The following is a 144,179-nucleotide window of genomic DNA, read 5'->3' on the forward strand; positions in this document are numbered from 1 at the left end:
AGCCCAGAATGACATGCCATGGGTACTAAAGTTAAGTACCAACTTTACGAGAGATCATGTCCCTTCGGGCCCCACGTTGGGCGCCAATTATGTAGCGTGCAGGTGTGGGATAGCTGTCGTTTACCCATACTAGTATGAAGAGATTTCGTGTGCACCTCTAGCTATGCTCTGACTAAGCTCGCCGGATTGTCGGGGTTCGTTCTACTCTCTCCTATCACATACTGACACACACTCGCATAATGTTTTAGGTGCACATTTAAAAATAATAAAATAATAATAAAAAAAAAGAAGAACCAAACATAAAACTAACAACAGAATCCAGGTTTAACCGGAGCCAGGAATTGGTTATGGGACTAACAAGTTGGTTGTGGAAAGTGTGGACATACTTATCAATTACTCTACTCAAATGATGAGAAACTCCGGTGTTAGTGAGTATCTCTATCTTCTCTACCCTCCCGACCTATGCTATACAGGTAACCTGACCGTATAGACCCCTGAATAACGTTAAACAGTTATCATCCCACCACTTCGATCATGCCTTTCTGAGGGCGGAGTACTGAATTTAGAACATATTAGGGTTGTACTTCAAAATCAATATCATTATATATATATATTTCAATAAATCCCTAATCATATAACTAAATTCTTGGGGGGGGGTTTTCTTAACTTATAATTAAATCCATTTTTGTTGTGTCTCGATAGCTTAATATATTAGTAAGGAATTGCGAAGAAATATTAAGAAAAATAAAGATTTAAAAATGACCATCATATATGGGTAACAGATTCTAAAGGGGTGAGAGGTACCAATACATTATGGTTACGGATTTATAAAGGGAATATCAATAGAAAATTACATGTAACACGCAGGTTACTTCCCAGCTCAGTGCATATATGTACTTGTTCTTATTTACAAACTCACAGCGCTTTTGGTAGGCTAGTACCGCTTTTTCCATTCGTGATCGTTGAGCTCAATGATGACGTTGGTGCATAATTCTAAGGAAAGGAAAAGATATTTAATACGAGTATATGTGCACATGAGCGTACTAGAGTGTACTGCTCTCATACCCATTAGTTTCCAAAAACCATTATGTTGGCTGTGTTACATAACTAACTATAAAACTGTATACATCGTGTGACGAAAGAGAATGGTTTTTAGCCTGGCACATGAAATCTAGAGGAAAAAGGGCTTGTGTTACATCCACGAGTAACTATGGTCCTCTATTGCCGTGATCGAGAGACATGTCAGCCAGGCTGAGTAGGACTGCGCCTCCGGAAGAATCCAACAATAATGCAATCAATTCGAGTTCATTATTGGGTGTCGCTGGCGCAGCTAAATCACTTGAAGATGGGGTAAATTAACTCCTTAGCTGGGCTTCAGGTTGCCGATCAAATTTGACGTCGGTCTGCGGACTACACTCTCATTGGAGGCTCGATAAACGGGTGGCGTCGACGGCGCCAAAAATAAGGGTCCGGAGGCGCCTCTTGGTTTTCGCCGTGCATCCACACGGTTGTTGAGGCTTTCGACGGACAACGTCAAGCTGCAGGTTTCGCTGCTCGGTGCCTCCCGCGGGTTTACTACTTTTCTTATCAATCCACCGGCAACACTCCTCTCATAGACCACACCGTATATGCACTCCTATGCGACTGATGATCGCACGAGCGGTACCGTGGCTACGGGCCGCCGTCCTATAACACAAATTCATATATATATATTTTACCACGAACACTTTCCAAATTAATCACGGACATACCAGCTATGTTTTCTTTTCTTTACACTGCTTTCCTGGTTAATTACTCCTGATTCTGGGTCTTTATTGAACTCGGTTCACGAGGTATGGCGTAGTTGCCAGAACTGTTCGTTGGCTAAATATATATATATATATATTTATTTATTCCCGAGTACAGCACAAACACGTCCGCTTTAATCAATCGATTCTTTGTCAATACTCCAGCCCAACTTCTGCAAGTTCAGCCAAGCGGTACCGAACCAAAAGCTCGAAGATCGGATGATATTTGGGGAATTTTAACTGCATAATCGGATGATCTTAGGAACTTTAACTGCATAATCGGATGATGTTGGGAATTTAAACTGCATAATCGGATGATCTTTCGCCCATTTGAGCGAACTTTTGGGCAAGCTTTTAATCTATGCTCTCCCTACGCTACGCTACTCTCTTGGGTCAAGGTAAACGTGACGTCTTTCGCTTAAATGCGTGCGCTGCGCGCCGACTCTCTTTAGAAAGCTTTTCGGAAAGCTTGCAGCTTACGATCCACTTTCGGAGTTACTATGTCTCTGCACTTTTAAGCATTACCAAAAGAAAACTATGCTTATCCGTGATGTTCTACACTCGTTCCCTTAATTCGGCCCCTACAACTTTTGGCTATAATAATTATCCCATCTGATAACATTTCGGCAATCTGGTATATATGGTCGTTTTCTATCACTGTGCGTTTTTAATTTTCTCGCATCTTTAAAATTGTGGATGCCAGAGATTTTAGTCTTCTGAAATACACTTGTAACAGTGACATATCACAGAAGACTGGATGCAAAATGTCGTTGCTCTAGCTCTTCTAGTCTCTGGGCAATAGGCACTCATAGGGGCGGACAGACGGCTATTGATGCTGATAAAGAATATATGTACTTTATGGGGTCGGAAACGCTTCCATCTGGACGTTACATACATCCACTTTCACCACAAATCTAATATACCCCTAAACTCATTTGGAATATCGGGTATAAATACCATATTCACTTCTATCCATTACGCATCTGATTTTGCGATTTCCAAATTTCGAGTCCATTATTCTCTGTGGGGAAGTGTTCAGCTCCTGGGATCTTGTCTTGTTTTATTGCAGATGAAGCACCATCCTTTGAAATGCCATCCGAAAACGCCAAATGTTGTAGTGCCGTCGAAGCAAGGTGTAGCGAATTTCGGTTTAGCTATTGCCATGTTGTTGGCAGGAACACCAAATTCCAATTGACGGTTGCGATCCTCGAGCCGAACTTCGAGACGATTTTCCACTTGTTGAATATCCTCATTTAGACGTGTGATCTCATGTTTGATCTATTTATCCAGACGCTGAAATTCTTTCGAGTTTTCTTGAAGTTTCTTCTCAGCATTGACCCATTTCTCTTTTATTTATTAGCACATGTCCCATCTTGACTATCACAAGATGGTACCAGATTTTTAGTAGAAGCCCAGCAAGATGTCCCAGAACTTAGTAAGTGGTGGACATCTGGTAAGCAAGGGCTGGATTTAAATATATTGGAAGTTGATATTTAATAACGGCTCCATCAAGTGGCGAAATAAACTTTAAAATGTCAAGTTTTTGTGCAAGAAGGGAGTGTTTTACAGAGTCGAATGCTTTACTGAGATCGGTGTAAGTAACATCTGCCGACATAACATATTTGCCGACGCATTAAGAAATTATAGCGAGGATGGGTGTGTGGTCTATGATTAATGTTTACGAGGCAGTAAAACTATTTAAGGTTCTGGAAAACACGTATCCTGTATCTTGCTAGGTAATTCTTAAAGCTTTTAAAGTTAAGAACGAAGAAATTTGTCCGAGGTATTACATAGCGAGATAGAGAATAACGAGATCCAACTTCTTGAAATCTAATAAACAGGCAGGCACCGGATTTCACTTACTTTTGTTACGTTTGGTTTTTGTTGTTTAATTTTCTCATGGATTCTGGAAAAACAGAAACAGCTGACATGGTTGCTTCGAAAATATACAGCGTGATACAAATGCCTTTATTTTTTCAATTGCTTGTTTTAAAGCAAAGCGACGGCAGAAAGTGAGCGATTTAGGAAGATTAAGACATCTTAGATACAACACCTGTATATTTAACACGTCTGACTAGCTGTGAGAATAGCATGCATATTGAAAATTAAATTGCTAATGGTCAAACAATTTATTTGTTGCATTAACATGTTGAATTAAATGTGGCGGGAAATAGCTGTCCTTACACATATGTACTATTACGCGCATTTTACGAGCAAAGTCTGTGCTGCCAAAGATCCGATAACCAAATCAGGCTGCATCCACTGTTCTCACAAAAGCTAAAAGAGCTAAAAAATTTACGGTTGGTTAAGAAAAGATTATTTATAAAGAAGTCACGAGCTATATTGAGCTGGTAATGGTGCCAGGTTTAATTTTAATGCATCAATAAGTCATTAATTTGTTCCCTTTGTAATTCAGATTCGTTTAGTTTTATCATTTCATTCGTTAATTTCGTCGAGGAAAATGTTTTCGTTTTGAAAACGATGAAATCTTGCGGAATGTGAGAACGGGAGCAGCAGTGAACCAAGGGGCTTCCCAGATCTAATCGGACAAGAAAGCTAGACAAAATAATCAAAAACTGTGTCAAACACATTGTAAACGATGGGGAACGTTGTGAGTTGCTGCTGCGACCGCAACTCTACATTTATACCCGATACATAGTCAGTATGGCAACATTAAACGACAAAGAGTGCGTGCGAGAGAGACAAAAAATCAGTCAGAACGTGTCGACGAGCGCTGCGTAGCCAATGCAAATTGATTTGTTTCTTTTTTCTGTAATAATAATCCAATCTGATTCGGATTCGGCAAGATTCGGCAATCTGGTAGATTGCCATTCTCTATGATTGTGCGTTCTTAATTTTTTCCTATCTTCAAAATCGTGGTTGCCACAGATTTTCGCTCTTTGTGTTGGCGGAAGGTGTTGGGGCGATATTTTGAAACACACTTGTAACAGTGAGTTCTGCAGTGAAAAATTACAAATAGTTTTGTAACAGTGAGAGCTCTACAGTCAGGTCTAATAATCTCTGAGATCTGTGGATGCCACAGATTTTCGTCCTTTGTGGGGGCGGAAGTGGGCAGGTCGAAGTTTTGAAATACAATTGTACTTCTGTGAAGTATTTTCAATTGGCAAGTTGAAGGCACAAAAAACTATCATATAATCTTTATCTGCTAGCGACGAAAAACAGTTTTTATAGCGAACAGGTACTGCTCTTATTATAAGATTTCCGAAGACGGCGGAATATACGAGCATGTAGTGAAGATAGCAAAGGCGTGAAGAATCAGTTTTACATACAGGAATTCCAGTCCTTGTTGACCCTGGACTCGGAAAATTTTACGACGTGAAGTTTGAGTCCACTGTAATCAGAACCGCTCCAGAACGTTGAGTCGAACGGTAGTTTCTAAAGGGCTCGGTAAACGCAGGCTGCTGAGCTTACTGCGTAAATCTCTAGAGTTCTGATAAGTTACTGCAAGAGAAGAAGGTAGTTTTTGTTACACTTGGCTTGTTTCCCAGAGGGCAATGCCGGCTAGCTGTCGACCCCAGGGCTGGGTAGTTCCCCTTGCCCGCCAAATGTAGACAAAAAAGGAGACATACTACTTCTCGGCACATCAAAACTAACAACAACCTAACAACAACAAAGAAAATCATAAACAGACGGCTATCAAGTGGGTGAAGCTTGGGTGTTATCACTTCGCGCGCCCGCCCTACCTGTGACCAAACACAACGTTCATTTTGGCCACCCTCTGCTGGAACGGTAACGGCTGGCCTAATCCATGGCTTATGCCACGCGTCCTCCCTCTATTTTAAATTTAATGCATCATGCTTCAATATATATCCAAGCTTTAATAATCGTAAATTGACAATTTCATCTTTCTATACTCAAAATTATCACTAACCACTAAGAAACACCAAAACGTTCGACACAAAGGCAAACAAGGAAATAACTGCTGAAATTTCGCTCAACCAACAGGGATACCCTCACCCATACGTAATGGAATATGTGTAGATGAGTGGATCCAGTTTTACGGGAGTTAATTTAACTCGGGCCCCTACGGAGACTTAACCTACCAAGAGCTCTTGTTAAGGGTCCCCGGGACATAAACAATAAACAATATTTTTCCACAAATCGCTCGACCAAATACGGTGGACTGATGGGACCCCCGCGTCACCCACAAAGGGTTAATCTTCTGGCACTGAACAGCTGATCGCAGATTTAGGTTCGTGAAAGGTGTTGGTGTTTTTACATATTTAGTTCAATGGCCAAGATTTTACGTTAAACGGTTTAACATAATACTAAATACTAAATAAAGGACAACACACAGAACAAAATAAAATTTAATGTGGAACGGTGTTTGGAGTGCGGATTATGTTTTTTTTTCCTTTAAGTTCAAACGACGTGGGCGATCGCTGGCCGTGGCCGGTCAGCCCTAAATTTATATAGGTCCGTGTATACGTGTGCGCGTGTGTGTGTGTGTGAATAGGGTTTCGGGGTTTTTACTTGGTGAATGAGACCAAACGTGTGGCACGCACTGGAAGGCGATGCAACGATCGTGCGGTGTGGCTAGAATCGCCCTGGCAGCTAAATCGTCCTCTTTCACCCTCCCCCTTCACACGTCCCGCGCTACTTGGCTCACACACGCGCAACTGGAACGAACTCACTCAGGTTCCGTTGGGCAGTCTTCTTCTCTGCAGTCGACTTTCTCGAACTCCAGTGTCCCTCTCCAGGAAACCTTCTGGCCCGGTTCTGGTGGCTATATTCCTTGCCGGTTCAAACTTTCTGTTTTAAGCACAAAACTTCAAATTTCGACGTTACTCCGTCCACGCTCCACGATTTCCATAATCCAATCCACGTTTTCTAATATTTTCACTCCTATTTATCCCTTTTTCCCTTACTAATACATATAACTAATCCTATTCTCTTCCTTATATCCCCAGTAACGGCTCCAGCTCCCCCCGATGTCCAAATACACCATCGAGCCTCCCTGGACTTCCGCTAGATGGCGCGTCGCCCTCAGCCCTGGCCACCTATCGTTCAGGTGGGACTGGAACATTTTTTGTATCGGTGGAAGTAGAACGGGAAGATGAGGATGGAACTTGGGTCTGATTTTGATTGGGGAGAGTTAAGAGGTCCTATTCATCAGCTTAGTCTTATAATCTTTCACAACCAAATTAGCTGCCAAAATTTTGCCAGAGCAAAAGGTTTTGGATTGAGTTAGATGCATATCTTAAGGAAAGCTTTTTCTTTGGAATAATATAAATAAATGTAAACGGCTTAAATTAAACGGCTGTTATATTGCTTTGCATCATTTGACATGAGGTGTGGGGCAAGCCGTGAGATAAAAACATTGTCGCTTTGGAGGTAACCCCAACTGTGGTTTTGGCAATAACCTTGTTCAAAGTGACCGCCACGATAATTAGATATTGATCTCTAACAACACTGCGCATGTGCCCTGCTGCATATCGATGTTCTCATATCGATGTTCTCGTAAATAGCAACTCGGAGGGATACTTAAAAGAAAACGAAAAAACAAAAGAAAGACACGGACAACAGTATTGTCGTCGTAGTTGCTTTGTGCATGAGACGATCGACAGTTACAAATTTTGCACTGTGGGACAATAAGTATAAAAAATGAGTGGAAATATGAATTTCAATATTGAGAAACTGGACGAAAACAATTATAGCACATGGGAAGTTTTGATGAGAAGTGTTCTCATACAAAATGATTTGTGGCCAATCGTCAGTGGTAAAATTGAGCTTAGTGAAAGTGCAACAAATGAGCAACGTGCAGCTTTTGAACTAAAGGATCAAAAGGCGTTGGCGTCAATTTTACTTTGTGTTAAATCGACCCAACTAAACAATATTACAAATTGTGTATCGTCGTCACAGGCATGGCAAAAGCTAAATAAAATTCACAGGCCAAGCGGACCAGCAAGGGTAGTGCTTTTAATTAAACAATTGTTGACGTTAAAAATGTCGGATGGTATAAGTGCACAGGAACATTTGCGGAAATTCCAGGTGGTACACGAGGCTTTAGCAGAGGTCAACATAAAGGTTGATGAAAAGATCTTATCAGTTGTGTTGCTAAATGGTTTGCCTAAATCGTATGAAAGTTTTGTTGTTGCGATTGAGACGCGAGATGATTTGCCGAGCTTGAGCATGCTAAAAATAAAAATTTCTGAAGAAGCGAATAGGCAGGAAGATAGCATTAGCAAGGAAATTACAAGTAGCGCGGAACTACACGTCAGTTATGACAACAACAATTTTAAGAAAAACTTTAAGAAGGGCAAAAAGTGTTTTAAGTGCGGAAAGGAAGGGCATTTTAAATCGGAATGCCGTGCTAAAAGCAAGCAGGAAGGAGCAAACAACCAGGGCGCAAACAGTAAAAGCGGGGAAAGATTGGGTACAATGCTTTGCGTAACCGAATATGCCAAAGTGGAACCAGAAAAATATGTACCAATCCTAAGTTTAGCTAAGCCAAATGACCAGATGTTAAATGCATGGTGCATAGACAGTGGCGCAACGGCGCATCTATGTTGTGACAAGGAACGCTTTGTGTCGTTCACGGAAGATAATCAAAAAGTATTTTTAGCCGGCGGTAAATCACTTATTGCTGAAGGGCATGGAACTGTTCAAGTAAAGTTCGGTGATAGATCCGTTACGCTGGAAAAGGTTATCTTGGTACCAGATTTGCAGTACAATTTTATATCGGTCACAAAACTATTAAAACATGGAAAAAAAGTTGTGTTTGAGAAAAATCAAGCGATGATATTTGAAAACGGAAAAATAGTTATAAAGGCACATCTGGAAAATGGATCGTTTATGTTTCAGGACAATCAGGAAAAGTGTATGAACATTGTAAATGTTGAGGCATATGCATTCAAATGGCACAATAGGTTCGGCCACGTACATTTTGACGCATTAAAGGAAATGGTTAACAAGGAGATGGTAATAGGTCTCAAGGGCATATACAAGCAACATGCGCAAAAAGTAAAATTTGCGTGCAACCATTTCAATCGAGCACAAACAGGTCAAAGGGCGTTCTAGACTTAATATATACTGATGTATGCGGTCCAATGCAAAAGCAGTCAATGGGAGGCAATCGATATTTCGCCACATTTATTGATGATTGTTCAAGATATGTATCAGTAAGCTTCCTAAAAGCCAAAGATCAGGTTTTCGAAGCTTTTAAAGAATTTAAAAGTCAAGTTGAGTGCCAAACTGGGAGAAAAGTCAAGGTTTTACGAAGCGACAATGGCCGAGAATACATATCAAACGTTTTTGATAATTACCTAAACCAAAATGGAATAAAGCGAAACTTAACAGTGCCATATACACCTCAACAAAACGGAGTTGCAGAAAGGGCCAACAGAACATTGGTAGAAATGGCAAGAAGTATGCTGCTGCATGCGTGACATCCAAATTGCAAGTGTGGCTTGCCTGCCCTTTACATTGCCGCTCCGATCGCTAAGCGCAGCTTCGCTCGGCCGACGTCGGTAGGCAGACGCAAAGCGGAGATAGCGAAGAGCGAGCTGGCAGAGAGCGTTTAGCAGGGCAAGCAAGCGCAGAGCTTTAACAAACAAATGAGTGACATAGACATAAGTAACAAACAAAATAAGCGGCTGAGGGCCAAGAATTAGGTGCTATTTGGCAAGCAGCTAATCGGCTGGGTTCTGCTCCGAACATTCACCCCCCGTTGGAAGGCAAAGGCTTTCAACAGATCCATCCTGAAGGGGCAGAACCGCTATTTTTCCAACGGCCCTCTTGAAAAGGCCTTTTTGAGTGCGGATGACGGCTACTCTGATGGTTCCTTTTTTTCCTGGGATGACGCTCTCAATGCGGCCAAGCGGCCACCTTAATGGTGGCAGCGTTTCCTCCTTGATCATGACGAGCGCTCCTAGCTTGATGTTTGGAGACGATGACCGCCACTTGCTCCGCTCCTGAAGAATCGAAAGATACGCCGTGCTCCATTTTCTCCAAAACGCCTGCTTCATTTGACACAGCCGCTGCCATCGCCTAAGTAGGTTGACCCGGAGATGCGCCACATCTGGCTCGTCGAATGCAGCTTTCGGGGCTCCATTGAGAAAGTGGTTTGGCGTGAGCACATCTAGATCATCGGGACTTTCTGTAATTGCATAAAGCGGACGGGAATTTAACAAAGCAGAGATTTCACAAGCCAAGGTCTGAATTTCATCAAGAGTAAAAATGTAGGTCCCGACGATGCGATGAAAATGATATTTAGCTGCTTTAACAGCCGCCTCCCACAAACCCCCAAAATGAGGTGAGCGAGGTGGGATGAATTTCCAGTCGATTCCACTAGAAACGCAGAGATGTGACACAGCCGACGTATGAGGATCGCTGAGGAACATTTGCCGAAGCTCCAAAAGCTCATTTTTTGCTCCTACAAAATTTGTAGCGTTGTCTGACCAGATGATTCGAGGTTTGGGACGTAGACTTATAAAACGCCTTAATGCTGCCAGAAAGGATTCTGTAGATAGATCCCGAACGACTTCCAAATGAGTTGCTTTGGTGCTAAAGCATACGAAGACAGCGATGTAACATTTGATAGGAGGCCTGCTTCTGACTTCCGACTTGTGATAAAAGGGTCCGCAAAAATCAACGCCCGTTGTGTGGAATGCTGGATTAGTCCTTACGCGATCCGCAGGCAAGTTTCCCATGATATGTTCCCTCAGCACTGGCTTCAAACGAAAGCATCTAACACATTTGCGAATGATTCCCGCAACATATTTGCGTCCACCAATAGGCCAGAATTTTTGCCGAAGCAGTCCGAGCAATCCTTTTGCTCCTGCGTGGAGAAACCTTTCGTGAAAGAAGATAATAATAGAGACAGTGACAGGATGTCCCTTAGGAAGCAGGATCGGGTGCTTCGCGTCGTAGTCCAATTCGGCATTTTGGAGGCGGCCTCCAACACGCAGCAATCCAAAGCTATCCAGAAATGGATTCAGTGAGGCCATCGTGCTTTTTGGGGGTAGGGCCTGTTTGCTGGCGAGGGCCCTTATCTCTTCCGAAAATTGTTGCTGCTGTATTGCCCTTATGAGCAAATGCGTACCATTTTTGATGTCGATTACGGTAAGTTGACCCTTCGACCGCGCTATGCCTTTGTCCTTGAGAATGTAGAATCGATATATGTAAGCAAAGACGCGCTGCATGGATCCGAATGAGTTTTGAAATTTGCAATCGTACGATACATCCCTTTCGTTTGAAACAACCAATGCTGCATGACGACGTTCTGGTACATCGGTCGGCAATTGCAAGCCTGCAGGCCACTCTGAGCTCTCAAGACGCAAGAATGGTGGTCCAGAGATCCAAAGGCTGCTATCCATTAGTTCAGCGGGCGTGGCTCCACGTGATATGATGTCGGCAGGATTCAACTTTGTGGGCACGTGATGCCAAGTCATTCCAGCGGTGAGCTCCTGAATCCGCTGAACTCGATTAGAAACAAATATATTAAAATTCAATGGTGATTCTCGAATCCAGGCAAGGGCTATGGACGAATCCGACCAGCAATGTATTTGGCATGGAGCTGATAATCCCTTAACTATGGTGGACACTAGTTCGGCTAATACGAGGGCAGCGGACAGCTCAAGCTTCAAGGGCGCGACTCTGGATTTAGAGCATAAGAGATGACTTTGCACAATGCCAAGAGCTTCCGAACGCATGTATACACAGGCGCCATATGCTGCTTGGCTCGCATCACAAAACGCGTGCATTTCTAATCTGGCTTGCTGCCGAAGCACGTAACGTGGAAACTTAAAGTTTTTAACCATCGACAACTGCGAAGTCAGCTCAATCCAAGTCGTATGTAGATCCTGGGGCAGGCTTTCGTCCCAATTCAATTTTAGGCTTTCGTTCCATAGCGACTGCATAAATATTTTAGCTTTTGTGATGATGGGAGAGATGAGCCCTAGAGGATCGTAGAACCTAGCTAGTGTAGACAGGACCGAACGCTTCGAGGTTGGGCCTGCAGCGGTTCCGACGTGAGCAAAGCTAAACAGAAGATTGTCCGTGGTGGGATCCCAAACTAGACCAAGCGCCTTGGTTACTTCAGTCCCGTCATGAAAGGTAAGGAACTTTTCGCGATCCGCCTCCGATACGCCTTCCAAAGCAGCGGGTTCATTGGAACACCATTAACGTATGGGAAAACATCCTTTCGAAAGTAGCTCCTTTACCTGCTGACGAATTTTGATGACAGAATCAATGCTGTCCCCTCCAGATATGAGATCATCGACATAGAAATCTCTTCGAACAACATCAGCGCCAAGCGGAAAACGCAACTCTTCATCATTTGCCAATTGATGCATAGCACGAATTGCTAAGAAAGCGGCAGGTTTGGTTCCGTAAGTAACAGTCTCCAACTTGAACACCTGAATCTCCTCCTTCGGGTCATTGCGCCATAGGATGCACTGCACGTGCGTATCGGGATGGGAAACGCGTACACAGCGGTACATTTTGCAGATATCGCCACACAAGGCGACTTTAAAAAAGCGGAAACGAAGCAGAGTTATCAGAATTTTAGGTTGGATGGTGGGTCCAGCCATAAGCGCATCATTCAGTGATACTCCAGACGCTGTTTTGGCAGATCCATCGAACACTACGCGTAATTTGGTGGTTGTACTATCCTGCTTGTGGACGCAATGGTGAGGCAAGAAGTACTGCGGGAGGTCTGACTGCCGCGAAGCTGGCGACATGTGTCCTAAATCACGATACTCCTGAAGAAACTCCATATATTTTGCCTTAAGCTGTGCATTTTTTGCTAGCTTCCTCTCCAAATTGAGAAATCTACGTAGCGCCTGCTGATACGATTCTCCTAATTCCTCTAGACTGAATTTGGTTGGCAAACGCACGGAGTAAGCTCCGGACTCTAGGCGAATGCAGTTTGTGACGAAATGCTGTTCGCAATGAACGTCTTCCTCCGAAATTGATGAGGGCGAATAATCTCCATCGACTTCCCAAAACCGCCTTACAATATCGCACAAATTAGTCTCGCAAGCGGAGATGACAGGGGGATCTTCAACGGCTGCTAGCGCCGCACGGGCTTTCTCAGAGTTTTTAATACTTCCTGACACTATCCAGCCAAGTTTCGTCTTCTGCAATGTTGGCAATTGGTCTGACAGTCGAATCTGTCCAACGCACATTAATTCGAAAAACAAACCAGCACCTATCAACAGATCGACACGCTGGGGCTTGGCGAAATTAGGATCAGCTAGTTTTAGGTTATTTGGCATTGGCCAATCCTTTGCGTCTAGGCCGAAGTTAGGCTGCATTCCTGTGATTGAGGCAGTGATAATTGCAGAGAGGAAACCGCGATAGCTTTCGTCTTGAGATTGCAGGACGATGTCCACAGCCTTGCTGGATGGTAGAATTGACTCTCCAATACCGGCGATTTTAACGTGAGACGGGTGAGGATCTAACTGCAGCTGATTGGCGAGTCTCGATGTTATAAAGTTAACCTGAGAAGCGGAATCTAAAATGGCACGACATGGAATAAGCGATCCAAAACGGCCCCTGACATATACGATTGCAGTAGCTAGCAGCACGTTTTGGCTAGGCAGAGATTTTTGACTCGAGGGGGGAGGGCTAATATATTTGCTTGCTACTAGGGCACTTGCAGGATCATGCTGGGTCGATTCCGTGCTCGGCGACGGCAACTCAGCGTCAGCGCCCGACTGCATGTGGAGCAGTGTGTGATGCTTGGCTTGGCAATTTCTACATGCCCCTGACTTGCAGCGTTGCAATGAATGGCCTTTGTTGAGGCAGTTTAGACATAAATGGCGCTTCTTCACCTCCTTGTATCGAGAAAAAACAGGGAGATCTATAAATGCCTGGCATCGGGATATGTAGTGATCGGAGGATTTGCAATACTTGCATGTTGAGCTATTATGATCGTTAATGGAGGTGATTAGGGTGCTAGGTTTACTTTCTCCCACCTGCTGGCTAGGAATTGTTACCATAGCCGATCCCAAATTTTCCAGCATCCGACATCTTGCTTCCAAGAATGAGGCCGTGCTTGACCACCGAGGCAATCCTGACGTCGGCAAGTTCTCTTCCCATTTCTCCTTGGTCTTGTGGTCCAATTTCGTGCCTATGATGAAGATCAGCAACCCATCGGAAATCTCCTGCGGGGTCGCCAAGGTCTGAAGTGCACGCAAGTGCGAATTGATTTTATCGCTGAGCGCGCGCAAGCCGATAGCCGAGCCCTTCTCCACCCCTTGCAGCCCGAAAATAGCCTTGACGTGTGCCTGAAAATGTAACAGTTTATTATCGAATCGCAACATTAGTAAATTCAACGCCTTGTCGTAATTCTCCTCAGAAAGTTCCAAGGAACGAATCGTATCCAGCGCAGCACCATCTAGACATCCACGAAGATATTGGAATTTTTCGATGATTGGTATACGATGGTCTTTGTGCACCATTGTCGAAAACATCGCGTGGAATTCTGGCCAATCCATGTAGCTCCCACTGAATCGCGGAAGCTGCAACTCGGGCATTCGAGAACGGCCTATACTATTATAGGCGAACAACGACGAATTCCCCTCGAGAGTATGCCGAGCCGTTGAATTGGCAACATTTACCGTGCGAGCAGCCATCAACTCCCGCGACAGCCTGGACCTAACCTTGACATAAACATTCGAAAAGTCCAGCCGGGCATCATGGGCTAACTGCAGGAAATCCAGCCTTTCAAGGCTCGTTTGAGCGGCATCGAAATCCGCATTCATTCGCTCGATTTGCTCTAAGCGAGCTTGAAGTTCTGCCTCATCTAACTCGGCAAGCTCTTCCTTGGTAAGAAAGCGATCCATGGCCTTTAGTTGGCGCGCGATGGACTCGGCCTTGTGCTTGTAGAAATCTACATCACTCGGCATTGCTGCGTTCGCGACATTGGTAGGCTCAGGTGCTGCCATGTTGAGGTTTTAAAAGAGTCACTCAGCACGACCGAAAAAGACACCCTGTATACGTATAAACGTGGGAACCGAAAGCAAAGGGATTACAGCTAATGCCTTTAGCTGTGCGGCTGTGCGAGCTGTCCGATTCCGCTTTGTACTCCGCTTGTGTGTATTAGTGAGTTCGCTGCACTGCCTACCGCACTGCACTGACCGAATTGTCGCGACAGAGAAATTAATAGCCAGCAATGCGTGTATGTAGGTGTATGTAAGTGTGTTTTAGCACCGAATTGTGCTTAACCGCCGAAAATTTGCTAGGGCTAACGAATGTCGATCGCGAATGATTATTAATTGACACTGCAACTCTTCGATCACGTCGGGGTCACCAAATTTTATGTGGAGATAATCGGCCAATCGGCCGACTAATTATTTCGAATTAAACAAAACTCGGCGCAGAAATAAAATTACGATATGTTCTTTAATGCGTGACATCCAAATTGCAAGTGTGGCTTGCCTGCCCTTTACATTGCCGCTCCGATCGCTAAGCGCAGCTTCGCTCGGCCGACGTCGGTAGGCAGACGCAAAGCGGAGATAGCGAAGAGCGAGCTGGCAGAGAGCGTTTAGCAGGGCAAGCAAGCGCAGAGCTTTAACAAACAAATGAGTGACATAGACATAAGTAACAAACAAAATAAGCGGCTGAGGGCCAAGAATTAGGTGCTATTTGGCAAGCAGCTAATCGGCTGGGTTCTGCTCCGAACACTAGTAATGACATTCTTGTAATTCCAGAACCAATAAGAGGACCAGGACGCCCAACCATAGTACGGACGGGCAAACTAGGACGACCAAGGAAGCAGTATCATATGCTCAATGCGATACTGGCAGCAGACGTACAAGTTCCACAAAACTACGCACAAGCTGAACGGTCTACTGAAGGCGAGATATGGAAAGCATCAATGAAGGACGAGTACGAATCACTCGTGAAGAACGGCACGTGGTCGCTTACTAAATTGCCTAGCGGGAAAAAGTCCATTGGATGCAGATGGGTTTATGCAGTTAAGTCCAATCCGGATGGAAGCGTGAACAGGCTCAAATCACGTCTGGTGGCGAAAGGTTGTAGCCAACGCTACGGGATCGACTACAAGGAAACATTTGCACCAGTTGTACTCCACGCAACTATCAGGTTGATAATTGCACTTGCAGTCGAACATGGTCTCCACCTACATCAAATGGATGTTGTCACGGCGTATCTCAACGGCGAATTGGAAGATGAGGTTTTTATGAGACAACCTGAGGACTTCATCAGCGAAGTTCACCCAAATCACGTTTTGAGGCTTCACAAAAGTATATATGGCCTAAAACAATCAGGAAGAGTGTGGAACTCTACGTTGGATGCAACGCTGAGACGCATTGGTTTTATACCGACTGTCAACGAACCCTGTCTGTATTGTAAGCCAGGTAAAAATATGTGTCTAATAGCTGTCTACGTAGATGACATTATTTTGGCGTGCAAGGACCTAGATGATATATCTGATATCAAGATAAAGATCGCAGCAGAATTTGATGTGGTTGACATCGGGCCTATGCAATACTTTTTAGGTATTGAAGTGAAACGTGAAGGCAGTACGGGTGCGATTTCAATCAGCCAACGGAAGTATATTAGAGAGTTGCTCGAACAGTACAATTTGAAAGATTGTCGACAGACGTCCACGCCTCTTGAAGCTGGTTACCAGGTGGCATGCAACAAAGAGGACTGCCGCAGGGTCGACATCACATCGTTCCAAAAGCTAATTGGAGAGTTATCTTATCTTGCTGTTATGACTCGTCCGGACAATGCGCATTCGCTCATTCCGAGCATGAAGCGGCAGCCAAGCACATCCTTAGATATTTGGCAAAAACTATCGACTGGGAGATATGCTACACAAAGCAAGGAAAGGCAATTGAGTGTTTTGTTGATGCAGATTGGGCAAGTGATATGACGAACCGAAAGTCATTCACTGGCTATGTATGCATGTTGGCAGGAGGAGCGGTTTCTTGGGAGTCAAGAAAGCAATCGACGGTTGCCCTCTGTTCCACGGAGGCAGAGTACATAGCCTTATCATCTGCAGCAAAAGAACGATATACTTTCGCAGCCTACTGATTGACTTGAAGCTGATGTCCAAGGAGTCAGCTATTCAGATGTACGGCGACAACATTGGAGCACAGCAGCTTGCTAGAAACACCATGTTTCATGCACGTACAAAGCACATCGACGTCAAGATACATCATATTCGAGAGGTTCTCAAGAGAGGTGAAGTCAACATTGCGTATCTGCCAACCGATGAGATGATAGCAGATGTCCTCACAAAGAACTTAGCCAAGGTTAAGCACCATAAATTTGTATTCGCATTTGGTTTAAAAGATCGTTTATAAGTGCTTGACATGTTATTGGATATTAGTTAAGTATATTTAAAGTTTGTAAACATGCGTTGTGTTGAGGAGGAGTGTTCAAAGTGACCGCATCGATAATTAGATATTGATCTCTAACAACACTGCGCATGTGCCCTGCTGCATATCGATGTTCTCATATCGATATTCTTCTTTCGGCGTCTGTCCCTTGCGTATGTTACTCGGAAGCACATATAATTCTGTATACTGATCTTCTGCTGTCTTACAAATAAAATAACTTTAACAAACCTTTATTAATGGACAGATTGTTTGATGATTTCATGTTTAAATAGGGAGCTAATTAAGATATTTTTTTAGTAAAACAAAAACTGTTCAGACAAATTAAAAGAAAGTGCGGAGCGCAAAACAAGAACATGTCTAGTCACTACTAAAGAAAACGAACGATATTTATGTAGTAGTTTAAGTTGCTTGATGGCAACGAGTAACATTTATTTGATAAGTATGTTGGACTTAAAATTATAACAGCTCCAAGTTTTACAAGTATGTTTATGAATAATTATATGCGTGTACGTCTGATGCGTGGCTGAACTGACAACTGACTCATCTCTCTCTCTTGCTATCGGCTCTCTCAGAGCCGATTACTGCTCTATCCCGACGACACGACGAAAACACGACCGCTTCGTGTCTCTCTCTTTCCTTCGTTTCCTACATTCGGCTGTCCTGACGGACCATTCGCCTCGGATGGGTCTAGCCAAGGTTTCATATATTCTGAAACTGTAGAGGTCTTATAGGGACCCTCAGTATCCCCAATCTTCTCGACTTCGTACCTTCCATGATTCTTTACCCTAACCACCTTATACGGCCCTAGATACTTTCCTTTTAGCCTTAATCCAGTACCATACTGAGTACGCTTGATAGCTACTAGCTCATTAACCTCATACTGTCTATCTAGTTTCCTTTTTAAGTCAAAACTCTTCTTGTTTTCATGCTGTAACCGTGCAATGTTTTCAACTACTTCCTTTCTAATTTTTTCGCGGTCCTTGTTCAACTCTTCGATAAGTGATCCAATATTTCTTTTATTTTTGGATCCATTCCTATACGCATGTCTAGCCCAGTCAATATCTTGAAAGGTGTTACCTTGGTACTTCGCGGCTCAACACTGTTGATCATTTGCTGTACTTTTCCTAGATGCTTATACCAACTACCGGAATTACCCTGACACAATTTCGACAACATAGGCACCACTATCTTGTGCATCCTTTCGACTTGACCATTCCCACGTGGAACGCCTGTGGCAATCATTAAATGCTGTATTTTCTCTCTCTCACAATATTCACGAAACAAATTGGACATAAACGCTGCACCCCTATCCGTCACTATTCTGTTCGGATTACCAAAACTAGTCCCCTGAATTTCCAAACACTTAACGACCTCTTCAACACCTGTACTACGTGTAGAATATAACCAAACAAACTTAGAAAATCCATCAACGACAACCAGTATATAATTGTACTGTTTTTTAGTCATTTCCATTGGTCCAACGTGATCAATGTGATACGTTTGTAACGGCCTATCACCCTTGTCTATTGGTTGCAAATAACCCTCACGTTTTCCTGTCTTTTCATTGACAATGATACACTCGACACAACTATTTATTACGCGCCATACTTTGTCTTTTAACTTCGGAATATAATACGACTTTTCAATGATATCTTGTGTCTTTTTAACTGAAAAATGTCCTTGCTTATGTGCTATTGATATAATCTCATTTTCCAACTGAGCTGGTACTACGATGAGCTCCTTATCCGGATCCTTAAACAAAATCTGATTCTGAATATAATAATCCTCATATTCCTTGTCCTCCACAATACTTTTAACAGCCTTAACCCAATCGTCGGTTAGCTGAGCTTCTTTCAAACGATGAGCTATACTTTCGGTCACCATAAAACAAGATACACGACTCAACGCGTCAACGTGCCTCATCTTCGTTCCTGAGCGATGTTCTATAACATAATTAAAATCTTGTAGGTACATGGCCCAACGTGCTACTCTCAAAGGAACGTCTTTCTTTTTGATCGTCATTGTAAATGCATTACAATCTGTGACAATTTTGAACTTTATACCCAAAACGTATACACGCCATTTAGCTAAAGCTTCGATAATTGCCAGAACCTCAAGGTCATAAGCAGGATATTTCTCTTCACATGGCTTAGTCCTACGGCTCATATATTGAACTGGATGGAATTGGCTGTCTTCCAAACTCTTTTGCAGTAACACGGCTCCATACCCCCATTTTGATGCATCAGTATGGATTTCTGTCTCCAACTTCTCCAACTTCAATGCTACCTTTAGTTGTTCAAACGCAACCTGATGTATCTCCTTAAATTCAAATTTAACATCCTTCCGCAGCAGATCTGTCAATGGTTTTGCAATAACAGCATAACCCTCAATAAACTTTCGGAAATAAGAAGTCAATCCTATGAAACGCTGCACTACTTTTTTATCAACTGGCACTGGGAACTTTTCGACTGCCCTCGTCTTCTCATCACTTGGTCTTATCGTATTCTTTTCTATTATATACCCCAGAAAATTAACCTTTGGTCGTATCAGCTGACACTTTCTCCAATTTATACGTAGCCCATTCATTTCCGCTATCTTCAGTACTTTTCTCAACTTTAACAAACTCTCTTCTTTATCTTGACTACAAATAATAACGTCATCCATATAGACTGCTGCTTCATTATTCTTTACCAAATCTCTCAACACAGCCATTATAAATCTGGTAAACACCGCTGGAGAATTTGAAATTCCAAATGGTACATATAAAAATTCGAACTGACCATTCTGAGTCACAAAAGACGTATATTTTTGAGACTCGACTTCTACAGGCACATGGAAAAAACCATTCGTTAAATCCAACGTGGTGAAATACCTTGCACCCTGCAGTTTCTCCAACACTGTATCCATATGTGACATTGGAAAGTTATCGCGAACTATTTTCTCATTCAGCTTTCGGTAATCACAGCATAGTCTCTTGCTACCGTTCTTTTTCGGTACCAACACTACTGGTGATGCATACTCCGATGTACTTGGCTTTATAATCTTCTGAGCCAGCCACTCTTCCACTTGCTTGTCCACGATTTCCTGTTCACACAACGGTAATCGTCTCGGATGCTGGAAAACTGGTATCTCATCCACTAATACAATTTTCATTTTTATCGGCGCTTCTACATTTCTCTGAGGTTGGTACTTTCCTACCATACCCCTAACATCTCTAGCATGTGCTTCACTGAGATGACCAACATCAATTGAAAACTCCTTCTCAACTTCGTCAATACTTGACATGCAAATGCCTTTATATTCATTAAACAATTCCACGCATGAGGACGATGCTACCTGATCAAGTTTCTTATCTTTATCCTCGCCACAAACTCTACGAACAAATCTTGTTCCTGTCTTAGAAACTTGCATGTCCACGGGATCCAGAATAGTCCTTCCTAAAATGGCTTCAAAACCAATATCCTCGTCTGGAATGACATGAAATTCTACCTCCATTCCAATCTCATCGATTTTCACTGGTATCGAAAAGCTACCAAAAGTTACAACTTGACTATCTCCAATACCTGTTAAACATTTCTCCTGGCCGATCAGTTCAAGATTTCCAAATTTCAAAAATACCCTCCTGCGAATTAAACACAAATCTGCTCCAGTATCAATCAAACCTTGGAATACCAAATTCGCGTACTTAATATCCTTTAATTCCAAACCTGATGGAGTGAAAATACCTGACGGCTTATTGACGACTTCCTTATCTCGAATAATGTTCGTATTCGATCTCTTTTCTTGTCTGGTTTCGACCTTGACATTACAGCTTGCAGCACGGTGTCCTGGTTGGCCACATTTGAAACAACAAAAATCATTTTTGGGACAATCTTTCCTCAAATGCGATTTGTCTCCACACTTAAAACATTTCCTAAAATTCTCTGCCATCGACCCTTTCACCGAACTCTCACTTTTATTACTCAGCGGCCAATTCTTACTCATCGGCTTGGATCCGCCTCTAGCTTTCTGGTAAACATCGATCTGAAATTTAAGCTCCTTTAAGTTTCTAGCTTGGTACAGCATTGCCTTACTTGCCCTAGCGTCTGGTATACCATCCACAAAATATTCGATTAAACTCTCATCATCTAGTTTAATTGGCTTGGCTATCTCCATTAACGCATACAAAAACTCATGCAACGACTCTCCTTTTTTCTGCTGGCGCTTTTGCAACATTCTATGTACTTCTACGGACGACAGTTTAACACTAAACTCATCCAACAGAGTTGCCTTCAACGAATTCCAGTTACGAATATCACGCAAACTACGAACGAAAGATTTTGCTGCACCAACTAACAACTGCTTGGCATAAATGAATAATTGTAATTGACTCCATTGAACAGTAGCTGCGCATTCTTCTAATTCCTCTATCCATTGATTGATGTCGGGGTTATTAGAACCAGAAAATTGTGACACACTACCTTCCACGTCTTTTAGCGTAAACCAAGATTTATACTCTGCCTGTCGCGTACCTGGTTGAACTGCTACGGTATCATCCACTGCTGTTACTACGGACTCATTCTCTGACTCTTCTTCATCCTCAACTGGAAAGCCGTGATGTGTTAATAGTCTATCTTGCAAATCGCGCTTTCGTCCCGTCGTCTGCAACGCAAGCTCTCTTAACTTCTCTCGCAAATCTGCGACTCTCAGTGTCATTATCTCTTCAACTTGCATCGTGACGATTTAAATACAAAATAATTGATATTAGCTTATATCTAAGAAAATGTAATTAAATCAACTTAAACAACCTTATTACTGCTGGCCTGTTAACAATTTTCCAGTTAACATCGATTTCGAAAACGCCTTTAAAGTCGTCACTGTTAACGATCGCTTCTCTGTTAACGCTCACCTTACTATGGGTTTACCCTTGTTAACTCTCGCTTCTGCGCAGAACTTTCCAGACTCCAAATTTGACGCACACACACCACCACATCCAGATCTCGCTTGCCTGTCGATGTCGCTGTTGCCGTCCTCTCTTTGTTGCCTTGCCTTGCTCTCGCCGTTCGCCGATAACTCGTTGTCGCTTCCCGAATCGTCGCTGCTTCTGCTGTTACAAAATGAACTGCTGCTTGTCTTTTCTTGTAGTTGTAGTCTCCGTCCGACGCAGTGCAACACAACAACAATCAATGTTCTTTGATTCTTGCTGTTTGCTGCCGTCGTTTTGTCGCTTCTGCTTCCTTTGGAACGAACGCACTCAGATTGTCGTCTCTGTGCCGCTTGTCTCCTTGTAGCTCTAGCCTCTCAGACGCAATGCACAACAACAACAACGAAGGTTTTGATTCTTGCTGTGTTTGCTGCCGTCTGCCGTCGTTTTGTCGCTTCTGCTCTCTTTGGAACGAACGCGCTCAGATTGTCGTCTCTGTGCCGCTTGTCTCCTTGTAGCTCTAGCCTCTCAGACGCAATGCACAACAACAACAACGAAGGTTTTGATTCTTGCTGTGTTTGCTGCCGTCTGCCGTCGTTTTGTCGCTTCTGCTCTCTTTGGAACGAACGCGCTCAGATTGTCGTCTCTGTGCCGCTTGTCTCCTTGTAGCTCTAGCCTCTCAGACGCAATGCACAACAACAACAACGAAGGTTTTGATTCTTGCTGTGTTTGCTGCCGTCTGCCGTAGTTTTGTCGCTTCTGCTCTCTTTGGAACGAACGCGCTCAGATTGTCGTCTCTGTGCCGCTTGTCTCCTTGTAGCTCTAGCCTCTCAGACGCAATGCACAACAACAACAACGAAGGTTTCGATTCTTGCTGTGTTTGCTGCCGTCTGCCGTAGTTTTGTCGCTTCTGCTCTCTTTGGAACGAACGCGCTCAGATTGTCGTCTCTGTGCCGCTTGTCTCCTTGTAGCTCTAGCCTCGTGTTCGCCAAAATTTCCAAATACACGCACAAATCTCACTTGCAAATGTTGTTGTCTTGGGCTTATTTTCGGACGAGCCCCCAATTTGTAGTAGTTTAAGTTGCTTGATGGCAACGAGTAACATTTATTTGATAAGTATGTTGGACTTAAAATTATAACAGCTCCAAGTTTTACAAGTATGTTTGTGAATAATTATATGCGTGTACGTCTGATGCGTGGCTGAACTGACAACTGACTCATCTCTCTCTCTTGCTATCGGCTCTCTCAGAGCCGATTACTGCTCTATCCCGACGACACGACGAAAACACGACCGCTTCGTGTCTCTCTCTTTCCTTCGTTTCCTACATTTATTTGTTATAAGGGAGCATTTTAAGCGATTAGTAGACTGCTATTCTACAGGTGCCAAAGAGCGTCATGCTCGGCGAGCATGTACAAACAAATATTATAAAGAAGCGCAGCACTGAACTGTGCAAAGCTCTGCAGCAATAAGTGTCGCGCAGTTATGCGCTTAATCACAGGACATTGTCTAAAATTTTGGGGTGCACCCTACAATAATTTATGCCGAAGCTGCAGAGATGAGTTGCTTTTCTACTCCTGCCATGCTCTCAGTGAAAGACGGCTACGACTGTTAGGCACATTTCTCATTAATGAAAATGCAGAAATATCTACAATACGTTCAAGAAGAGTCGCAAACTTTATAAGAATATCCGGATGGATAAGAATAAACTTCACGCGCCAGCGAAACAAATCCACCGGCCGACCCATCCCAAGTGTGTCAGGTTTCCCAATAACCGGGCATCCATCTCTCATCCATCTCCTAACCTAACCAAATATTTTAATTATTACCAAATTCGACTATATATTCAGACAAGTTCAAAGTGCTTAAGCCGTACATTAAAAATAAACCTTAGGGCTCGCGCAAACTCTAGCTGAAAGCCGAGCTGAAAATTTGAAAGCTCCGAAAAAACAAACGTACAGCACCGGTGCAAGTGGGCACATTGCTGACTTATCGATCAAACATGTTTCTTCTTATCAGCAAGCTGAGAGCGGATTTCAATATTTTCTTCCTATGGCAACCATATGATATAGAACAACTGGTTTACTTAGACACAGATGTCCGATCCAGCCAGTCCGACTAATGATTTTCGTAGTCATAATATAAAAATGTGTGTAACAATTCGTTTGGATAGTTGTTAACAGCAAATAATAGTTTAATAGATACAGACGGACACATATGTAGGTACCAGATTACCTTTCAAACCAGCTGACAGCCTGCGCACCCAAACAAACTCATTATGGCTTACAAAAGCTCAGATCTAAATTTTGAAAGCCTCTTCAGTACATTTTAGCATTCTTCTCTTTCAGCTAGGAGCGTGGGCGAGCCCTAATTGCTTCTATGCAGTATATACTAATGTAAGTGTGCATATATGTATGTATGTATATGCCATCTGCAAGCCGATCAAAGGTGCATAAGACGTGTTCCTCGAAGTGTTATAAGTACATTTAGTTTAAGCATTATATGTATATATTTTATTTATATAAAAATTGTATATACATTAAGAATTAATAGAATTATTGTTTAATTGATATGTATACATACATATGTATATAAATACAACTTACATATCCGAAATATTTTGAATACAAAACGATATTATTTCACTTTGCATCAAATGCTATTTAGGTGTTGAACGATTAGGCACCAGCAGGAAAGGTATATACACGCGAACATACAAGTGCATGTATTTACCTATACCTATATATATATATATATGTACATATTTTAAAAAGGTCATTAGCTAAACATTGAAAAAGCTACTAGTTTATAATATAGTGAACACGGTTTGATCTGCAGAAAGTAATGAAATTATTCGGATGCTTGCAGTCATTTCAAACATTCAGGGGAATACAAAAAATGTACACAATTATGTACATAAGTATGCAAATTAATTAGTGCATTTGCAGATGGCGAGCGAATTATGCACACTATGCATTAAAAGGCATTTTATACAAGAAGGACAGGCATCTTTTCGCTGGAGCTGGTAATGTATACAGAAAACGTTATATATGTACCTATGTACCTATACATATGTACATATATGAATTGATGCACCAGTGTGGGAATAAGTAGGAATAGTCAAAATTTTACCGAATGTAAATAATGTGCTTATATATACATACATACAGATGGGTATCTGCATTCATATACACGTACAAATATGTTTGGAAGGTTTGTACACACTATACAATCAGTAGGTGTCGTGTTTGTTTAAAGTTTACATGTATAATTTTGTAGTGTCGTGTTTCAGTTAGATGAGCAGCAGCATTAAACTTGGTCTTTTTGGGTGTTGCTGGCATGTATGTGGCATTGCCTAATTCATGGGTATGGGTGGGGTGTGATCGCCACATGTAGGAAAACCTGGAGGCACGGGTGGCAGATCAGCGTTAGTGCCGACCTGCAAAATTAAATTCATACCAATAACGATGTGGAATAGAAAATGACAGTGAAAAAGCCAAAAGCCTGAAGAAAAGAACGCTTCATTAGTTTTTTTTTGCATAGCAATGTTTACCATAACCAAAAAAATTACCGGGATTGTCGGCCCTAAAACGGAGCACGACATAGCCATTGTTTGGCACCGCAATCGTATCCTTAGTCGGTGGCAAATTATACTGTCTGTGTAAAAGTCCCCGTCTGTCTAAGTCTAACGCGTGCTTTAAGTTAATTTTCTTTACTGACGAATCGGGCGATCGGCCAATACCAATAACACTGAACCCGTATCCGTGCAAGTGAAATGGATGCGACAAGTTTGGTTGTTGCACTACAAAAAACAAAGTGTGATAAACAAAATCTTAAGGCATTTATTAGGGCTACTTACCTTCGTCCACCAAAACAACTTCCACAATAGCATTAAGCGGTATATCGATCTTATGAGTGCACATGCAGTTCGGACCACAGTCGGCTGGTCGATTATCGCCGTTGCAGAATTGTTCTGGGTTAATATCATTATACTGCGATGTTAGTGGCGCTGGTGCTGATAGGTAGGAGATTTCGTCGATAAGCGAAATCACATGATCTCCCGTGGGTGCCACTGTAATTTGTTTAATTAGATCGTTCAATTTAGCTCTTGTATTTCTTACCCAAAAATCTATTATATGTGTTTGGCTGGAAAAGATCCTCCGCACGGTATACAAAGAATCGGAACGGTAGAAAAATCTTCACGTGTGGCTTCTCTGCCAAAATGCCACGATCTATTTCAAGGGCGTTTTTCAGTTGACTTACGCATATGGCGTCGTTCCGTTGACGGTTGCATTGAGCATCCAGGGGATTCATGACCTTTTTTGTCGTATTTGTCGTTCGTAAAGTTGTACAATTATTTGTGTTGTTTTTTTATTTACAGGTGCAATAAGAAACAGTTTAAGTCGATTTGAAAGTGTCGGTATTTTACACGGTTGAGATTTTGAAAAAAAAGAATATAGAAAGATATTACATATTACATTATTATTTTAAGTGCGATCTATTTTTAATTTCCTTTCTACAGTAGTTGTCTCTCATTGGTATTGGCCAAAGATATGGAAATATATATGCATATATGATTTAAACGTTGCAAAATACTTATTTACATAATAATTTTCGTAACCCAGTGTATTTAATTGATTTTTTTTTAAATATAATAATAATAATTACTGTGTATATGGTATCAGATTATTTAGTCAGTGCCCGTCTATATATTTAAAAGTCAACAAGGAACTACCTACATATTTATACTAAGATATTCTATACACAATTCTATACAACCCCATAACCCCAATATTGATCAAAAAATTACCAAAATATCCAACTTTAGTAAAAAATTAAAACATGTTAGGGTACTTACCACGCCCTGAGGTATTCCTACATCGTATGTTGGGGGCGCCGACGCAGGCTGATATGGACCACGGGCGTATCGCAGAATGGCAAGCTGTTGAGCGCGACGGATGCCGCACTCACCAAGGCCACGTAATTGTATCCAATATGCACCTACGGGCTGATCCGCAGTGATAACGAAATCGTATCGCTCGCCTTAAATTACAAGTTAATGCAGAGAAAAGTTATTGTTGCTATCAGTTGTTTTTGAGTATATATTGTAAAATATTCTATACTATAGGAACTCGATGATGATTTTATGTTGATGCTGATTATGTCTGAGCTAGCTAGTATTTCTGCTTACCTGCAAAATGGAATGCTGTTCGAAACGGTCAGAAAAGTGAAAGACAATTTGTACATACATCTAATGCATGCATGTATATATGTACATAGGTAAATATATGTATATACAAACACACACGACCAATCAGATAGATAGTTAAAACTTCAACGGGTACATATTGACTAATTTAAATACCCCAAGGACACCAGGACATTGACTGATTACACTACTCAACACTGCATTTCCGCTGTGAACCAAACCAACTTTTCCTGATAGATTTGGGGGCTTAACAACATTTAATAATATTTTTTCCAACATTTTTGGAAAAATATACCACCAAAAATTTGAAAGTTTAATATTTTCTAGACTATAAGCTTAAGCTTCAAAGTGTTTAGGTAAGATCTATAGCTGAATTTGTCAAATGTCTGTTTTATTCACTGTTGTGCATGTATTAGCGGTCAAAAATATTTAATGAATTTTTTTTTCTTTTTCTAAAAAATCGAAGATTTGCAATATCTAAATTAAATTTTAGTATAAGCTACTATTCCTTCAAAAAATTAATTAGTTTTAGTGCGTCTATTCCAGTGACAAAGAAAAAAGTACCTTATTTAACACAGCTTTTAGAAACTGTTTAAAAAAACATTATTTTGCAAAATTTTTTTTTTTATACCCGATACTCAAAATGAGTATTGGGGTATATTAGATTTGTGGTAGAAGGAAGGCAGAAGGAATCGTTTCCGACCCCATAAAGTATATATATTCTTGATCAGCATCAATAGCCGAGTCGATTGGGCCCTGTCTGTCTGTCTGTCTGTCCGTCTGTCCGTCCGTCCGTCTGTCCGTCCCCTTCATCGCCTAGTGCTCAAAGACTATAAGAGCTAGAGCAACGATGTTTTGGATCCAGACTTCTGTGATATGTCACTGCTACAAAAATATTTCAAAACTTCGCCCCGCCCACTTCCGCCCCCACAAAGGACGAAAATCTGTGACATCCACAATTTTAAAGATATGAGAAAACCAAAAACGTAGAATTGTAGAGAATAACCATATCTTTAAGACTGCGGAATCTGAATTGGATCGTATTATTATTATAGCCAGCATAAAGAAAACAATTTCATTTTTTCTCGCCCTTTCTCTCTCTAACACACACGTAGCATAGGCGGCTTTGCTTAGAGTAAAACATTAGCGTCTAGATCTCAGAGACTACAAAAGCTAGAGCAACCAAATTTGGTAAGTCTAAGTCAGTATGGCTCTCCTCCGGCAGACGCCGCTAATATTAAACGACACGACAAAGAGTGCGTGCGAGAGAGACAGAAAAACAGTCTGAGCGTGACGTCGGGCGCTGCGTAGCCACTGCAAATTGATTTGTTCCTATTGGCTATAAAAATGATCTGATCTGATCCAGATTCAGCAATCTGATAGATATGGTCATTATCTATGATTCTGCGTTTTTAGTTTTCTCGAATGTGCAATATTGTGGATGCAACAGATTTTCGTTCTTTGTGGGGGCGGAAGGGGGTGGGGCCAAACTTTAAGATACACGTTTTATAGTAAGATCTAACAGGAGTGCGGATACCAAATTTGGTTACTGTATGAATAATAGACTCTGAGATTTTTGAATATCCCCAGATTTTCGTCCTTTGCGGGGGCGGAAGGGGGTGTGGCGAAATTTTGAAACAAACTCGTCTCGGTCCGATATATTAGGAGTGTGGATACCAAATTTGGTTGCTCTAGCTACGTGTGTGTTAGAGAAAAACAGGGCGAGAAAATATGAAATTGTTTTCTTGATGCTGGCTATAATAATAATACGATCCAATTCAGATTCCGCAGTCTTAAAGATATGGTCATTCTCTACAATTCTACGTTTTTGGTTTTCTCATATCTTTAAAATTGTGGATGCCACAGATTTTCGTCCTTTGTGGGGGCGGAAGTGGGCGGGGCGAAGTTTTGAAATATTTTTGTAGCAGTGACATATCACAGAAGTCTGGATCCAAAACATCGTTGCTCTAGCTCTTATAGTCTTTGAGCACTAGGCGATGAAGGGGACGGACAGACGGACAGACGGACGGACGGACGGACGGACAGACAGACATGGTTCAATCGCCTCGGCTATTGATGCTGATCAAGAATATATATACTTTATGGGGTCGGAAACGATTCCTTCTGGACGTTACACACATCCACTTTTACCACAAATCTAATATACCCCAATACTCATTTTGAGTATCGGGTATAAAAAGTCCGATCGGTTCACAGCGGAATATAATTTTGAATTATTTTTCATTCATATACAATAGAGTACATGAGCTGAGAATGTAAAATTTGGCTATTTTGCTGGTAAAAGATCGATTCTTTTTATCCTTTAACTCTTTTTGAGTATCGTAGTAGTAAATTAGTGGTGATCCATAGCCGAGTCGATATAGCCGTCTGTCTACCATGTCTGTCCACCCGTCTGTCCGTTCGTCCGTCTTGTTTGAGGCCTTGTTTTCAGAGACTATAAAAGTTAGAGCAACCAAATTTTGTATCCAGACTTCTGCGATATCACACTGTCACAAATGTGTTTCGAAAATCTCCACGTCCCTTTCCGCCTCCTTAAATAACGAAAATCTGTTGCATCCACAATTTTGATGATACAAAAAAACCAAAAACGGAGAATGTCATCAGAGACCATATCTATCAGATTGCCGAATCTAGATCAGATTACTAATTCTCTCTGTTTCTTTCTCACAAATTCTTCGTCTTGCAGTGTGCGCCTTTTGGCGGAGCGGATCCATACTGATTCAGTACCGGTTTTAAATGTAGAGTCGCGGCCTTAGCAGCTACTCACAACATTCCTGCTCGATTATTTATTTTATGTGACAGTCTGAAAATGAATAGACGATCGCATTCTACGAATTCTATCTTCGATTAAATTGAATCCTTTGAGATTTTTTTCCTAACATATGTCAACTAGCATATATGAAAAATTTTTTTTAATATACAACTTAACGTACCTGAGAAAAAAATGATTGTGTTGACGTCAACAGGATGAACAGGTTCACCATCAGTCGCAATCACAGTCATGCCATGACCCTCGATCGTCACTTGTGCCGGACAGACGGAGGCAAACGCATTTATCATACGGAAACGGTAACGACGACCTGGTGTAATAGTAAATATTTCCAGCGGTGTATTGGTCATGAAACCAGTGTTGGGGTCGCGGAACTGACCCTTGCCATTAATCAGCATTGATTCAGGATCTTGACCTGTGTTGACGGCCAGACGTCCAGGATAGCGTTCTGCCGCATCCTCATGCAACCAGTCGCTGATAAGCATAATGTGAGTGGTCAAATCGAAATCATATAGATGCGAGTTTGGGTCTCTAGAGGGCGGCTGACGTACGACAACGCTTCCGTAAAGTCCATCCAGTTTCTGAAGGCCTGTGTGGGCGTGCCAGAAGTGTGTGCCAGCATTTCCTGTCCACTGGTAACGGAAAGTATTACCTTGCTGAATTGGGCACTGAGTGACGAATGGGACGCCATCATAGTACTGCGAACCACGTTGCCATATACCGTGCCAATGGATGGTGACTTCCATTCCCTCCATATGGTTCTCCACGTCAATGACAACCTTATCGTTTTCGCACACCTGAATGCTGGGTCCAGGTATCATGCGATTCGCTGTAAGTATTCCACGCTCAACGCCATCAGCTAAGACACATTGGCAATGACTCCAAACAGTGTTCGTTGCGTTTGGCGTGCATAACTGGCAAGCGCTGTATGAAAGAATAAGAAACGAGAAAATAAACAGCTTAAAGAAAATGTAGTGGTCTAATTGATATTTTGACTGTAAAGTACCCTATAGCAATCTATTTTTTGTCCACTAAATATAGAAACTACTAATAAGTGTTCACTTTTCAATTGCAGATGGTATTATGGTTTTGACGAGATGGATGCTTCAGCACAAATACGCTATAGGGATTCTCGTATGGCAGCTATATTGGTATATTGTTCTAAAATTTTTTTTTTTTTTTCTACATATACACTTCGACATAGACCGATAAAACTAATAGATGTATGTAAGAACTTGTAAGAACGATATTCCGAAGAATCATTATTGCAAGGGCATCAAATAGCTTCATAATAAAGAAAATTTGTATATCCGTTACTTATTCGTGTATTAGATTTAGATTCGTTTATATGTATATAACAGCCAAAAGAAACCGTTTCCGACCCCATAAAGTATACGTATATTTATTTTTTTATGAGCATCAGCACCTGAGTCGACTTAGACATTTCCGGCTGTCGATCCAACCCTCCCTCCCTCTTGTTCATCGCCTATATCTCATATTACTTATGTATAAGAGTATGAGTAACCCAGACTTTTGGGATACTAGTATCAACCTGAACCTGCGCAGAAAGGGCAGACTTTCCAATCCAAATTTAATAATTACCGGATAATATGCATATCATATAACTGTTACCATAAGCTACCATAAACCGACCAGTCTGCAAGAGTAGAACACATTTTCTATCCCAAAATCTATCATTCCTTATCGTGGGTATGATTAGAAATCAAGAACTAACTATTTTATGATCAGTACTTACGCGCCCAGCACGGTGTAGTATTCCAAAGTAAAGTGATAGTAGCATATTCTAGGCGGTTCGCCTTCGCGACAAGCACGAGCACATTCGTCCGGCGCAGAAAGAGCAGGATTGCGTCGCAGTTCAGCAGTCGCACTTGTAGAAAAATCTAAGTGACGGAATGGAGACTTTGTATTGGGCTCAACTACGGTTCCGGTGATCTTGTTGACTGGATAACGTGCGGAGCTTGGCAGGCTTTCGCGGGAGTTCAGATAGCCACTACCAGCGGTCAAGGATGGGCTACCGCTGGTAGCCCCTGCCACAGGCACTCCAGGCCCCAAACTATTACTATTCAGAGGTACAGGGCGTGGATGCCCGGCACTCAAAGAGGGGTGGGTCTGTACAAGGCCATGTGTTGCCGAATAGAAGGGCGATTCGAAGGGGGTCGAGCTGCTGGGTGTGGCCACGTGCTGCTGCCAATAAGAGCCGGAGGGCGTGAGGTCCGATTGACTGTCTGAAAAAAACAACGAAAAAAAAATTAAATTGAAATAAATTTATATACATAAAACTGCATATCTTAGTAAAACGGATAAGCAGATCTTTGTTGTGGGGCACATCATAAAATTCGTGTTCCATTAGGTGAAAATAGGCCATAAGCTTGTGAAATCTAGGAGTTCAATCTGCTCAAAGATTACGCAACTCTGAGGTGATTTGTACCCAGTGGCATGTCTTATACTTGCTCTGTTCGCAGAACAAAATTACGATCGGCGACGTTGTGAGCTGCGGCAAGGGCCGCGGATATTCTTTTATACCCGGTTTTTAGACAGTATGTATGTGATTGCAATATATTTTATACGTAATTATATGTAAGCGCCGATAGCTCTCTCTCCATCTCCCATTGAAAATAAACATTATATAGGGGATTTCACAGAAGCCTACACACAAAATTTTGTGAGTCTAGCTCTAGCTGTTATTGTCTCTGAGACCGACAAGGCTATATCGAACGGCAATTTATGCTGATCAAGAAAAAATATATGTTATGTTCACGCTTCCTTCTGTGTGTTGCTCTCATTGCTTTCCTCCACAAAAAGAATATATACATCACTAAACTTTTCGAGCACCGGTTATAAAAAGGTGTTGCTTTTAATGTGTTGTAGTTGTATATACTCATGAGTATATTTGTGTCTTGTATTGTGACTTCAAACTTAATGATACATTTTTCTTTACTTTACAGTTGTCATATTCAAATCATTAATTAACCCTTTGACTACCTCTTCCCATAGTGTGCAAGGTCTCTTGAGATAATTGCCTGCTTACACCCTCCGAACATACTCGTACATAGTACATATCATATGTGTGTATTAGTTGTATTGTTAAAATATTTTTAAAGTCTTTTTTTATTATAATTAAATTATTCGAATTAATGAACCTTTTTATACCCGATACTCAAAATGAGTATTGGGGTATATTAGATTTGTGGTAAAAGTGGATGTGTGTAACGTCCAGAAGGAATCGTTTCCGACCCCATAAAGTATATATATTCTTGATCAGCATCAATAGCCGAGTCGATTGGGCCCTGTCTGTCTGTCTGTCTGTCCGTCTGTCCGTCTGTCCGTCCGTCCGTCTGTCCGTCCCCTTCAGCGCCTAGTGCTCAAAGACTATAAGAGCTAGAGCAACGATGTTTTGGATCCAGACTTCTGTGATATGTCACTGCTACAAAAATATTTCAAAACTTCGCCCCGCCCACTTCCGCCCCCACAAAGGACGAAAATCTGTGGCATCCACAATTTTAAAGATATGAGAAAACCAAAAACGTAGAATTGTAGAGAATGACCATATCTTTAAGACTGCGGAATCTGAATTGCATCGTATTATTATTATAGCCAGCATCAATTTCATTTTTTCTCGCCCTGTCTCTCTCTAACACACACGTAGCATAGCCGGCTTTGCTTAGAGTAAAACATTAGCTCCTAGATCTCAGAGACTATAAAAGCTAGAGCAACCAAATTTGGTATCCACACTCCTAATATATCGGACCGAGACGAGTTTGTTTCAAAATTTCGCCACACCCCCTTCCGCCCCCGCAAAGGACGAAAATCTGCGGATATTCAAAAATCTCGGAGACTATTAAGGCTAGAGTAACCAAATTTGGTATCCGCACTTCTGTTAGATCTTACTATAAAACGTGTATCTCAAAATTTCGCCCCACCCCTTTCCGCCCACACAAAGGACGAAAATCTGTTGCATCCACAATATTGCACATTCGAGAAAACTAAAAACGCAGAATCATAGATAATGACCATATCTATCCGATTGCTGAATCTGGATCAGATCAGATCATTTTTATAGGCAATAGGAACAAATCAATTTGCAGTGGCTACGCAGCGCCCGACGTCACGCTCAGACTGATTTTCTGTCTCTCTCGCACGCACTCTTTTTCGTGTCGTTTAATATTAGCGTCGTCTGCCGCAGGAGAGCCATACTGACTTAGTATCGGGTATAACTGTAGAGTTGCGGTGTACGCAGCAACTCACAACGTTCCCCCTCGTTTTCAAGTGTATTGTAGTAGTAAGTAAAACCGGCAAAAATCTTCCATAAGGATTTAATTTTTAGTTATGTATATATTTTCTACAGTGTACATTTATAATATAGTATATTAGAAAGTGTACGTATAGCCATATCTTAAACGGTTAATTTATCTTCGAAGCATAAGAATTAAAATATCTTAAAAAATTTCAAATTACTTAATTCAAAATATTAACATATTGTTATAACTTACATATGTACATATATCAAAGTGTGAGATAATTTAACATATTTTTATACCCGATACTCAAAATGAGTATTGGGGTATATTAGATTTGTGGTAAAAGTGGATGTGTGTAACGTCTAGAAGGAATCGTTTCCGACCCCATAAAGTATGTATATTCTTGATCAGCATCAATAGCCGAGTCGATTGAGCCCTGTCTGTCTGTCCGTCCGTCCGTCTGTCGGTCTGTCCGTCCCCTTCAGCACCTAGTGCTCAAAGACTATAAGAGCTAGAGCAACGTTGTTTTGGATCCAGACTTCTGTGATATGTCACTGCTACAAAAATATTTCAAAACTTCGCCCCGCCCACTTCCGCCCCTGCAAAGAACGAAAATCTGTGGCATCCACATTTTTAAAGATACGATAAAACCAAAAACGCAGTATCGTAGAGGATGACTATATGTTCTAGAGTGTAAAATCTCAACCAGATCGTATAATTATTATAGCCAGAATCAAGAAAACAATTTCATTCTTTCTCGCTCTGTCTCTCTCTAACACACAGGTTTCATGGTCGGTTTTGCCAATTGCAAAATATGAGTTCAAGGATCTCAGAACCTATAAGAGCCAGAGCAACCAAATTTGGTATCCACACTCCTGTGATATCGGACCTTGACCGTTTCGCGTCCAAATTTCGCCACACCCCTGCCCCCGCAAATGACCAAAATCTGGGGCATCCACAAATCTCAGAGACTATTAAGGCTAGAGTAACCAAATTTGGTATCCGCACTTCTGTTAGATCTCACTATAAAACGTATATCTCAAAATTTCGCCCCACCCCCTTCCGCCCCCACAAAGGACGAAAATCTGTTGCATCCACAATATTGCAGATTCGAGAAAACTAAAAACGCAGAATCATAGATAACGACCATATATATCAGATTGTTGAATCTGGATCAGATCAGATAATTTTTATAGCCAAAAGGAACAAATCAATTTGCAGTGGCTACGCAGCGCCCGACGTCACGCTCAGACTGATTTTCTGTCTCTCTCGCACGCACTCTTTGTCGTGTCGTTTAATATTAGCGTCGTCTGCCGCAGGAGAGCCATACTGACTTAGTATCGGGTATAACTGTAGAGTTGCGGTGTACGCAGCAACTCACAACGTTCCCCCTCGTTTTTTTTTTTTTTTTTTTTTTTTTACTCAAGAATTGATGTCCATGCGGAACGGACAGAAGACAACAAAAGTCCAAAAAGTAACAAAAAAATTGTTAACTAGGAACCAAAAATTTTTTATTTTTTAACACAGAATTTCTGATTTTTTTTTTCCGAAAATAAAAACTTAAATTTTGGATGCTCCCCACTCGAGGCCTGGGGACTAAATGGTAACATTTGCTTTTCATTGTATTCGAGTAGAAAGAAGAGGCATTCGCGCTCAGGAATTTCGAGCGTATTTTCAATGTCGGATAAGGCAGGTGAACAGTTTCAATGGAGCAACGGCCATGTACTTTCAAGTCTATTGTTGTCTGTCTTGATTTAAATTTAAATGCATGCATTTCATATACTCGTACTCTGGTGCGTATGCTATACTCACAAAAAAGCAAAGGCCGAACCTTAAATTATAAACTACAAATCTTTTGAGAGCCTCAGAGTGAAAGTTTATCGGTAATTCATTTATTTTTCAGAAATGACTGGCTCTAAAATATATACATATATTATGCATATTATGTATTATGTATATAGAAATAGACCATGAATGATTTACAGCTTCTCAATGGTTTTAATGCGAAACGAATTTCATCTATAAGGTGTATGCAAAGAGCTTGAATGTTGGGACTGTCCGGTTCGAATAAAGTAAGTTTTAACTGAAATTTGTGGCTATTCGTTTGGGTTATAGCCACCAAGGTCAGCTTACATTGGCCGCGCCTTGTAGACTTTTGTGCTGGTTCAGTCGGTAAAAGTTTAAATTAACTTTCACTTTGGCGCTGTAAAGAATTACTAAAAAAATCTAGTATGATTTTCGTTTTGTACACTTGTAGGGTGACTGGAAGAAGTAAGCGTCTTTGACGCTATAAAGTATATACATATGTATGTATGTATGTGCGAGTATTTACATATTATGAATTTGTTGTATCATCAACAGCGGCGTCTGTATAGCTATACTTTTTGTTTTGAGGACATACATATATGTACGTATGTACATATGGACACATGAATGAACATTCATATACATATGTATACAAGAGGCGAAAATAGAAACAGTGTATTCAGTTTGTGCTCACTGGTATTCTTGCTTCTCGTTAAGGTGCACGTGCGAGGAGTTGTGCATGCTTGCATGCTTCTCAGTTGCTGTTTACTCACTCAAGCAAACAACTTTCATGTTGAGAAACAGAGTTGCACACATTCTTTTGGCGATCTAATGTTGATACAACAAACTTATGTAGATATGTAAGTTGTTCTTCGAGCTTCAATGTTAACAATTTTCGTTTACGTTTTTACGTATGCAAATTAAATAACTGCGGTAGCGGATTGGGTTTTAAAAAGTTTTTATTTAACTTCTAAGTTTACAGATATAGATTTGAGTTGAGGGTCACAAAGGATTCCGGACAAAGGGTTTGCGCGGTCTTAGTTTTTAGCTCGACTTTTCGGTGTCGCTTCTGGATCAAGACTGACTTGAACTTTTTGATCTTTGCATCGTCGATCCCTTTCGGGAATAGTTTTTCTTTAACATTTCAATTGATTTCGCCATCCCGAGTATTGGATTTCGTCATCCAAAGAGAGAACTGTAAAATGCCTAAAGTGCAGGATCTGCAGAAAGCCGGGTGTGAGATTGTTTATGAGAAGCCGGGTGTGGGCAAACATTGGTTTTCCATTTAGGCGAGTGTCAAAGATTGGGATTGTGGCGGGAGCCATTCAGATTGTACATCTTAGAAATCAATTAGGCGGAGGCCCAAGATTGAAATTGTTTTCGGTTTGGAAAGCCAAAGATTGTTTACAACTCGTATAAGAGCTCAATAGAATTGGGTACGTTAACTCCCCCCATTCTTAAATGTTTCGTCCCGATACATTTTGAAGTTCTGATAGAGCTCTAATTTCTTCTGACAGTATTTGAATGCTGCTTTCCACTATTTCTTCTGACGGTATTCTTATTGATTTAATAAGTACAAATTTGGTTAGTTTATAGCCGAAGTAAAATAACATTATCAATATCAAAATGATTAAAAATAATGCTGTTAATGGTAAGGCCGTATTACCTAATGTTATAAGGGGATCTAAAATATTAACATTATCAAAAGAAAATTGCTTATCATTCGATTGTATATAATCAACTAATTCAAAATCGCTATAACTATGATGCGATATACATCTTAGAATTTTACCCTTATCATTTATGTGGGTTATATTATTTATTAAAATTGTGTTGTTAAATATAAGGAGATACGAACCTAACAAAGTAGTATTGTCTACGATATTTTTGCCTGAAACTAATATGGCACCATCCTGAATGATGTCTATTTCTTTGTTTTTTCCCCTTTTTTTAGTGCAGTTGGCTTTAAAGCTATTAAGTAAATTGGTGAAACAGGTCTTCTTTAAATTTATTTGTGCGTAATTGTTAAAAGTTTCACTTATAAAATTATTCATTAAATAGTATTTCTCCTTACATTCACAAACTTTTTCACTTATAACTAACATTCCATCATTTTGTGAGATGGCTCTTGCATGGTAAAACTTGCAAATATCTTTAATTTGAGGATATTTTATATAAATGATTATTAAATCTGCATTTCGAATTATTTTAACCGTTGCAATGTCCAGCAGATCAGACAGTTCAACAGGATGTTTTTCATGCTTATAAATGTCCTCTATTTCGTTTTTATTTAAAATTTTTGTATTGAAAATGTTTACTTTTAAGAGGGTTATGGTATCAACTATATTTAGTAGGTCAAAAGTTATTAATTTCAAACGATGCTTTCTCAGTATCGTTTCTTCATTGAAGATGACATTTTTTTATGAATTTGATAGCAATTCAATTTCTTTGAAAAATTTGTAATTTATTACAAATTGTTTATTATTATTTTCAGTTAATTTATTTACTTTATTTTGTATTTTCAAAAAGTCGTCATGATCAGGGCTGCCTGCTTTCCATTTCCAAATGGTACCTAATTCATTAATTCCACTTTTATTCCGTTTTGGAACTAATTCTGAAATCATTAATTTTAATAGACTTAAGTCCATTGATATTTCCCACTCATCGTCTGAATTAATTGATTTGTTGACATATTTGGATTCTATATCAATTATCTCTCTATAAAAACTCAAATTAGTAATATGGAAAAGTTCAGCATATGTTTCATAAGTGTAAACGTCTCTGTCGTCTTTGAGCAAGAGATAGTCACTATGCGTATAGTCAATTACTTCCGAAGTCGTCAATAATAAATAAATAATAATAAAAGTCAGTATAAGTATATCCGCATACATTTTCTGGAAAAATGGAAAGCATTTCCTTAATATTTAATGTTATCTTTATGTATAATTCTGTTTCTATTGTTGATTATAATTTTATTCGGTCGATTTTCCTTAACTACCTGCTTTTTGTATCGGGATTGAAGTTTATTTCTTTCCCCGAATTTCTTCTCATAAACTACTTCTCCTATTTTATATTCTTTTTCTCTTCTATCATTGTTATGTAGCTTAAGCATTTTGGTCTGAGCTTCCTTGAGTAATATTGGATTATTCTTGTTCTCTATTTTGTTATACAATATGTCATATGGCATTTGATTGGTCGTTGAATGTATCGTCAGATTATATTTCAGTGTGGAATGTACCCTTTCTACCTGACCATTTGAGGTGCTGTGTCTGGGATCAGCATAATAAATAGTTAAGTTACTTCTTTGTATGAATGATCTAAATTGTGCTGAAGTAAAGCTTGGTTCGTTGTCAGTCATTAATGATGTTGCTAACGGAAAGTGTTGCAAAATTTCCATTACCTTATTTTCAATGTTTAATTTACTTTGAATTTCCTTGACCACCAAGTATTTGGAATAAGAATCTATACAAGTTATGAATGTTAGGTTTTGGGCATAGTATATGTCTAAATGTAATTGATCTCCTTCTTTTGCTGGAATGGGAGCTTCCCCAATTGGAATTTTTACAGGGTGTCTGTGATATTTGTTTTTGTTACAGATCTCACAATTTTGTATATATTCTTTTAATTTTTTGTGCAGGTTTGGCCAATAATACAACTTAGTTATTTGTTTGTAATTTTCGTCTAGTCCTCTATGTGCTCTGCAATGTGTTTCTTCTATAATTATAGCTTTATCTTCTGAATTTACTACATCTTGGAGGAACTTTCTCGTGAAGAGAAATTTATTTATGAAGTTTTCCTTTAGCTTATTTTGGATAAGGTATAAATCTTCTAAAGTGCAGTGTATTCCTGTGTTTAAGTGAGGCTGAATAAATTCCTTTAAAATGATTAGCAGATTGTCAACCGTATCAAATTCAATAATATGTCGGGTTTTTTCATAATCTTTTACTAACTCATGAACTGTGAATCTCCTTTGCGCTAATAGTAGCTGCTGTTTAAATTGGTTTAGAGGCTTGCTAGTCTCTTTAATGACGTTTTCAAAACTACTCTCTGCTGAATGCTGAGTATTTATGTCTGATTCTGATTCTGTCTGGTCGACATCACTATCTGTCATATGATTTATTTTAATCCGAGATAAAGCGTCCGCTACTACGAGCCTGGCTTATAAATGATTTTTGGTGTGAAACTTTCTATGAAGTAATCCCAACGTTTCATTTCAACATTTGGATTTTTTTGCGACATTGCAAAGGACAAAGGTTGGTTATCTGTATGTATTTCAATTCCACTCACTCCGTACAAATAATTTCGCAAATTTTTTAATGCCCATACAATAGCTAATAATTCCTTTTTATTAGTAGCATATAATTGCTCGGTTTTACTTAAAGTTTTAGAAATAAATGTTATGGGATTCCCATCTTGTGACAAAACTGCACCTATTGCTATGTCCGATGCATCTGTGGTTAATGTGAATTTTTTATTGTAATCTGGTTGTACTAATTCAATATGTGCTATTAAACTGTTCTTTAAATTATTAAATGCTCCAATTGCTGGTTCATCCAGCTGTATTAATGTTTTCTTGGATGCCCTTCGTGAAACTTTCCCATTTACTCCACTCAGATATTTTGTTAATGGTTTGGCAATTGTGGCATAATTTCGGACAAATTTTCTGTAATACCCTGTTAGTCCTAAGAAGCTACGTAGCTTTCTGATATTTTTAGGAATTGGATAGTTTTGTATTGTGGAGAATTTGTCTGGATCTGTTTTAATGATATTTTGGGAAACAATGTATCCCAGAAATTTGGTTTCCAATTGAAAGAATTTAGACTTCTCTAGGGAAATTTTCATATTAGCGTTTTGCAATATCTGTATTATATGAATTAGATCTTTATAATGTTGTTCTATAGTTTTTGAAAATATTATTATATCGTCCATATAGACGTGACAAGTTTTCCCAACTTGTTCTCTAAGTATATCGTCCATTGCCTTTTGGAAAATCCTGGGAGCGTTTGTCAATCCCATAGGCATTCTTAGAAATTCATATTTGCCGTTATTTATGGAAAAAGATGTTTTTTCAATATCTGATTTCCTCATTAAAATCTGATAGAAACCTGACTCTAAATCAATGGCCGAGAAATACTTTGCCTTACCTAAATTGGCAAGGATTACTGAAGGATCTTGCATAGGGTATCTATCCGGTATGGTGTTTTCATTAAGTTTCTTAAAGTCTATTACTAATCTATGCTTAGGAGTTCCGTCCTCATTTACTCCCTTCTTTGGTACTACTATTACCGGTGAATTATATGGGCTTTTACTAGGTCTGATTATACCTTCATCTAACATTTTATTTTTTTTTTTTTTTTGGATTTAAGTTACCAAGCTACCCGTGAGTAGCGTGGGATTATTTGGCCGCCCGCCTTTTGAAGGTGGAAATTGCCAAGTCGAAGAAAAGAAGATGTTGGAGTACTGTTTATAGCTTTACATCAATTTCGTCGATGAAGTCAATTAGTGTTTGGTACGCGGTATCAAAGAATTTGTAAATATCATTATATTTTCTTAGAGATGGGAAGTCTTGCCTTGTTGTCTTGTACTTTGTACAATTGAAAATTAAATGCGAGGCGTTATCGATACTATCGCATGTATCACATATGTTACTAGGAACTACATGCATTTTGGCGAGAGTGTGCCTATCGAATGCGTTACCACTAAGCAGTCTGTTGATTCTTTTAGCGTCAATGGCTTTAAGCTTAGTTTTATTTAGGAACCACGGTTTGGATGATGTTGAGGGGAAAAGCGAGCAGTAACCTCTGTGCTTGATACTAGCAAACTCGGCGTATTCTCTCTCCCATTCTGCTTTTAAGATTCTGTGTATTTCGCACATAGCGTCTTTAAGCTTCCATTTAACCACTGTGTATTTTCCTCGTCTGTGGGCTTCTTTGGCTGCTGCGTCAACTGAAGTGTTCTGAGGGATGTTAGCGTGTCCGGGAATGTAGTGAAGCTCTACAGTTCTTAGATGTGGATTTTGTTGGATCTTTTCTCTGATTTTGTAGGCGATAGAGTTATCCTGAATGTTCTTCGCCAGAATGAGTCCCCCGTTTCTGCTGTCTGTCAGGAGCGCGACACGAGGAAAATTGTACAAAATAGCATGGTCTAATGCCTTCTCGATAGCAAGGAGCTCGGCGGACAACGAGGAAAGGGTTTTGTGCGTGTAATAGCTATCTAAAAAACCAGTCCTATCGTGCAGGAAAGCGGCGCTGGAATGCCCATCTGCGACTGACCCATCCGTGTAATATATTTCAAAACCACCCTTTGTCAGCTGATCCTTCTTTTCCCCGTGGAGCAGCATGGTACCTGCCTGGTCTATAGCGTGCTTGTTAGGTGCAGAACCCTTGAAAAATTCTAAGTCGGAGCTAATTTTAGTGCAAAATGAAGCTGTGTTCTCGAAAACCTCAACTCTATCTATTATGCTGCCAAACTCCCGATATGCCTTAGCGTAGCCCTATTTGCTGACACTGTTTCACTTGCTGGGAGATTATATGCAAACACCTTAACCAACTCTTTCGCCGCCAGGAATCTCATCCTGTAGTCCGGGGGAAGTTCTCCTGCCATGTGATATATGATAGGAACAGGAGTGCAGATTATCAGACCCAGCGACTTTCTGAGGTGATGGTTGCAGTGGGATTTGATTTTGGCCAAGGCAGATTTGGACAGGTTGCAGAATGATGAGCACGCGTACTCTAACCTACTTCTGACAAATGCCTTGTAAAATATAAGCCCTCTTTTGGGGCTGATACCATAGTGACACCCACTGAGTAATCTGAGAAACGCACAGTTTCTGTTCGATTCCGAGATGGCCAGATCAATGTGACCAGAGGCTGAGTTGTTTGCTGTGATAGTCCTGCCTAGGTATTTGATCTGCTCTACTTGTCTGATCTCAACTCCTTGATGCGAGATATTTAGCGCAGCTCTACGATTGTTGAAGTAAATCACTTTAGACTTCACCGGATTGAATGACAGGTTTAGCCTATTGCATTTTTCTTCGAACTTATCTATACTGTCTTCCAGCACACCTTTCGCAATGGATACGTCTTTATGAAAACAAACTATGAAAAAGTCATCAGCATACTGAAACAGTAAGCAGTTATGACTGTTAATATCATGTAGTTCGGCTGTGTAAATGTTAAAAAGGGTTGGGCTGAGACAGCTACCCTGGCTAACACCTCTGTTCACCTCTACCTCGCTTTTGCCCTTTATGAGAATTCGTCTGTTAAGGAAGCTGGAGATCCAAGCCGTGAGGCTTGTATTGAACCGCATATCCCTCATCCTGTGCTCGAGTGTGTCCACTCTTACGCAGTCGAACGCTCTTTGTAAATCTAGGCAAGCTGCGACAACCTGACAACCCCTCGCCTTCAGCGCCAGAACTTTGTTGATAAGGTCGTTGATGCAAAGAGCCGTGGACCTGTTTCTCCTGAAGGCATAGGACCTGACCGGCAGCAGGTCACAGTTTGCTATGTGCTCGTCCAACTTTAACTTTATCAACCCCTCTATGGATTTAAACAGCGTGTTAATTTAACAAATCGGCCTATGGTTTTGGAAGGAAGTAGGGTCTGCATTCTTCTTGGGGATGGGTACCACTTTTATCCTGCGCCAGACTTCAGGGATGACGCCACTCAGCCATACTTTATTTATAATTTCAAAAATGTCTTGTTTTTTCCCACTTGGTAGCTTTTGAAGCATCCTGAACGAGATGCCATCAGGGCCTCTAGCCGAATTGGGGTTCCTGGTTTTTAGGAAGGCCAGGAATTCTTCCAGTTCCAGGGGTTCCGGGTCGTCTGGTCCTAGCAAAGGGGCAGGAATTTTCTTAGGGGGCCTACTGTTTGACGTGGATGGGGTTACTTTAACCATATTGAGAAAGTTTTTGTCATCTTCGTTCGTCCATTTGTTCCCTACATTTTTGATTTGACCGTATTTTTTGATGTTCTTCACCCTGCTCCACATAGAGGGCGATGAGGAGACCTCTTCTATAAACTTGGAAAAGTTGCGCTTTCTAAGATTTTTTACGTGATTTTGTAGATTTTTGTCAGCTTCTAAGGTTGCTCTGGCATCAGCCAATTTTTTGGTGAGGTAGAATTTTTGCCTGCAAGCGTTTCTCACGCGAAAAAGTTTTTCCGTTTCCTCGTTCCACCATTTCTTAGCAACGTACTTGTTCTTGCTTGGGAATGTGACCGTGTTTTTTAAGGTCAGGGGTTGCACTTTTTCATTGAGCTCCTCCAGCGTTGTGAAATCACTTGCACCCAGAATCCGGGCTATTCTGTTGTGAAGGATCTTCTTGCCTTGGAGGGGGGCATTTAGGCCTTGCACTGATAATACAATTGGGAAGTGGTTGCTGTTCGTAATTTTTGTTTTGAGGACTTGCCAGTTAATAGTTCCATTTCTGTAGTTCGAAAAAGAAAGGTCAAGAACGGAGAATTGAGATGGGCTCCTGGAGAAGGTTGGCGAACCGTCGTTTAGGCAGATAAATCCGGCCTCCCGGGTGGAATTCTCAATGCTGCGACCCTTGCGATCACAGATCGGACTTCCCCAGATAGAAGACCTAGCGTTGAAGTCCCCGCCCACTATTGAGGGTATGTCAATTCGAAAAACTTTTTTGTGCCCGATTTAAACTGCGAAACTGTTGTTGATGGCGGTGCATATATGCTAAAAATATTGAAATTGCTCTTGAGGTTTAATGTTTTTATTCCTAAAATTTCCAAGTCGTTCTCTATTTTTAAAATGCTGAATTGAATGTTTTTCCTGACGTAGATGCCAACCCCGCCGTAGCCGTCCTCTCTGGGCCTGCAGAAAAAGTTATAGTCTAAAATGGTGCAGTCCGCGTTGTTCAACACCCAAATCTCTGAGAGGATGGCAATATCTATTGCGTTCTTGTCTAGGAACATTGAGAGGAGCTGTTTGTTGTTGTAGTGTGTCAGACTTTGAATATTTAGCTGAAAAATCTTCATTGCCAACTGCCATCCCTTGGGCAATCTGACGCCTATCTAGTTCTGCGTTGGAAGCATTGACAAATTCTCTAATTTCCTTAATAAATTTATTCGCTAAAGAATCCCCTTTAATGATGTTGTTTGGATCAATCAGGAACGCTGTGAGTTTGGCTCCTAGTGCGTTTAGCTTATCCTGGGCCAGAGAAGATGCCACGGATGAAGATCTAACAAATTTCTCGCTCATTTGGACGTAGTCTGAGTTTATTGAGTTCTTCCACTCTGCCATGTTGGCTGCTGCCTTGGCCGCCTCTGCGTTCCGGGCGGCAACCCTATTGGATTTGGTCACTTCCGCGAAAGAGGTGACAGAATGAATTTCCCTGGCGGACTCTAAGCTGTTATTTAAGAATTCAGGGGAGCGGTTAGATTGCCAACTGGGTCTAGGAAATTCCCCTTGATCCCTTAGGTTGGGGGAAGGTCTATCAAAAAGGATCGGATATCTAGCCTTGACCTCAGCTCTAGTTAGGTTTTCCAGTGTCATACACTTTTGAATGGCGTAGGCTTTTTTCCTGGCCTCACACTGCGGGTGGGTGGCAGCATGTTCCCCCTTGCAGTTAGCACAGACCACCCCTGAGCAGATAATATCTTTGCTGTGATCTTGTCCGCATTTGAAACATTTCGGTCCACTCTTGAGAATTTCTTCGCGCCGTCTTCGTAGGCGTGTGAGGCACCCCCAGAAGCTTCGGAAAATGTCTTTTTGATTAAAACTATCAGCGAACGTCTTGAAATATGTTAATTTTTTCCTTCCGAAAACAATTTTAGGTACGCGCCATACCAGTGTTGAACAACGTTTTTTTTTTTTAGCCCTTAATTATTATTTTTAACGTCCAGAAGGAATCGTTTCCGACCCCATAAAGTATATATATTCTTGATCAGCATCAATAGCCGAGTCGATTGAGCCATGTCTGTCTGTCCGTCTGTCCGTCCGTCCGTCTGTCCGTCCCCTTCAGCGCCTATCGCTCAAAGACTATAAGAGCGAGAGCAACGATGTTTTGGATCCAGACTTCTGTGATAGTCACTGCTACAAAAATATTTCAAAACTTCGCCCCGCCCACTTCCGCCCCCACAAAAGACGAAAATCTGTGGCATCTACAATTTTAAAGATATGAGAAAACCAAAAATGATATTTTGGGAAACAATGTATCCCAGAAATTTGGTTTCCAATTGAAAGAATTTAGACTTCTCTAGGGAAATTTTCATATTAGCGTTTTGCAATATCTGTATTATATGAATTAGATCTTTATAATGTTGTTCTATAGTTTTTGAAAATATTATTATATCGTCCATATAGACGTGACAAGTTTTCCCAACTTGTTCTCTAAGTATATCGTCCATTGCCTTTTGGAAAATCCTGGGAGCGTTTGTCAATCCCATAGGCATTCTTAGAAATTCATATTTGCCGTTATTTATGGAAAAAGATGTTTTTTCAATATCTGATTCCCTCATTAAAATCTGATAGAAACCTGACTCTAAATCAATGGCCGAGAAATACTTTGCCTTTACTAAATTGGCAAGGATTACTGAAGGATCTTGCATAGGGTATCTATTCGGTATGGTGTTTTCATTAAGTTTCTTAAAGTCTATTACTAATCTATGCTTAGGAGTTCCGTCCTCATTTACTCCCTTCTTTGGTACTACTATTACCGGTGAATTATATGGGCTTTTACTAGGTCTGATTATACCTTCATCTAACATTTTATTTTTTTTTTTTTTTTGGATTTAAGTTACCAAGCTACCCGTGAGTAGCGTGGGATTATTTGGCCGCCCGCCTTTTGAAGGTGGAAATTGCCAAGTCGAAGAAAAGAAGATGTTGGAGTACTGTTTATAGCTTTACATCAATTTCGTCGATGAAGTCAATTAGTGTTTGGTACGCGCTGATGTTTTCTTTTTATCAAAGAATTTGTAAATATCATTATATTTTCTTAGAGATGGGAAGTCTTGCCTTGTTGTCTTGTACTTTGTACAATTGAAAATTAAATGCGAGGCGTTATCGATACTATCGCATGTATCACATATGTTACTAGGAACTACATGCATTTTGGCGAGAGTGTGCCTATCGAATGCGTTACCACTAAGCAGTCTGTTGATTCTTTTAGCGTCAATGGCTTTAAGCTTAGTTTTATTTAGGAACCACGGTTTGGATGATGTTGAGGGGAAAAGCGAGCAGTAACCTCGGTGCTTGATACTAGCAAACTCGGCGTATTCTCTCTCCCATTCTGCTTTTAAGATTCTGTGTATTTCGCACATAGCGTCTTTAAGCTTCCATTTAACCACTGTGTATTTTCCTCGTCTGTGGGCTTCTTTGGCTGCTGCGTCAACTGAAGTGTTCTGAGGGATGTTAGCGTGTCCGGGAATGTAGTGAAGCTCTACAGTTCTTAGATGTGGATTTTGTTGGATCTTTTCTCTGATTTTGTAGGCGATAGAGTTATCCTGAATGTTCTTCGCCAGAATGAGGGCCCCGTTTCTGCTGTCTGTCACGAGCGCGACACGAGGAAAATTGTACAAAATAGCATGGTCTAATGCCTTCTCGATAGCAAGGAGCTCGGCGGACAACGAGGAAAGGGTTTTGTGCGTGTAATAGCTATCTAAAAAACCAGTCCTATCGTGCAGGAAAGCGGCGCTGGAATGCCCATCTGCGACTGACCCATCCGTGTAATATATTTCAAAACCACCCTTTGTCAGCTGATCCTTCTTTTCCCCGTGAAGCAGCATGGTACCTGCCTGGTCTATAGCGTGCTTGTTAGGTGCAGAACCCTTGAAAAATTCTAAGTCGGAGCTAATTTTATTGCAAAATGAAGCTGTGTTCTCGAAAACCTCAACTCTATCTATTATGCTGCCAAACTCCCGATATGCCTTAGCGTAGCCCTATTTGCTGACACTGTTTCACTTGCTGGGAGATTATATGCAAACACCTTAACCAACTCTTTCGCCGCCAGGAATCTCATCCTGTAGTCCGGGGGAAGTTCTCCTGCCATGTGATATATGATAGGAACAGGAGTGCAGATTATCAGACCCAGCGACTTTCTGAGGTGATGGTTGCAGTGGGATTTGATTTTGGCCAAGGCAGATTTGGACAGGTTGCAGAATGATGAGCACGCGTACTCTAGCCTACTTCTGACAAATGCCTTGTAAAATATAAGCCCTCTTTTGGGGCTGATACCATAGTGACACCCACTGAGTAATCTGAGAAACGCACAGTTTCTGTTCGATTCCGAGATGGCCAGATCAATGTGACCAGAGGCTGAGTTGTTTGCTGAGATAGTCCTGCCTAGGTATTTGATCTGCTCTACTTGTCTGATCTCAACTCCTTGATGCGAGATATTTAGCGCAGCTCTACGATTGTTGAAGTAAATCACTTTAGACTTCACCGGATTGAATGACAGGTTTAGCCTATTGCATTTTTCTTCGAACTTATCTATACTGTCTTCCAGCACACCTTTCGCAATGGATACGTCTTTATGAAAACAAACTATGAAAAAGTCATCAGCATACTGAAACAGTAAGCAGTTATGACTGTTAATATCATGTAGTTCGGCTGTGTAAAGGTTAAAAAGGGTTGGGCTGAGACAGCTACCCTGGCTAACACCTCTGTTCACCTCTACCTCGCTTTTGCCCTTTATGAGAATTCGTCTGTTAAGGAAGCTGGAGATCCAAGCCGTGAGGCTTGTATTGAACCGCATATCCCTCATCCTGTGCTCGAGTGTGTCCACTCTTACGCAGTCGAACGCTCTTTGTAAATCTAGGCAAGCTGCGACAACCTGACAACCCCTCGCCTTCAGCGCCAGAACTTTGTTGATAAGGTCGTTGATGCAAAGAGCCGTGGACCTGTTTCTCCTGAAGGCATAGGACCTGACCGGCAGCAGGTCACAGTTTGCTATGTGCTCGTCCAACTTTAACTTTATCAACCCCTCTATGGATTTAAACAGCGTGTTAATCAAACAAATCGGCCTATGGTTTTGGAAGGAAGTAGGGTCTGCATTCTTCTTGGGGATGGGTACCACTTTTATCCTGCGCCAGACTTCAGGGATGACGCCACTCAGCCATACTTTATTTATAATTTCAAAAATGTCTTGTTTTTTCCCACTTGGTAGCTTTTGAAGCATCCTGAACGAGATGCCATCAGGGCCTCTAGCCGAATTGGGGTTCCTGGTTTTTAGGAAGGCCAGGAATTCTTCCAGTTCCAGGGGTTCCGGGTCGTCTGGTCCTAGCAAAGGGGCAGGAATTTTCTTAGGGGGCCTACTGTTTGACGTGGATGGGGTTACTTTAACCATATTGAGAAAGTTTTTGTCATCTTCGTTCGTCCATTTGTTCCCTACATTTTTGATTTGACCGTATTTTTTGATGTTCTTCACCCTGCTCCACATAGAGGGCGATGAGGAGACCTCTTCTATAAACTTGGAAAAGTTGCGCTTTCTAAGATTTTTTACGTGATTTTGTAGATTTTTGTCAGCTTCTAAGGTTGCTCTGGCATCAGCCAATTTTTTGGTGAGGTAGAATTTTTGCCTGCAATCGTTTCTCACGCGAAAAAGTTTTTCCGTTTCCTCGTTCCACCATTTCTTAGCAACGTACTTGTTCTTGCTTGGGAATGTAACCGTGTTTTTTAAGGTCAGGGATTGCACTTTTTCATTGAGCTCCTCCAGCGTTGTGAAATCACTTGCACCCAGAATCCGGGCTATTCTGTTGTGAAGGATCTTCTTGCCTTGGAGGGGGGCATTTAGGCCTTGCACTGATAATACAATTGGGAAGTGGTTGCTGTTCGTAATTTTTGTTTTGAGGACTTGCCAGTTAATAGTTCCATTTCTGTAGTTCGAAAAAGAAAGGTCAAGAACGGAGAATTGAGATGGGCTCCTGGAGAAGGTTGGCGAACCGTCGTTTAGGCAGATAAATCCGGCCTCCCGGGTGGAATTCTCAATGCTGCGACCCTTGCGATCACAGATCGGACTTCCCCAGATAGAAGACCTAGCGTTGAAGTCCCCGCCCACTATTGAGGGTATGTCAATTCGAAAAACTTTTTTGTGCCCGATTTAAACTGCGAAACTGTTGTTGATGGCGGTGCATATATGCTAAAAATATTGAAATTGCTCTTGAGGTTTAATGTTTTTATTCCTAAAATTTCCAAGTCGTTCTCTATTTTTAAAATGCTGAATTGAATGTTTTTCCTGACGTAGATGCCAACCCCGCCGTAGCCGTCCTCTCTGGGCCTGCAGAAAAAGTTATAGTCTAAAATGGTGCAGTCCGCGTTGTTCAACACCCAAATCTCTGAGAGGATGGCAATATCTATTGCGTTCTTGTCTAGGAACATTGAGAGGAGCTGTTTGTTGTTGTAGTGTGTCAGACTTTGAATATTTAGCTGAAAAATCTTCATTGCCAACTGCCATCCCTTGGGCAATCTGACGCCTATCTAGTTCTGCGTTGGAAGCATTGACAAATTCTCTAATTTCCTTAATAAATTTATTCGCTAAAGAATCCCCTTTAATGATGTTGTTTGGATCAATCAGGAACGCTGTGAGTTTGGCTCCTAGTGCGTTTAGCTTATCCTGGGCCAGAGAAGATGCCACGGATGAAGATCTAACAAATTTCTCGCTCATTTGGACGTAGTCTGAGTTTATTGAGTTCTTCCACTCTGCCATGTTGGCTGCTGCCTTGGCCGCCTCTGCGTTCCGGGCGGCAACCCTATTGGATTTGGTCACTTCCGCGAAAGAGGTGACAGAATGAATTTCCCTGGCGGACTCTAAGCTGTTATTTAAGAATTCAGGGGAGCGGTTAGATTGCCAACTGGGTCTAGGAAATTCCCCTTTATCCCTTAGGTTGGGGGAAGGTCTATCAAAAAGGATCGGATATCTAGCCTTGACCTCAGCTCTAGTTAGGTTTTCCAGTGTCATACACTTTTGAATGGCGTAGGCTTTTTTCCTGGCCTCACACTGCGGGTGGGTGGCAGCATGTTCCCCCTTGCAGTTAGCACAGACCACCCCTGAGCAGATAATATCTTTGCTGTGATCTTGTCCGCATTTGAAACATTTCGGTCCACTCTTGGGAATTTCTTCGCGCCGTCTTCGTAGGCGTGTGAGGCACCCCCAGAAGCTTCGGAAAATGTCTTTTTGATTAAAACTATCAGCGAACGTCTTGAAATATGTTAATTGTTTCCTTCCGAAAACAATTTTAGGTACGCGCCATACCAGTGTTGAACAACGTTTTTTTTTTTAGCCCTTAATTATTATTTTTAACGTCCAGAAGGAATCGTTTCCGACCCCATAAAGTATATATATTCTTGATCAGCATCAATAGCCGAGTCGATTGAGCCATGTCTGTCTGTCCGTCTGTCCGTCCGTCCGTCTGTCCGTCTGTCCGTCCCCTTCAGCGCCTATCGCTCAAAGACTATAAGAGCGAGAGCAACGATGTTTTGGATCCAGACTTCTGTGATAGTCACTGCTACAAAAATATTTCAAAACTTCGCCACGCCCACTTCCGCCCCCACAAAAGACGAAAATCTGTGGCATCTACAATTTTAAAGATATGAGAAAACCAAAAACGCAGAATCGTAGAGAATGACCATATCTTTTAGACTGCAGAATCTGAATTGGATCGTATTATTATTATAGCCAGCATCAAGAAAACAATTTGATTTTTTCTCGCCCTGTCTCTCTCTAACACACACGTAGCATAGGCGGATTTGCTTAGAGTAAAACATTAGCGCCTAGATCTCAGAGACTATAAAAGCTAGAGCAACCAAATTTGGTATCCACACTCCTAATATATCGGACCGAGACGAGTTTATTTCAAAATTTCGCCACACCCCCTTCCGCCCCCGCAAAGGACGAAAATTTGGGGATATTCAAAAATCTCAGAGACTATTAAGGCTAGAGTAACCAAATTTGGTATCCGCACTTCTGTTAGATCTCACTATAAAACGTATATCTCTGAATTTCGCCCCACCCCCTTCCGCCCCCACAAAGGACGAAAATCTGTTGCATCCACCATATTGCAGATTCGAGAAAACTAAAAGCGCAGAATCATAGATAACGACCATATCTATCAGATTGCTGATTTTGGACTAGATCAGATAATTTTTATAGCCAAAAGGAACAAATCAATTTGCAGTGGCTACGCAGCGCCCGACGTCACGCTCAGACTGATTTTCTGTCTCTCTCGCACGCACTCTTTTTCGTGTCGTTTAATATTAGCGGCGTCTGCCGGAGGAGAGCCATACTGACTTAGTATCGGGTATAACCGTAGAGTTGCGGTGTCCGCAGCAACTCACAACGTTCCCCTTCGTTTTTTAGTAGCTTCGATCAGCTGTCTCGACATGCATCTAACATTTTACTTATTTCGTTATTAACGAAATCGTTAACCGAATAAGCGTATGGATACTGTTTGCCATATACCGGTTAATCTATCCTTTTATATCCGTTCTGAACGGTAACTGTAAATCTATCTTGGCATGGTCTTCTTCGATGATAGATACCATTTTCTCTCTGAGATTTTCTAAATTGTCCTCTTTGTAGGTTATTGTGGTATACAATTTCATTTTTTTTCAATTCAGAATTTGCATAACTTTGTATGTCGGATATTTCTACGACGGCGCGTTCAGGATTTTTGCATCCCAAACTTTTAAATTGTTCATTGTCGGATAATTCAACGACGGCGTGTTCAGGATTCTTTAATCCCAAACTATTCAAACTTTTAGTGTCGGATAATTCAACGACGGCGGGTTCAGGATATTTGAATCCCAAACTATTGACGGATAATTCTTCGTCGGCGTGCTCAGGATTTTTTGATCCCAAGCTATATAAACTTCCTTCTACCTTTACTGAATCACTTTTCATTTCTTTTTCTTCTTCAAAATATTTTTATACCCGATACTCAAAATGAGTATTGGGGTATATTAGATTTGTGGTGAAAATGGATGTGTGTAACGTCCAGAAGGAATCGTTTCCGACCCCATAAAGTATATATATTCTTGATCAGCATCAATAGCCGAGGCGATTGAACCATGTCTGTCTGTCCGTCCGTTCGTCCGTCCGTCTGTCCGTCTGTCCGTCCCCTTCATCGCCTAGTGCTCAAAGACTATACGAGCTAGAGCAACGATGTTTTGGATCCAGACTTCTGTGATATGTCACTGCTACAAAAGTATTTCAAAACTTCGCCCCGCCCACTTCCGCCCCATCATAAGACGAAAATCTGTGGCATCTACAATTTTAGAGATATGAGAAAACCAAAAACGCAGAATCGTAGAGAATGACCATGTCTTTTAGACTGCAAAATCTGAATTGTATCGTATTATTATTATAGCCAGCATCAAGAAAACAATTTGATTTTTTCTCGCCCTGTCTCTCTCTAACACACACGTAGCATAGGCGGCTTTGCTTAGAGTAAAACATTAGCGCCTAGATCTCAGAGACTATTAAAGCTAGAGTAACCAAAATTGGTATCCGCACTCCTGTTAGATCTCACTTTAAAACGTTTATCTCAAAATTTCGCCCCACCCCCTTCCGCCCCCACAAAGGACGAAAATCTGTGGCATCCACAATATTGAGGATACGAGAAAACTAAAAACGCAGAATCATAGATAACGACCATATCTAACAGATTGCTGAATCTGGATCAGATCGGATCATTTTTAAAGCCAAAAGATAGAAATCAATTTGCAGTGGCCGCGCAGCGCCCGACGTCACGCTCTGACTGATTTTCTGTTTCTCTCGCACGCACTCTTTGTCGTGTCGTTTAATATTAGCGTCGTCTGCCGCAGGAGAGCCATACTGACTTAGTATCGGGTATAACTGTAGAGTTGCGGTGTACGCAGCAACTCACAACGTTCCCCCTCGTTTTATTATACCCGATACTCAAAATGAGTATTGGGGTATATTAGATTTGTGGTAAAAGTGGATGTGTGTAACGTCCAGAAGGAATCGTTTCCGACCCCATAAAGTATATATATTCTTGATCAGCATCAATAGCCGAGTCGATTGAGCCCTGTCTGTCTGTCCGTCCGTCCGTCTGTCCGTCCCCTTCAGCGCAAAGTGCTCAAAGACTATAAGAGCTAGAGCAACGATGTTTTGGATCCAGACTTCTGTGATATGTCACTGCCACAAAAATATTTCAAAACTTCGCCCCGCCCACTTCCGCCCCCACAAAAGACGAAAATCTGTGGCATCCACAATTTTAAAGATATGAGAAAACCAGAAGCGTAGAATTGTAGAGAATGACCATATCTTTAAGACTGCGGAATCTGAATTGGATCGTATCATTATTATAGCCAGCATCAAGAAAACAATTTCATTTTTTCTCGCCCTGTCTCTCTCTAACACACACGTAGCATAGGCGGCTTTGCTTAGAGTAAAACATTAGCGCCTAAATCTCAGAGACTACAAAAGCTAGAGCAACCAAATTTGGTATCCACACTCCTAATATATCGGACCGAGACGAGTTTGTTTCAAAATTTCGCCACACCCCCTTCCGCACCCGCAAAGGACGAAAATCTGGGGATATTCAAAAATCTCAGAGACTATTAAGGCTAGAGTAACCAAATTTGGTATCCGCACTCCTGTTAGATCTTACTATAAAACGTGTATCTTAAAATTTCACCCCACCCCCTTCCGGCCACACAAAGGACGAAAATCTGTTGCATCCACAATATTGCACATTCGAGAAAACTAAAAACGCAGAATCATAGATAATGATCATATCTATCAGATTGCTGAATCTGGATCAGATCAGATCATTTTTATAGCCAATAGGAACAAATCAATTTGCAGTGGCTACGCAGCGCCCGACGTCACGCTCAGACTGATTTTCTGTCTCTCTCGCACGCACTCTTTTTCGTGTCGTTTAATATTAGCGGCGTCTGCCGGAGGAGAGCCATACTGACTTAGTATCGGGTATAACCGTAGAGTTGCGGTGTCCGCAGCAACTCACAACGTTCCCCCTCGTTTTTTAGTAGCTTCGATCAGCTGTCTCGACATGCATCTAACATTTTACTTAGATATTAACGAAATCGTTAACCGAATAAGCGTATGGATACTGTTTGCCATATACCGGTTAATCGATCCTTTTATATCCGTTCTGAACGGTAACTGTAAATCTATCTTGGCATGGTCTTCTTCGATGATAGATACCATTTTCTCTCTGAGATTTTCTAAATTGTCCTCTTTGTAGGTTATTGTGGTATACAATTTCATTTTTTTCAATTCAGAATTTGCATAACTTTGTATGTCGGATATTTCTACGACGGCGCGTTCAGGATTTTTGCATCCCAAACTTTTAAATTGTTCATTGTCGGATAATTCAACGACGGCGTGTTCAGGATTCTTTAATCCCAAACTATTCAAACTTTTAGTGTCGGATAATTCAACGACGGCGGGTTCAGGATATTTGAATCCCAAACTATTGACGGATAATTCTTCGTCGGCGTGCTCAGGATTTTTTGATCCCAAGCTATATAAACTTCCTTCTACCTTTACTGAATCACTTTTCATTTCTTTTTCTTCTTCAAAATATTTTTATACCCGATACTCAAAATGAGTATTGGTGTATATTAGATTTGTGGTGAAAATGGATGTGTGTAACGACGTCCAGAAGGAATCGTTTCCGACCCCAAAAGTATATTTATTCTTGATCAGCATCAATACCCGAGGCGATTGAACCATGTCTGTCTGTCCGTCCGTCCGTCCGTCTGTCCGTCTGTCCGTCTGTCCGTCCCCTTCATCGCCTAGTGCTCAAAGACTATAAGAGCTAGAGCAACAATCTTTTGGATCCAGACTTCTGTGATATGTCACTGCTACAAAAGTATTTCAAAACTTCACCCCGCCCACTTCCGCCCCACCAAAGAACGAAAATCTGTGGCATCTACAATTTTAGAGATATGTGAAAACCAAAAACGCAGAATCGTAGAGAATGACCATGTCTTTTAGACTGCAGAATCTGAATTGGATCGTATTATTATTATAGCCAGCATCAAGAAAACAATTTCATTTTTTCTCGCCCTGTCTCTCTCTAACACACACGTAGCATAGGCGGCTTTGCTTAGAGTAAAACATTAGCGCCTAGATCTCAGAGACTATAAAAGCTAGAGTAACCAAAATTGGTATCCGCACTCCTGTTAGATCTCACTTTAAAACGTTTATCTCAAAAATTCGCCCCACCCCTTTCCGCCCCCACAAAGAACGAAAATCTGTTGCATCCACAATATTGAGGATACGAGAAAACTAAAAACGCAGAATCATAGATAACGACCATATCTAACAGATTGCTGAATCTGGATCAGATCGGATCATTTTTGTAGCCAAAAGCTAGAAATCAATTTGCAGTGGCCGCGCAGCGCCCGACGTCACGCTCTGACTGATTTTCTGTTTCTCTCGCACGCACTCTTTGTCGTGTCGTTTAATATTAGCGTCGTCTGCCGCAGGAGAGCCATACTGACTTAGTATCGGGTATAACTGTAGAGTTGCGGTGTACGCAGCAACTCACAACGTTCCCCCTCGTTTTATTATACCCGATACTCAAAATGAGTATTGGGGTATATTAGATTTGTGGTAAAAGTGGATGTGTGTAACGTCCAGAAGGAATCGTTTCCGACCCCATAAAGTATATATATTCTTGATCAGCATCAATAGCCGAGTCGATTGAGCCCTGTCTGTCTGTCCGTCCGTCCGTCTGTCCGTCTGTCCGTCCCCTTCAGCGCCTAGTGCTCAAAGACTATAAGAGCTAGAGCAACGATGTTTTGGATCCAGACTTCTGTGTTATGTCACTGCTTTAAAAATATTTCAAAACTTCGCCCCGCCCACTTCCGCCCCCACAAAAGACGAAAATCTGTGGCATCCACAATTTTAAAGATATGAGAAAACCAGAAACGTAGAATTGTAGAGAATGACCATATCTTTAAGACTGCGGAATCTGAATTGGATCGTATCATTATTATAGCCAGCATCAAGAAAACACACGAGCACATGAAACACACGAGCAACCAAATTTGGTATCCACACTCCTAATATATCGGACCGAGACGAGTTTGTTTCAAAAATTCGCCACACCCCCTTCCGCCCCCGCAAAGGACGAAAATCTGGGGATATTCAAAAATCTCAGAGACTATTAAGGCTAGAGTAACCAAATTTGGTACCCGCACTCCTGTTAGATCTTACTATAAAACGTGTATCTCAAAATTTCGCCCCACCCCCTTCCGCCCACACAAAGTACGAAAATCTGTTGCATCCACAATATTGCATATTCGAGAAAACTAAAAACGCAGAATCATAGAGAATGACCATAACTATCAGATTGCTGAATCTGGATCAGATCAGATCATTTTTATAGCCAATAGGAACAAATCAATTTGCAGTGGCTACGCAGCGCCCGACGTCACGCTCAGACTGATTTTCTGTCTCTCTCGCACGCACTCTTTGTCGTGTCGTTTAATATTAGCGGCGTCTGCCGGAGGAGAGCCATACTGACTTAGTATCGGGTATAACCGTAGAGTTGCGGTGTCCGCAGCAACTCACAACGTTCCCCCTCGTTCCTTCTATAAAGGTTAATTTGTTTAAAGAAAGGACCTCGTCATATATTAGTTTCTCTTCATTGTCTTTATAACTTAAAGTCCCCTTTCCTGTATCAATAACAGCTCCGATTTTCTTTAATAGGTTAAATCCTATTAGTAAATCTGCCTCCATTCCATCTATTTCGTAAAACACTTGTTTTGTGTTGAAAATAGTTATATTATGGAAATATTTAATTATTGAAAACCCATTTACTATGGCAACTTTCTTATAAACTGATAATTCTTTTTTATTTTCGTAAATTCCCTTTTTTATATAACAGGAAGTTGCTCCCGTATCTATCAAAACTTTTAATTCTCTGTTTATTTTTTTATCTACTCTTTTTAAGTAGGGCAGACCTACTTCGGGGGCTGATCTAAAAAATGTTCCTCTTCAATGTTATTTATCCGCATTGCTTTATTAGCCGGTTGTTCCGACGTTTCATTTGGTTTACGTTTCTGCGCTTGATTTGCGTTAGATTGATTATTCGGTACTACGTTTGCCCTAAAATGCTGAGCTTGGTTTTAATTGTTATTATTTCTCCTATAATAACCATTAGTATGAATTGATTGCTGTTCTGTCGGTTCTGGATTTGTAATGATTCGTCTACATCCATTGGTTCTGGGGCCTGATTTTGTTGTCTATCACCCAAGAAATAGGGTTGTCCCCATGACATGTTATTCCTCTGAAAATCCCTTTTTTGGTCGAATGGTGAACTATTAGTCCTTGGTTGTCGTTGGTTGAATCTTAATGTATTGCAATTATTATTCCCTGAATTTCTGGGGCCACTGAATTGGTAGGCAAATTGGGCCCGAATGTTATTTGATTGCAATTCCTGTACCTTTGCCAAGGCATTCGGTAAATCTGGGGGATTCAATGAAAATAGGATTTCTGCAATGCCGCCGTTTAGGCCAGTGACAAAAATGCGTAAGGCATTGTCTCTAATTTTCTTATTTGATTCTTTCGTGATTTCACTGTCCTTTCCGTGAGTCATTATTGTCTTATTTATTAAAAAGGTCATTTTCTTGTTAACCTCGTTATAGAAATCTATTATTGAAAGGTTCCATTGTCGGAGAACGCTTAACTCCTGTTCTATTATGTAAATTGGTCTCTTGTCACTGTAAACAAAGTCAAGTCGTGAAAGTATGGCATCAAAATTTAAAACTGTCCCGTGGTTGGTCAGTGCGTCATGTGCTGGTCCTGTTATTTTGTTTCTCAAAATTGTTAAGGCAATATAATATTGCTTACTTCCTTTCTTATATAACTTCACTGCAGTTTCTGCAGCTTCCCTCCATCCTACGTATTGGTTTAATCCACCATTGAAAATTGGTAGGGATTCTATTACCTTTAATGTGGTGTCATCTTTTATTGTCTCGTCTATTGCTTCTGCCTGATAACCTGATACCTGATCGGATTTAGTTTCTATTTGTTGTTTTAAATTTACAATTTGCTCCTTTACTTGTGAAATTTGAAGTGCTATCAATTGTTTGACCAGATCTGCAGTAAGATCGGTCCTTGTTTGTGAGTTAATCATTTTTAGTTTTTCAAAATCTAAAGTTAGTTGATCCACCTTAAATTTTTCTTATATGTTTGTTTTTATAATCTAATATAACCTAATTGAACTTATATATTTATTAATACAACTTTTGCTCACGGACTATCCGGTAGGGGTCGTCCTTCTTAGTTTGGCTGACAGATCTTCGAACGGGTCTTCCTTCTTGATTTGGCTGACAGGTCTTCGAACGGGTCTTCCTTCTTAAATTTCTTTGTTTAACTGGGTCTTCTGGGGTCTTCCTTCTTTGGTTTAGCTGATAGTTTCACTTTCTTTGTGTTTTGGTTTGGTTGGTTTTGTTTAAAAACTTTGGTTTTTTTTGGTTTTTTTGTATTTTTGAATTGTGTTGATTAGCTTTTGTATTTATTTGTATTTTGTATTGTATTTGTATTTGTATTTGTATTGTATATTGTATTTATTTTTGCACACCCTAAGCTCCGGTTTGTTTCCTTTTTATCTCACTTTTTCTTATCTAATATCTCACAGTCACTCCTCGTTTTTATATTGAAGGATTTATTCCATTAATTAATTGTCCTTCGGGTTTCGGCGCGGCGCAACACTTTTATTATTCGGTGCTTTTTATACAACGTCGCCCCACGTTGGGCGCCAATTAAATAACTGCGGTAGCGGATTGTGTTTTTAAAAAGTTTTTATTTAACTTCTAAGTTTACAGATATAGATTTAAGTTGAGGGTCACAAAGGATTCCGGACAAAGGGTTTGCGCGATCTTAGTTTTTAGCTCGACTTTTCGGTGTCGCTTCTGGATCAAGACTGACTTGAACTTTTTGATCTTTGCATCGTCGATCCCTTTCGGGAATAGTTTTTCTATAAACATTTCAATTGATTTCGCCATCCCGAGTATTGGATTTCGTCATCCAAAGAGAGAACTGTAAAATGCCTAAAGTGCAGGATCTGCAGAAAGCCGGGTGTGAGATTGCTTATGAGAAGCCGGGTGTGGGCAAACATTGGTTTTCCATTTAGGCGAGTGTTAAAGATTGGGATTGTGGCGGGAGCCATTGAGATTGTACATCTTAGAAATCAATTAGGCGGAGGCCCAAGATTGAAATTGTTTTCGTTTTGGAAAGCCAAAGATTGTTTACAACTCGTATAAGAGCTCAATAGAATTGGGTACGTTAACTTGCATGTAATGAATCTTTGAATGAATTCAGCTTTGGTACTAATAGTGGATTTTAATAATGACGGATTTTGATATTAAATAATATGATTTCATTATTTATTTGCTCTTTAAAGTACTTTAAAAGTTCTTCAGGTGTGTTATCCCTTATAAAAAAATCGCCGCCCGTTTTCGATGATTTTTTTGTCTTTTATTATTATGCCAAAGCGCACTAACACAATACAATACATAAAGCTGTTGTTTTTGCGGTTCAATTGTGGTTTGAATACTATAGCTATATAACTGCCGCTAAGGTGTTCTACTTTTCCAATATACCTGTGTGAAAAAAAATAAACATATCTGACCCGATATGTATATATGACACTATATTTTAATCATCCTAAAAAGCATAGTCCATACAGCCATATCCGTCTCTTTCTGTGTCGCCTGTTTTAATGCTCTGATACATTCTTCCTATGGCAGATTTTTAAATAGCCGTTATCTACAGTGATCTCATTTGGGTAAGTTATTTAATAAAATTCAAACAAAAATTTCAAACGTATGTTTGGACTATATTTTTAAATAAAAAGCAATTTTAATTGGATATACTATTATATATTGGTGTAATATTACAAGCTTGAATCTACATACATACATACATATGTATATATAAATACTGCGTGCAGCAAAAAGATGGAGCTGTAAGCCAAAAAATGTTACGACTGAGAGGCCATTTCCCAACAAATTTCCTAATTATAAAAAATACATATGTAAAAATATATATAGTAAAATATGCGACACTTGAGTTTAAGTTTTAAACGAGGGGGAACGTTGTGAGTTGCTGCGGACACCGCAACTCTACATTTATACCCGATACTAAGTCAGTATGGATCTGCTCCGGCAGACGCCGCTAATATTGAACGACACGACCTAGAGTGCGTGCGAGAGAGCCAGAAAATCAGTCTGAGCGTGACGTCGGGCGCTGCGTAGCCACTGCAAATTGATTTGTTCCTTTTGGCTATAAAAATGATCTGATCTGATCCAGATTCAGCAACCTAATAGATATGATCATTATCTATGATTCTGCGTTTTTAGTTTTCTCGTATCTTCAAAATTGTGGATGCCACATATTTTCGTCCTTTGGGGGGGCGGAAGGGGGTGGGGCGAAATTTTGAGATAAACGTTTTATAGTGAGATTTGACAGGAGTGCGGATACTAAATTTGGTTACTCTAGCCTTAATAGTCTCTGAGATTTGTGAATATCCCCAGACTTGCATCCTTTGCGGGGGCGGAAGGGGGTGTGGCGAAATTTTGAAACAAACTCGTCTCGGTCCGATATATTAGGTGTGTGGATACCAAATTTGGTTGCTCTAGCTTTTATAGTCTCTGAGATCTAGGCGCTAATGTTTTACTCTAAGCAAAGCCGGCTATGCTACGTGTGTTTTAGAGAGAAACAGGCCGAGAAAAAATGAAATTGTTTTCTTGATGCTGGCTATAATAATAATACGATCCAATTCAGATTCTGCAGTCTAAAAGATATGGTTATTCTCTACGATTCTGCGTTTTTGGTTTTATCGTATCTTTAAAAATGTGGATGCCACAGATTTTCGTCCTTTGTGGGGGCTTCGATTCCTTCGATTCCTTCTGGACGTTGCACACATCCACTTTCACCACAAATCTAATATACCCCAATACTCATTTTGAGTATCGGGTATAAAAAGATTTTTTTATTTCACTTAACTTAGCGTACAATGGTTAGTTAGTTTCCCCGACGATGACTGAGGTCAGATGTCTTGAACGGAATTAACTTGGGTGAATTCTCCGACGGTGTCGCAATTGACGTTTGTCTTGAACAGAACTGACTTGCCTCCTTAGATGTAGACTATTTATATTATGATGCTCGGATTGGGATTCGGATTTGGATTCGGAGGCGTTGGCTTCGACTTCGGCTTCGGTGATGGAGTGCGTGACTCGATCGATATGTGGGAAAGGCGGCTTTTGATGAAAGGCTTCCGCTGCGTATGATCGGTGTTGCATTACTTGGGGGTGGCTGAGAATAGGGCCTCTGATTGTTGAGCTAGGATGGCGTGGTTCTTGAGAATCGATTAGTAATTGATCTCTGGAGAGTGGCGTGATTCTAGTGCGGCTGGATACGCGGCATCTATTGTTTTATGTTCAACTTCTAGCTTTAGGGTGTTTGTTTACATTGCGTTCTATCGGCTACGCATGGTCCACTTCGAGCGTGAGATTGTTTATGGCGGTTCGAGGCTGAGGGTGTCGGATTGTTTATAGTATTGTGGGTGCAGGGTAAAAGACATAGATAAGGGTATGCGGAGCATGGACTATATATATGTCACTCACCCATCGTTAGATTTAAACCTGTCCTCAGGCGATTATCCTTGGTTATAGTTCAGGTGCATCTAAAACTGTACCTGCTGGGGATTCCTCGTGTTCGTCTTAGGATGTTTCTATGTGCGGGTCGGTTTTAGGCTTATTGCTTTTGCTTAGATTAAACAATTTGTAGCTTAATCCTATTATGATTATGACAAATAGTAGTATTAAGCTTACATGTAATACATTATTTAATCGCGTATTTTCTATTACGATTTCTTTGGTTTGCAAATAAGACAGTGGTTTAATTTTTGTTACATTATTGTTGATGTATATGCTTTGAGCAAATTCTGGTATTGAGTTGGATATTAAGAATTCATTTAATTGTACACTGCAATTATGTATTTTTATTAATGCGTTACCTTCTACTTTTATTTCTTGGTTTAGGCTATCTTGGTTTAATATGGTTTTTGGTAATTTCCAAGTTAACAATATATTGGGTTCTATGAAACTTATTTGAAAGTTTTGGTGTGCTTTGGTGTATGGACATTTTGTTGCTATTTGTTTGACTATTCCTGATATACATTCGTCATTTATTTTTCGTTTTGATTCTTTCTCATATACCTCGTTTTCTAGAACGTAATAGTTGTTTTGCGTTAGGTCAGTGAGAATGTTATTATTTTCATCTGGATATGGGACAATTTTAAGTATAGGAATATTTCTGATCTCTCGTGGGATGTTGGAAATTATTAGTATTTCGTTAGTGTCTGATTTCAACTAGGTAGATGTTTTGATATTTAATAATTTCTCTGAATAGATGTGTTTCAGGTAATCCTGCCTCAATAATTTTGGATTAAAGATCACTAATCTTGTTAGCTGCATGCCTAATTTAATATCCTCTATGTACTCAGTAAAATGTTGAAGGTTAAATATTAATATTTCTAGTTGCTTATTTCTATCATTATCCTTGTTTAATTTATTGACAGCTTCTATGCCAGAATTTACTGCTTGAATTACTAGGTTTAATTCGTTAGCTTGAACACTGTGGCTGGCCAGATTGTCGTTCCAAATAGATATTTATATATTGTGCCTACTGCATTTATAAGGCCACTTTTGTTTCATTTGGCTATTTTTATGCCGTTGAATTCACGTTGCAATTTCCCGACTAAATATTGAACTTGGATTTCGTTATTAAATTGGGTTGCCTGTTCTAGTAAACTCTGATATGTTTCAACTGTTCTTGTTATATTAATTGTTAGATAATGGTATTCATAATAAATGGGTATGTTAATGGTATTTCTTTTGAGTATGAGATATCCATTCCTTGAATTGATGGGATCTATCTCTATATTCTGTCCGGTAGACTGTAGGACGGTGAACATTAGTAAGATTATAATCTTAATCATGTTGTAGCTCCGGATTCCTGGATTTAATCAGTTTAGTGAAGTGATTTGGACTGATTATCTCCAGGAATGCCCTTTGGAACAGTGGTAAGTCTACTTCGTTATGGAAATATAGTGCACTCTTTTTGGTACACACATATTCCTTTATTATATCTTTTGCTAATGACTCTGTCATTTCAGTATATGTGATTTTTATCAGAATCTTGTGGAAATAGTGGGATGTTTCTACCTTATCCTCATTACCTTTAATCAGTTCTATTTGCCTATTATAGTTATTGATTGGTCGTTCTGTAAGTGGAATATAATTTGTATTATCTTCTAGCGCGCTATAGACCGTTGCACAATCACTATTAATGGTTTCCCCGAGTAGGTTTTCGTTAATCTTTACTCTTGATAGCGCCTCGGCTACATGGTTCTCCTTTCCTGGTAAATATTTTATTTTGAAGTCAAATTCATTTAATTTGATCTTCCATCGTTGTAGCTTCATATTTGGTTCCTTGAGGTTATTCAACCAAATCAAGGGTTTGTGATCACCTAATATCTCAAACGTTCTACCAAACAGGTATGATCTGAAATACTTAGTTGCCCAAACTATAGCTAGTAATTCCTTTTCTATTGCTGAATAATTGATTTCATGTTCATTCAAGGTTCTACTTGCGTAGCAAATTGGTTTGTGGTCTTGCGACAACACCGCTCCTAATGCAATGTTACTTGCATCGGTTGTTACCGTGAACATTTTGTTGAAATCTGGGAATGCGAGGACGGGGTCTGAGGTGATAAGTACTTTCAACTTTTCGAAGGCCTCGACGTATTTTTCCTCGGCTAGGTCTATGACTGCGCGTTTCTTTAATTTGAGTGTCATTGGTTTTGCTATATTAGCGAAATTGGGAATGAATTTCCTATAAAATCCACATAAACCTATGAATGATTTTATTTTTGTGGTTGTATTGGGTATTGGGAAGTTTATTATGGCGGATATTTTCTTCGGATTAGGAACTATGCTGTTAGTTGTTACTACATGGACTAGGAATTCAGTTTCCTTCTTCAGGAATTCACACTTATTCATTTGAAGTTTGAGGTTTGCATCTCTCAACTTTCCAAAGACCCTTTTAAGAGACAACAAATGTTCTTCCAATGATGTGGAATAGATAATGATGTCGTTTAGATACACAAGGCAATCTTTGAAAATTAAATCTTCTAACAGATTGTTCATGCATCTTTGGAATGTGGCGGGGCAGTGGTTAGCCCAAAAGGCATACGAGTGAATTCGTAATGACCATGGAGTGGAGAAAGCTGTTTTTGGGATTGAGCTAGGTTCCATAGGAATTTGATGGAATCCTTTAGCTATATCGATTGTTGTGAAATATTGGCACCTAGTTTATCTAGTATTTCGTCCATTCTGGGTGTAGGAAATGTATCCTTGATTGTCACCTCGTTTAGACTTCTATAATCTACTACCATACGATATTTCTGCTTTCCTGAAGCATCTATTTTCTTTGGTATCATAGCAATGGGTGCACAATAGGGAGAATTGGACTTACGAATGATTCCCTGTCTAATCATGTCTTTGATTTGTTGAGTCACTTCTTGGTCGTGTATTTGAGCATGTTTATATGGTCGACGATATACAGGATCTTCGTGATGGGTTTTAATTTCGTGCTTTATAGTACTAGTGAAGGTCAAAATGTCACCTTCTTTATACTGCACGTCCTTAAATTCATAGATAACTTTCTTTAGTTTCTCCTTTTCTTCGTCATTTAAATGTTCCAACATTAGATGGTTACATTCCCTTAATTCATTCTCTAACGCGGAAGCGAAGTATTGCTCTCCTTCAGGAGATATGTCAAGGCACTTAGGCGTAGTTATATCTTCCTTTGAAGATGGCTTATCACCTTTGTGTGCGGTCTTGCCGTCGGCAATTGCTTCTCCACTTTGGATGATTGGGTATGACCTTTCTCCTAACATTACCGTTTCATTTCGGTAATCGATGACGGCTTTGCTGGCCATCAAATATTCTCTGCCTAAGAGTATATCATAATTTTCAGAAAAATTATGAATATACAATTTTTGTTTTGTCGGACAATTTTTGGTTGCATTACGTGTAATGCTCTGAGTCAGACGGACGGGTCCATTGATGGTATGGACGATGAGGTTGTCGCTATCGACTTTGGAATCTGTATAGTTTTCTTTTATTATATTTCTTGACGATCTCGAGTCCGCGATACCTCTTAATTTTTTATTATTTACTATTATTTCTATATATGGTCTTCCTCGATTTTTTCCGAGGCACTCTGCTGAAAATTTACATCCATTTTCATTTGTCCACTTTGACTTTCCCTTGATCGTTTGACTGGCTGATCCGGTGCACTGCTACCTGCCTGAGTCTGATTGATCTGATAGTTAGTGGGATTCTGTACTCTGCCCTGGTTTAAGGAATTTCTAAATTCGTTAAATAATCCTTTATTATTTACGGCATTATTTCCTGAATTATTTCGATTCGATCCATGATTATTTCTGGAAGTACTTGGGTTTTGATTGTTATAATCGTTACTACTATAGCGAGGGTAATAAGTTCCAACATTTCTACGATTGTTATTTCCGTTCCTTGAGTGTTCGTGATTCTTGTTATCAGTTACGAAATTTTCGTAGATTCCTAACTCTTGAGCTGATTTTTCTAGATTAGCCATAGTAGAAATGTCTTTCTTTGCTAAAATGATGAACAGTTTATTGGGTAGAGCATCTTCTATAGTATGTCTGGTGGCATTTGCCAGAGCGTTTTTAAAGATTATCTTATTTTCTGGGCTAGTCTCCAGATTTAGTTTACTTACTATAACATTTGACTTAATTTCTAGATCTTCTACGAACTTACGAATATTCCCATTGAATTTGGTGTCGTGTAATTGTTGTAGCAGCGTCTCGTATGGAGTGTGGTTGTTGAATTTGCTGATTAGGGCTGCATTTAGATCGGTGCACTGCTACCTGTTGGGTTGAAGGCTTTGTGATAAAAGTTGTGCTCGTCCGCACAGTTGACCCTCAGTGGCTCCGTACATGATGCTTTGTTGCCGGATGTCTTCTGTTGGGTACAATTCGGAGATGTACTCGATCCTGCTTATGAACGAGCTTAGGCGTTCTTGGCATCCGTCGTATGGTGGAATTTGCCTGACTGACTTCAAGGCTTGGTTCAGGTGTATTTCTGTTAGCGGCATGTTGATTTCTTTTTATTTATTTATTTTTTCCTAATATTAATTGAGTTCAATCGTGTGTAGATTCTTTGGCGGATCTCTTTAGTATTAGCGTTACTTTTTCTCTGATCACTGTAGGTTATTACGCACTGTAGCTGTCACTACGCCAATTGATCGTCTTAAAAAAAGGATTCACTTTTAACTGAGATCCTACCGACTGCGCCAGTTAAATATGCGACACTTCAGTTTAAATTTTAAAAAAGGTTTTATTCTTTCACTTAAACTTAGCGTACATTGGTTAGTTATTTCCCCGACGATGACTGAGGTCTGATGTCTTGAACGGAATTAACTTTGGTTGAATTCTCCGACGGTGTCGCGATTGACGTTTGTCTTGAACAGAACTGAGTTGGCTTCTTAGATGTAGACTATTTATATTATGATGCTCGGTTTGGGATTCGGATTTGGATTCGTAGGCGTTGGCTTCGACTTCGGCTTCGGAGATGGAGTACGTGCCTCGATCGATATGTGGGAAAGGCGGCTTTTGATGAAAGGCTTCCGCTGCGTATGAGCGGTGTTGCATTACTTGGGGGTGGCTGAGAATAGGGCCTCTGATTGGTCAGCTAGGATGGTGTGATTCTTGAGAATCGATTAGTAATTGATCTCTGAAGAGTGGCGTGATTCTGGTGCGGCTGGATTCTAGTGCGGCTGGATTCTAGTCCGGCATCTATTGTTTTATGTTCAACTTCCAGTTTAGGGTGTTTGTTTACATTGCCTGCAATCGGCTACGCGTGGTCCATTTCGAGCGTGAGATTGTTTATGAGGGTTCGAAGCTGAGGGGGTCGTATTGTTTATAGTATTGTGGGTGCAGGGTAATAGTCATAGACAAGGGTATGCGGAGCATGGACTATAGATATGTCATATATATATTCTTGATCTGCATCAATAGCCGAGTCGATTGAGCCCTGTCTGTCTGTCCGTCTGTCCGCCACGTCCACTTCCGCCCCCACAAAGGGCGAAAATCTATGGCATCCACAATTTCAAAGATACAAGAAAACTGAAAGCGCAGAATCGTAGAGGATGACTATATGTTCTAGAGTGTAAAATCTCAACCAGATCGTATAATTATTATAGCCAGAATCAAGAAAACAATTTCATTCTTTCTCGCTCTGTCTCTCTCTAACACACAGGTTTCATGGTCTGTTTTGCCAATTGCAAAATATGAGTTCAAGGATCTCAGAACCTATAAGAGCCATAGCAACCAAATTTGGTATCCACACTCCTGCGATATCGGACCTTGACCGTTTCGTGTCCAAATTTCGCCACACCTCCTTCCGCCCCCGCAAAGGACGAAAATCTGGGACATCCACAAATCTCAGAGACTATTAAGGCTAGAGTAACTAAGTCCCCTTCATCTCCTAATGCTCAAAGACTATAAGAGCGAGAGCAACGATGTTTTGGATCCAGACTTCTGTGATATGTCACTGCTACAAAAATATTTCAAAACTTCGCCCCGCCCACTTCCGCCCCCACAAAGGACGAAAATCTGTGGCATCCACAATTTTAAAGATGGAGAAAACCAAAAACGCAGAATCGTAGAGAATGACCATATCTTTCAGACTGCAGAATCTGAATTGGATCGTATTATTATTATAGCCAGCATCAAGAAAACAATTTCATTTTTTCTCGCCCTGTCTCTCTCTAACACACACGTAGCATAGGCTTTGCTTAGAGTAAAACATTAGCGCCTAGATCTCAGAGACTACAAAAGCTAGAGCATCCAAATTTGGAATCCATACTCCTAATATATCGGACCGAGACGAGTTTGTTTCAAAATTTCGCCACACCCCCTTCCGCCCCCGCAAAGGACGAAAATCTGGGGATATTCAAAAATCTCAGAGACTATTAAGGCTAGAGTAACCAAATTTGGTATCCGCACTTCTGTTAGATCTCACTATAAAACGTTTATCTCAGAATTTTGCCCCACCCCCTTCCGCCCCCACAAAGGATGAAAATCTGTTGCATCCACTATTTTGCACATTCGAGAAAACTAAAAACGCAAAATCAGAGATAATGACCATATCTATTAGATTGCTGAATCTGGATCAGATCGGATCATTTTTGTAGCCAATAGGAACAAATCAATTTGCAGTGGCAATACGCAGCGCCCGACGTCACGCTCAGACTGATTTTCTGTCTCTCTCGCACGCACTCTTTGTCGTGTCGTTTAATATTAGCGGCGTCTGCCGGAGGAGAGCCATACTGACTAAGTATCGGGTATAAATGTAGAGTTGCGGTCTCCGCAGCAACTCACAACGTTCCCCCTCGTTATAATTGTTTTGTGTCTATAGTATGAAAAAAATGTGTGTAAATAATTGTTGGTTTGGTCTAGTACTATGTTTTTAACATCTTACAAAGGTTTGGATTGCATTTTGTGACCTGTAAAGAATTAGGTGCTCAAATAAAAGCATGCATTTAATCCGATCGACGGAATGTAAAGCCTTTCAAAATTTTTGTGTCCAAAAGTCACTACTTGATGCCGTACCTATAGTACTTAAGTTCCAATATTATTGAAACTTGGGACTACCGACAGTACCTGGTACTCAGTTTATACATTTGTATGTAATTCTATGATTTATGTAACTTATACGATATATACTGCACGCCGTTTACCCCCTTTGCACCTAATGAGAAATATTATTGTTGTTTCCATACCGTCTATTACATATCTCGATGTTTTTTTTTACCCACCGACGAAGTACCATTATATATCGTTATATATCCCTCACGACATCAGGGGGCGTCACACTGGTAGGGGAATTCTTTCTATAATATCCGATCGGAAAGTAGTTCGTTAATCTAGTAGACAATCTCTATGATTTTGACTTTTTGGTTCTTTTGTATCTTCGAAATTATAGACGTTACAGATTTTCGCAATTTTAGGTCTGTGGAGGTCATTGAAAAATTTTGAGATTCACATCTTTGGACGTTGACATGCAATGACTGCATCTTTCAAGAGGCGATGCAGTTACTGCACCGTCATGTGGCCCGTGTGAATCCAGCAGAAGGCTGTTACGCGCGGATCCCAGGCAAAACGCAGCCCTCCTCCCGCCCAACCGACCGAGGGGCGCTGCCGCATGACGCGCGGTGCGTAGCCGAACCAAACGCGAACATGCAAGAAAGATAGCTATTAGACTAACATTCGAGGAAAATTAGCACTAAACTTACTAAGAAACTAAGCATGCAATCAAAATACAACTACCACTACAGTTACTAATTAATAGAAAGGTGTGTAAGGATTAATAATTTAATAAGAGGAAGAGAATTAGTGGTGGATATAATATGGTAGAGGGAATTATAATCCGAGCATAAGACCCTAAACGGTTCATGCAAGGAATAATTCGATCTACAAAGTGGAAGGAACAACGGTATAAAATTTCTAGTCAGTCTAATAGGATTCGTGAAGTTTATGCCGCTCAACAGATTAGGGCTGTCTGTGTCACCCCTGATCAAGTTGTGCATAAATATCACACGAAGCATTTTTCTACGGTTAACTAAGGATGGGAGGTTTACTAATAGTAGTCTACTAGAGTAAGATGGGAGTCTTACACCCGCATCCCAGTTAAGGCCCCGCAGAGCAAAGAGTAAAAAGTTTTTCTGTACTGATTCTTTACGGTCCTGGTGTACTTTGTACTGAGGGCACCATACACAGGAGCCCTATTCTAAGATCGGACGAACAAGCGAGGTATAGAGAGTCTTTGTTATATAGGGGTCGTCAAATTCCTTTGACCACCTCTTTATAAACCCAAGCACGCCCATGGCCTTATTTACCATGGTAGAAATGTGTTCGGAAAACTTTAACTTGGGGTCTAACATAACACCCAGATCATCCACCATGGTAATTCTCTCAAGAGAACCACCAAATAGGGTGTAGGGAGCCAACAAAGGGCTAGAACGATGAAATGTCATAACTTTGCATTTCGAGGCATTAAGGTGTAACAAGTTTGCACAACACCATGACTGAAAGTTATTGAGATCGGATTGCAAGCGAGAATGAAATGAAATGTCCTTGTACTGGACACACAGTTTAACATCATCCGCATACATAAGTACTCGAGAGTATGTTAATACTGAAGGTAAGTCATTAATAAAGAGTGTGAAGAGTAAGGGGCCTAGATGGCTGCCTTGTGGTACTCCCGAAGAAACCTTTACTGGTAAAGAGAGGGAGTTTTTGAAGAGGACTCTTTGAGACCTGGAACAAAGATAGCTAGAAATCCATCTCAGGAGGTTGGGCGGAAACCCTAAAAGGTCAAGTTTATGCGCTAAAAGGGAATGGTTTACAGACTCGAATGCTTTACTAAAGTCGGTGTAAATAACATCCGTCTGTAAGTTACATTGAAAGCCTTTAATAATGAAAGAGGTAAACTCTAACAAGTTCGTGGTGGTTGATCGCCGCCTTATAAATCCATGCTGAGTTGGAGATATAAGTGACTTGCAGAGATGTTGCAAGTGCGGAGTTAAAACCTTCTCAAACATTTTAGGAATAGCGGATAACTTTGCTATACCTCTATAATTTTTTGCATCAGACTTGCTACCTTTTTTATGGAGAGGAATTATAAACGATTCCTTCCAGATCGGGGGGAAGCAAGAAGAATCAATGGACAGGTTGAATAGTTTAAGCAAAGGTCCACACAGAGCCTCGGCGCAGTACCTGAGTACACAACCTGGAACCCCGTCTGGACCCGGTGAAAACACCGGCTTAACTAGTCGAAGATCATGAAGTAGGGAACATTCATTTAACAAGGGACTGAAAATGCCGTTCGACCTCGGTAAACCGTATGGGTACGGATGACCAGAGTAGCTTTCCTCAGAATAGGTGGTTTGGAAGAATTGGTCAAAAAGATCGGCAATTGCCTGATCATTATTTGCCGACGTATTACAAAATGATAGCGAGGATGGGTGTGCGGACGTTCTACGCTTACTGTTTACGAAGCTGTAATACTGTTTAGGGTCCTGAGAAAAACGTATCCTGCATCGAGATAGGTAGTTCTTATAGCATTGAGCATTAAGAACTGAAAAGTTTGACCGAGCTAATACATAGCGAGAGTGAGAAGTAGGAGAACCCACTTCTTGAAATTTTTTATAAAGTCTTGATTTTAAGTTTTTTAGCCTGGATAACTCTTTGGTAAACCAAGGGGGTTTTCCAGATCTAGTCGGACAAGAAAGCGGGACACAAGAATCGAAAAATGTGCCAAGAGCATTGTAAAAAATGTTTGTGCCTTTTATGATATCAGTGCACAAGTACAAAGCGGACCAATCAAAATCCCTAATGAGGTTATTAAGCTTCGCAAACTCGGCTTTACGAAAGCAGCGGACACGTTCGGGCAGCCTTCTCGACCGATCCAATACAGTTGGTCCTATATCTAGCGACACCTCGAAAGTAGGGTGGTAGGCGTCTTCAGGTATAGTGAGCGGAAGGGCTCGGGTTAACAACACTATGGTCGGATCCGATACAAAGCACAGATCAAGCAATCGACCCAAGGAATTTTTCACATGGTTGACTTGAGACAGGGATAGGTCAAGCAAGCCGTCAACAAAGTCATGTCGTGACATGGGCACTAGGATACTAGACTCGTTTACCGAAGACCAAACAGTTCCTGGCAAGTTGAAGTCACCAAGAACTATCATACGATCTTTATCAGATAGCGAGGAAGAAACAGCGGTTAAAGCGGACAAGTGCTGCTCATAAATTGAAATATCCGAAGAAGGTGGGATATACGAGCAAGTAATGAATATAGCGAAAGCGGGAAGAATCAGTTTTACACACAGGAATTCCAGTTCCTGTTGAACTTGGACTGTGAAGTGTTCCGACGTGAAGTAAGAGTCCACTGCAATTAGAACCCCCCTGCACGTCGAGACGAACGGTCCTTTCTAAAAGTTGTGTACCGACCTGCCAAAACCACGGAACTAAGAATGTCCGGCTTTAACCAGGTTTCAGTAAACACAATAACGTGGGAAGCAAATGCAACACTATCCCGGAAAAGAATGCTGAGCTTACTACGCAAGCCTCTTACATTCTGATAGGTTACTAAAAGAGAAGTTAGTTTTTTGAAAAGGTGGAAGCAAGACGGGAAGTTGAGGAAGAGGAAGTTGAGGTTGAGGGTGGCACACTGGAAAGATTTGGAAGGGATATGGGGGGCCTATTCTTCTTCTTAGCCTTAAACTCCTTCACCACCAAATGCTCCGGCCAAAATTTGGCGGAGCAAATGGTGTCAAATTGAGTTGGGGAGATGCTTATCTTAAACGAGGCTATCTCCCTGGCATAAGAGAAGGTAAATTTCTCCACCTTTAAACCCACGGCTTTTATTTTGCTTTGAATAAAAGCAATTACATCATTAGATGTGAGGTCAGGGGCCAGCCGTGAAACAAAAACTTGTCGTTTTGGTGGGACTCCCACCAGTGGTTTAGTCACCACAGGCCTAGTACCTGTGGTGGCAATATCCGGAGGTCCGGAACGTCTATTTACTGGTGGGATCGGGATAGACGGGACAACTAGCGAACTTTCGGACACCACGGACACGGACGCTGCAGACGTACTTGGCTGCACATTCTCCGAGGCGATGAATTCGGCTACCGAATCTGCATCGCCAGCAGCTGTCGTTGCCCTTGGAGTGGCAAAAGAGATCAACTGCTGCAAACTTGGAGTGGTCGGAGTCAGTTTTTCGGCGGCACACGGCTGAGTGACGGTTGGCAATTGCAGATCCCGCGGAGTGACCTTTTTGCGCCTCGGAGACTCATTCAGCAGTTTTAAACCGCTAAACTGAGCCTCCATGGCTAGGAGCCGATCGTATTGGTTTTTAAAACCAACGGTCAGCTCCTTAAAGCCACTCCGCGTCTGCCTCATGAAAGATACCATGTCCTTCTCCACCGCACGGCATGCCTCGCAACTGTAATGCAAGCCATTACGTTTGGCTATAGCATCACTTACGAGGCCAGAAAATCCAGCGCATTTTGCGTGCACTACGCTGTCGCAGAGCCAGCAGGGGACATTCGGCTGATCGTGGGTGATCTGCTTCTTGCAGGTTTTTTTGGCACAGACCACAGCGTATTCCATTTTATTATTATTTATTTACAATTACTTGCAAAGCAAACTGGTATCAGTCCAATGACACAATTACAATTTACAATTATTTGCAAAACAAATTGGTATCAGTCCAACGCTCAAAGCGGAATTGGTAAAAAAAAAGAGAGCAGAGTGGAGAGCGGTTATAGCGAGAGCTACTAAACAGAGAGCGCTATTGCTCAGAAAGTTTAAAGAGCGAGAGAGAAAGAACAGTTATTGAAATTGAGGTGATAGCGAGAGAGTGATAAAACAACAAAAGCTACCAGACGAGAGCGGACTGCAATGCAATACTCACTCACTGCCGACGCCGAAAAATAAAAAGTTAAATAATGTTTTAACACAAATCAAAAGGCATGCACTCGCGTAAATGAATAGGTTTCCAGATTGTTGTCTGGTTAGAAAGTATAATTAGAATTTAGTTAGGAAAACACCGGCTGTTTATTCAAAACAAAAGGAAAAAATGCGGAGCGCAAAACAAAAACACGTCTGATCACTACGAAAGATAATCGGAAGATGAACAGTATGAACACAAAAATTTCTTTGCTGTGGCACTTATACATAGTTTCAGAGATCTAGCGGCGCTATCGCCCTAGGCTGACGGACGAACGGTCATGGCAAATCAACTCAGCTTTTGATGTTGATCTAAATCTGTTGATCTTCCTTCCATCTGGTTGTTCTAATAATCTATATATTATATTATATTAAGTTGAATATATCTTGTACTCTTTGAGTACATAGTATATTGTTTTACGATTTGGTCGTATAATAACCCAATCCCATTTTGAGCTGGGAAATACTTTCATGCATTATAAAATGTAAACCATTTTATAATAGGGATAGTCCAGTATATCGAATACATATGTTAGCTATATGATATGACTTAAGTGACAGGGATAAAATGGAAAAGATGTTGAGCACGTTTTTGATATTGGGATGACTTTGTCATTTAGATGACATACTCGTACGAACGGAGCGATGTGCAAGGGCATTTGAAACTTCAGACGCCGAAGCTAGCCTTTCTTTATTGTTCAAGTTTCACTAGTTTAGCTAGTTCTACTTTAACAAACATTGTTTTCGGGTCCCACGTTGGGACCCATGCGAACTTTTCTCAAGATATGAGTAAGTTCAGAGAAGTATTATGCAATAAGAAACACGTAGAAAACATACGTTTGAAACACCCATGTGGTGTGATCTCGTATCACCGACCGAGTAAAATCATCTGATAAAATTTGGCTTCGATTTCTCCTGGAATCTATAAACGATCGGGCAAAAACGTGAAAAAAATATTTTCCTAGATAGCACTATGCAACACCACATTTCTGCTGTGAACCAGCGGATTTTTATACCCGATACTCAAAATGAGTATTGGGGTATATTAGATTTGTGGTAAAAGTGGATGTGTGTAACGTCCAGAAGGAATCGTTTCCGACCCCATAAAGTATATATATTCTTGATCAGCATCAATAGCCGAGTCGATTGAGCCATGTCTGTCTGTCCGTCTGTCCGTCTGTCCGTCCGTCCGTCTGTCCGTCTGTCCGTCTGTCCGTCCCCTTCAGCGCCTAGAGCGAGAGCAACGATGTTTTGGATCCAGACTTCTGTGATATGTCACTGCTACAAACTTTGCCCCGCCCACTTCCGCCCCCACAAAGGGCGAAAATCTGTGCCATCCACAATTTCGACGATACGAGAAAACTAAAAACGCAAAATCGTAGAAGATAACTATATCTTCTAGAGTTCAAAATCTGAACCAGATCGTATAATTATTATAGCCAGAATCAAGAAAACAATTTCATTCTTTCTCGCTCTGTCTCTCTCTAACACACAGGTTTCATGGTCGGTTTTGCCAATTGCAAAATATGAGTTCAAGGATCTCAGAACCTATAAGAGCCAGAGCAACCAAATTTGGTATCCACACTCCTGTGATATCGGACCTTGACCATTTTGTGTCAAAATTTCGCCACACCCCCTTCCGCCACCGCAAAGGACGATAATCTGAGGCATCCACAAATCTCAGAGACTATTAAGGCTCGAGTAACCAAAATTGGTACACACACTCCTTTAAGATGTCACTACAAAACGTATATCTCAAAATTTCGCCCCACCCCCTTCCGCCCACACAAAGTACGAAAATCTGTTGCATCCACAATATTGCACATTCGAGAAAACTAAAAACGCAGAATCATAGATAATTACCATATCTATCAGATTGCTGAATCTGGATCAGATCAGATCATTTTTATAGCCAAAAGGAACAAATCAATTTGCACTGGCTACGCAGCGCCCGACGTCACGCTCAGATTGATTTTCTGTCTCTCTCGCACGCACTCTTTGTCGTGTCGTTTAATATTAGCGGCGTCTGCCGGAGGAGAGCCATACTGACTTAGTATCGGGTATAACTGTAGAGCTGCGGTCTCCGCAGCAACTCACAACGTTCCCCCTCGTTTTTATAGATGTGGTGCTTTGATGTGTAATGATATTTTTTCTAAGTGCCAAAGCGCACTAACACAATACAATACATAAAGCTGTTGTTTTTGCGGTTCAATTGTGGTTTGAATACTATAGCTATATAACTGCCGCTAAGGTGTTCTACTTTTCCAATATACCTGTGTGAAAAAAAATAAACATATCTGACCCGATATGTATATATGACACTATATTTTAATCATCCTAAAAAGCATAGTCCATACAGCCATATCCGTCTCTTTCTGTGCCGCCTGTTTTAATGCTCTGATACATTCTTCCTATGGCAGATTTTTAAATAGCCGTTATCTACAGTGATCTCATTTGGGTAAGTTATTTAATAAAATTCAAACAAAAATTTCAAACGTATGTTTGGACTATATTTTTAAATAAAAAGCAATTTTAATTGGATATACTATTATATATTGGTGTAATATTACAAGCTTGAATCTACATACATACATACATATGTATATATGAATACTGCGTGCAGCAAAAAGATGGAGCTGTAAGCCAAAAAATGTTACGACTGAGAGGCCATTTCCCAACAAATTTCCTAATTATAAAAAATACAAATGTAAAAATATATATAGTAAAATATGCGACACTTGAGTTTAAGTTTTAAACGAGGGGGAACGTTGTGAGTTGCTGCGGACACCGCAACTCTACATTTATACCCGATACTAAGTCAGTATGGATCTGCTCCGGCAGACGCCGCTAATATTGAACGACACGACCTAGAGTGCGTGCGAGAGAGCCAGAAAATCAGTCTGAGCGAGACGTCGGGCGCTGCGTAGCCACTGCAAATTGATTTGTTCCTTTTGGCTATAAAAATGATCTGATCTGATCCAGATTCAGCAACCTAATAGATATCATCATTATCTCTGATTCTGCGTTTTTAGTTTTCTCGTATCTTCAAAATTGTGGATGCCACAAATTTTCGTCCTTTGGGGGGGCGGAAGGGGGTGGGGCGAAATTTTGAGATAAACGTTTTATAGTGAGATTTGACAGGAGTGCGGATACTAAATTTGGTTACTCTAGCCTTAATAGTCTCTGAGATTTGTGAATATCCCCAGATTTGCATCCTTTGCGGGGGCGGAAGGGGGTGTGGCGAAATTTTGAAACAAACTCGTCTCGGTCCGATATATTAGGTGTGTGGATACCAAATTTGGTTGCTCTAGCTTTTATAGTCTCTGAGATCTAGGCGCTAATGTTTTACTCTAAGCAAAGCCGGCTATGCTACGTGTGTTTTAGAGAGAGACAGGCCGAGAAAAAATGAAATTGTTTTCTTGATGCTGGCTATAATAATAATACGATCCAATTCAGATTCTGCAGTCTAAAAGATATGGTTATTCTCTACGATTCTGCGTTTTTGGTTTTATCGTATCTTTAAAAATGTGGATGCCACAGATTTTCGTCCTTTGTGGGGGCTTCGATTCCTTCGATTGCACACACCACTTTCACCACAAATCTAATATACCCCAATACTCATTTTGAGTATCGGGTATAAAAAGATTTTTTTATTTCACTTAACTTAGCGTACAATGGTTAGTTAGTTTCCCCGACGATGACTGAGGTCAGATGTCTTGAACGGAATTAACTTGGGTGAATTCTCCGACGGTGTCGCAATTGACGTTTGTCTTGAACAGAACTGACTTGCCTCCTTAGATGTAGACTATTTATATTATGATGCTCGGATTGGGACTCGGATTTGGATTCGGAGGCGTTGGCTTCGACTTCGGCTTCGGTGATGGAGTGCGTGACTCGATCGATATGTGGGAAAGGCGGCTTTTGATGAAAGGCTTCCGCTGCGTATGATCGGTGTTGCATTACTTGGGGTGGCTGAGAATAGGGCCTCTGATTGTTGAGCTAGGATGGCGTGGTTCTTGAGAATTGATTAGTAATTGATCTCTGGAGAGTGGCGTGATTCTAGTGCGGCTGGATACGCGGCATCTATTGTTTTATGTTCAACTTCTAGCTTTAGGGTGTTTGTTTACATTGCGTTCTATCGGCTACGCATGGTCCACTTCGAGCGTGAGATTCTTTATGGCGGTTCGAGGCTGAGGGTGTCGGATTGTTTATAGTATTGTGGGTGCAGGGTAATAGACATAGATAAGGGTATGCGGAGCATGGACTATATATATGTCACTCACCCATCGTTCGATTTAAGCCTGTCCTCAGGCGATTATCCTTGGATATAGTTCAGGTGCATCTAAAACTGTACCTGCTGGGGATTCCTCGTCTTCGTCTTAGGATGTTTCTATGTGCGGGTCGGTTTTAGGCTTATTGCTTTTGCTTAGATTAAACAATTTGTAGCTTAATCCTATTATGATTATGACAAATAGTAGTATTAAGCTTACATGTAATACATTATTTAATCGCGTATTTTCTATTACGATTTCTTTGGTTTGCAAATAAGACAGTGGTTTAATTTTTGTTACATTATTGTTGATGTATATGCTTTGAGCAAATTCTGGTATTGAGTTGGATATTAAGAATTCATTTAATTGTACACTGCAATTATGTATTTTTATTAATAACAAGTTAACAATATATTGGGTTCTATGAAACTTATTTGAAAGTTTTGGTGTGCTTTGGTGTATGGACATTTTGTTGCTATTTGTTTGACTATTCCTGATATACATTCGTCATTTATTTTTCGTTTTGATTCTTTCTCATATACCTCGTTTTCTAGAACGTAATAATTGTTTTGCGTTAGGTCAGTGAGAATGTTATTATTTTCATCTGGATATGGGACAATTTTAAGTATAGGAATATTTCTGATCTCTCGTGGGATGTTGGAAATTATTAGTATTTCGTTAGTGTCTGATTTCAACTAGGTAGATGTTTTGATATTTAATAATTTCTCTGAATAGATGTGTTTCAGGTAATCCTGCCTCAATAATTTTGGATTAAAGATCACTAATCTTGTTAGCTGCATGCCTAATTTAATATCCTCTATGTACTCAGTAAAATGTTGAAGGTTAAATATTAATATTTCTAGTTGCTTATTTCTATCATTATCCTTGTTTAATTTATTGACAGCTTCTATGCCAGAATTTACTGCTTGAATTACTAGGTTTAATTCGTTAGCTTGAACACTGTGGCTGGCCAGATTGTCGTTCCAAATAGATATTTATATATTGTGCCTACTGCATTTATAAGGCCACTTTTGTTTCATTTGGCTATTTTTATGCCGTTGAATTCACGTTGCAATTTCCCGACTAAATATTGAACTTGGATTTCGTTATTAAATTGGGTTGCCTGTTCTAGTAAACTCTGATATGTTTCAACTGTTCTTGTTATATTAATTGTTAGATAATGGTATTCATAATAAATGGGTATGTTAATGGTATTTCTTTTGAGTATGAGATATCCATTCCTTGAATTGATGGGATCTATCTCTATATTCTGTCCGGTAGACTGTAGGACGGTGAACATTAGTAAGATTATAATCTTAATCATGTTGTAGCTCCGGATTCCTGGATTTAATCAGTTTAGTGAAGTGATTTGGACTGATTATCTCCAGGAATGCCTTTTGGAACAGTGGTAAGTCTACTTCGTTATGGAAATATAGTGCACTCTTTTTGGTACACACATATTCCTTTATTATATCTTTTGCTAATGACTCTGTCATTTCAGTATATGTGATTTTTATCAGAATCTTGTGGAAATAGTGGGATGTTTCTACCTTATCCTCATTACCTTTAATCAGTTCTATTTGCCTATTATAGTAATTGATTGGTCGTTCTGTAAGTGGAATATAATTTGTATTATCTTCTAGCGCGCTATATACCGTTGCACAATCACTATTAATGGTTTCCCCAAGTAGGTTTTCGTTAATATTTACTCTTGATAGCGCCTCGGCTACATGGTTCTCCTTTCCTGGTAAATATTTTATTTTGAAGTCAAATTCATTTAATTTGATCTTCCATCGTTGTAGCTTCATATTTGGTTCCTTGAGGTTATTCAACCAAATCAAGGGTTTGTGATCACTTAATATCTCAAACGTTCTACCAAACAGGTATGATCTGAAATACTTAGTTGCCCAAACTATAGCTAGTAATTCCTTTTCTATTACTGAATAATTGATTTCATGTTCATTCAAGGTTCTACTTGCGTAGCAAATTGGTTTGTGGTCTTGCGACAACACCGCTCCTAATGCAATGTTACTTGCATCGGTTGTTACCGTGAACATTTTGTTGAAATCTGGGAATGCGAGGACGGGGTCTGAGGTGATAAGTACTTTCAACTTTTCGAAGGCCTCGACGTATTTTTCCTCGGCTAGGTCTATGACTGCGCGTTTCTTTAATTTGAGTGTCATTGGTTTTGCTATATTAGCGAAATTGGGAATGAATTTCCTATAAAATCCACATAAACCTATGAATGATTTTATTTTTGTGGTTGTATTGGGTATTGGGAAGTTTATTATGGCGGATATTTTCTTTGGATTAGGAACTATGCTGTTAGTTGTTACTACATGGACTAGGAATTCCGTTTCCTTCTTCAGGAATTCACACTTATCCATTTGAAGTTTGAGGTTTGCATGTCTCAACTTTCCAAAGACCCTTTTAAGAGACAACAAATGTTCTTCCAATGATGTGGAATAGATAATGATGTCGTTTAGATACACAAGGCAATCTTTGAAAATTAAATCTTCTAACAGATTGTTCATGCATCTTTGGAATGTGGCGGGGCAGTGGTTAGCCCAACAGACATACGAGTGAATTCGTAATGACCATGCTTAGTGGAGAAAGCTGTTTTTGGGATTGAGCTAGGTTCCATAGGAATTTGATGGAATCCTTTAGCTATATCGATTGTTGTGAAATATTGGCACCTAGTTTATCTAGTATTTCGTCCATTCTGGGTGTAGGAAATGTATCCTTGATTGTCACCTCGTTTAGACTTCTATAATCTTACACCATACGATATTTCTGCTTTCCTGAAGCATCTATTTTCTTTGGTATCATAGCAATGGGTGCACAATAGGGAGAATTGGACTTACGAATGATTCCCTGTCTAATCATGTCTTTGATTTGTTGAGTCACTTCTTGGTCGTGTATTTGAGCATGTTTATATGGTCGACGATATACAGGATCTTCGTGATGGGTTTTAATTTCGTGCTTTATAGTACTAGTGAAGGTCAAAATGTCACCTTCTTTATACTGCACGTCCTTAAATTCATAGATAACTTTCTTTAGTTTCTCCTTTTCTTCGTCATTTAAATGTTCCAACATTAGATGGTTACATTCCCTTAATTCATTCTCTAACGCGGAAGCGAAGTATTGCTCTCCTTCAGGAGATGGGTCAAGGCACTTAGGTGTAGTTATATCTTCCTTTGAAGATGGCTTATCACCTTTGTGTGCGGTCTTGCCGTCGGCAATTGCTTCTCCACTTTGGATGATTGGGTATGACCTTTCTCCTAACATTACCGTTTCATTTCGGTAATCGATGACGGCTTTGCTGGCCATCAAATATTCTCTGCCTAAGAGTATATCATAATTTTCAGAAAAATTATGAATATACAATTTTTGTTTTGTCGGACAATTTTTGGTTGCATTACGTGTAATGCTCTGAGTCAGACGGACGGGTCCATTGATGGTATGGACGATGAGGTTGTCGCTATCGACTTTGGAATCTGTATAGTTTTCTTTTATTATATTTCTTGACGATCTCGAGTCCGCGATACCTCTTAATTTTTTATTATTTACTATTATTTCTATATATGGTCTTCCTCGATTTTTTCCGAGGCACTCTGCTGAAAATTTACATCCATTTTCATTTGTCCACTTTGACTTTCCCTTGATCGTTTGACTGGCTGATCCGGTGCACTGCTACCTGCCTGAGTCTGATTGATCTGATAGTTAGTGGGATTCTGTACTCTGCCCTGGCTTAAGGAATTTCTAAATTCGTTAAATAATCCTTTATTATTTACGGCATTATTTCCTGAATTATTTCGATTTGATCCATGATTATTTCTGGAAGTACTTGGGTTTTGATTGTTATAATCGTTACTACTATAGCGAGGGTAATAAGTTCCAACATTTCTACGATTGTTATTTCCGTTCCTTGAGTGTTCGTGGTTCTCTTGAGCTGATTTTTCTAGATTAGCCATAGTAGAAATGTCTTTCTTTGCTAAAATGATGAACAGTTTATTGGGTAGAGCATCTTCTATAGTATGTCTGGTGGCATTTGCCAGAGCGTTTTTAAAGATTATCTTATTTTCTGGGCTAGTCTCCAGATTTAGTTTACTTACTATAACATTTGACTTAATTTCTAGATCTTCTACGAACTTACGAATATTCCCATTGAATTTGGTGTCGTTTAATTGTTGTAGCAGCGTCTCGTATGGAGTGTGGTTGTTGAATTTGCTGATTAGGGCTGCCTTTAGATCGGTGCACTGCTACCTGTTGGGTTGAAGGCTTTGTGATAAAAGTTGTGCTCGTCCGCACAGTTGACCCTCAGTGGCTCCGTACATGATGCTTTGTTGCCGGATGTCTTCTGTTGGGTACAATTCGGAGATGTACTCGATCCTGCTTATGAACGAGCTTAGGCGTTCTTGGCATCCGTCGTATGGTGGAATTTGCCTGACTGACTTCAAGGCTTGGTTCAGGTGTATTTCTGTTAGCGGCATGTTGATTTCTTTTTATTTATTTATTTTTTCCTAATATTAATTGAGTTCAATCGTGTGTAGATTCTTTGGCGGATCTCTTTAGTATTAGCGTTACTTTTTCTCTGATCACTGTAGGTTATTACGCACTGTAACTGTCACTACGCCAATTGATCGTCTTAAAAAAAGGATTCACTTTTAACTGAGATCCTACCGACTGCGCCAGTTAAATATGCGACACTTCAGTTTAAGTTTTAAAAAAGGTTTTATTCTTTCACTTAAACTTAGCGTACATTGGTTAGTTATTTCCCCGACGATGACTGAGGTCTGATGTCTTGAACGGAATTAACTTTGGTTGAATTCTCCGACGGTGTCGCGATTGACGTTTCTCTTGAACAGAACTGAGTTGGCTTCTTAGATGTAGACTATTTATATTATGATGCTCGGTTTGGGATTCGGATTTGGATTCGTAGGCGTTGGCTTCGACTTCGGCTTCGGAGAAGGAGAACGTGCCTCGATCGATATGTGGGAAAGGCGGCTTTTGATGAAAGGCTTCCGCTGCGTATGAGCGGTGTTGCATTACTTGGGGGTAGCTGAGAATAGGGCCTCTGATTGGTCAGCTAGGATGGTGTGATTCTTGAGAATCGATTAGTAATTGATCTCTGAAGAGTGGCGTGATTCTGGTGCGGCTGGATTCTAGTGCGGCTGGATTCTAGTCCGGCATCTCTTGTTTTATGTTCAACTTCCAGTTTAGGGTGTTTGTTTACATTGCCTGCAATCGGCTACGCGTGGTCCATTTCGAGCGTGAGATTGTTTATGAGGGTTCGAAGCTGAGGGTGTCGTATTGTTTATAGTATTGTGGGTGCAGGGTAATAGACATAGACAAGGGTATGCGGAGCATGGACTATAGATATGTCACTATATATATTCTTGATCTGCATCAATAGCCGAGTCGATTGAGCCCTGTCTGTCTGTCCGTCTGTCCGCCACGTCCACTTCCGACCCCACAAAGGGCGAAAATCTATGGCATCCACAATTTCAAAGATACAAGAAAACTGAAAGCGCAGAATCGTAGAGGATGACTATATGTTCTAGAGTGTAAAATCTCAACCAGATCGTATAATTATTATAGCCAGAATCAAGAAAACAATTTCATTCTTTCTCGCTCTGTCTCTCTCAAACACACAGGTTTCATGGTCTGTTTTGCCAATTGCAAAATATGAGTTCAAGGATCTCAGAACCTATAAGAGCCATAGCAACCAAATTTGGTATCCACACTCCTGCGATATGGGACCTTGACCGTTTCGTGTCCAAATTTCGCCACACCTCCTTCCGCCCCCGCAAAGGACGAAAATCTGGGGATATTCAAAAATCTCAGAGACTATTAAGGCTAGACTAACCAAATTTGGTATCCGCACTTCTGTTAGATCTCACTATAAAACGTATATCTCAGAATTTCGCCCCAACCCCTTCCGCCCCCACAAAGGACGAAAATCTGTTGCATCCACTATTTTGCACATTCGAGAAAACTAAAAACGCAGAATCATAGATAATTACCATATCTATCAGATTGCTGAATCTGGATCAGATCGGATCATTTTTGTAGCCAAAAGCAAGAAATCAATTTGCAGTGGCTACGCAGCGCCCGACGTCACGCTCAGACTGATTTTCTGTCTCTCTCGCACGCACTCTTTGTCGTGTCGTTTAATATTAGCGGCGTCTGCCGGAGGAGAGCCATACTGACTAAGTATCGGGTATAAATGTAGAGTTGCGGTCTCCGCAGCAACTCACAACGTTCCCCCTCGTTATAATTGTTTTGTGTCTATAGTATGAAAAAAATGTGTGTAAATAATTGTTGGTTTGGTCTAGTACTATGTTTTTAACATCTTACAAAGGTTTGGATTGCATTTTGTGACCTGTAAAGAATTAGGTGCTCAAATAAAAGCATGCATTTAATCCGATCGACGGAATGTAAAGCCTTTCAACATTTTTGTGTCCAAAAGTCACTACTTGATGCCGTACCACCTTACTTGTTATTTATCGGGCTGTGCGATGATCGAAAAATTATTTTTTCTATTTATTAGCTACCTATAGTACTTAAGTTCCAATATTATTGAAACTTATGACTACCGACAGTACCTGGTACTCAGTTTATACATTTGTATGTAATTCTATGATTTATGTAACTTATACGATATATACTGCACGCCGTTTACCCCCTTTGCACCTAATGAGAAATATTATTGTTGTTTCCATACCGTCTATTACATATCTCGATGTTTTTTTTTACCCACCGACGAAGTACCATTATATATCGTTATATATCCCTCACGACATCAGGGGGCGTCACACTGGTAGGGGAATTCTTTCTATAATATCCGATCGGAAAGTAGTTCGTTAAACTAGTAGACAATCTCTATGATTTTGACTTTTTGGTTCTTTTGTATCTTCGAAATTATAGACGTTACAGATTTTCGCAATTTTAGGTCTGTGGAGGTCATTGAAAAATTTTGAGATTCACATCTTTGGACGTTGACATGCAATGACTGCATCTTTCAAGAGGCGATGCAGTTACTGCACCGTCAAGTGGGCCGTGTGTATCCAGCAGAAGGCTGTTACGCGCGGATCCCAGGCAAAACGCAGCCCTCCTCCCGCCCAACCGACCGAGGGGCGCTGCCGCATGACGCGCGGTGCGCAGCCGAACCAAACGCGAACATCCAAGAAAGATAGCTATTAGACTAACATTCGAGGAAAATTAGTACTAAACTTACTAAGAAACTAAGCATGCAATCAAAATACAAATACCACTACAGTTACTAATTAATAGAAAGGTGTGTAAGGATTAATAATTTAATAAGAGGAAGAGAATTAGTGGTGGATATAATATGGTAGAGGGAATTATAATCAGTCAGTCTAATAGGAATCGTGAAGTTTATGCGGCTCAACAGATTAGGGCTGTCTATGTCACCCCTGATCAAGTTGTGCATAAATATCACACCAAGCATTTTTCTACGGTTAACTAAGGATGGGAGGTTTACTAATAGTAGTCTACTAGAGTAAGATGGGAGTCTTACACCCGCATCCCAGTTAAGGCCCCGCAGAGCAAAGAGTAAAAAGTTTTTCTGTACTGATTCTATACGGTCCTGGTGTACTTTGTACTGAGGGCACCATACACAGGAGCCCTATTCTAAGATCGGACGAACAAGCGAGGTATAGAGAGTCTTTGTTATATAGGGGTCGTCAAATTCCTTTGACCACCTCTTTATAAACCCAAGCACGCCCATGGCCTTATTTACCATGGTAGAAATGTGTTCGGAAAACTTTAACTTGGGGTCTAACATAACACCCAGATCATCCACCATGGTAATTCTCTCAAGAGAACCACCAAATAGGGTGTAGGTAGCCAACACAGGGCTAGAACGATGAAATGTCATAACTTTGCATTTCGAGGCATTAAGGTGTAACAAGTTTGCACAACACCATGACTGAAAGTTATTGAGATCGGATTGCAAGCGAGAATGAAATGAAATGTCCTTGTACTGGACACAGAGTTTAACATCATCCGCATACATAAGTACTCGAGAGTATGTTAATACTGAAGGTAAGTCATTAATAAAGAGTGTGAAGAGTAAGGGGCCTAGATGGCTGCCTTGTTGTACTCCCGAAGAAACCTTTACTGGGAAAGAGAGTTTTTACTGGGAGTTTTTGAAGAGGACTCTTTGAGACCTAGAACAAAGATAGCTAGAAATCCATCTCAGGAGGTTGGGCGGAAACCCTAAAAGGTCAAGTTTATGCGCTAAAAGGGAATGGTTTACAGACTCGAATGCTTTACTAAAGTCGGTGTAAATAACATCCGTCTGTAAGTTACATTGAAAGCCTTTAATAATGAAAAAGGTAAACTCTAACAAGTTCGTGGTGGTTGATCGCCGCCTTATAAATCCATGCTGAGTTGGAGATATAAGTGACTTGCAGAGATGTTGCAAGTGCGGAGTTAAAACCCTCTCAAACATTTTAGGAATAGCGGATAACTTTGCTATACCTCTATAATTTTTTGCATCAGACTTGCTACCTTTTTTATGGAGAGGAATTATAAACGATTCCTTCCAGATCGGGGGGAAGCAAGAAGAATCAATGGATAGGGTGAATAGTTTAAGCAAAGGTCCACACAGAGCCTCGGCGCAGTACCTGAGTACACAACCTGGAACCCCGTCTGGACCCGGTGAAAACACCGGCTTAACTAGTCGAAGATCATGAAGTAGGGAACATTCATTAACCAAGGGACTGAAAATGCCGTTCGACCTCGGTAAACCGTATGGGTACGGATGACCAGAGTAGCTTTCCTCAGAATAGGTGGTTTGGAAGAATTGGGCAAAAAGATCGGCAATTGCCTGATCATTATTTGCCGACGTATTACAAAATGATAGCGAGGATGGGTGTGCGGACGTTCTACGCTTACTGTTTACGAAGCTGTAAAACTGTTTAGGGTCCTGAGAAAAACGTATCCTGCATCGAGATAGGTAGTTCTTATAGCATTGAGCATTAAGAACTGAAAAGTTTGACCGAGCTAATACATAGCGAGAGTGAGAAGTAGGAGAACCCACTTCTTGAAATTTTTTATAAAGTCTTGATTTTAAGTTTTTTAGACTGGATAACTCTTTGGTAAACCAAGGGGGTTTTCCAGATCTAGTCGGACAAGAAAGCGGGACACAAGAATCGAAAAATATGCAAAGAGCATTGTAAAAAATGTTTGTGCCTTTTATGATATCAGTGCACAAGTACAAAGCGGACCAATCAAAATCCCTAATGAGGTTATTAAGCTTCGCAAACTCGGCTTTACGAAAGCAGCGGACACGTTCGGGCAGCCTACTCGACCGATCCAATACAGTTGGTCCTATATCTAGCGACACCTCGAAAGTAGGGGGGAAGGCGTCTTCAGGTATAGTGAGCGGAAGGGCTCGGGTTAACAACACTATGGTCGGATCCGATACAAAGCACAGATCAAGCAATCGACCCAAGGAATTTTTCACATGGTTGACTTGAGACAGGGATAGGTCAAGCAAGCCGTCAACAAAGTCATGTCGTGACATGGGCACTAGGATACTAGACTCGTTTACCGAAGACCAAACAGTTCCTGGCAAGTTGAAGTCACCAAGAACTATCATACGATCTTTATCAGATAGCGAGGAAGAAACAGCGGTTAAAGCGGACAAGTGCTGCTCATAAATTGAAATATCCGAAGAAGGTGGGATATACGAGCAAGTAATGAATATAGCGAAAGCGGGAAGAATCAGTTTTACACACAGGAATTCCAGTTCCTGTTGAACTTGGACTGTGAAGTGTTCCGACGTGAAGTAAGAGTCCACTGCAATTAGAACCCACCCTGCACGTCGAGACGAACGGTCCTTTCTAAAAGTTGTGTACCGACCTGCCAAAACCTCGGAACTAAGAATGTCCGGCTTTAACCAGGTTTCAGTAAACACAATAACGTGGGAAGCAAATGCAACACTATCCCGGAAAAGAATGCTGAGCTTACTACGCAAGCCTCTTACATTCTGATAGGTTACTAAAAGAGAAGTTAGTTTTTTGGAAAGGGGGAAGCAAGACGGGAAGTTGAGGAAGAGGAAGTTGAGGGTGGCACACTGGAAAGATTTGGAAGGGATATGGGGGGCCTATTCTTCTTCTTAGCCTTAAACTCCTTCACCACCAAATGCTCCGGCCAAAATTTGGCGGAGCAAATGGTGTCAAATTGAGTTGGGGAGATGCTTATCTTAAACGAGGCTATCTCCCTGGCATAAGAGAAGGTAAATTTCTCCACCTTTAAACCCACGGCTTTTATTTTGCTTTGAATAAAAGCAATTACATCATTAGATGTGAGGTCAGGGGCCAGCCGTGAAACAAAAACTTGTCGTTTTGGTGGGACTCCCACCAGTGGTTTAGTCACCACAGGCCTAGTACCTGTGGTGGCAATATCCGGAGGTCCGGAACGTCTATTTACTGGTGGGATCGGGATAGACGGGACAACTAGCGAACTTTCGGACACCACGGACACGGACGCTGCAGACGTACTTGGCTGCACATTCTCCGAGGCGATGAATTCGGCTACCGAATCTGCATCGCCAGCAGCTGTCGTTGCCCTTGGAGTGGCAAAAGAAATCAACTGCTGCACACTTGGAGTGGTCGGAGTCAGTTTTTCGGCGGTACACGGCTGAGTGACGGTTGGCAATTGCAGATCCCGCGGAGTGACCTTTTTGCGCCTCGGAGACTCATTCAGCAGTTTTAAGCCGCTAAACTGAGCCTCCATGGCTAGGAGCCGATCCTATTGGTTTTTAAAACCAACGGTCAGCTCCTTAAAGCCACTCCGCGTCTGCCTCATGAAAGATACCATGTCCTTCTCCACCGCACGGCATGCCTCGCAACTGTAATGCAAGCCATTACGTTTGGCTATAGCATCACTTACGAGGCCAGAAAATCCAGCGCATTTTGCGTGCACTACGCTGTCGCAGAGCCAGCAGGGGACATTCGGCTGATCGTGGGTGATCTGCTTCTTGCAGGTTTTTTTGGCACAGACCACAGCGTATTCCATTTTATTATTATTTATTTACAATTACTTGCAAAGCAAACTGGTATCAGTCCAATGACACAATTACAATTTACAATTATTTGCAAAACAAATTGGTATCAGTCCAACTCTCACCGCAAAATTAGTAAAAAAAAAGAGAGCAGAGTGGAGAGCGGTTATAGCGAGAGCTACTAAACAGAGAGCGCTATTGCTCAGAAAGTTTAAAGAGCGAGAGAGAAAGAACAGTTATTGAAATTGAGGTGATAGAGAGAGAGTGATAAAACAACAAAAGCTACCAGACGAGAGCGGACTGCAATGCAATACTCACTCACTGCCGACGCCGAAAAATAAAAAGTTAAATAATGTTTTAACACAAATCAAAAGGCATGCACTCGCGTAAATGAATAGGTTTCCAGATTGTTGTCTGGTTAGAAAGTATAATTAGAATTTAGTTAGGAAAACACCGGCTGTTTATTCAAAACAAAAGGAAAAAATGCGGAGCGCAAAACAAAAACACGTCTGATCACTACGAAAGATAATCGGAAGATGAACAGTATGAACACAAAAATTTCTTTGCTGTGGCACTTATACATAGTTTCAGAGATCTAGCGGCGCTATCGCCCTAGGCTGACGGACGAACGGTCATGGCTATATCAACTCAGCATTTGATGTTGATCTAAATCTGTTGATCTTCCTTCCATCTGGTTGTTCTAATAATCTATATATTATATTATATTAAGTTGAATATATCTTGTACTCTTTGAGTACATAGTATATTGTTTTACGATTTGGTCGTATAATAACCCAATCCCATTTTGAGCTCGGAAATACTTTCATGCATTATAAAATGTAAACCATTTTATAATAGGGATAGTCCAGTATATCGAATACATATGTTAGCTATATGATATGACTTAAGTGACAGGGATAAAATGGAAAAGATGTTGAGCACGTTTTTGATATTGGGATGACTTTGTCATTTAGATGACATACTCGTACGAACGGAGCGATGTGCAAGGGCATTTGAAACTTCAGACGCCGAAGCTAGCCTTTCTTTATTGTTCAAGTTTCACTAGTTTAGCTAGTTCTACTTTAACAAACATTGTTTTCGGGTCCCACGTTGGGACCCATGCGAACTTTTCTCAAGATATGAGTAAGTTCAGAGAAGTATTATGCAATAAGAAACACGTAGAAAACATACGTTTGAAACAACCATGTGGTGTGATCTCGTATCACCGACCGAGTAAAATCATCTGATAAAATTTGGCTTCGATTTCTCCTGGAATCTATAAACGATCGGGCAAAAACGTGAAAAAAATATTTTCCTAGATAGCACTATGCAACACCACATTTCTGCTGTGAACCAGCGGATTTTTATACCCGATACTCAAAATGAGTATTGGGGTAAATTAGATTTGTGGTAAAAGTGGATGTGTGTAACGTCCAGAAGGAATCGTTTCCGACCCCATAAAGTATATATATTCTTGATCAGCATCAATAGCCGAGTCGATTGAGCCATGTCTGTCTGTCCGTCTGTCCGTCTGTCCGTCCGTCCGTCTGTCCGTCTGTCCGTCCCCTTCAGCGCCTAGTGCTCAAAGACTATAAGAGCGAGAGCAACGATGTTTTGGATCCGGACTTCTGTGATATGTCACTGCTACAAACTTTGCCCCGCCCACTTCCGCCCCCACAAAGGGCGAAAATCTGTGCCATCCACAATTTCGACGATACGAGAAAACTAAAAACGCAGAATCGTAGAAGATAACTATATCTTCTAGAGTTCAAAATCTGAACCAGATCGTATAATTATTATAGCCAGAATCAAGAAAACAATTTCATTCTTTCTCGCTCTGTCTCTCTCTAACACACAGGTTTCATGGTCGGTTTTGCCAATTGCAAAAGATGAGTTCAAGGATCTCAGAACCTATAAGAGCCAGAGCAACCAAATTTGGTATCCACACTCCTGTGATATCGGACCTTGACCATTTTGTGTCAAAATTTCGCCACACCCCCTTCCGCCCCCGCAAAGGACGATAATCTGAGGATATTCAAAAATCTCAGAGACTATTAAGGCTCGAGTAACCAAAATTGGTACACACACTCCTTTAAGATGTCACTACAAAACGTATATCTCAAAATTTCGCCCCACCCCTTCCGCCCACACAAAGTACGAAAATCTGTTGCATCCACAATATTGCACATTCGAGAAAACTAAAAACGCAGAATCATAGATAATTACCATATCTATCAGATTGCTGAATCTGGATCAGATCAGATCATTTTTATAGCCAAAAGGAACAAATCAATTTGCACTGGCTACGCAGCGCCCGACGTCACGCTCAGACTGATTTTCTGTCTCTCTCGCACGCACTCTTTGTCGTGTCGTTTAATATTAGCGGCGTCTGCCGGAGGAGAGCCATACTGACTTAGTATCGGGTATAACTGTAGAGTTGCGGTCTCCGCAGCAACTCACAACGTTCCCCCTCGTTTTTATAGATGTGGTGCTTTGATGTGTAATGATATTTTTTCTAAATGTTTTTTTTTTGTGAATCTGTGTTTTTGTTTACTGTTTTTATTAGAGGTTCTGCTTTAGTTTTTCCCCTTACTGTTTTACTGTTAAATTCCGTTACGTTCCGTTACTGCAATAAATATAAAATTGTGGTATTTTTTTATAAAAAAGTAGCACAATTTATCGGTAAAACGGTAGAAAACGATACCTTAAAGGACGCCTATCTAATTAATGTACGTTTACATCAAAAATATGAAAGCCCAAAACTTTATCCGAGTTTTCAAAGTTAAAATTAAAAAATAAAATAACATACATAGCGCAAAAAATTATTCATTGTGATTTTTAAAGACTAATATTTTCAGACGGTAAGCTGAAGCTACAAAGTGTTTGAGTCCGATTTATAGCTGCATCAGATTTTCAGAATTGCAAAGTTCAATACAACCAGGCGTATTATAATGAAATAATGTGAAAAAGAGACAAAAATTCTGAAAAAAACAGTTACGAAATACCAGTTTTTAAAAAATAGAAAAAAATTGAAAAATTCTCAGGGGAAGAAAAAGTTGAATTTTGTTGCCTATTGTAATCATACCAGGCGGTCACATATGTGTTTAATAGAGGTCATGAGAATTTGTGCGCCGCGCATTTGCCCATTCTTGCAAGATAATGGGCTCGAAATTATTTAAATTATCTATTCGTATTAGTACAACTATTTTGGAGCTAGTATTTACATACTTTCAGAACGTTTTAATCGTTCAGTTTAAGATCAATTTAAAATTATTTTTGACTTGCATTCCAAATACTAGCCGTACTCTCGGTCAACTGCGTTAGTTGTGGAGGTACTAAATCATTTTTTGAGAAGAAAGTTGGTTTCGCTCACGTAAGTAAATGTGTCATTATTACTAGGTGTTGCAAGTACTCACATGTTTACATATGTAACAGTACATATGTACATATAGAGTACATATATTGTATGTAGCTTGCTGTCAATTGCAAACGTTGTGGGTTGTGGGCTAACAAGATCAGTCCACGTAGTAGACAAAGTAAATTGCGATTAAGATTTGTTTTTAATTTGCTAAGGTTCGTTGGTCGTAGAGTCTGGTTGGTTAGTTTGCGGTCGGTTTTATATTAGTTTATTGCAAAAATGTTTTGGCCCGTACGAGTGACTGCAACAGCATTACTAGTTTTTCGTTTCTTGTCGCATTTAGCTTTAGCGTCAACGAGTTTTTCTGCTCCATTTCGTTGAGCTCTACACAAAGCTTGTTGCACACCTACAAACATTAGCTTACTTTTGTACATACAAATGTTCATGTAACTGTTCATGTATTTCATATACAGATGCAGTGTCGACTAGTTTGCTCCATAATGCTGTCTCTTTTTGTGGGTTATTTGGACTGGCTCTGGCCGCGTTGAATTAGACACAAATTATTTCAGCACAGTAATCAAGAATCCACATGGAGCTGTCACAACAAATCGAAATTCTTGAAAGGAGCCTCACAAAAATTATTTGCCACCTAATCAGTAACCTCAATAAGCATCAGGAAACAGACTATTTATCAAGCACTAAAGATTATATTAAGAATACCATTTTTGAAAGTCAGTTCTTAGACTTATGTATGTATGTTTTGCAATTTTGGACGGAACACTTGTCTCCAACTTTTTCATCAGCTAATAATTAAATTAGGCATTTTAAATATAGAGACCTTGTTTGCTGCTAATCAAGATGGTTAGTTCCTTGCATGTATATATATGTATACATACATATATGTACATATGGTTTTATATACATACATATATTTGTATGTATGTATGTGCATATATTCAAAAATCAAATAAATTGGGCTTTGAATCCACTATAAATTCAACAAATTCGCGTGGTTTTGACCCAGATTTTCTGAGTTAATTATTTTTTTTTCCAAATTCATATCAATTTGCAAATTGGTGTGATTTTCTTCAAATTCCAATACATAGGTACGCATACATATGAATGTACACTTTTTTGGCAATATGACTTCCAGGGATCATTCTTTGCATGTGAAATTCGGGTTTGTATTTGTATGTATGTATACTTGTACATACGAATTAGAATAATATTCCACTCTGCTTATGCAAATATTCGCCAAGTTTTAAAAGTACACATAGAAATTTGTGCTTAAAGTTGCCAAGCCTTGTCTCTGTCCTGAGTTGCTTTAAAGCTGCACCATTTTAGACCCGTTATGGACCGGTTTGAAACTTGAGCAAATCTATAAGCCATTTTTATGACTTAGTGCATGTTATTTACTTCATTTATACATATATTTTTATTCCGGCAAAGTCTTACTAATATTGCAACATAGTCCAAATTATAAGGTTATGGTTATTGTGTGTTATCGAGTATATTCAATTAATAAAGGCACATACATAGATATGTATGTATTAAATTCATTTATAGTTTTTATTACGGTTATAATTGTAAAGATATGTTTAAACATGTGTGGCCGATTCTAATCATTTACATATACATTTAAAGTTTTAACATATCCAATTTTATACCCTCGTTTTTAATTATTCTCAAATTTAGCAAAGAACGAAAATGTTCAAGCTATCGTTATAATTGCCAATTATCTGACGTGACATTTGCGATCAACCTGTGCGTTATAGCTAATATTGTATACCTGTCTCAAAGCCCTAATCAATACAGCGAATACAACGGGTTCAACGGGTTTGTTGCTGAATTTAAATTTGTCTTATACGTTATGTATATGATATATATACATTGTATATGCTTATCTATGTACCTTATTTTTTATAAATCATACATACCTGTGAATTAAAGTATAATGTTTTTTTTTTTACTCTGCGAGCCCTGCGATTCCCAAGCACTATTTACAGAATATATGTAGTTGTAAAATTATATATCTATGTATGTTAATACAGGAAGTTAGAGTAAATTGACGGTGTTTTAAAATCAATTTGTATATTATTTTTAATTGTAAATTTCATTCGGTTTGGCACATCTGACTGCCACAGTTGCAGTCGCATGAGCTTATACATATGTATGTATGCACATACGAATGTATATAAATATCTTTATGGGGTGTGGTAGCACTGACAACACCACACAATGTCATAGACAGCGAGAAATGACGTACATTAATACTCACATAGTGCTCGTATTGTGGTTTTGACAGAGGTATCTTATAAAACCATGCCCTCTTACGGCGGGATTTTCTATTTTCCCAAGCCTAATTATATTCAGAAGTGTATTCACTTGTTACTGGAGCTTTGCGTTTAATGTTTGTGTAGTCTTACAAATATTGAATAAGCCCTGAATTTATTCCTAATCTGAGCTATTTCCTATGCAAGCCATAAATTGTACGTAAATATTAAAGAAATTGCATAGTTAAACTTTAACGGATGCGGGTTTGCTTTAAAATGGTTAATAATTACCGGTTTTCTGTTTGCGTTTCTGTGTGTTTCAAAACTGTGGACAACTGATTTTTTGTTACCGACTGAGACATTGTTCCCCTGTTCTTCAATAAATTTAGGACACATTGCGATACCTTTATTCAAGGCTAAACATCTTTAAATACCGCATAAAAAGAAGCACTGAATGGGTCGGAAGTTACACCTACCATGTTAACCTTCATGACGAATATGGTGCATTGGCTAGAGTATACCAACTTCGGCGAGAAAAAGCTCTCATTTCGACTGTTTTGCAACTGGATACCGGTTATCTTGTACTCCAGCACTCTCAATTGTAGCATTCTTTGCATTTGAATTTATTGCCTTAGTGAATGTAAACTTGCCACAGTGGCTTAACTGTGAATATTTGTACATAGTCGTATATGTATGTACCTACTTACACACATATATGTACATGTGTACGTAATGCCTGCTACAAAGTTTGAAACCTGCATCAACTCTTGGATTTTCACAGTTTCGTTGTGTACGTGTGTTGTATAGCGTGATAACTTATTATGCTCGTTGTAGAGTATTTTGTGCATATCCGTTTGAATATTTTACATGCAAGACGCCTTTTCTTGCCAACAAAAAATGAAAGTACCCATGGACAAGGCCGGACCATTATGTTTTCTTTCGCATGCGAGCCCATTTGGTAAAAAATATAATTATGTTTTCTTGATGTGGTATGTTTACGTAAGCGCGCGACTCTGTTCGTCCTTGTCGTTTTATGAACACCACAAAGTAATAAAGCTAAGTTATTAAAATTAAATCTGTGGTGGGCTCAATAAACGAAAAATAATAAAAAATATTTATAGTATATCCCCCTTTCAGACTAAGTCAGGTGCTAGGAGAAAGTGAAATTAATTTTGGCTGGCTTACCTTTAGCACGTTGCTTCGGTTGCGAACTGGCGACGCGTACCGCCTCAATATCAGGAAAATCCGAAAATATGGCCATAACCGAGAAAAGAGTAATAACCTGCTGAAATCCTTTGCGCTTCATCTTAAGCGGAATAGGTTTAATTTTCACGACAATGTATGCAATTATTATTAACTTTCTTTCACTTTTGAGGTTTAGCCACGTCCCAATAACACAATTTAAAATTTTTTTTGGTTAGTATCTTTTATGAGAATCAGGAAGCAGGCACAGATTACAATGAGACAATATTTTTCCTTATATACTAGGTGAAAGATACTCAAGCTGAGTCGAGTACAGCGTTACGAAGTACGCACACCGCGATTAACCACCAAACTGAAGCAGTAGCTGCGAACGTATGACTATATAAAATCTTTCAAACGTAAAAGTCAATGCAAACCAAGCTTACGAACGAATAGGGGAAAGGAATGGCTGAGTGAATCATTCCATGGCTTGAAGAGCGCAAGAAATTGCAGCAGCCAGCTTGATCATGATCTCAGAGTAAGTCGCTCAGAGCTCCCACAGCTCACAAAAGCTTTGTAAAGCACGAATAGAGAAATACAAAAATTAAAAGACGACGTAGCCAGTTTTATTTTTTGGTATTTCTGTGTCTGAAATCATAATTAGAGAGTGTTTTTCGAGTTTCAAATATTTAAAGTAGTTTTAATTTCAATGTACATATTTAAGGTCATATTTACTATACCTCGACTTACAAGAAATACGTATAAGCCATATGTAGTATTTAAAGATTTGAAGAGCCTATCTTTTTCTACAAAAAAATAAGTAAAAGAAAGTTTATTTCCCAAGACGTTTGTTCTAGTTCTGTTATGTATTACATAGTACATATGTACATATTGTTTAAATTGGTCGAAGTTTACCAAGGCTAAGACTTCAGCATCGTCAAAAATTATGAAAAATGATTACACACTGTCTGTTAGTATTGTGCCTGTTCGTAATCGACTGATGAAATTAAATTAGTATGATTTTTTAAGAGAGAACAAATTTAACAATTCCTGATCTTTACAAAAAATGATCGTTCAACCGGATCCCAATCACTCAAAAGAGCACGATAGGAATTGGGTTGCATCCGCAAAGTTTGACGTCTCGACTTGTACAGCTGTCACCGAATCTCATTTTTATCGAAAACTTTTTGGGTAGGGCAGACTTTTGTCAAATGGTTTCAGAATTATGGGTTCCAGTCCTACTAAAGTGTAGATCCCTCATTGATCGATAACAGGCAAATGCAAAGCCGTAATAAAGAAAATTATTAAAGACTAAATCTGAAAACTCAAGAAAAATGTAACCGGTTTTATTTTATTTTCGTTGGTTATATTCAAGCTTACAAAACTACTATACTATTTTAACGACCAACAGATTTCAATGGTATTTGGATATATGTAATTTGTACAATAGATGTTGCATGTCGTTTGGTATCGCTGTTCGCAAATTGGACAAATTGTTGCCAAAGTTTTGCCAAAAAATAATTTTATTGAAATCGGTCGAACCGTTTAAAGATAAAATGTTTTGAAGCCACCAAATCTTTCAGAAAAAATCTGTTCGCGTAAATATGGTGTTGCATAGTTTAAAGCTACAATAATGATAGCTATTTTCCACGGAATCACACACTCTCTCTCACACTCTTGCAAGTACAGTGTGCATCCAATGGCGATATTGGTATGACGAGAGAAAGAAAGAGAGATGTAACGGACGGTGCGGTATGAAAACAAATCGAAAATATTTTAGAGTTAAAATCAACAATAAGCGAAGTGCAAGAATTAATATTATATAGGTATAATATAATATAAATAGCGGTCTCTTCTTTCTCTCTATATTTTTCTCATCTCTAATGACAAATGCAAGGGGAGAAAAAGGGACGCTCTGATTTTTTACCTCTTTGACCATTTCTTTGGTCACACCATAAACAGAGAAGAATCGTAAAGACAATTTTTAAATATTACTGAACAATAGCGGGCATCCGTCCAAGTAAGGAACAGGAATAAACTGAAGATTGCGCCGTTTCGATATTAATCATTTGGAAAAACAGAAATGTAAATAATAATTATAGATCAGGATTTTATTTCAAAATTGCACATGAGCTAGAATAGTTGAGAGTCGTGCGTCATTGAAGGTTGTCGTCGATGTAGATTATTGTGGGGAGCAGAGGATGCCAAACGACCACTATGATCAGTGATTATCATTAAAAAGTGCTTTCTTTATTAACCCTTATAGGATTTACTGTTAGTAAATTTCTATTTCGACCTACCTTATTGGAAGATGGAAAAGTTCCGGTCACGGTCATCTGAGCACAAAAGATGTAAAATGTGGTAGAAGTTAAAGCAGTACCTGAGCAAAATCTGGACCGACTATAGCTCCAGTGTTGGACTATAAGTGTTTTAGTATGGGTAGACTGTGTAGGCGTGCCCATGGTTCATTGTTTAGTCCACATTATATGAATGGAATTTGCTTTTTAATATCCGCTCTCTTGTCTGTGTATCAATAACAAAGAATATACAAACATGCATTGTATGTATGTATGTATACACGAACACCCAAAAAAAGAAACGAAAGAAACCTGTCACAATTTAAATACATTCACTTTTAGTTTCATTATGCTTGGCACATAGAAAACGAAATTCTACGTAACATAGAAATCGAAATAAAAAATAAAAGACGGTTTATTTCATATTCAAAAATGAATTTTTTTTTAAATGAATTTGTTTTTTTCTAAAACTGTTATATTTTTCATGTTTTTTCAGTGGTTGTGCTTTTTTCATATAACCTATCTTATGCCTGCCTGAACTTTGAAATTATAAAAAGCTGATTAATTCATCTATAAATCAAACCCAAACTTTTTGTAGCTTAAGCTTACCGTCTGGGAAATATTAAGCTTTCAAATTCAAAATTGATCATTTTTGGCTGTGTTTTTTCAAAGTTTAGCCTTTAACAACTCAGGAAATGTAATAATATTAGTTCCTCGAGGTACGACATTTTCTTTATATACCAAAATGTTGTATTTGTAACAGATTTTAACGGTAAAATGGCATTTGTGAAGTTAATCCCTAGATAACTTAAACACAAGAAATAATGATTTTTCAAAGTCTACATTTTTTTTAAAAATACCGGAATAAATTATCATAATTTTCCAGACCGAAAGCTTAAACACAATGTGTTTAGATCCCATTTATACCTGCATTTATCTGCTTTTCAGAATGGTACGTCTTCTTTTCGGTAGCTTGCCCTCACACAAAGAATCCATCCAGTAGAGTTGTTCGCACCACCGAGACGTAGATCCAGTTCCACCGAGACCAAATAATTAAAAGATAAACCCACTTCCATATACACCTAATTCTGTTTTTGCACGGTCTTTTTTTACACGGTTTTGAAAAAACACGGTTTGAAAACCAAAAATTTAAAAATTTTGTTTTTACAATTTTATTTCATTTAGCACGGTTCAAAATAACTCAATACAATAAGATAAAAACACACACAGCTCATAAGCAGCTAGAAACCAAACGAAAACGAGGGGGAACGTTGTGAGTTGCAGCGGACACCGCAACTCTACAGTTATACCCGATACTAAGTCAGTAGGAGAGAGAGCCACTCCGGCAGACGCCGCTAATTTGAACGACACGACAAAGAGTGCGTGCGAGAGAGACAGAAAATCAGTCTGATCGTGACGTCGGTGGCTGCGTAGCCAGTGCAAATTGATTTGTTCCTTTTGGCTATAACAATGATCTGATCTGATCCAGATTCAGCAATCTGATAGATATGATCATTATCTATGATTCTGCGTTTTTAGTTTTCTCGAATGTGCCATATTGTGGATGCAACAGATTTTCGTCCTTTGTGTGGGCGGAAAGGGGTGGGGTGAAATTTTGAGATACACGTTTTATAGTACGATCTAACAGGAGTGCGGATACCAAATTTGGTTACTCTAGCCTTAATAGTCTCTGAGATTTTTGAATATCCTCAGATTTTCGTCCTTTGCGGGGGCGGAAGGGGGTGTGGCGAAATTTTGAAACAAACTCGTCTCGGTCCGATATATTAGGAGTGTGGATACGAAATTTGGTTGCTCTAGCTTTTATAGTCTCTGAGATCTAGGCGCTAATGTTTTACTCTAAGCAAAGCCGGCTATGCTACGTGTGTGTTAGAGAGAGAAAGGGAGAGAAAAAATGAAATTGTTTTCTTGATGCTGGCTATAATAATAATACAATCCAATTCAAATTCTGCATTCCAAAAGATATGGTCATTCTCTACGATTCTGCGTTTTTGGTTTTCTCGTATCTTCAAAATTGTGGATGCCACAGGTTTTCGCCTTTTGTGGGGACGGAAGTGGGCGGGGCAAAGTTTTGAAATATTTTTGTAGCAGTGACATATTACAGAAGTCTGGATCCAAAACATCGTTGCTCTAGCTCTTATAGTCTTTGAGCACTAGGCGCTAATAGGGACGGACAGACGGACAGACGGACGGACGGACAGACGGACAGACAGACATGGCTCAATCGACTCGGCTATTGATGCTGATCAAGAATATATATACTTTATGGGGTCGGAAACGATTCCTTCTGGACGTTACACACATCCACTTTTACCACAAATCTAATATACCCCAATACTCATTTTGAGTATCGGGTATAACAAGAGAGAGAATATGTACAGTGGGTAACTTTAATATTCGGAATTATTTTGTCTCAACTTCAAACGCGAGTAAAATGCATAAAACTACAAAAAAACGAGGGGGAACGTTGTGAGTTGCTGCGGACACCGCAACTCTACAGTTATACCCGATACTTAGTCAGTATGGCTCTCCTCCGGCAGACGCCGCTAATATTAAACCACACGACAAAGAGTGCGTGCCAGAGAGACAGAAAATCAGTCTGAGCGTGACGTCGGGGGCTGCGTAGCCAGTGCAAATTGATTTGTTCCTTTTGGGTATAAAAATGATCCGATCTGATCCAGATTCAGCAGTCTGATAGATATAATCATTATCTATGATTCTGCGTTTTTAGTTTTCTCGAATCTGCAATATTGTGGATGCAACAGATTTTCGTCCTTTGTGTGGGCGGAAGGGGGTGGGGCGAAATTCTGAGATATACGTTTTATAGTGAGATCTAACAGAAGTGCGGATACCAAATTTGGTTACCTTAATAGGCCTTAATAGTCTCTGAGATTTGTGGATGCCCCAGATTGTCGTCCTTTGCGGGGGCGGAAGGGGGTGTGGCGAAATTTGGACACGAAACGGTCAAGGTCCGATATCACAGGAGTGTTTATACCAAATTTGGTTGCTCTGGCTCTTATAGGTTCTGAGATCCTTGAACTCATATTTTGCAATTGGCAAAGCCGACCATGAAACCTGTGTGTTAGAGAGAGACAGAGCGAGAAAGAATGAAATTGTTTTCTTGATTCTGGCTATAATAATTATACGATCTGGTTGAGATTTTACACTCTAAAACATATAGTCATCCTCTACGATTCTGCGTTTTTGGTTTTATCGTATCTTTAAAAATGTGGATGCCACAGATTTTCGTCCTTTGTGGGGGCGGAAGTGGGCGGGGCGAAGTTTTGAAATATTTTTGTAGCAGTGACATATCACAGAAGTCTGGATCCAAAACATCGTTGCTCTAGCTCTTATAGTCTTTGAGCACTAGGCGCTGAAGGGGACGGACGGACGGACGGACGGACAGACGGACAGACAGACAGGGCTCAATCGACTCGGCTATTGATGCTGATCAAGAATGGGGTCGGAAACGATTCCTTCTGGACGTTACACACATCCACTTTTACCACAAATCTAATATACCCCAATACTCATTTTGAGTATCGGGTATAATAAAATTAATTTAATAAGGGAATAAAGCTAGAAGTTTTACATTTTCAGAGAGGTAGATTAATAATTTCATTTTAAATGAATAGAGAAAATATAATTAAACAAAAAAGCTCAAAATTTGCATTGCTTTAATATTCGGTATATTTTATATGACTAAAATAAACCTTCCTAATCTCGAAAAAAACGTAATTATACCCGATACTCAAAATGAGTATTGGGGTATATTAGATTTGTGGTAAAAGTGGATGTGTGTAACGTCCAGAAGGAATCGTTTCCGACCCCATAAAGTATATATATTCTTGATCAGCATCAATAGCCGAGTCGATTGGGCCCTGTCTGTCTGTCTGTCTGTCCGTCTGTCCGTCTGTCCGTCCGTCCGTCTGTCCGTCCCCTTCAGCGCCTAGTGCTCAAAGACTATAAGAGCTAGAGCAACGATGTTTTGGATCCAGACTTCTGTGATATGTCACTGCTACAAAAATATTTCAAAACTTCGCCCCGCCCACTTCCGCCCCCACAAAGGACGAAAATCTGTGGCATCCACAATTTTAAAGATATGAGAAAACCAAAAACGTAGAATTGTAGAGAATGACCATATCTTTAAGACTGCGGAATCTGAATTGGATCGTATTATTATTATAGCCAGCATCAAGAAAACAATTTCATTCTTTCTCGCTCTGTCTCTCTCTAACACACAGGTTTCATGGTCGGTTTTGCCAATTGCAAAATATGAGTTCAAGGATCTCAGAACCTATAAGAGCCAGAGCAACCAAATTTGGTATCCACACTCCTGTAATATCTGACCTTGACCGTTTCGTGTCCAAATTTCGCCACACCCCCTTCCGCCCCCGCAAAGGACGACAATCTGGGGCATCCACAAATCTCGGAGACTATTAAGGCCTATTAAGGTAACCAAATTTGGTATCCACACTTCTGTTAGATCTCACTATAAAACGTATATCTCAGAATTTCGCCCCACCCCCTTCCGCCCACACAAAGAACGAAAATCTGTTGCATCCACAATATTGCACATTCGAGAAAACTAAAAACGCAGAATCATAGATAATGACTATATCTATCAGATTGCTGAATCTGGATCAGATCGGATCATTTTTGTAGCCAAAAGCAAGAAATCAATTTGCAGTGGCCACGCAGCGCCCGACGTCACGATCAGACTGATTTTCTGTCTCTCTCGCACGCACTCTTTGTCGTGTGGTTCAATATTAGCGGCGTCTGCCGCAGGAGAGCCATACTGACTTAGTATCGGGTATAACTGTAGAGTTGCGGTGTACGCAGCAACTCACAACGTTCCCCCTCGTTTTATATTATATTATGATACCTATTATTTTTTAATGTGTCGCTTAGGCGTTTGTCATATTTTTTAAGATTTTTTGGGTATAGGCCATGAATAGGCCGATTTTGGCCAAATCTTCCTGAAGCCGTTCCTGTAACGCGGATATGGCCGATATTGGCGTTTTGCGTAAACGGAGGTACAGCTAGCTCCGCAAATTTTCAATAAGGCTTAGATCAGGCGATTGGGGTTTCACTTCTACTAATTTTGGGCAGTTATATAGTAGCCAAACCTTACTTCATAGGCCTAATGCTTCGGGTAGTTGTCCTGATGCAATTTGAACGTGTTGCCAATGCCCATTTTCTACGCCATCTGCTTACAATTTTCTTTCAAAATTTTCAGATACTGATCAATGAACACCACATTTCCTACTCCTTTTGTCGAAATGCAGCCCCACATCATAACGCTACCCCGCCGTATTTTACTGTTTGTCTTAATTGATTCTTATGCAGCTCAGTATTTGGTTTCCGGCAACCCATAGTGTTGCCGTCACTGCCAAAAAGGTTGAATTTGCTTTCGTGTAAGACTCGGGGCAGCAGAACCGACGACTTTAAAAGTACCAGTGGGTCCCGGACATCATATCCAATAAGATAACAATCCTGCAATGTGGAAATCCGGAATCTCTGGTGACGACGGATCAGCTATGTATCTATGATCCAGAGGCACATTCTGGAACAGCTTGTGACCAAAAGTTTGTAGCTCTTTATTCGTCCATTCTCTTTCGTAGTGATCAGACGTGTGGCTTTTCGTAAGTACGCCCTCACATTGCACTTAGCCTGCTCTCTTGTCGTAGCCTTAGCTGATCTATCACTCACTCCCTATCACCTAAATCTAAACAACTTACTCTTACTTCTCTCTCATATTAGCTGTTGAAGCAACCGGTCTCCTCTCTCCTCTCAGCTTTTAATGATTTCGGCTTTAGCTTTTGTCTGGCACTTTGGTCTGTCGTCCATCTTGACGATCTTGCGATTGTCCATGAAGTACACGCGGAGTGACTTCAAAGAGCTGATCGTGGGCTTTAAGAAGCAATATGATCGGTTCTTGGCCATGGACACCCTGCACACCCGGCGCAAGAAAACCACTACGCGGGACTTGCAATTGCCAACAGCCTCCTAGCCGTCGGCATCTAAGAAACTAACTCCGACACCTCCTTCAGTGCAGCAGATGATATCCTTTGTTACTCCAAAGGCAACGACAACTGATACAGATTTGGTAGCCGAATTTATCACCTCGGAGAGCATGCAGTTAGAAACTTCAATAGCGTCCGTGTCCGTCGAGTCCGCAAACTTATCCCGATCCCATCAATAAACGTCCCGGACCACCGGATATTGCCATCACATGTACCAGGCCTGTGGTGCAAAAATACTCGTTGGGGTCCCACCCCACTTCATATTAGATTTGTGGTAAAAGTGGATGTGTGTAACGTCCAGAAGGAATCGTTTCCGACCCCATAAAGTATATATATTCTTGATCAGCATCAATAGCCGAGTCGATTGGGCCCTGTCTGTCTGTCTGTCTGTCCGTCTGTCCGTCTGTCCGTCCGTCCGTCTGTCCGTCCCCTTCAGCGCCTAGTGCTCAAAGACTATAAGAGCTAGAGCAACGATGTTTTGGATCCAGACTTCTGTGATATGTCACTGCTACAAAAATATTTCAAAACTTCGCCCCGCCCACTTCCGCCCCCACAAAGGACGAAAATCTGTGGCATCCACAATTTTAAAGATATGAGAAACCCAAAAACGTAGAATTGTAGAGAATGACCATATCTTTAAGACTGCGGAATCTGAATTGGATCGTATTATAATTATAGCCAGCATCAAGAAAACAATTTCATTCTTTCTCGCTCTATCTCTCTCTAACACACAGGTTGGTTGGTCGGTCGGTTTTGCCAATTGCAAAATATGAGTTCAAGGATCTCAGAACCCATAAGAGCTAGAGCAACCAAATTTGGTATCCACACTCCTGTGATATCGGACCTTGACCGTTTTGTGTCAAAATTTCGCCACACCCCCTTCCGCCCCCGCAAAGGACGAAAATCTGGGGCATCCACAAATCTCAGAGACTATTAACGCTAGAGTAACCAAATTTAGTATTCGTTTTCCTGTTAGATCTCACTATAAAACGTATATCTCAAAATTTCGTCCCACCCCCTTCCGCCCACACAAAGGACGAAAATCTGTTGCATCCACAATAATGCAGATTCGAGAAAACTAAAAACGCAGAATCATAGATAGCGACCATATCTATCCGATTGCTGAATCTGGATCAGATCGGATCATTTTTGTAGCCATAAGCAAGAAATCAATTTGCAGTGGCTACGCAGCGCCCGACGTCACGCTCAGACTGATTTTCTGTCTCTCTCGCACGCACTCTTTGTCGTGTCGTTTAATATTAGCGGCGTCTGCCGGAGGAGAGCCATACTGACTAAGTATCGGGTATAACTGTAGAGTTGCGGTGTCCGCAGCAACTCACAACGTTCCCCCTCGTTATTGTTGTGAAGACGGCCTTTACGATCTCCATCTTCATCATAAGGGAATGACAACATGTAATCAAATCTTAATTTAATATATGTATTTGTAAAATTAATTAGTTAATTCTGTTGAGTGACATGGCCGAAGTTCTTAATAATTTAAATTGTTAATCATAATTATGAAGTCTAGTTTAAGTTACGCTAGGGAAAAGCGGGAGCGAAATAAAAGCTCGCTCTTTCGCTCTTGGCGAATTTGCCCCGCTGTGCCACCGTAGGTTAGCTAGACTAAGAGATTAAATTGTGAAGAAACACAAGGCATTCGTTGAAATTGAAGACCATCGAGCGCACCTAATATTTTTCGTCCCGCTAATATATCTATATCAAGATACAGCCAACCAAAGTTTTCGGTTATTTTGTATTAGAAAAACTCTACTAATTTTTCAAATTGTATGAATATTATACGGCCCTATGAGAAATTTGGAGCTGTGCTGGCTTATTATTTCGCTGCAGCCGACTGTGGCTGCACGATTGGCTAGTGCTGGTGCATGAGTGATGGTTTTCAAGATTCTAGACTGCGCACGCGGGATAATGTCGACGTTGCTTCTGCTTGCGTTGTCTCATAAATCGGAGCCATAAATCCAGATAGGTTTCAGAACGGAGTTTTACAGGAGGACTTTATAGTCCAAGTATAGGGGAGAGCGTGCGTTTATTAGCCAGTATAGATTATTTTCTTTAATTGTAAAATACGTCTTCTTGGCTTCTATGTGCTTGCGCCAGGTGGGCTGTCTATCCATATAGACGCCCAGGTAAATCATTATCTTGCGGGACGCGTGCATTGTTTAGATCGAAAAAAGTATAGCTTTCTTTATTTCTTTGCATTTTGTTCGTTTACTTGCAAGCCATCTCTCCACAGATGGGTGACTAGTTGGGTCTTTACCGGCCATGGGGAGCGACTAAAAATCGCAGTGTCATCAACAAACGTCGAGGTTGTTACCTGGTTACTTGAAGAAATATTTGCCGTGTACAATACGTAGAGGATTGGCTTGATAAAGTTGCCTTGGGGCACTCCAGTTACGATTATGTGATTATTTGAGGTGCTTGCTTTGTGTCTCACGGCTAGCACTTTTTTGTAGGGTGACGTCTAAGAATAGTGCAGGCACGTCTTGTTGTACCTGTGTGGAATAGTTGTATCAATAGCCGGCTCGAAAGACGCTGGATTGGTGGTGTATTAGTGCTTGGTCTTTTAATTTTTATTTTGTATTTTTATTTGCGCCTGTACTTAATAAATTTTATTCACCAATAAGACAGAAAATAAGACACCAAGACAGAAAATCAGTCTGAGCGTGACGTCGGGCGCTGCGTAGCCACTGCAAATTGATTTGTTCCTATTGGCTACAAAAATGATCCGATCTGATCCAGATTCAGCAATCTAATAGATATGGTCATTATCTATGATTTTGCGTTTTTAGTTTTCTCGAATGTGCAAAATAGTGGATGCAACAGATTTTCGTTCTTTGTGGTGGCGGAAGGGGGTGGGGCGAAATTTTGAGATATACGTTTTGTAGTGAGATCTAACGGGAGTGCGGATACTAAATTTGGTTACTCTAGCCTTAATAGTCTCTGAGATTTGTGAATATCCCCAGATTTGCATCCTTTGCGGGGGCGGAAGGGGGTGTGGCGAAATTTTGAAACAAACTCGTCTCGGTCCGATATATTAGGAGTGTGGATACCAAATTTGGTTGCTCTAGCTTTTATAGTCTTTGAGATCTAGGCGCTAATGATTTCCTCTAAGCAAAGCCGCCTATGCTACGTGTGTGTTAGAGAGAGACAGGGCGAGAAAAAATGAAATTGTTTTCTTGATGCTGGCTATAATAATAATACGATTCAATTCAGATTCTGCATTCTAAAAGATATGGTCATTCTCTACGATTCTGCGTTTTTGGTTTTCTCGTATCTTCAAAATTGTGGATGCCACAGGTTTTCGGCCTTTGTGGGGGCGGAAGTGGGCGGGGCAAAGTTTTGAAATATTTTTGTAGCAGTGACATATCACAGAAGTCTGGATCCAAAACATCGTTGCTCTAGCTCTTATAGTCTTTGGGCACTAGGCGCTGAAGGGGACGGACAGACGGACAGACGGACGGACGGACAGACGGACAGACGGACAGACGGTCAGACGGACATACAGACATGGCTCAATCGACTCGGCTATTGATGCTGATCAAGAATATATATACTTTATGGGGTCGGAAACGATTCCTTCTAGACGTTACACACATCCACTTTTACCACAAATCTAATATACCCCACAACTCATTTTGAGTATCGGGTATAACGAGGGGGAACGTTGTGAGTTGCTGCGGAGACCGCAACTCTACAGTTATACCCGATACTAAGTCAGTAAGGCTCTCCTCCGGCAGACGCCGCTAATATTAAACGACACGACAAAGAGTGTGTGCGAGAGAGAGAAAATCAGTCTGAACGTGACGTCGGGGGCTGCGTAGCCAGTGCAAATTGATTTGTTCCTTTTGACTATAAAAATGATCTGATCTGATCCAGATTCAGCAATCTGATAGATATGATCATTATCTATGATTCTGCGTTTTTAGTTTTCTCGTATCCTCAATATTGTGGATGCAACAGATTTTCGTTCTTTGTGGGGGCGGAAGGGGGTGGTGCGAAATTTTGAGATATACGTTTTATAGTGAGATCTAACAGGAGTGCAGATACTAAATTTGGTTACTCTAGCCTTAATAGTCTCTGAGATTTGTGGATGCCCAGATTTTCGTCCTTTGCGGGGGCGGAAGGGGGTGAAATTTTGACACAAAACGGTCAAGGTCCGATATCACAGGAGTGTAAATAACAAATTTGGTTGCTCTAGCTCTTATGGGTTCTGAGATCCTTGAACTCATATTTTGCAATTGGCAAAACCGACCATGAAACCTGTGTGTTGGAGAGAGACAGGGCGAGAAAGAATGAAATTGTTTTCTTGATTCTGGCTATAATAATTATACGATCTGGTTCAGATTCTAAACTCTAGAAGATATAGTTATCTTCTACGATTCTGCGTTTTTAGTTTTCTCGTATCGTCGAAATTGTAAATGCCACTCATATTTTGCAATTGGCAAAGCCGACCATGAAACCTGTGTGTTAGAGAGAGACAGAGCGAGAAAGAATGAAATTGTTTTCTTGATTCTGGCTATAATAATTATACGATCTGGTTGAGATTTTACACTCTAGAACATATAGTTTTTGCGTTTTTGGTTTTATCGTATCTTTAAAAATGTGGATACCACAGATTTTCGTCTTTTGTGGGGGCGGAAGTGGGCGGGGCGAAGTTTTGAAATATTTTTGTAGCAGTGACATATCACAGAAGTCTGGATCCAAAACATCGTTGCTCTAGCTCTTATAGTCTTTGGGCACTAGGCGCTGAAGGGGACGGACAGACGGACAGACGGACGGACGGACAGACGGACAGACAGACATGGCTCAATCGACTCGGCTATTGCGTGGGCGGGGCAAAGTTTTGACATATTCTTGTAGCAGTGACATATTACAAAAGTCTGGATCCAAAACATCGTTGCTCTAGCTCTTATAGTCTTTGAGCACTAGGCGCTGACGGACAGACGGACAGACGGACGGACGGACGGACGGACAGACGGACAGACAGACATGGCTCAATCGACTCGGCTATTGATGCTGATCAAGAATGGGGTCGGAAACGATTCCTTCTGGACGTTACACACATCCACTTTTACCACAAATCTAATATACCCCAATACTCATTTTGAGTATCGGGTATAGTAAAATTAATTTAATAAGGGAATAAAGCTAGAAGTTTTACATTTTCAGAGAGGTAGATTAATAATTTCATTTTAAATGAATAGAGAAAATATAGTTAAACAAAAAAGCTCAAAATTTGCATTGCTTTAATATTCGGTATATTTTATATGACTAAAATAAACCTTCCTAATCTCGAAAAAAACGTAATTTTATATTATATTATGATACCTATTATTTTTTAATGTGTCGCTTAGGCGTTTGTCATATTTTTTAAGATTTTTTGGGTATAGGCCATGAATAGGCCGATTTTGGCCAAATCTTCCTGAAGCCGTTCCTGTAACGCGGATATGGCCGATATTGGCGTTTTGCGTAAACGAAGGTACAGCTAGCTCCGCAAATTTTCAATAAGGCTTAGATCAGGCGATTGGGGTTTCACTTCTACTAATTTTGGGCAGTTATATAGCAGCCAAGACCTTACTTCATAGGCCTAATGCTTCGGGTAGTTGTCCTGATGCAATTTGAACGTGTTGCCAATGCCCATTTTCTACGCCATCTGCTTACAATTTTCTTTCAACATTTTCAGATACTGATCAATGAACACCACATTTCGAAATGCAGCCCCACATCATAACGCTACCCCGCCGTATTTAACTGTTTGTCTTAATTGATTCTTATGCAGCTCAGTATTTGGTTTCCGGCAACCCATAGTGTTGCCGTCACTGCCAAAAAGGTTGAATTTGCTTTCGTGTAAGACTCGGGGCAGCAGAACCGACGACTTTAAAAGTACCAGTGGGTCCCGGACATCATATCCAATAAGATAACAATCCTGCAATGTGGAAATCCGGAATCTCTGGTGACGACGGATCAGCTATGTATCTATGATCCAGAGGCACATTCTGGAACAGCTTGTGACCAAAAGTTTGTAGCTCTTTATTCGTCCATTCTCTTTCGTAGTGATCAGACGTGTGGCTTTTCGTAAGTACGCCCTCACATTGCACTTAGCCTGCTCTCTTGTCGTAGCCTTAGCTGATCTATCACTCTCTCCCTATCACCTAAATCTAAACAACTTACTCTTACTTCTCTCTCATATTAGCTGTTGAAGCAACCGGTCTCCTCTCTCCTCTCAGCTTTTAATGATTTCGGCTTTAGCTTTTGTCTGGCACTTTGGTCTGTCGTCCATCTTGACGATCTTGCTATTGTCCATGAAGTACACGCGGAGTGACTTCAAAGAGCTGATCGTGGGCTTTAAGAAGCAATATGATCGGATCTTGGCCATGGACACCCTGCACACCCGGCGCAAGAAAACCACTACGCGGGACTTGCAATTGCCAACAGCCTCCTGGCCGTCGGCATCTAAGAAACTAACTCCGACACCTCCTTCAGTGCAGCAGATGATATCCTTTGTTACTCCAAAGGCAACGACAACTGATACAGATTTGGTAGCCGAATTTATCACCTCGGAGAGCATGCAGTTAGAAACTTCAATAGCGTCCGTGTCCGTCGAGTCCGCAAACTTATCCCGATCCCATCAATAAATGTCCCGGACCACCGGATATTGCCATCACATGTACCAGGCCTGTGGTGCAAAAATACTCGTTGGGGTCCCACCCCAGACCTCAAATCTAATAATTTAATATTTTTTTTATACCCGATACTCAAAATGAGTATTGGGGTATATTAGATTTGTGGTAAAAGTAGATGTGTGTAACGTCCAGAAGGAATCGTTTCCGACCCCATAAAGTATATATATTCTTGATCAGCATCAATAGCCGAGTCGATTGAGCCCTGTCTGTCTGTCTGTCTGTCCGTCCGTCCGTCCGTCCGTCCCCTTCAGCGCCTAGTGCTCAAAGACTATAAGAGCTAGAGCAACGATGTTTTGGATCCAGACTTCTGTGATATGTCACTGCTACAAAAATATTTCAAAACTTCGCCCCGCCCACTTCCGCCCCCACAAAGGACGAAAATCTGTGGCATCCACATTTTTAAAGATACGATAAAACCAAAAACGCAGAATCGGTGAGGATGACCATATCTTTAAGACTGCGGAATCTGAATTGGATCGTATTATTATTATAGCCAGCATCAAGAAAACAATTTCATTCTTTCTCGCTCTGTCTCTCTCTAACACACAGGTTTCATGGTCGGTTTTGCCAATTGCAAAATATGAGTTCAAGGATCTCAGAACCCATAAGAGCTAGAGCAACCAAATTTGGTATCCACACTCCTGTGATATCGGACCTTGACCGTTTCGTGTCCAAATTTCGCCACACCCCCTTCCGCCCCCGCAAAGGACTAAAATCTGGGGCATCCACAAATCTCAGAGACTATTAAGGCTAGAGTAACCAAATTTGGTATCCGCACTTCTGTTAGATCTCACTATAAAACTTATATCTCAGAATTTCGCCCCACCCCCTTCCGCCCCCACAAAAGACGAAAATCTGTTGCATCCACAATATTGCACATTCGAGAAAACTAAAAACGCAGAATCATAGATAATGACCATATCTATCAGATTGCTGAATCTGGATCAGATCGGATCATTTTTGTAGCCAAAAGCAAGAAATAAATTTTCTGTGGCTACGCAGCGCCCGACGTAACGCTCAGACTGATTTTCTGTCTCTCTCGCACGCACTCTTTGTCGTGTGGTTCAATATTAGCGGCGTCTGCCGCAGGAGAGCCATACTGACTTAGTATCGGGTATAACTGTAGAGTTGCGGTGTCCGCAGCAACTCACAACGTTCCACCTCGTTTATTGTTGTGAAGACGGCCTTTACGATCTCCATCTTCATCATAAGGGAATGACAACATGTAATCAAATCTTAATTTAATATATGAATTTGTAAAATTAATTAGTTAATTCTGTTGAGTGACATGGCCGAAGTTCTTAATAATTTAAATTGTTAATCATAATTATGAAGTCTAGTTTAAGTTACGCTAGGGAAAAGCGGGAGCGAAATAAAAGCTCGCTCTTTCGCTCTTGGCGAATTTGCCCCGCTGTGCCATCGTAGGTTAGCTAGACTAAGAGATTAAATTGTGAAGAAACACAAGGCATTCGTTGAAATTGAAGACCATCGAGCGCACCTAATATTTTTCGTCCCGCTAATATATCTATATCAAGATACAGCCAACCAAAGTTTTCGGTTATTTTGTATTAGAAAAACTCTACTAATTTTTCAAATTGTATGAATATTATACGGCCCTATGAGAAATTTGGAGCTGTGCTGGCTTATTATTTCGCTGCAGCCGACTGTGGCTGCACGATTGGCTAGTGCTGGTGCATGAGTGATGGTTTTCAGGATTCTAGACTGCGCACGCGGGATAATGTCGACGTTGCTTCTGCTTGCGTTGTCTCATAAATCGGAGCCATAAATCCAGATAGGTTTCAGAACGGAGTTTTACAGGAGGACTTTATAGTCCAAGTATAGGGGAGAGCGTGCGTTTATTAGCCAGTATAGATTATTTTCTTTAATTGTAAAATACGTCTTCTTGGCTTCTATGTGCTTGCGCCAGGTGGGCCGTCTATCCATATAGACGCCCAGGTAAATCATTATCTTGCGGGACGCGTGCATTGTTTAGATCGAAAAAAGTATAGCTTTCTTTATTTAAGCCATCTTGCAAGCCATCTCTCCACAGATGGGTGACTAGTTGGGTCTTTACCGACCATGTGGAGCGACTAAAAATCGCAGTGTCATCAACAAACGACGAAGTTGTTACCTGGTTATTTGAATGAATATTTGCCGTGTACAATACGTAGAGGATTGGCTTGATAAAGTTGCCTTGGGGCACTCCAGTTACGATTATGTAATTATTTGAGGTGCTTGCTTTGTGTCTCACGGCTAGCACTTTTTTGTAGGGTGACGTCTAAGAATAGTGCAGGCACGTATTGTTGTACCTGTGTGGAATAGTTGTATCAATAGCCGGCTCGAAAGACGCTGGATTGGTGGTGTATTAGGGCTTGGTCTTTTAATTTGTATTTTGTATTTTTATTTGCGCCTGTACTTAACACATTTTATTCACCAATTTTTAACATACTCTAAAGTTAATATTTTCTGGGTTGAGAATATGAAAACAGAGAGTATTTTACTATATTGTGAGACTTTATTTTCTGCTGAGATTACCAGTTGTTCCGAGCTAAGACTGGATTTTTCTGTATTTTGAAAAAAATATTATAAAGTTATATATAAATTTTCAATCTTGTAGTTGTCCATACTCAAATGTAGGCACTCATATTAGGTTAGGTGCTCGGAGCCCGGCACACTTAGGCCGGTTTCGGCCCGTTGTGATATCGCATGGGATCATTCCCTCCCTGCAGTGAGATTTCATGTCAACAGTTGTCCCATCGAGATGCTCTTATAAAGTTTGCGATCTTTCTGGGACACAGCGTGGACATCTCCGAGATGTCGTTCAGAAAGGCGGAGCCCAAGTGATGCAGCCTCCTTCTGCTGAGAGCTGGACAGGAACAGAACAGGTGTTCCACTGTCTCCTCCTCGTCCTCGTCTCTGCAGCTGCGGCAGAAATCATTGTATGGGGCACCCAGCCTACTTGCGTGGGTGCCTACTAGCCAGTGTCCTGTGAGGGAATGTATGACCGCGCTGCACCTTTCCCTGCCTAGCTTGCAGAGCTCTGCGGTGCGCTTCTTATCTATGGTCGGCCATGTTTGCCGAGCTGTGGCCCTATTTGCCACTTGTTGTCTGTTAGTCGCATGTACTGCTCTTTTATGATGAGCTTGCAGGTGGCCATAGGCCATAGGTCGTAGTTCCAGATCTGGCCAGCTCGTCCGCTATGCAGTTGCCCTCGATGTCCCGGTGGCCCGGGACCCATATACGGCTGATAGCAAATTGCTGAGCCATCTCGTGAAGAGATCTGCGGCACTTCGCCACAGTAGCCGAGTTCGAGGATATCGCGTTAAGTGATCTGATCGCAGCTTGGCTATCGCTGTAGATGTTTAGATTGGTTGCCGTGGTGGTAACCGTGTGAAGGCAGTACAGAGCCTCCCTGATTGCTGTAACTTCCGCTTGGAAGACGCTACAGTGATCAGGAAGCCTGAAAGATTGCCTTATGTTAAGCTGTTCAGAGTAGATTCCTCCTCCAACCCTGCCGTCCAGCTTTGAGCCAGTCCGGAGCTTGATAGTCCGTTATTGCTGGGACCATGTTGTTTTTATTTAGTATAGATGAGTGACCTATGTGTTGAGGTACCCATTGTTCAGAGTCTCTAAGACGTATTGCTGCCATTTCTGCCCGCTCCTTTCCTGCAAGGTCAAGGCTCTGGAGGCATAACATGGCGTTTAGCGCATCATTTGGTGTAGTTCGAAGAGCTCCACTGATGCAGAGGGCGGCCGTTCGCTGAACCTTGCCCAACTGATTGGTGATCGTCCTTTTTGTTAGGGCAGGCCACCAGACAGTAACTCCGTAGAGTATTATAGGTCTGACTATTGCCAGGTATATCCATAGGACAATGCTAGGGTTCATGCCCCACTTTAGGCCGATAGCTTTTTTGCAAGTGTAGAGTGCTGTCGTTGCCTTCTTCACCCTATCCTTGACATTCAGGTTCCAGTTAAACTTTTTGTCAATTACCAACCCTAAGTAACTGGCACTGTCGCTGAAGGAGAGCCTGTATCATGCACTTTGTAGTATTGTGGGGTTGAGGGGCGGGCCTTGTATTTATTTGTGAATAACTCGAGTTCCGTTTTCGAGGGATTTAGTGCCAATCCGCGCAATTCTGTCCATCCGGACAATCGAGCAAGCTTTGCCGTCATTAAGTCGCAGAGTGTTTGTGGGTATTTCCCCGCGAAGATAATTGCAACGTCGTCCGCGTATGCCACTACTTTACAGCCCCCCTATTCCAGGTCGCATAGAATCTTATTGACTGCCATGTTCCACAGAAGAGGAGAAAGAACTCCGCCTTGCGGGGTTCCTCTGTTGACATACCTTGACTGGGTGGACGATCCCATCGAAGATGTCACCGTCCTGCGTATGAGCAATTGACCAATGAGCATCACCAAGTGACGGTCCACCCCAGGTCAATCAGGGCTTCTGTAATGGTGTGACGTTGTTGAAGGCTCCCTCGATATCGAGAAAAGCTATTGGTGAGTATTCTTTGAGATGCAGCGATTTTTCTACACTCGAGATCACTTCATGAAGTGTCGTTTCCGTGGATTTTCCTTTCCGGTAGCTGGGGACTTATAGTTGTCCGTAATTGTAACCCGATAAGTCTCTCAAAGGTTTTGAGTAGGAAAGACGATAAGCTGATTGGTCTAAAGTCTTTCGGGGTTGAGTGTGAGGCTTTGCCTGCTTTAGGGTTAAGCCATGCTTGCGGTATTGTGCATACCGCCAGTATCTTCCTGAAGATACTATGTAGCCAGTTGATGGCCGTATCTCCGGCCTTCTGAAGTTGGGCCGGGATTACCTGGTCCGGGCCTGGCGATTCTACCGATCCCTCTCCTTGGAGGTGTGTCGGCTCGGTGGTTGTGCATCCGGGGAAATGCGTGTCCAGCAGAATGTGTAGGGACTCCTCACTGGAGTTGGTCCACGTACCATCATTCTTTTTGAGGTAACCTACCGAAGGGGTAGTTTTTGAGAGAACTTTCTGAAGCATTGCGGCCTCCGAAGTTTCCTCGATTTCGGAGCAAAATTTTTGCCAGGAGGCTCTTTTAGCCTTCCGCGTTTCCTTTTTGTATAATGCTAGACTGGTTTTATAGTCTGCCCAGTGAGTATCCTCCTTAGCTCTTGTGGCTCTATTGAATAGAGTCCTACAAGTTCTACGAAGAGTGTCTAGTTACTTAGACCACCAGGGGGGTTTCTTTTTCCCCCTTGGTCTGTTAGAAGGGCATGCTGCCTTGAAGGCTTTATTGCACGCATCCGTAAACCTGTTCACAAGACGGTTTAGGTTGTCTTCCGTGTTCGGGCAATTAGGGGCGTTAGGAGGGAGAAGTTTCTCAAGGGTTGTGCTATATTTCTCCCAGTTGGCTTTTCTGCGGTTGATATAGTCGGTGGGTTTGGGGATCTCGGAGGATAATATCGTCTCGATATACCTGTGGTCTGAGATGGAGTGGTCTCCTAGGACTTTCCAGCTCTTGATTGTGTCTAGCAGTTTGTTTGTCAATGACCTCCTGCCGATTTTTAATTATAAACGTGGTGTCGTTGCCCCGATAGCAAAGACACGATTGCATGAATTTGATTAATAATTGTATATAAATATAAGTCAATACACATAAATACATACATATAGACACATACAGACATATGTATGTGAACCGCTATTTGGACGCAACACGTATACATACATACATATGTACATACATCTATCGTTTACTGCAATCACTGACGCCCTTCCCTGCCCTTTTTATACCCGATACTCAAAATGAGTAATGGGGTATATTAGATTTGTGGTGAAAATGGATGTGTGTAACGTCCAGAAGAAATCGTTTTCGACCCCATAAAGTACATATATTCTTGATCAGCATCAATAGCCAAGTCGATTGAGCCAAGTCTGTCTGTTCGTCCGTCCGTTCCTATTAGCGCCTAATGCTCAAAGACTATAAGAGCTAGAGCAACGATGCTTTGGATCCAGACTTCTGGATCTCCTTCGCACTACTAGTTGCGGTCTCCGCCGCAACTCACAACGTTCCCCCTCGTTCTGCTTATTTTCGAGGAAAGCGTTGTTCTGGAAGGTTTGTCATCTATGGACATATCGTTTTCTGGGGGTCCAGATAAGGTACCAAGTTGCATTTTAAAACACTGTGCCCAGTCCCTTTGCAAACCTTTGACCTTTCTTTTCAACCTCTGTTTGGAACAGTTTGTCTCCCTGCTTTCCGCTTCACAAAAAAGGTTCAAGATCAAACATTAAAAACTATCGTGGTATCGCAAAGCTTTCCGCCATCCCGAAGCTTCTTGAGTTCCTGGTCACCCGGCAACTGCAACATCTTCGTTGCAGCTTGATATCTCCGTCGCAACACGGTTTTCTCAGACATCGTTTAACATCGACTAACCTTCTTGAGTTTTCTAGCCTAATCCATCGTGGTTTACAAAGTGGTTTGCAGACGGATGTAGTTATTATGGACTTCAGCAAGGCATTCGATTCTGTGAGCCATGCTCTGCTTATCCAAAAGCTCTCTTTATTAGGGTTCCCAACGAATCTTCTAGATTGGATTTTGTCCTATCTCTCTAACCGTACTCAATGTGCTTTGTTTTCTAATGTATTGTCAAATATTGTTAATGTTACTTCAGGTGTGCCACAGGGAAGGTATCTTGGCCAGCTTCTGTTTATTTTATTTGTGAATGACCTTGCTCGAGTTATAACATACTCTACTACACTAATGTATGCTATGCTGATGATTGTACTGCATCTAAGTGAACTACTATTCTAATCTTCTTTTTCTGAATCTTTCTAAGTGCAAACTTATGACATTTTACCGTCGCGCTCCTCATTTTGTCTCATATGTTCTAGGAAATCATGTCCTTGAGCGAATTTCGAGTTCAAATGACCTCGGAGTCCTTTTTGATCATAAGATGTGTTTTAACAGCCATATAGCTGCAACAGTAAATAAAGCTAAGGGTGTTTTCGCATTCAACAAGCGTTCGTCCAAGGAGTTTGACGACCCGTACGTTACGAAACATCTCAATCTCGTTAGTTCTTGTGTGTGGAGACCGCAGTATAAAGAGCAGCAGGTTGTTATTGAATCAATAGAAGCAATTTTTAATTTTTGCCCTTCAAAACTTAAACTGGGGCTCGGGTAGAATCTTGCCACCCTACCGGTCTAGGCTAAATCTAATTGACCTGCCGTCGTTCCACCATCGCAGAATATGCAATGGCGTAATGTTCGTGCACAAGCTCCTTCTCGTGATTGTTGACTCCCAAACTCTCTTGGGTCTGATTGACTTTGCCGTTACATCTAGACCTACCCGTACTTTTAGGCCAATCCCCTTACCCATATGTAGGTCTAATTATGCCCAACATGAACCTTTTAGGGTTATATGCCATAACTATAACTCCCTCTGTCATACCTTATCCCCTAACCTATCCCGTAAACTAATAGCATGCAATATTTATAATCACCTCAATTTAACAAACTTTTAACTTCTCTTCTTTCCTCCTTTTGTAATTAAGTTTCATTATTAACAGATAATTGTTAATTAAATAAATAAATAAATGAGTATTGAAAAATTATAAGAGTTTTTCTAATACAAAACGAGGGGGAACGTTGTGAGTTGCTGCGGACACCGCAACTCTACAGTTATACCCGATACTTAGTCAGTATGGCTCTCCTCCGGCAGCCGCCGCTAATATTGAACGACACGACAAAGAATGCGTGCGAGAGAGACAGAAAATCAGTCTGAGCGTGACGTCGGGCGCTGCTTAGCCACTGAAAATTGATTTCTTGCTTTTGGCTACAAAAATGATCCGATCTGATTCAGATTCAGCAATCTGATAGATATGGTCGTTATCTATGATTCTGCGTTTTAAGTTTTCTCGAATGTGCAATATTGTGGATGCAACAGATTTTCGTCCTTTGTGGGGGCGAAAGGGGGTGTGGCGAAATTTGGACACAAAACGGTCAAGGTCCGATATAACAGGAGTGTGGATACCAAATTTGGTTGCTCTGGCTCTTATAGGTTCTGAGATCCTTGAACTCATATTTTGCAATTGGCAAAACCGACCATGAAACCTGTGTGTTAGAGAAAGACAGAGCGAGAAAGAACGAAATTGTTTTCTTGATTCTGGCTATAATAATTATACGATCTGGTTGAGATTTTACACTCTTGAACATATAGTCATCCTCTACGACACTGCGTTTTTGGTTTTATCGTATCTCTAAAAATGTGGATGCCACAGATTTTCGTCCTTTGTGGGGGCGGAAGTGGGCAGCGCGAAGTTTAAAAATATTTTTGTAGCAGTGACATATCACAGAAGTCTGGATCCAAAACATCGTTGCTCTAGCTCTCATAGTCTTTGAGCACTAGGCGCTGAAGGGGACGGACAGACGGACGGACGGACGGACGGACGGACGGACGGACGGACAGACGGACAGACGGACAGACAGACACGGCTCAATCGACTCGGCTATTGATGCTGATCAAGAATATATATACTTTATGGGGTCGGAAACGATTCCTTTTGGACGTTACACACATCCACTTTTACCACAAATCTAATATACCCCAATACTCATTTTGAGTATCGGGTATAATTACCGAAAACTTTGGATGACTATTTAATTATGTGTATTTGGCGGGGCGAAAATTATTGCGCTCGATCTCTTTAAATATTAACAATAGACTATATTTCCTTCAGAATACAATTTCTTATTCTAGCTAACCTACGGGGGCAAAGCGGGGCGAATTCGCCAAGAGCGAGAGAGCGAGCTTTTATTGCGCTCCCGCTTTGTCCTAGCCTAACTTACACTTGACTTCATAGTTACGATAAAAATAAACAATTCAAATATTATAACGCTTAGATTAAATGTCACGCCACCGGTCATTTACAATCCAAGTTTCGTTGAGTTCGGCCAATTTTCGCCTTTTCTGTACCATTTTGAGTGCCAAAAGTGATATTATTGCTGGCCGACTACCTTTAGGTTCTGTCTCAGGATCATGCCACCGTATGTGGACGTTGACATGCAATGACTGCATCTTTCAAGAGGCGATGCAGTTACTGCACCGTCAAGTGGCCCGTGTGACACCAGCAGAAGGCTGTTACGCGCGGATCCCAGGCAAAACGCAGCCCTCCTCCCGCCCAACCGACCGAGAGGCGCTGCCGCATGACGCGCGGTGCGCAGCCGAACCAAACGCGAACATGCAAGAAAGATAGCTATTAGACTAACATTCGAGGAAAATTAGTACTAAACTTACTAAGAAACTAAGCATGCAATCAAAATACAAATACCACTACAGTTACTAATTAATAGAAAGGTGTGTAAGGATTAATAATTTAATAAGAGGAAGAGAATTAGTGGTGGATATAATATGGTAGAGGGAATTATAATCCGAGCATAAGACCCTAAACGGTTCATGCAAGGAATAATTCGATCTACAAAGTGGAAGGAACAACGGTATAAAATTTCTAGTCAGTCTAATAGGAATCGTGAAGTTTATGCGGCTCAACAGATCAGGGCTGTCTATGTCACCCCTGATCAAGTTGTGCATAAATATCACACCAAGCATTTTTCTACGGTTAACTAAGGATGGGAGGTTTACTAATAGTAGTCTACTAGAGTAAGATGGGAGTCTTACACCTGCATCCCAGTTAAGGCCCCGCAGAGCAAAGAGTAAAAAGTTTTTCTGTACTGATTCTATACGGTCCTGGTGTACTTTGTACTGAGGGCACCATACACAGGAGCCCTATTCTAAGATCGGACGAACAAGCGAGGTATAGAGAGTCTTTGTTATATAGGGGTCGTCAAATTCCTTTGACCACCTCTTTATAAACCCAAGCACGCCCATGGCCTTATTTACCATGGTAGAAATGTGTTCGGAAAACTTTAACTTGGGGTCTAACATAACACCCAGATCATCCACCATGGTAATTCTCTCAAGAGAACCACCAAATAGGGTGTAGGGAGCCAACAAAGGGCTAGAACGATGAAATGTCATAACTTTGCATTTCGAGGCATTAGGGTGTAACAAGTTTGCACAACACCATGACTGAAAGTTATTGAGATCGGATTGCAAGCGAGAATGAAATGAAATGTCCTTGTACTGGACACAGAGTTTAACATCATCCGCATACATAAGTACTAGAGAGTATGTTAATACTGAAGGTAAGTCATTAATAAAGAGTGTGAAGAGTAAGGGGCCTAGATGGCTGCCTTGTTGTACTCCCGAAGAAACCTTTACTGGGAAAGAGAGGGAGTTTTTGAAGAGGACTCTTTGAGACCTAGAACAAAGATAGCTAGAAATCCATCTCAGGAGGTTGGGCGGAAACCCTAAAAGGTCAAGTTTATGCGCTAAAAGGGAATGATTTACAGACTCGAATGCTTTACTAAAGTCGGTGTAAATAACATCCGTCTGTAAGTTACATTGAAAGCCTTTAATAATGAAAGAGGTAAACTCTAACAAGTTCGTGGTGGTTGATCGCCGCCTTATAAATCCATGCTGAGTTGGAGATATAAGTGACTTGCAGAGATGTTGCAAGTGCGGAGTTAAAACCCTCTCAAACATTTTAGGAATAGCGGATAACTTTGCTATACCTCTATAATTTTTTGCATCAGACTTGCTACCTTTTTTATGGAGAGGAATTATAAACGATTCCTTCCAGATCGGGGGGAAGCAAGAAGAATCAATGGATAGGGTGAATAGTTTAAGCAAAGGTACACACAGAGCCTCGGCGCAGTACCTGAGTACACAACCTGGAACCCCGTCTGGACCCGGTGAAAACACCGGCTTAACTAGTCGAAGATCATGAAGTAGGGAACATTCATTAACCAAGGGACTGAAAATGCCGTTCGACCTCGGTAAACCGTATGGGTACGGATGACCAGAGTAGCTTTCCTCAGAATAGGTGGTTTGGAAGAATTGGGCAAAAAGATCGGCAATTGCCTGATCATTATTTGCCGACGTTTTACAAAATGATAGCGAGGATGGGTGTGCGGACGTTCTACGCTTACTGTTTACGAAGCTGTAAAACTGTTTAGGGTCCTGAGAAAAACGTATCCTGCATCTAGATAGGTAGTTCTTATAGCATTGAGCATTAAGAACTGAAAAGTTTGACCGAGCTAATACATAGCGAGAGTGAGAAGTAGGAGAACCCACTTCTTGAAATTTTTTATAAAGTCTTGATTTTAAGTTTTTTAGACTGGATAACTCTTTGGTAAACCAAGGGGGTTTTCCAGATCTAGTCGGACAAGAAAGCGGGACACAAGAATCGAAAAATGTGCCAAGAGCATTGTAAAAAATGTTTGTGCCTTTTATGATATCAGTGCACAAGTACAAAGCGGACCAATCAAAATCCCTAATGAGGTTATTAAGCTTCGCAAACTCGGCTTTACGAAAGCAGCGGACACGTTCGGGCAGCCTACTCGACCGATCCAATACAGTTGGTCCTATATCTAGCGACACCTCGAAAGTAGGGTGGTAGGCGTTTTCAGGTATAGTGAGCGGAAGGGCTCGGGTTAACAGCACTATGGTCGGATCCGATACAAAGCACAGATCAAGCAATCGACCCAAGGAATTTTTCACATGGTTGACTTGAGACAGGGATAGGTCAAGCAAGCCGTCAACAAAGCCAAACAGTTCCTGGCAAGTTGAAGTCACCAAGAACTATCATACGATCTTTATCAGATAGCGAGGAAGAAACAGCGGTTAAAGCGGACAAGTGCTGCTCATAAATTGAAATATCCGAAGAAAGTGGGATATACGAGCAAGTAATGAATATAGCGAAAGCGGGAAGAATCAGTTTTACACACAGGAATTCCAGTTCCTGTTGAACTTGGACTGTGAAGTGTTCCGACGTGAAGTAAGAGTCCACTGCAATTAGAACCCCCCCTGCACGTCGAGACGAACGGTCCTTTCTAATAGTTGTGTACCGACCTGCCAAAACCTCGGAACTAAGAATGTCCGGCTTTAACCAGGTTTCAGTAAACACAATAACGTGGGAAGCAAATGCAACACTATCCCGGAAAAGAATGCTGAGCTTACTACGCAACCCTCTGACATTCTGATAGGTTACTAAAAGAGAAGTTAGTTTTTTGGAAAGGTGGAAGCAAGACGGGAAGTTGAGGAAGAGGAAGTTGAGGTTGAGGGTGGCACACTGGAAAGACTTGGAAGGGATAGTGGGGGCCTATTCTTCTTCTTAGCCTTAAACTCATTCACCACCAAATGCTCCGGCCAAAATTTGGCGGAGCAAATGGTGTCAAATTGAATTGGGGAGATGCTTATCTTAAACGAGGCTATCTCCCTGGCATAAGAGAAGTTAAATTTCTCCACCTTTAAACCCACGGCTTTTATTTTGCTTTGAATAAAAGCAATTACATCATTAGATGTGAGGTCAGGGGCCAGCCGTGAAACAAAAACTTGTCGTTTTGGTGGGACTCCCACCAGTGGTTTAGTCACCACAGGCCTAGTACCTGTGGTGGCAATATCCGGAGGTCCGGAACGTCTATTTACTGGTGGGATCGGGATAGACGGGACAACTAGCGAACTTGACCAATTGCCGGACACGGACGCTGCAGACGTACTTGGCTGCACATTCTCCGAGGCGATGAATTCGGCTACCGAATCTGCGTCGCCAGCAGCTGTCGTTGCCCTTGGAGTGGCAAACGAGATCAACTGCTGCACACTTGGAGTGGTCGGAGTCAGTTTTTCGGCGGCGCACGGCTGAGTGACGGTTGGCAATTGCAGATCCCGCGGAGTGACCTTTTTGCGCCTCGGAGACTCATTCAGCAGTTTTAAACCGCTAAACTGAGCCTCCATGGCTAGGAGCCGATCGGATTGGTTTTTAAAACCAACGGTCAGCTCCTTAAAGCCACTCCGCGTCTGCCTCATGAAAGCCACCATGTCTTTCTCCACCGCACGTCATGCCTCGCAACTGTAATGCAAGCCATTACGTTTGGCTATAGCATCACTCACGAGGCCAGAAAATCCAGCGCATTTTGCGTGCACTACGCTGTCGCAGAGCCAGCAGGGGACATTCGGCTGATCGTGGGTGATCTGCTTCTTACAGCTTTTTTTGGCACAGACCACAGCGTATTCCATTTTATTTTATTATTTATTTATATATATACTATTATTTGCAAAACAAATTGGTATCAGACCAATGTGCCAGACAACGCTCAAAGCGGAATTGGTAAAAAAAAAAGAGAGCAGAGGGGAGAGCGGTTATAGCGAGAGCTACTAAGCAGAGAGCGCTATTGCTCAGAAAGTTTAAAGAGCGAGAGAGAAAGAACAGTTATTGAAGGTGAGGTGAGAGCGAGAGAGTGATAAAACAACAAAAGCTACCAGACGAGAGCGGACTGCAATGCAATGTAATGCGTACTCACTCACTGCAACAACACAAACACAAGGACAAGCACAAGCCGACGCCGAAAAATAAAAAGTTAAATAATGTTTTAACACAAATCAGTGAAGTTTTGGTGCTTATATCGGTACCCACCGACTGCCTTCTAATAACTTATGCCATTTTGAACCAATTTTCGATGCTAAAGCGTTTAAAAATACGTTCCTACTTAAATGGTCCTTTGGGGTGGTCTTCTTCTTACTTCCTGAGGCGGATGGTCGTTTTTCCGCAGCGCGTTTTTCGATATTCTTTATAAAATTGTTTGGTGCTAATAGTGCCAAGACTAATGTCATCTGACTGCAATTTTTGAAAATTTAAATTTTTTGTTTTAGCTTTTTGCTTTTTGATATGAAAAAACGGTAATTAACAGCTAATGAATGTATCTATAAAATTAATTGTTTCCCGACTGACTTTTATGATTTTGAGCCCGCTCCCAAAGCTTGAGTTATGTGCCGCTCACCTTATAAAAGGATTCATTATATTCGGTCGGTGACACTGTTTTTTTTCGAAATTTAGACTTGGGTCTTTATATTTTCTTATAAAGCGGAACACATACACGAACACTCTAAACTGTTTGAGGTGTGACGAAAATTCCTCGGTGACCGCAGTCTTCCTTTTTTTCCAGCTGAAGATCATCGGTAGGTTCGAAGTGGGAGTTCTTTGGCCAGTTTTCTTCTTCCTCCTTCAGAAATGATGGCCCTTCGAACCAAATTGACTGAACGATTTCGTTGACATCACAACCTCGTGAGACAATATCTGCTGGGTTCCGTTTCGTGGGAACATGCCGCCACGTAGCATCATCCGACCACTCTTGAATCTCAGCCACTCTATTCGAAACGAAAGCCGACAACGACGATGGATGAGACTGGATCCAATGAAGAGTTACCTCTGAATCCGACCAATACACGACTCGTTCAATGGGCACGTTTAATACGTGTCCATACTCTAATATAGACACTCATATTAACTAATCTTAAATCGACAGCGCGAGCTCAAAATCATAAAAGTCAGTCGGGAAACAATTAATTTTATAGATACATTCATTAGCTGTTAATTACCGTTTTTTCATATCAAAAAGCAAAAAGATAAAACAAAAAATTTAAATTTTCAAAAATTGCAGTCAGATGACATTAGTCTTGGCACTATTAGCACCAAACAATTTTATAAAGAATATCGACAAACGCGCTGCGGAAAACGACCATCCGCCTCAGGAAATAAGAAGAAGACCACCCCAAAGGACCATTTAAGTAGGAACGTATTTTTAAACGCTTTAGCATCGAAAATTGGTTCAAAATGGCATAAGTTATTAGAAGGCAGTCGGTGGGTACCGATATAAGCACCAAAACTTCACTGTGGCATGATCCTGAGACAGAACCTAAAGGTAGTCGGCCAGCAATAATATCACTTTTGGCACTCAAAATGGTACAGAAAAGGCGAAAATTGGCCGAACTCAACGAAACTTGGATTGTAAATGACCGGTGTTGCGTGACATTTAATCTAAGCGTTATAATATTTGAATTGTTTATTTTTATCGTAATTATGAAGTCAAGTGTAAGTTAGGCTAGGACAAAGCGGGAGCGCAATAAAAGCTCGCTCTCTCGCTCTTGGCGAATTCGCCCCGCTTTGCCCCCGTAGGTTAGCTAGAATAAGAAATTGTATTCTGAAGGAAATATAGTCTATTGTTAATATTTAAAGAGATCGAGCGCAATAATTTTCGCCCCGCCAAATACACATAATTAAATAGTCATCCAAAGTTTTCGGTAATTATACCCGATACTCAAAATGAGTATTGGGGTATATTAGATTTGTTCGTTTCCGAACCCATAAAGTATATATATTCTTGATCAGCATCAATAGCCGAGTCGATTGAGCCCTGTCTGTCTGTCCGTCTGTCCGTCCGTCCGTCCGTCCGTCCGTCCGTCTGTCCGTCCCCTTCAGCGCCTAGTGCTCAAAGACTATAAGAGCTAGAGCAACGATGTTTTGGATCCAGACTTCTGTGATATGTCACTGCTACAAAAATATTTCAAAACTTCGCCCCGCCCACTTCCGCCCCCACAAAGGACGAAAATCTGTGGCATCCACAATTTTAAAGATATGAGAAAACCAAAAACGTAGAATTGTAGAGAATGACCATATCTTTAAGACTGCGGAATCTGAATTGGATCGTATTATTATTATAGCCAGCATCAAGAAAACAATTTCATTCTTTCTCGCTCTATCTCTCTCTAACACACAGGTTGGTTGGTCGGTCGGTTTTGCCAATTGCAAAATATGAGTTCAAGGATCTCAGAACCCATAAGAGCTAGAGCAACCAAATTTGGTATCCACACTCCTGTGATATCGGACCTTGACCGTTTTGTGTCAAAATTTCGCCACACCCCCTTCCGCCCCCACAAAGGACGAAAATCTGTGGCATCCACAATATTGAGGATACGAGAAAACTAAAAACGCAGAATCATAGATAACGACCATATCTATCAGATTGCTGAATCTGAATCAGATCGGATCATTTTTGTAGCCAAAAGCAAGAAATCAATTTTCAGTGGCTAAGCAGCGCCCGACGTCACGCTCAGACTGATTTTCTGTCTCTCTCGCACGCATTCTTTGTCGTGTCGTTCAATATTAGCGGCGGCTGCCGGAGGAGAGCCATACTGACTAAGTATCGGGTATATCAGTAGAGTTGCGGTGTCAGCAGCAACTCACAACGTTCCCCCTCGTTTTTGTTTAGAAAAAGTCTTCTAACTTTTCATGGCGCCCCCGGGTGGACTGTAAATTTGATTCTAGGCAACAACAATAGGTGACAGTGACACAAGAAATTGCAGTATATGCAAACATAATCGTTGCCCGCGTTGTGGTCTGTGTGTGTCCAACCAATCTCGCCAATCCTAATTGTTGTGCAAAATTTCTGCTACCGCCGAGGGATGCCCTGCGATAAAGCCAGGAAAGTAGCAGTTGGATTCAAAGATCCAAAAGTGGAAGCAGAGGTATTTGTGCAAAAAATTTAAGGCAGAGCAAAAGACGTTCTGATCTTTCTGTGAAGTGTCTAGTGATGAAAAAATTGCAGATCGCTTTCAATTTTAAGCACAGGCGTATGATACATAGTAGAGCTTGATTGCATGCATTTTATTAATAATTGCATATGATTATAACTAAATACACATAAATTCATACATATAGACACATACATGAACCGCTATTTGGACGCAAGAGTTATCATTGTTAGTTCTACCTTCCTCGTCGTTAGAACCTCACCAGAATGTTTGTTCGTACCCAAGCCAGGGCGTATAGAAAGTATCAACACATACATACAAGCGGCATCACTGGTGCATTATTTCGTTTTCGCTTCTTCACCGCTGCTTGCGTTCTATTTGTTGGGCGAATTTTCGTTGCAGCTCTTAAGCTTAACGGTGCGCCAAGTGACGCGCTATTTCTAAGGGGTATATTCATTTCGGCTGACGCGCTACCCTATGTTTAAGGGGTATATTGTTATCGAACGTTATTTGCAACTACTCTTCCCCTTGATACCTCGTGCCTCGACATTCAATAGTACAATTCGTTTTCGATTATCGTTCTCGTTCAAATATTTACAAAAAATAATAGTAATAAATAAAAATAAATATAGTGGTTTATTGCGTAAATTTAACATTAGTATTATGGCAGAAAACAGTAAATCCCTTCTTAAAGACTTAAAGATTAAGCTCAAAAGTCGAGTAAAAAGCATTCGTCGCTTAGAGGATCGATGAGACCAAGAGTCGATTCCGTTACAATTACCGGAATTACAATCTAGATTAGATTGTTCGAATGCTTCAATTGAAAAGGCGAACCATTTGCAAGAGCAAATCAAGGAGATAACAGGTGATGATGCATATGCACCGAGTTGGAAGAGCTGACGATTGTAACCAAGGGAAAGATAATGTCACTTATCGCCGCCTTTGATGCAGCAAGCGATACGAAGCCAGTGTCTTCTTCAGTGAAAGTGACTGATTGGGGAATCCCAGAGAACCTACCACTGGCAGACCTTAATTTCTACAAGCTACAAAAAATAGATATGCTGATAGGAGCATAATCGTTCTTTGAATTATTAGCTGTTGGTCAAATTAAGCAAGTTCCTGACTTTCCAACTCTTCAGATAATCTATCTTGGCTGGGTTGTTTCGAGAAAATATGTTACCAAAAGTTCTGTTCTTCACATTACAAATAGTTTGAGTTGCAGTGAAGAGTTGCTAGTATCCATCAATCGGACCTTGAAAAATTTTTGTTCACTGGAAGAAATGCCATCTACCAAGAAAATGGCCACACCTGAGCACAAGCTATGTGAAGAACACTATCGTAAGACGACTCAGGTACTGTCATCAGGTCGGTTCGAAGTAAGGCTCCCGTTTAAATCAGATCCAAGTTGTTTAGGCAACTCCATTGAGGTTGCTAAACGGCGGTTTTTATCGCTTGCAAAGAGATTGCATCGTGGCCCTGAGTTGAAGAAAATGTACTTGGAATTCATGGCAGAGCACCTCTCCTTAGGTCATATGTCTCCTAATGACAATAAGATTCCTTCTACTCCACAATACGTAATTCCTCATCAGTGTGTCCTGAGGCCCCAAAGTACGTCTACCAAACTCCGTGTCGTGTTCGATGCTTCGTCCAAGACGTCCTCACAGGTGGCCTTGAATGATATTCTGATGGTGGGACCTACCATTCAAGAGGAATTATACTCGACACTACTCCGTTTCCTTCTGCACAGGTTTACCCTGACTGCTGATGTTAAAAAGATGTATCGCCAAGTGATGGTGAATGAAGCGGATCGGCAGTTTCAGCTCATAGTCTGGAGAAGAGACCCTTCTGAATCCTTGAGATTATACAAGCTCAACACTGTAACCTATGGGACTGGACCAGCCCCATTCTTAGCTATCCGGTGTTTGAAAAGGTTGAGTGAGTCTGCGAAGCTCTCATTCCCTAGAGCTCAAACTCACCCGAGATCACCGCATCTGAGAGCACAGCCAAACCCATAACAATTTCGGATTCAGAGTCGACAAAGGCGTTAGGTTACCTACTGACGATGCTTTTAAGTTCAAAATTGACAATTCAGTTATGGGTCTCCGAGCGACAAAACGGAACATACTATCGGCAAGATCCCATTGCAGGAGCTTTGGATTAACAAACTAGATTGGGATGAGTCGATTCCGCTGCATTTGGAAACAGCATGGAATAAGTTTAAAACGAGGGGGAACGTTGTGAGTGGCTGCGGACACCGCAACTCTACAGTTATACATGATACTAAGTCAGTATGGCTCTCCTCCGGCAGACGCTGCTAATATTAAACGACACGACAAAGAGTGCGTGCGAGAGAGACAGAAAATCAGTCTGAGCGTGACGTCGGCCGCTGCGTAGCCAGTGCAAATTGATTTGTTCCTTTTGGCTATAAAAATTATCTGATCTGGTCCAGATTCAGCAATCTGATAGATATGGTCGTTATCTATAATTCTGCGTTTTTAGTTTTCTCGAATGTGCAATATTGTGGATGCAACAGATTTTCGTCCTTTGTGTGGGCGGAAGGGGGTGGGGCGAAATTCTGAGATATACGTTTTATAGTGAGATCTAACAGAAGTGCGGATACCAAATTTGGTTACTCTAGCCTTAATAGTCTCTGAGATTTGTGGATGCCCCAGATTTTTGTCCTTTGCGGGGGCGGAACGGGGTGTGGCGAAATTTGGACACGAAACGGTCAAGGTCCGATATCACAGGAGTGTGGATACCAAATTTGGTTGCTCTGGCTCTTATAGGTTCTAAAATCCTTGAACTCATATTTTGCAATTGGCAAAACCGACCATGAAACCTGTGTGTTAGAGAGAGACAGAGCGAGAAAGAATGAAATTGTTTTCTTGATTCTGGCTATAATAATTATACGATCTGGTTGAGATCTCACCTTCTAAAACATATAGTCATCCTCTACGATTCTGAGTCTTTGGTTTTATCGTATCTTTAAAAATGTGGATGCCACAGATTTTCGTCCTTTGTGGGGGCGGAAGTGGGCGGGGCGAAGTTTTGAAATATTTTTGTAGCAGTGACATATCACAGAAGTCTGGATACAAAACATCGTTGCTCTCGCTCTTATAGTCTTTGAGCACTAGGCGCTGAAGGGGACGGACAGACGGACGGGCGGACAGACGGACAGACAGACAGGGCTCAATCGACTCGGCTATTGATGCTGATCAAGAATATTTATACTTTATGGGGTCGGAAACGATTCCTTCTGGACGTTACACACATCCACTTTTACCACAAATCTAATATACCCCAATACTCATTTTGAGTATCGGGTATAAAAAATACACTGTCTCAATTGGAAGACATATCCATATCTCAGTCTTCAGATCTGATGTCACCGGTTCAAATACATGCCTTTACTGACCCCTCCATTAGAGCCTATGGAGCGTGCGTCATACACGTAGCAATACTGCAGAAGGTTTAAAAGTATCATTGTTGACGTCCAAATCCAAAGTATCGCCGCTCAAGACCAAACCGCTCCCAAAGCTTGAGTTATGTGCCGCTCACCTTCTCGCAGATCTCTGTCACAGAATCAAACCCCTATTAAACGTGCCCATTGAACGAGTCCATCATTTCTGAAGGAGGAAATAGAAAACTGGCCCATGAACTCTCATTTCGAACTTTCCGAGGATCTTCAACTGGAAAAAAGGAAGACTGTGGTCGGGCTGAGCGCTGCTGTGCGAAGTTCGGAGCTGTTAGATTTCATCGAGGGATTTTCGTAACACCCCAAACTGCTTAGAGTTTTCGTGTATGTGTTCCGCTTTATAAGAAAATGTAAGGACTCAAGTCTAAACTTAAAAAATACTGTCTCACCGACCGAATATAATGAGCCTTTTATAAAAGGCTCGAAATCGTCCAGCATTACGAGTATCAAGGAGAAATCGAAAGGCTACGAAAGGATCTACAATTGGTCCTAGTCTTTATCGGTTGAACCCATTAATCCTTGAAGACACTTGGTGTAACTTTTCGTTGTTGCGAGTGGGTTGGCGACTAGCCAAAGCTCCTATATAATACGATGCTCTCAATTCGTGCGAAGCTACATTCATCATCTGCACCATTCGCCTACGTCATCTGGTCAACCGTCACCTCAGCGCTCTGCGGGTCAGGCTCGAAGAGCAAGGAGACGCAATTCGCGGGACTTCTGGTTAAGGAGCGGATGGCAATTTGCGTGCATACCACCGCGAGCTCCTCACATGGGAGGCAGGTGTAAAAACTGCCAAGAGCCTACTCCTACGGGCGTTAGGCAGCGCGCTCCTAACAAGCTGAAATGGCTAAATTTCCCACTGTGTGGGACAGTACAGCTCCGTGCAGCTGTACATAGCAGCGGTAGCGCAAGTCGGAGAGGTCTACCCAGGAGCGAAGCTCGTCGCTGTAGACTGGAGCAAAGACCTAAGGCAAGAGTTTTGGTGCCTGCCTCAATGAAGAAGCCGGATCGCATCTTAAAAACGCCATAGAAATGCAAACTCCACCTTCCTACGTCGGACGGGAAGGTGGTCAAAGTGGAGACGCCAAATGGCCCAACAAACAAGGCGGTGGTCGTCCTCAGTAATAATTCCAATAAGAAATCGCCGGGATTGAGGCTGTCAAAGGCGAACTTCATTTCGGGTTCAGCTCTGTGATCATAAAGGTCTACAAGTCGGATTAAGTGGCCGATGCGGGTCCTGTCGACAAACCAGTCGAGCCTGGAAGGTTACTCCTCCGACAGCACGTTGGGGCGCGAATTCGAGGCGATGTATCACGACGACGAAATCGTAGACGACCTAGACACTGACATTTAAATGGTGGAGAACTCTAAGGATGTCCTTAATGCTCCTTCAAATCAATCTTCACTACTGTAAGGCAGCGTCCGCTGCTCTAATTCTCCACCTAGACAAGAGAGGAGCGGACCTAGTCCTAGTCCAGGATCCTTGGATAGTGAGAGGTCAGGTTTGTGAACTAGGGAGTACAAGATGATTGTAGTTCAAAATGTAGGTAAAACCTGCACCTGCAATCTTGCCAAAAAGCACCTAAATATCTTTTTGCTCCATAACTGTAGCGATGGCGACAACACGGCCGCAAGCTGAGGGACACATTTAAGACTGATGTCGTCCCACATGGCACACGAGGAAAGCTCGGACACAAATATAAGGGATTCATCAGATTCATCCTTAACTCAACTTATTTATATTTAATCGGGGCAACGACACCACTGTCGGTACAGCGGTCGATGCAGCCGCAAAGTTGAAATAAGTTACTTAAATGGCAACCTTTACCTGTTAAGATCTACCGCCTAACATAGTTACATACGCCCAAAATAATGAAGCAACATAAAGATGTTGAGCAACATTCGCTCCAGCATAGCTTAGGATAATAAACGGAGAGGGAGGCGTAATCTCACATTGATGAAGAACAGTCTTGCCTTTTTATTTCTTCTTCTCTCCCCCACAAGCAGCTCTGGTCCATTCCGCTAGTCCCCCGCGTCCGCAGCCTGATTAAAGGCAATTACCAATATTTATCGCAAAATTCTACATGGCGCCAGAGCAGGGACCTTGGGATTAGCTTTTCGTGACCGCAAAATTTTTGTGTGGACCAGAAAGCTGTTCGCAAATAGCCGTGTTTCGCGTCGTATAAAACAACACTTCAAAAGGGAAGGAACGCCATCGCCAGAAGACCATCGGAGAAGGAAGACCATAGTGGCATAACCAAGACATAGGATGAATACTGAATTGCCGATGCCCAGGGAAGTGGATTCATCCAACGATCAAGTAACAAGGTCAAAGCAATAGCGGCTAAAATAATAGCAAAAATACCTATTGGCTTGGCATTGAACAGTACATGAATATATGAATGTATGACATGCCTAAACGGTTTAATATTCGTGTGTCGCTTTTTATATGAGAAAAAGCATCAAAACGCCAAAATTTACCGCTTATTTCGGTGCTTGGGTGCCATATTTCGTCTTTCCTTTCCAGAAAACGTTAACCCTTGCAGCGGTAAACCAATGCGCATTGTCGTTCTTTTAAAAAATTCATCTCGTTAATGCGTCTCTTTATTGTCGCATTCGGTCTTTACCCTGATCACAGCTTGGCGTTTCGTTTCGTAGCTTGCTTTCGCAGCTTCGTTTGTCATATCGGCTTCTTTTGCTGGCCTCGCTCAGCTTGCGTTTCGTTGGTGTGTCAAGCGATCATTTCGGTCTCTTATACTTGGGGAGTTAACTATAACATTGGAGCATCGTTCGTCTTCGTTCGTCTGTTTGCTTCCCCAATTTGTTCGTGGAAAAGGTTAAAATTCTCTTAAATTTGTGGGATTAAGTGGAACATTGTTTGCCGCTTCGTCTTCGGCAACTTAACTTAACTTCTTTAAACTTACATACGTTTTTCTGCGCGCGCTTAGCGTTTCGCGCATCGCACGCTTCGTATCGTGTCGAACGTGGTTCGACCTTGATACGTCGAGCCAAAGCTTGGCTTTTGGTAGCGTTCGCTTCGGTTCGAAGTGCTTTCGTTCAAGCGTTTAGAATCGAACCCAACGTTTATGTGTGGATATTTTACCGAATTTACGCGCGCTTGGTTCGAATATTATTCGGTTGGAACGCACTGCATTTGATTTAAACATTTTATTGCCTTATATTTAATAATTTAAAACATTAAACAAAATGGCTCAAAAGAATGGTGAAGAGAAGCCAACCGCGGGCGGGATGTGTGGAAGCGCGAAACTGACCAAATTATATACGCAGCGGGACAAGGTTAGCGAAGATATTAATCGAATGAGAATAGGCTTCGAGGAGGGTGCAATTTCGCTAGATCCACTACAAATCCAATGCCGTTTGGAAATCTTAGAGTAATACATTACCAAAGCAATGGCCCTGCAGTCCGAGATCGACAGTGTAGATCCAGATAAATTTCTTGCCCTTGAACCACAGTTTCTTGGGCTCAAACTCTTGAGCGAATCGCCTAGACGGAAAATTCCGCATAATGATACCAATCTCTTGCAACCTAATCCGATTGGTACGCCTGCCTCCCACCTTCATCCATCGGAAGCATTTCCGTGTAGGCATGCCACGCCCTTGTCTGTAAATCCGCCAACGGTGGCTCCGGAGTTCTTTACACCGAGCAATGTGCTTCCTTCGAGCACCCAACTCCCCAACAGCATCAATCCCATCCCTGCAGTTTCTGTGGCCGTTACTTCTGACGCGGTGAGTGCTCCTAGTGCGGGTGTGCTGGTTGCTGACGACGTCTTGCCAATTCCTACTCCAATTCCTGCTGCAATTCCTACTCCAATTCCTGCTACAGCCATTGCTGCCAATTCCTCTGCCCTTGTACCGAGATCTCTTTTAGGAGTGGCTCCACCATCTCGATCTCGCTCGGGACTTCAACTTAAAGCAGTGGTCCCTCGGAAAGCAATATTTGTTTCTCGTCTTATTCCTGAGGCTACAACGGAGGGTGTTAAACAACATCTTGCCGCTAAACTTAACACTTCGCCTGTTGATATAGTTGTGACTAAATTTACATTTAAACATAAGCGCAACATATCATCCTTTAAAATTCTTCTCCCTGATTCTTTACTATCCTGTTCTCTAGAACCGTCAATATGGCCTGAGCATACAATTGTGCATGAGTTCCTTCTCAAAGATTCGAACTCAAATCCAAAAATTACCGAACATGCTCCAAAAAACTGATGTACTATTTTTCCATGCACTATCAGAACGTCCGCAGTTTGCTGGGAAAGTTGCGTCAAATTCATACTAATAGCGCGTCCTTTGATTTCGATGCCATCGCGTTAACCGAAACCTGGCTTAACTCCTCTGTCAATGATCATGAAATTTTCATTGATAGTTACACTATTTATAGAATGGACCGCCCATCTTTTGCAGGTGGGGTTCTGATCGCAGTTAAATCTGTTTTCTCATCTGAGTTATTCCCATTCAATAACATTCATGGAATTGAATTTGTTGCAGTCAAAGTTCGTGTTGGCTCCGCATTTTTCTATTTAACCTGCTCTTACATTCCTCCCAGGTCTGATGCTGAGCTTTACTTACACCACCTTTCAGCAATTAATAATGTTGTTAGGGTGCAATGATCGAATTATTGTCATGGGGGACTTTAACCTCCCATTTCTTTCTTGGCTGCCTTGTAATGACGCTAACCTGTTGTTTCCCAATTGCCATAATGACTTTATCAATGGGCTAACGGATATTTCCCTTGTCCAAATTAATGCCGTTAAAAACATTAGGGACAGAATTCTTGACCTCGTTTTTGTTAACGATGGTTCTCTTGCTACGGTATCTAGAGCAAGCCCAATATCTCTCCCTGAAGATCCTTACCATCCAACTTTGTTGAGATCACTGGAGTGTACACAATCTGGTGGTGCTGACAGTTCCATGGCTCCTTGTCACATAAAGTGTTTTCGCAAAACAAACTTTATTGATTTAGATCTACATCTCTCGCGTGTTGATTGGTCGTTTCTTTGTTCATTACCGAACATAGATGCAACTGTTAACTCGTTTTATAGTTCTATTTACTCCGCCCTTAATACGTTTGTTCCAGATATCACTGTACCTGTATCGTCCAAGCCTCCCTGGTTCTCCAAGTATTTGTCATACTTAAAAAATAATAAATCCCGGCTCTATAAAAAGTACCAGAAGTCGGGCTCCACGTTGGCCTTAGCTCTATACTCCGCTCGCTCTCTGTTCCTTGCCGTCAATAGTCAGTGTTATAATCATTACCTTTCACAATGTAGTAGTAACTTTCGTAGTGATCCTAAAAAATTCTATTCGTTCGTTAACTCTAAGCGCAAGTCAAACGTTTTTCCTCCGTCCCTTCATTACCAGAACAAAACAGAAGCTTCTGCTGTTGGTATTGCAAATTTATTCGCTAACTTTTTCCAAACAACGTACTCGTCTCATATTTACAACGCATCCACTCCGTATCCGTACCAGCTACCTCAAGCTAACAGCATTTTTCTGCCCTTTTTCGAGGAAAGCGTTGTTCTGGAAGGTTTGTCATCTATGGACATATCGTTTTCTGCGGGTCCAGATAAGGTACCAAGTTGCATCTTAAAACACTGTGCCCAGTCCCTTTGCAAGCCCTTGACCTTTCTCTTCAACCTCTCCTTGGAACAGTCTTGTCTCCCAGTAATTTGGAATGAGTCCTACATAATTCCGCTTCACAAAAAAGGTGCAAGATCAAACATTGAAAACTATCGTGGTATCGCAAAGCTTTCCGCCATCCCGAAGCTTCCTGAGTTCCTGGTCACCCGGCAACTGCAACATCTTTGTTGCAGCTTGATATCTCCGTCGCAACACGGTTTTTTCAGACATCGTTCAACATCGACTAACCTTCTTGAGTTTTCTAACCTAATCCACCGTGGTTTTCAAATTGGTTTGCAGACGGATGTAGTTTTTACGGACTTCAGCAAGGCATTCGATTCTGTGAACCATGCTCTGCTTATTCAAAAGCTCTCTTTATTAGGGTTCCCAACGAATCTTCTAGATTGGATTTTGTCCTATCTCTCTAACCGTACTCAACGTGTTTTGTTTTCTAACGTGTTGTCAAATACTGTTAATGTTACTTCAGGTGTGCCACAGGGAAGTCATCTGGGCCCGCTTCTGTTTATTTTATTTGTGAACGACCTTCCTCAAGTTATAACATACTCTATTACACTAATGTATGCGGATGATGTCAAAATCTGTCTTTCTTACTCTGATTGGTATTTGCACACACGCCTTCAACTTGATCTAAGTGAACTACTATTGTGGTGTTCAACTAATCTTCTTTTTCTGAACCTTTCCAAATGCAAACTTATGACATTTTACCGTTGCGCTCCTCATTTTGTCTCATATGTTCTAGGAAATCATGTCCTTGAGCGAATTTCGAGTTCAAATGACCTCGGAGTCCTTTTTGGTCATAAGATGTGTTTCAACACCCATATAGCTGCAACTGTAAATAAAGCTAAGGGTGTTTTAGCGTTCATCAAGCGTTAGTCCAAGGAGTTTGACGACCCGTACGTTACGAAACAACTGTACATCTCGTTAGTACGTCCTATATTGGAGTATTGTTCTTGTGTGTGGAGCCCGCAGTATAAAGAGCAGCAGGCTGTTATTGAATCCGTGCAAAAGCAATTTTTAATTTTTGCCCTTCGGAACTTTAACTGGGACTCGGGTAGAATCTTGCCACCCTACCGGTCTAGGCTAAATCTTATTGACCTGCCATCGTTGAAGCATCGCAGAATATGCAATGGTGTAATGTTCGTGCACAAGCTCCTTCTTGGGACTGTTGACTCCCAAACTCTCTTGGGTCAGATTGACTTGGCCGTTCCATCTAGACCTACCCGTACTTTTAGGCCTATCCGTCTACCCATATGTAGGTCTAATTATGCTGATCATGAACCTTTTAGGGTTTTATGCCATAATTATAACTCCCTCTGTCAAACCCTATCCCCTGAACTGTCTCTTAAACTAATTGCATGCAATATTTATAATCATTTAAATTTAGCTAACTTTTAACTTATCTTTTTCCGCCTTTAGTAACTAAGCACCATGCTACAGCGACACACGCTAGTAGCGATCAGGTAAGAAAAAACCATTCCTATACGCAGGTTAAGAAAACGTTTGTAGCTTCCAACTCTTCCGCCGACCCGTCTGTATACGTCTTTTGCCACTCAGCGGGCCATGGAATATACTCGTGCAAGATATTCGGAAATCTCTCACCGTTGCTGCGCCACAAAGAAGTTAAAAAATGCTTCAATTGCCAATAGTGGAAAATGTCGAGTATGCGGCGGGAGGCATCATAGTTTGTTGCACTTTGATAGTATACATCCCACAACACAAAGCTGCACAGGTATTACTCCTCCCGATCTGGCCGTTCAACCAGACACTCTTTCCGTTGCTCAAAATTCTGCTAGCAGCTCGTCTCTACCTTCGTCTACCTCTCTTGCTGCCCAAGGTCTTCACTCTGATGTCGTGCTTCTGGCTACAGCCGTGGTTCTCGTGAAGAATCGGTATGGCGTTTTAGTTCCTTGTCGTGCCATCTTAGATTCAGGATCGCAGCTGCATCTCGTCACATCCAGGTTCGCCCAGCAGCTTCAGCTTAGGAGAACTCAATCGTCTGCCCTTGTGTCTGGGCTGGGTGATACCAGCGTGTCTACTGAGGGATCCACCATAAGCATTAGTATGCATTCTCGCACCTCTGCTTACACAACTACGCTTACTGCTCTCATCGCCCCCACGATTACCGATTCTCAACCAAGTATGACAGTAAATTTATCCGATTGGCGTATTCCATCTAAAATTCAGCTCGCTGATCCTGCATTTTTCAATCCTCAACGGGTTGATCTTCTCATTGGTGCGAGCGTTTTTTATGATCTCCTCTGCGTAGGGCAAATCAAATTCACCGATGGACTGCCTCTTCTGCAGAAGACCCGGCTTGGGGGGATCGTATCTGGCGGTGGACAGAAGCTATAAAGCTCGGCGCTTTTGGCCACGCACAATTGTCCAGATTCGATAGCTGAGATGGAAGCAAGGTTGGATAAAACTCTTCGTATGTTTTGGGAAGTCGAGAGTTGTGTGGAGGCTGGGTTGAATACCAAAGAAGAAGACGATTGTGAAGCACATTTCGTAAGCAACCTTTCACGGTTGCCATCCGGGGAGTATGCAGTTCGTCTGCCGCTAAATAACAATACTGATCGTTTAGGAGAATCTTATGCTCAGGCTTATCGACGGTTCATCAGTCTGGAGCGAAAACTGGAGCGTAATCCTACACTCAAGGAGCGGTATTCCGCCTTTATGAGGGAGTACATTGATTTGCATCATATGCACCAAGTCAACCCTGATTCCCGTAGCCTCTGCAAATATTTCATGCCTCATCACTGTGTCCTAAAGAAGGACATTACGACGACAAAACTTCGTGTCGTTTTCGATGGATCCGCAGCTACATCAACTGGATATTCTCTAAATGATGTGATGATGACAGGCCCTGTTATTCAGCCTGCATTGTTTAACATATTGATTCGCTTTCGAATATATCCAGTCGCTCTCACTGGGACATTTGTAAAATGTACCGCTGCGTACGAGTGTCTCCACCCGACAATTTGTATCAGTGCATCCTATGGCGAGATTCCATCGAGTCCGAGGTTCAAGTCTACACATTAGACACCGTCACATACGGGACGAGGGCTGCATCATTTAAATTTAGCTAACTTTTAACTTATCTTTTTCCGCCTTTAGTAACTAAGCACCATTATTAACAGATAATTTGTTAATTTAATAAATAATTAAATAAATAACTCGGAAAGGTCGGAACTAGAAGAAACGTGTGTGATTACAAAGGCGTTGTACATGTCGGCAGTGCCAAACAGGTCTTCCCAACCACAAAGAAAATTTAGTTCCCGTGCAGCACCGTTCCAATTTGCCAAAATTAAAGTTGCCAAAGTTCAGCGGCAAGCACGCGGAATATAAACAATTCATTAATTTTTTCGAAAGTTTGGTAGATTCCGACCGGTCGTTGTCCAATATTGAGAAATTCAACCATCTCATTTCGTGCTTGTCCGATGAAGCCTTGGGAACGATACAAGCATTCCAAGTCTCAGATGCAAACTATTCGAAGGCTTTAGAAAATTTGAAGGTGGTGTATGACAGCAAGTGCTTAATATATTTCGATACACTTGCCCAGTTGCTTGAAATTTCGGCCATGACTAAGCCGTCCGCTCATAGTATGGCGAGAAAATCCATGTCCGCCCAAGTTTTAATTGGTGTTGACGACTCATTTCCCAATCAGATATTTGCTCGTTTTTCATCGTACACAAAATTAGTTCGAGTATTTGCCTATGTGTACCGTTTTTTAAACACCGACAGGCAAAGAGAGCGCTCCACGGATTTGGCTGTAAAGGAGTTGCAGCAATAGTCCCTCAAATTGATGGAGCTGGTTCAACGAAGAGTCTTTCCGCAGGAGTTTAAACAGCTGAAAAGGGGACAGGCTCTTCCGCCAAGCCTGCAAATGATGGCCCCGTTTGTCCAAAAGATGTCCAAAAAATGGAGAACGTTTTCGCTTATCAGGGTGGGAGGCAGGTTGTTGCATGCGCCTGTACCACTTGAAGCCAAGTTTCCTACTCTACTGCCCGCCAAGAGTCACTTAGTCGAATTGTTTTTGAGGAATTTTCACTTAAAAAATTGTCATGCAAAGACACTGGTCAGTCTGCTGAGACAGGAGATTTGGCTTGTAAATGCACGTCGGGAATGCACTCTGATAGTTAGGAGATGCATCCATTGTTTTCGCTACAAACCAAAATTAATGAGTCAGATCATGGGAAATATGCCGGCCGACAGGTTTAGAGAAGGTCGTCCATTCCGACCAAGCTGCAGGAAGCGTTCGAGGAGCAGCAACCCAGCCTGCGGAAGTTCGCAGCGGAGTAAGGGGTGAAGTGGAAATTCATCCCCCCATGAGCACAGCACACCGGCGGTTTGTGGGAGGCGGCGGTTAAGTCGGCGAAACAAACCGTCGTCCGGCAGATCGCCGACGCCGCGCTCACAGAGAGCGGCCGAAGCAGAGGCCATACTGAACTCCAGGCCACTCACTCCGGCCAGCACAGATCCCAACGACGGAGAGGTGCTCACGCCAGGCCACTTGCTGATCGGCCAGGCCCTTCGCTGGCTGCCGCAAGGGTTCGGGCCAAACGCACTGAGCATCGGTACCACCTATACCAAGAGGAGTGTCGCAGCAAGTGGCTTACGACAGAGCCCCACATCAAAATCGGGGCTATGGTGGTGGTCCACGAAGACCACACGCCGCCGCAGCGGTGGATCACCGGCAGGGTAACCAGAGTCGTCGAAGGAGCGGATGGAAGATTCAGGGTGGCCGAGGTGCGGACAGGAGGGGGCGTCATTAAGCGCCGAATTTATAAATTGGCCCAGCTACCAGCGGATTGAAGACCGACGTGCGGTCGTTCAAGGCGGCCGGAATGTTGGTACAGCGGTCGATGCAGCCGCATAGTTGAAATTAATCAGTTAAATGGCAACCTTTACCTTTTAAGATCTACCGCCTAACAAAGTTACATACGCCCAAAATAATGAAGCAACATAAAGATGTTGAGCAACATTCGCTCCAGCATAGCTAAGGATAATAAACGGAAGGGAGTCGCAATCTCACATTGATGAAGAACGGTCCTGCCCTTTCATTTCTTCTCGTCTCCCCCGCAACCTGCTCTGGTCCACCCCGCTAGTCCCCCGCGTCCGCAGCCTGATTAAAGGCAATTACCAATATTTATCGCAAAATTCTACATTTATAGTTGTTCGGGCCAGCCGCTGAAGAATAACCGTAACTTTAACATTATTATTGTATGAGCAGAGAGAGCCGCCTATGTTGTAAAACGTTGACGTTCTGCAGAGCTGCTGCGCTCTCCCGCTAAAGGGGCTCTCTGCCGCCGCCACTTCGGCAACTACTTTGATCTGCTGCCGCCACTTCGGCAATCACTTTGATCTAACGCCGTCGTTTATAGTTTAGTTCTTTGCTAACCCCTCTGCGCATTGGTTGCATATCGATCTCGCATAAAGTTTATCTGGCAATAGCAAGCAATCGGCTTCCGCTAAGCCACCAAGATTAAATACGAATTATAAAGTTTAACCCAAAATCTCTTTTCATTTTTGAATCACATAGGTGCCAAAAAAGCTTGGCATCTCAAACATTGGTGACCCCCCGACGTGATATAAAACCATTGCTTAATCGCGTTCCGTTAAAACACTTATTATTTATACAATATTTTGTTGTTAGGTAGTTTAACTACCAACAAATACTTTTGGGTGCAAGTTGAAAAACAGATTAAAGTGCAAATTCAGTGAGAGTGCGGCTGGAATATTTATAGACAAATTCCGGTACTTTAAGCGTCGAATCTCTCATTCTCTGCGCAGCTGCAGCCGCGGTTCTTGACTTTTCGTGTCTTGCATTCTCGCTCTCGCGTCTATACATCGTCGCTTAAGCGGTATTTCATTTTCCGTTGTTGTGTCGAATTGCACAACGGTTAACATGAACAACGATCCGAATACAGGCGCGGGCGGAAATATTGTGGTGGCTGATTCCAGACTGGTATAAGCGTAAATGTCAGTCATTATATGATCGATTGCACAGGCTTGGGGAATCCTTCGCGGGGAATAAAATCGATAAGCTGACCGCCGCGGAAGTCGAGGTGCGCCTTGATATGTTGGCAGAAATTCGAGAGGAATGAATTTGAGGCTCTCGATCAAAACGAGATTAGGAGTGAGCTGCGCGAAATCTTCGATACTCTTTTCATATCGTTGAAAGCTGAGTTGCTGGCTGCTGTTGAAGTAAGCCAGTCACACGCCGCTGCCCATTCTACGACTCTGCCAAGCCATTCCGGACATAGTACCATCATCATGGCTCACAAGCAGCGACTTCCTGAGCTGAAGGTGCCTAAGTTTTCTGGTGGATACGTCGAGTTCTCGGATTTTATGGCAATGTTCAAATCGGTGATTGAAGCGGATGCGGATCTCAGTGACATCGAGAAATTCCAGCACCTTCGCTCTTGCCTCGCTGATGCGGCTTTGGATTCGGTTCGATCGTTGGAGCTCTCCAGTGCCAATTATCGTGCGGCTCTGTATATACTTAATAAACGCTTTAATAACAAAAGACTTGTTTTCCAGGCACACATCAAGAAGATTCTTGGGCTAAAGAGGGTTTCTTGGGAACTGCTGAGGAGATTTCAGGATTCATGGTCATCAACATGCTGCTGCAGAAGTTGGATTCGAAGACGCAAACCAAATGGGAGGAGCACACATCGTCGGATGCTATACCTACCGCAGAGGAATTCTTCGAATTCTTGCAGCAACGCTGCCAGAAAATGGAGCGGTTGGAATATGCTACAGCGACACACGCTAGTAGCGATCAGGTAAGAAAAAACCATTCCTATA

General features: G+C 41.2%; 1 protein-coding gene across 1 annotated transcript; it reads right to left on the reverse strand.

The window, feature by feature from the left end:
* Positions 1-24,626: 24,626 nt before the first annotated feature.
* LOC108159931 (laccase-5) lies at positions 24,627-97,194 on the reverse strand. The gene is made up of 8 exons (XM_017293578.2): positions 96,802-97,194; positions 31,783-32,272; positions 30,190-30,950; positions 26,885-27,069; positions 26,148-26,343; positions 25,886-26,098; positions 25,598-25,828; positions 24,627-25,530 (listed from the first exon to the last, which is right to left on the reverse strand). The coding sequence occupies exons 1-8, from the start codon at positions 96,920-96,922 to the stop codon at positions 25,382-25,384; spliced, it is 2,346 nt and encodes a 781-aa protein (XP_017149067.2). The 5' UTR covers positions 96,923-97,194; the 3' UTR covers positions 24,627-25,381.
* Positions 97,195-144,179: the final 46,985 nt, after the last annotated feature.

Source organism: Drosophila miranda, assembly GCF_003369915.1.
Source record: "Drosophila miranda strain MSH22 chromosome Y unlocalized genomic scaffold, D.miranda_PacBio2.1 Contig_Y1_pilon, whole genome shotgun sequence".
Taxonomy (NCBI): Eukaryota; Metazoa; Arthropoda; class Insecta; order Diptera; family Drosophilidae; genus Drosophila; species Drosophila miranda.

Excerpts from the sequence above, each read along its gene's own strand:
- LOC108159931 (XM_017293578.2), bottom strand. The coding sequence starts at position 96,922 with ATGAAGCGCAAAGGATTTCAGCAGGTTATTACTCTTTTCTCGGTTATG. Across the intron at positions 30,951-31,782 it reads TACTACACCGTGCTGGGCGC|CGCTTGCCAGTTATGCACGC; the intron begins GTAAGTACTGAT and ends TCTTTCATACAG. Across the intron at positions 25,829-25,885 it reads AGTTGTTTTGGTGGACGAAG|TGCAACAACCAAACTTGTCG; the intron begins GTAAGTAGCCCT and ends TGTTTTTTGTAG.